The 108,008-nt window shown below is 46.6% G+C and overlaps 2 protein-coding genes and 1 pseudogene across 4 annotated transcripts; all 3 read left to right on the top strand.

Moving 5' to 3' along the window:
• Positions 1-40,159: 40,159 nt before the first annotated feature.
• LOC8036547 lies at positions 40,160-46,709 on the top strand (annotated as a pseudogene). The gene is made up of 4 exons (XR_005798126.2): positions 40,160-40,281; positions 42,945-43,816; positions 43,885-44,032; positions 44,892-46,709. The product of XR_005798126.2 is annotated as a protein bric-a-brac 2-like (transcript).
• A 2,256-nt stretch (positions 46,710-48,965) lies between these two features.
• Positions 48,966-77,689, top strand: LOC8036548 (corepressor interacting with RBPJ 1). Its single transcript, XM_029988330.4, has 9 exons — positions 48,966-49,164; positions 49,497-49,591; positions 49,739-49,815; positions 50,589-50,661; positions 51,893-52,041; positions 55,493-55,599; positions 56,629-56,720; positions 63,809-63,945; positions 75,077-77,689. Exons 1-9 carry the CDS (start codon positions 49,093-49,095, stop codon positions 76,663-76,665), a joined length of 2,391 nt encoding a protein of 796 aa, XP_029844190.3. The 5' UTR covers positions 48,966-49,092; the 3' UTR covers positions 76,666-77,689.
• A 77-nt stretch (positions 77,690-77,766) lies between these two features.
• On the top strand, positions 77,767-92,238 carry LOC8036542 (serine-enriched protein). 2 transcript variants are annotated; one of them, XM_029988333.4, is made up of 8 exons: positions 77,767-78,634; positions 79,371-79,690; positions 80,018-80,168; positions 82,675-82,786; positions 82,913-83,070; positions 84,564-84,695; positions 86,021-86,274; positions 89,497-92,238. In XM_029988333.4, exons 2-8 carry the CDS (start codon positions 79,497-79,499, stop codon positions 89,651-89,653), a joined length of 1,158 nt encoding a protein of 385 aa, XP_029844193.1. In that variant the 5' UTR covers positions 77,767-78,634; positions 79,371-79,496; the 3' UTR covers positions 89,654-92,238. The 2 variants fall into 2 exon arrangements, with proteins under 2 accessions (XP_029844193.1, XP_029844191.1); XM_029988331.4 differs by having other exon boundaries at positions 89,482-92,238.
• The last annotated feature ends 15,770 nt before the right edge of the window (positions 92,239-108,008 follow it).

Genomic DNA, 108,008 nt, shown 5'->3' with positions numbered 1-108,008 from the left:
GAACGTCAGTGCGCTGTACGTCCAACTGAAGTTTAGGGGTATCGTACGCTATGCGAATACTGCCTATTAACATAATCGGCGTGGTAAGGGGTTTTCTTTGTTTCGCTATCAGAAATAAATATTTTAATATACTGTTCATTTTTTGTGCCGTGTTATTGGCAACATTGCGATCCCTTTGGCCAAAACTGAGCGTTCTAAACTCTCGTCACGAATGGCTGACTAACACAGACGCACTTAAAATGCTTCGAGCATTTCTTTATTTGCTTTGTAATTACCTGAAAGCAAGTACGGGTATTCTGTCTTTTTAAAGTGCTTGGAATAAATAGTCATGTTCCTTGTAACGGCCTTAAAACACGAACCCATTCCCGATTTGTGTTGCTCGACATACCGTTGCGCGACGAGTTTTCTCCTACTTATGGCAAACAATAGACTTTTCGTAGACCGTACTAAAGAGTTCTTCATTAGCGGGAGCGTCTTCCGTCACGTTGAGCACAGATTGAGCTGGCGGCCATGCACAAGACCAGAAATCCGCAGCGTATGCGATACACGAAAAGTCCCTAAAGGAATTAGACATCCCGGTCCTTCGTGCAACGCTGTTTCAAGGCGGAGCACAAGAATTCCTTTTTTAACGCGCTCACTTTTGTTCGTTAAAACGGCTTCGCGCATCAAGGCCGACAGTCCCTGCCACCGTTTCCGCGCCGCCGCCGCCGCTGCCGTCCCCGGTCCTCTGGTTCTCCGTTCGTCCGCGGGAGGGCGAACGGCGCGCTGGAGTTGCCCATGAAACGAATTTTAGGCTGGAGTAAATCAATTTATATTGGGATTTTACTAATAGCACATCGTTCAGTGGGCCAAAAGCACAAAGGTAGAAAGTCAGAAGCCTGACTTTCGCTACGAAAATTTGCAAAACATAGCGGACTATTTCGTACCTCCTTCCCTTCGTAAACTCTCCGCCTTTTCACTGTGATACATCCGCGGACCCCGCAGCGCGTCACCGGGCTACTAGCCACCATAACCGGGCCCCCGCAGCGCGTCACCAGGGCCCAAGCGCACGTCACACGACACCGGACCTCACTTAATCCCTTTACCCCTAAGCTGACATTGCGGTGGAAGCTACGCGCTTGCCGGACCAATCAGCCGTCTCCCTTTCATCACTTGACCTCATTCTCTGCGGGTCGGTATCAGACTTGTACCGTACGCATTACAAGTAATCAAATTACTTCTAATCGATTACCTTTTGGAGTAATTTTGTAATTAGTTGATTACTTTTTTTAGGCAGTAATCAGAAGAGTAATCTGATTACTTTTTGAAGTAATAAAATTACTAGTAACCGTTACAATTTGTCCACGAACCCCCCCCCCGGGCACGCGCCTTTTTTTTTTTATGAAATGACGAAAATAAAGTTTGGTTTCTTTTTTTCGAACGGAAAAAAGAAAGATTTTTGCGGAGCTGTAGGAAACGAGGTCAATTTCTTTCTATGTACAGTTTCTGTGGAATGTCCGTTTTTTTTTTGTTTGTTTTTTCGAGCTGGGACGGGGGGGGGGGGGGGGGGGGGGGGGGGAAGCCCCAGGGAAGCCACAGTGCGTGACAAAGGCCATTCAGGGCGAAGTTTGAGGAAGCAGAATATAGCTTTGTGAGTCCTTCGTTCAAACTAGCCCCCTCACGCACACACACACAGAAATAAAAAATAAAAAAAATCCTGCTTAGGGTACCTACTCGCAGCCTGTAGGAGAACCAGAACCGAAGAATGCCTAAAGCGGATGCAAAATATAACAAAGGCAGTTGAAATATTTCCCCATTTCCCCTACGTGGTCTTTGTGACAAGCAATGTTTCGAGTTGAGAAGTGGTCGGGCGATCTCTTTCGCTAATGGATACTACACATGATCCGTTTCAAATCCTGGAGCTGCTGCTTTTTTGTATAACATGCGAGCTCATCCACATGTGAATAATAAAATGAGCGACGCAAACTTTGAGTGACAACCCTTGCTCAAGCTTAACAAGATCTAGAACCCCCTCCGCTTCCCCCCCCCCCCCCCCCCCCCCCCCACACACACACAGACACTCACACTGGCGAACGCCCAAATCATTAAAAGTCTTCAAACGAATTCTATGCCTGTGTCCGGATTGTGAAGGTGCAACGACCACGAAGAGGGAGCCAGTTTTTCTTCTTCAATACTAGTGCAAATGGGAAATATAGGTTGGAAGTAGTTCATTGTTATGAGCGCTAAAGATGTGTCTTCACACAATAAAGTAATCGAAAAAGTAACGATTACTTCTTTAAGTAATGTCCAATTACTTTTGCCGTGGAGTAATCAAGTAATATAATTGAATACTTTTTAGCCACGAGTAATAGTAATTGTAATCGATTACTTTTTTTTAGTAACTTGTACAAGACTGGTCGGTATGCGCGAGAGGGCATGATCACGTGGAAAGTGTGTGGCTGGCCCAACGAGCACGTAGCTTCCACAGCACTGTCAGCATCGGGGTGAACGGGGTGGGGAAAGCAATTTTGAGCGACGGGCTAATCTTCTAGGGGGACAATGGCTGTGTCCGGCTAGTCAAGCGAGATTCCGAGCAAGAGGGGACTCCCCCCTTTCCGACTTCTTGAACTGTTTGGTACAATGCGCGATTTATGAGTTGAGAAGGAAAGTTAAACAGAAAAAAGTTGAAAAAGCGTTTCATGACTCCTTTAAAGGATCCATGAAACGAATTTTGGGCTGGAGTAAATCAATTTATATTGGGATTTTACTAATAGCACATCGTTCAGTGGGCCAAAAGAACAAAGGTAGAAAGTCAGGAGCCTGACTTTCGCTACAAAAATTTGCAAAACATAGCGGACTATTTCGTACCTCCTTCCCTTCGTAAACTCTCCGCCTTTTCACTGTGATACATCCGCGGACCCCGCAGCGCGTCACCGGGCTACTAGCCACCATAACCGGGCCCCCGCAGCGCGTCATCAGGGCCCAAGCGCACGTCACACGACACCGGACCTCAACTTAATCCCTTTACCCCTAAGCTGGCATTGCGGTGGAAGCTACGCGCTTGCCGGACCAATCAGCCGCCTCCCTTTCATCACCTGACCTCATTCTCTGCGGGTCGGCATGCGCGAGAGGGCGTGATCACGTGGAAATTGTGTGGCTGGCCCAACGAGCACGTAGCTTCCACAGCACTGTCAGCTTCGGGGTGAACGGGGTGGGGAAAGCAACTAGTCGGAATTTTGAGCGACGGGCTAATCTTCTAGGGGGACAATGGCTGTGTCCGGGCTACACAAGCGAGATTCCGAGCAAGAGGGGACTCCCTTCTTTCCGACTTCTTGAACTGTTTGGTACAATGCGCGATTTATGAGTTGAGGAGGAAAGCTAAACAGAAAAAAGTTGAAAAAGCGTTTCATGACTCCTTTAAGAAGGTCGCGGCAAATGCCCCTCAAATGGAATCATATATCCCTCCGCCACCTCCATAGGAACCGTGCGGATCTAATTCAAGCCCCGACCAGGGCGCCCCTAGCGGCAAACGGGTCCGTTGCATCGGGCATCTTCTGCCAGTCGCTGCGTTGGTTGTGCGTTGTAGTGGGTTAGCGCTGTAATTTCTGAGATGGCTATTCCGCACCAAGAAAGCCGGAACAATTGCTGCGTGGTCGGCAAGATCGCGCACGGCACGAAGTACTACATCGTCCCTTCGAAGCCGTACGAGGCGGAGTACTGCGCGACCTGAGTACGACTTGTGCGTCCATACAGGTTAGTGGTGTTTCTTAGCTTCCAGTTCGCGCTTTGTTTAAGCTGCTGACGAATAATGCAATTAACTTGTTTTCTCTTCTAGCGACGATGGAACAGGATCGACACCGACGGCAAACTCTAAAGTATGCAGCAAATACTTCACCGGAATCGAGAAGCGGAATGCGGTCGGCCTTCTAAGCCTACCGTTGAATGTTTCCATCAGCCTACAGGAAGATAGTAAAGAGAATCGCGGAACGGCGCGAAAAAAAATCGCCCAGTTATCGTCAAGCTGATTCAGAAATAAACGTACATAATTACCGCAGTCCACTCAACGCCAACAAATTTTTTTTTTTTGCGGGCGCGCTTAATTTTGTTTGCAGAGTACGGCGCTGTGTGACATCCACTTGTCCGTCGAAACAGACCTCCTTCACGTCGCACACGCGGCCAGATTCATGAAACAGTTTTCTCTTCGTTATATTGGCACCACGGAAGAAGCTTTCTGGATTCGTAACCGCCTTCAACCCCGTCGTAATCACCCCGGGAACACTGTCCGCTGTGCTGCTAATCGCCACTGCTTTCCCCCGATGATTCTGCACCACACTCTTAGAAAAAAGGGTCAGTATAGTCCTCCCTAAAGGGAGGAACGCTCTTGACACATATGTTCCTTCAGAAAGGGAGAAACTTTCGTCCCTTAAGCAGGGGAGGAAAAGTTCCTCCGTCGACTGCATCTCATTATGGCGGCCACGAATCGAGCAAATCGAGCTCGGTAAGGCTTAACGAGAACACGAAGGCTATTGCACGAAGCGAGAGGAGCAGGAAATAAAAACGTAACACGAGCTTTCCGCGAACTGTATTTATTTCCGAAGTTTCTTTACCCCTGCAGGTAAAGAAACTTACGTTTCGAAAGCATGCAGTGACTCAGTCTTCTCATCGTCAGCACTGCGATGTTCAACGGAGACAACCGGCACTCAGTTCGCGCACTTCATGTCCTACCTTTGCAATTCCTCGAGCCACAATTCCTTCGTCAACCGTTGCGTCAACCGCACATCACGGAGGAGTGAAAATCATTCGCCCGCAAAACCAAAAGCCGCTCTCAAAAAAAAGCAAATCCGAAGCAACCTCTTGGCTTATCTCAGCACGGTAACACGAAATTATGGCGTAGCCGCGTAGCGTAAAAGGATGTTAAATCGCTTGCCACCAGATGGCAGTGTCAAGCAGAATAATCGCACGTAGCTAGGCTAGGTGGCGCTAGGTACCGCCCAATTCATGTTTTAAAAAAAAATATTTTTATTTCTTTACGCCACAATTGCATTTCCTTTTCTTCGGAATCTCTAACACATGTAGACACGTTGCGCACACTACAAACATCAAGTCAACATATATGGAACGCATACACAGGCATCGCCATAGCATATACAAACATCAATACAACAACACACTACCCCGATCACTACTATCGAGCCCTGCGTTTCCGTCTTTTATAGTGGTCGTTTTGAACGTACGGAATTTTTCGGTGACTCCCTAAGCAAAAAAATATATTCCGAACATGTTCATTTTTTTCCAGCAATGTCATACATCTGAGGCTATTTTTAATGGCTCAGGGGATGAATCTCTTATTAAAAAGAAGACGCTCGATCATGCCATAATTATTTGAAAGCCAATAAATCGAGCCGCTCCAATGTGGTTCCAAGCCATGAGTTTGTTTTCCCGCATGGCCCTTCGTAGCCAGTATTGATATTGTAGTGTTCGTTTTTCTATTTGTGCTGTTCGCGCAAAGCTGCAATTGCCGTCTTGAATTAATCTCTTTAGAGCGGATATCCACTCAGCTGGAAGTGATGCTTCACGGGCACAGAAATCGCTTTTCGATCAACTTGAATGCAGTCAAAGCCGCGACTTGCGACAACTGTTAAGTGTACGGAGCTGCGCCGTTGCGAGCTCGAAAACTTCTAGCGCTCATCCCAGCGCGCCACTTAGAGGGCAGTTTCTACAGGAACCGTAATATATTTAAACAGTAAAATAAAGGATAGCGTTTTTTTTTTTTTTTATTTTGCCTGTCTTTTTTTTATGCTAAACTTCCATTATAAATATACGTACTTTCCGTCATACTTTCGTAGTGTTGTCTTTTCCCCAAAGCGCAATCGCTCTCGGGGACCGACAGTCACATTGGCCACTGTACGATAGGAGCTTACCGTTCAGACCAGCGTTCCAACATGACTATCCACACGTCGATCGACTGCACCTAATCCCTCAAGTGGTTTTAAACTCTTTAATGTAAAGCGGAATGTCATCCTGCGACACCCCGGCCCCTCCGATAACGGCCCGACCAGCGGCATCAATGCCCGACAGTTTACGTCATCTCATCTTGTTGTTACACCACTGATACGCAAACACACGGTCACATCGGCGATAATTCCAGTCTTCTATTCACAACCCACAACACTGCCATCACGATGTCGCTGAGACGAAGAAATACAGAACCACGTTGACGATGTTGCTGACACGCAGAAGAATCACGTTGAACGCCGGTTGGCACTCGCCACGGGACAACGGAACCGAACTCAGCACGGAATGAACCCGGGCAGCCGGCAGGAAAACCTGCCTTCCTTGGACGCAGTTCCCGCGATTTCCATAACGTCGAAAACGTCGACACAGTTCCTCGTGGTTTCGCTGCCGTAGTTCCGCGTGTTCCGCGTGCGTCCCGCAAATTGGAGACGGCCGTCTTACCCAGTGTATGTAGCGCTGCTGGCACTGCTCCGGAACTTCGCTGTTTCTAGCGGCTTCGTTAGCTCGTTTGATAAAACTAGGGGTAAAAACATCAACGCAACCGAAATGTTCTGCACATTTGCACTAGAAGACGGAATTACAGGCGGCCTTCGCTGCCGCTGAAGCTCAATCAACTCAACATTAATTTATTAAACAACGTGCGCGATGTGCTCGAAAAACGAAACCGAAAGAAGATGGGTCGGGAGGGCGAAAGCTTTCTCCGGTTTGCCTGGAGGAGGAAAACGTCTCGGAGAATAAGAAGGACTTTAATTTTCCTTTCATAGGTCTGTGTTTGTTTATGTGTGTTTTGGTAAACAAAACTTTACAAAAAAAAAAAAAAAAAGACGACTTCTCTGGGGATCGAACCGTTGACCACTTGGGCAGTAGCGCGATGTTCTACCCCTGCGCCAACTGAACAAGGAGCAACTCGCCCTCCTCCTTTCATCTGAACTGCCGTTCCTCCCTTCTCTGGGCAACTTGTCCGCAACAAGGAGGAACAGTCGCTTTTGCTACCTTTCTCCTCCCTTTTTTCTTAGAGTGCAGCTACCGAAGAAGCTTTCCGGATTCTTAGTCGCCCACTGTCCTTTGTGCTGTTCGTTGCTATTACTTCGCGATGATTCTGAGCCGGCGGCACCGGCTTCCGAGGGAACTTTCCGAACTCGTAACTGCCTTAAATTCCGTCGTAATCACGACGGGGACACTGTCCGCCGTGCTGTTCGTCGCCATTGCTGCCCGATGCTCCTGCGGCGGCTACCGCCAGGTCGCGGCGAACAATAGGCGACCGCCGCGACACGGCCGGCTTGCTCGCTTCCTATAGGCTTTTTGCACTGACGTCACATCGCACACTTTTGAACACCAAGTAAGAGGGGGAGAGGGAAGCTGCTTTTGTAAGAATTTTGAGTGACGGGTTAATCTTCTATGATCTTCTGGGGGGAGAATAGCGACGCCTGTACAAATCTGGGAGGCACAAAGGAGGATCCTGATAAGAGGGGAGCTCCTTCTTCCCCTCTTCTTTGGAGGGCAACGGAAGTGACGTCCTGTGCAAGGAGCCTATAGGCTCCTTGAACATGACGTCATTTCCGATACCCTCCAGAGAAGAGGGGGAGAAGGAGCTCCCCTCTTATCAGGACCCTCCTTTGTGCCTTCCGGATTTGCACAGGCGTCGCTATTCTCCTCCCAGAAGATTATAGAAGATTAACCCGTCACTCAAAATTCTTACAAAAGCAGCTTCCCTCTCCTCCTTTTACTTGGTGTGCAAATGTGTGCGATATGACGTCAATGCAAGGAGCCTATACGCAATAGGCCCCTTGCACAGGACGTCATTTCCGTTGCCCTCCAAAGAAGAGGGAAGAAGGAGCACCCCTCTTATCAGGACCCTCCTTTGTACCTCCCGGATTTGTACAGGCGTCGCTATTCTCCCCCCAGAAGATTATAGAAGATTAACCTGTCACTCAAAATTCTTACAAAAGCAGCTTCCCTCTCCTCCTCTTACTTGGTGTTCAAAAGTGTGCGATGTGACGTCAGTGCAAGGAGCCTATAGGCTCCTTGCACATGATGTCACTTCCGATGCCCTCCAGAGAAAAGGGGAAGAGGGAGTTCCCCTCTTATCAGGATCCTCCTTTGTGCCCCCCGGATTTGCACAGGCGTCGCTATTCTCCCCCCAGAAGATTATAGAAGATTAACCTGTCACTCAAAATTCGTACAAAAGCAGCTTCCCTCTCCTCCTTTTACTTGGTGTTCAAAAGCATGCGATGTGACGTCAATGCAAGGAGCCTATAGCGTCCCATAGTTTTCGTGATGTCGCGGCCAACGCGCGAGGAGGGTCTTGCCTTTTTGTACATATTTGCTTTATCTTTCGGCTTTGACTTGGCATTGTGGAAGCCACGAGAGGGAGATTAGAGTTTTCTCCCTCCGGTGGAAATAAATACGACTCGGAGATTAGCTTCCCCCTCCGATGGATACAAAGGCTGCTTTCAGGGGCTCGGTTCCCCCCCAATGAATACAAAAGTCGCTTTCTTGAAAAGTGGGATCGGAGACAAGTTGGAATCCATTGAAGCGGAACAAGGAGCGTTTCCAGTGAACTCTTCTTTCGACTGCGGAGAGATTTGAAACGGGCGCATCGCGCTGGTGGGAGGAGCTTCTCCTAGGAAGCGTCTTGACTTGTAACCGACTATGGGTGCGTCTTCTGCACATGATTCCTTACAAAGTATATCAATGAAGTAATGCGCTTTATTCTAACAAAATATGTATAAAAGGATGGGGCAAAAGGTGACTGGATTCATCCGACAAGATACCGCCCCTTTTACAGTACAGCAGCAGAAACAAAAAAGAGAGAGAGGAAAGTTCACAGTGCCACGACATAGAAGGAACACAACAGAAGAGTTTCCAACAAAAATGTTTTATGTATGTTAATCATTTATTTTATCTTAAAGTTAAAGGGATTCTTTGAGAGGGTAGCAAAACTAGGCTGACCTAACAATGCTGCAATGAATTTAATTCATCTGAATAACTAGAGTACACAATTTTAAAAGAGCAACTCGCAGCCAATACTGAAATATTGTCTTCCTTTATTTCTCCTTCCCTTGTCAGGTACGCGCATGAACTGACTTCAAGAGAGTGGCATGAAACCGTTGAACATTGGTGCCACAAGGGAATATAATGCCATGCAGAAAATGGCCGTGACCGTTTCCATTCCCAGGCATTTGGTGGAACCAAAGTCGGAGAAAGGAAAACATTGAAGAAGTTGTTTTCTTCAAATCTTAGTCAGGTATGCACCCGGCCCTGCCTGACCCGACCTAAAAACAACCCAGAAATAATTGGGAAATAAGCACACACTTACAACATCTGGTACATCAGGTCAGTCGCATGTGTTGGCACCCACATCTTCACTATAGTTCAGTTGGCCCACAATGTGGCCTGGTGTAGACTTTCGCTGAACCGATCAGCTGAGACAGCTTGCAACCTGTCAAAAAAAAATCCAGGTCAGTGATTAATCGTAGAAACTCTTGCAAATGCACAAGAGCACAAAAAGGACAAAGGGACAAGTTAAACAAAAAAGTGGTGTGTATGCCTTTTACTCTTCTCACTGTGTACTTTTGGCGTTGACTTTTTTTTTCCGTGGATGAAAAGAGCCACTACCAAAACCCCTCAATCACTGATACAGTAAACATCACTTTGTCGAACTCCATCTTGGGAACACAAATTTGTTGAATCACTGGCAAGTGACACTTTACGGATGCAGATAACATGATATCCTCTGTCAAGGGACGCACAACAGCTCCAAAACCAAAAAGATGAAGGCTCGGTGACGGATCTTACCTGGGGAGTCCCAAGTCACGAGGCTCGTGAAAAAATAATAAATCACTTTGAACTAACAAAACGCACACACACACATCAAAACGTCGGCCGAAAAACATTCTTTGACCTCGCCGATGTTTTGATGTGTGTGTACGTTCTGTTAATAAAAAAATATTCGTTTTTTTTTTTTTTTTTTTTTTTTTTTTTTTTTTTTTAGGATTAGCGTGGCTGCGAAGTCAAGGCGTGTCCCCTTGGTGCCATTGTTTTGAGTGTTTTATATGGTGACGATTTTGGGTTCAGGATGTATAAAAGGAGGGAGCACTGAATAAAGTGGTTAGCTGTGTTTGAGACGTCGTCGTGTTTCTTCCACCCAGTCTCGGGTGCTCTAAAAAATGGTAAATGATACAATAGTAGTAGCTATACGGTGTCGATGTAAAATGCCCTGGAAAATCGGGTGCCTGCACGCATAAAGATCACATTTTAAGCGAAGGTGTATTTTAATCGTGGATGCATTCCTGTAAAATTTCTCAGCGCGGCTCCGTCCCAGTGAAGATTTGTTATAACACGCAATTAAATTAAAAAAAAAAAAAGTTTATTACTGGTGGACATGGTCGTCCTTCGGTGGTAAACATTCACTGGTGCCCTTTTTTTATATATATCAGTACATTTCCTTTTTTTATATAGTCGTCTTTGAAAAGAGAGTAAAACGTAGGGGCGGCGGAGAAAAGCTCACCGGAGAAAAGCTCACAGGAGAAAAGCTCACCGGAGAAAAGCTCACAGGAGAAAAGCTCACCGGATAAGCTCACCGGAGAAAAGCTCACCGCAAAACCGGCAGATGCGGAAAAAAGCTCACTGGCCTTTCAGCGAATGCGGAAAAAAGCTCAACAATTTTTTTTTAACTTAGCGGATTTTGCGTCAAACGTGGCAATTTAACACAATTCGCATTCATCACTTCATTAAAAATAAATCATCTTTTTTTAATATTCTTGAAGTTAATTGTGCATATTTACTAATTCCTCAGAAATTAGTAATCTCCCATTCTGTATATTAATGAAGCCGCAAGTATAAAATCAAAACATCGTACATTGGTAAGAGAGACAACAATTTATTGACAGCTGACATTGTGCCGTCAGTAGCTCTGTCAGATAAAGAGGTTCGTTTTTTACGAGCTAATATGAATAGCGGTGTGTGAACCGTTTCAGCTCCAAATATTGTGTAGTGTCTAATATATAAGTAGGTGTTTGTTGATGTAATCAGTAGCGGCTACGCTGTTCTCTTTCTGTTGACTAACAAACCTTTAGTTTTGAGAACAGCTTCGTCCTGTCGTGTTTGTTGTCTTCACTCCGTCGTCGTCCTTTGGGCGGTTTTTATCATGTATAACGCTTACCAACTCGCCCTATTCGCTACCTTACAGAAGACTACTTCTTATATAGGTCACGGGTAACAACGGTGACAGTGTGCAGCTCTGAAGGTCATGGGTGGTTCGCTGTACAAGGGCACTCGCACACAAAGGCAACGTGTGGAAACACCAGCACGAACGACTAGAAAACGTGCATGTTCATGGAAGAAAGAAGCCTCGATATCCTACTGACTGTTTTAGGTTAACAAAAGCTTCAAAGAGAATTTCAGGCACAGCGTTGTTGCGCATGCACTTTCGAATTTTGGGCATTTACAGTTTTGATTTTTAGGTCTTAGGCAGACATCATTAAGTTTTCGAACTTTTTCCTGTTATTCAAGTTTATAAAGTTTTCAGTTAGGCTTTAGTTGCCAAGAAAGTAAGCCACAGAAAACACTCGCCCGCAATTATTAATTTGGGAGCAGTATACCCAAAAAGTTTAACAAATATTATAGAAAATGATATTTTCTTTTTTACAAAGCTGACGAATTTTAATGACAATAAATTGATATATGTTACGCATAATCACACAGCCTCCATATAAAAAGAACAAAAATATCGGTCAGCTTTCCTCTGCATACGCTCAATGGCCGGTGAGCTTTTCTCCGCATCCGCCGGTTTTGCAGTGAGCTTTTCTGCGGTGAGCTTATCTCCGATGAGCTTTTCTCCGATGAGCTTTTCTCCGGTGAGCTTTTCTCCGGGATTCAAGACGGAATAAGACGTAGGGCCAAGAGAGATTGGTGGCAGAGTGGGCTAGCGCACACCAGCTAGGAGCACGTAGAGCGAAAGCTAGCGCTGCAGAACCCCCAGGATCCTGTCTTCAATCCCCACCCACCCCTGCCCGTTTCGATCTGGATGAGCATCGTACCGGCGAGCGGCCGTGTATCACTATTGCGTGGTGCACGTTAAAGACCCCAGGCTAGCGATTGTACTACACTGGCTAAATTTCTCATCTAAAGCTGGGAGACTCGTCGCCTGTTGAGGCAGACCAGGTTCTAGGCTGTATAAACATACACACAGCCCAATTTTCCTGGGGTGCCCGCCTGAACCATACTCTTCTTCCCTCAACTTGCTACATCTGTAGGCAGTCTCTCGTTCAAGAAGGGCTTTCTTCTCGCGCGGACCATCTCGCCGTTTCCTAGTGACCCTCGTGGTTGCTCAACAACAACAACAAAACGCAACTGAAAAAAAAAAGAAGAAAAAGCTAGTAGAAAATTTTGTGTTCTTTGGAAAACGCCACTGGGCTCAAAATAGAAGCAAAGCGAAGAAGCCGGCTGGTTGTGCGGACAAACCGTGGGACAAACACAGTTCGCTGCGCGTTCTGTGGCCATCCAGCGAGTGCAGTATGTGAGGGGTCCTCATCATTTCTTCGAAACTCGTTTCATGGACAAGTTTTCATGGACACATGTTTCATGGACGCACGTTTCGCCGGCACGGTCGTTTCATCGACACTCGTTACGCAAATTGCACGCTGTAGGGACATTTCGTCGTCACGCGTGTATCACTGGTGTGCGCGTTAAACCACCCCTCCACCTGTGTTCACGCCGCTGCGCAGCGACAGTCCGCGGCGGTTCATTAAAAAAAATGTTAATCCACCAGACCGACCCGTACAGGCCGCTTCGCTGCGACAGTCTCATGCAGCTTATCACAGAAAAAAGCTAATCTGAGCTGTCGATGAAACGCCGTTCGATGAACTGATTGCCACCGTTATGGGAGGGCCTCGCGAGTAGAAGGGCCACGCAGGTGAAGATAGGAGATATCCCTGACTGGAGTGCTATGCTAACCGCAGGCGCCAGCTTCTTTTTTTTTTTTCTTTTTTTTTTTTAGGTATTGCGTTGTTTGCGGTTTACTGCCACTTTGCTTTACTTCGTAATATTTTTTTTTCTAGGATTTTGTGGGCCGTAACACGAATAGAGCCACAAGACGTGGCTTTGCGGAGCTGAGCAACAACGGGAACACGGAGGGGAGGGGAGGGGGAGGGGGGCTGTGTGTGCAGGCAGGGCCGTACCCAGAAAAATATTGGGGGGGGGGGGGGGGGGTTCGGGGACAACGGTGGCCATTTTGAAAGTGTCTATTGTCTTATTTTCGCCTATGAATCATGTGCATCGGTGGCATATAATGGAGAGTTACAGCAAACCGGAGAACCGTCCCGGTTTGGTGCCCGGTCGCCGACCGGTGCCACTGCGCGTGCGCAGAGGTGGAGATTAAAATCGGCTGGCTGCAAGTGCACCGACCAGGGAAGTACCCAGAAAAAAATTTCGGGGGGGTCAGAACCCCCTAACCCCCCCCCCCCCCCCCCCCCCCTGGTTACGGCCCTGTGTGCAGGCATTGATCTGTTGGACTTGAGCCAAACGCACGGGGGCTCAGCATATTGCCCAGCACCCCTTGGACAATGTCAGCGGCTGCTCAAGCCCCCGGCGCAGAATCGCTATTCTAAAACACTCTTGCGTAGCGTGTGCCAACGCAAGCGCGAAATTTAGTGCTAGTGTGCGCCGAAATTGAGTATGTTAGTCTCAAACTTCCTTCCCTTCTAAATCCGAGGCTGGTTGAGGGGTTGAAACGCAGCGCACCGATTTCTTTCGTGCCGACAGCGTCGCAGCTGTCGTGGCCGTCGTAGCTAGGGCTAGGCTGGCTACACTTTGGTGACGTGCCCAGGTGCTCAGTGTGCTCTCCAATGAGTCTTCGAGCTCGTACTTCTCGTAAGTACAGTACTTACCTCGTTTCGTCGCCCCGTCGCGCCAGTGCGTCGGAGCCGTCGTGGAGCAGTGTTGCAGTAATGTCAACTATTTCTTGCAAAAAAAAAAAAAAAAAAAAAAAAAACCCTACCCTCGTTTTTAATATTCCCTACATGTCCCTACAACAGGCACAAAATTCCCCGCAATTGTCCCTACGCGGAAAAGAAAGAAAGATTACGCGAAGAATGCGCCGCAGATCTGAAGCAGACGGATACAGAATCTCCAAGAAAAGGTTGTTGAAAAGCTGTCGTCACGGCGTCTCAACGTCGCAAGAGACTTAAAAACCGATCTTCTCTCTCGGTCTTACTCGGTTGCATATGTGTGAACGGCACTTAGCTGCCCAAGCTTCTGTGGATTGTCAAACTGGAGAGCGACCTGCAGCCAGGGACTCAAACCGTAACCGTAACCGAAACCTAAAACCGTTTAGGAACGAAATTTTTTTAGGAACGAAACCGTTATCCGAAATTTACAGAAAAACCGTAACCGTAACGTAACTGTAAATTATTTACCGGTAACCGATATTAACGGAAAAATAAAAATATTAGTTTTTCTCAAGAATGACCTCGAGGAGGGAGCTTAGAGTTAGCGTCAGCGAGTGGTGCATCTGGTCATACACTTTCGGTCATTCTAAATTAAGGATTAAGAATACTTTGTTGGAATTAGTGGTCGAGCTCGTGATGAAGAGTCGTTATTTCTACATCTGCCACACTCCCAAAATCGCTAAATGTATTAAGCACGTGTCGTCTTCAATCTGAGATGTCCATCCAATTCGGTTCTTTCAAAACCACCACTCTTCCTGAGCTGCCGTAGCCAGGGGGGGTAAAGGTGGGTGAGGAGGAGTAGCAAATCCCGTGCGCCGACATCCTGGGTCCCGAGTGAACGAACGCAAAAGAGAGCGACAGAACACGAGAGAAAGAAAGCAACGTTGCCATGGTAACGCGAAGAGTGAAAACTCTCAGCAATATAAACAGTAATAATTTAACGATGTAAACTAAATTATGAGCTATTCTAACGCTTATAAAAAGCAATAAACTCATTACGCTGCATTAACTTCCTTTCTGTCGAAATCTCGGAAATCTGGTGGTTGCGCAGTTTCGTATTCCTCAACCGCGCCCAGCCGCGCCCCACCGGCGAAGCCGGGTATATGGTTTAGTTTAGCGTTAATGCGAGGCCGTACATCTGCGCGCTTTTCAAAAAGAAAGCTTCGAAAGGAACGTGAATATCTTTCCACCGGTAAGTTCGTGAATTGTTGAAGTTCACGAAACTGCTCTGATGATGTAACCGTGTTTGGGACCCCGAGGGTCTGCCTGCATGATCCGCCGCTTGCGGCAGCCAGAATGTATGGGAAAATGGCGGACCTTTTCCTCTAGAGTTAGTATGTATGATCTCTATGGCCGTAGCAGTATGAAGAAACGAGGTAAAGTGGCCATCATGCAGAGCTGGCGGAAAACAAAACCTGGTATTCCTTTCGTCTGAAACGCGTCGAGAGGGACGATGTTCGAACAAGACAGAAAGAAGAAAAAAGTGTCGGTTTTACATTGACGTTTCGTATGTCACTGACACTCGCGACACGTTTCAGGCGAAATGAAAAGCAGGTTCTGTTTTCCGCCAGCTCTGCATTATGGTCAGTTTATCTCGTTTCTTCATACTTCGACGTTTCCGCTGTGGCACTGCCTTTTTTTGGACTGAAGAAAGCAGTGTCACTGCCGAGACGTCGATGCCAGCCTGATATTTAAGCCTCCTTTTTAATTCTTCCACTAATCTCTTGAACTATACATAAAAAGAAAACGTGTAAACTTGTTTTATTATTTTGACGTCTGTTTAAATTTCTTTGTTTATCTCTAATTTTAATGTACGTAATATTTTAATATACTTTCAGCGTTTTACTTGTTCACCTACCTCGTGCTTTATTTTCTTCCCACTCATCAAAAAAAAATATTTCCATTATTTAACCGCTGCGTCTGTGCACCCTCCTTCGCGTACCTATATATTCCTCTGAAGCATCTGTATACGTACATTTTCCCCGTTACCCCTATATATATATATATGGGTGGTTTCATCTCAAATCGTGCAGGCAAAAAGGGTCGAATTTTTAATTTCGACGAAAAAAATATATGTTATGGCGCCGTTTCTAAAACCGCAGTCATCACAAACCGCAAGTTCGTCGGATTTTTTGTTCTCGACTTATGAATTTTTAAAGAGGCCGCGGCGAAAAGCAGTGTTTTTCACACTCGCCGTGGGTCGGATGTTTCGCTTGATCTCCCGCCATGGATTTTCAGTCCACATTATATTATATTCTTTAAAGCACTCTGTGGACACATTTAAAAGGCTCCAATACCATGAAATAATTTTAGGCGTTTTGCTTTTTTTCTGTAAAAATGTCAAAAACGCCTCCTCGGTCAATTGTTGACGAACTTTGACAATTAATTACTGGCGATCTAGTTGGGTTACACCGATTTTTTTTATGTCCACGGAGAGCCCAAAACACGCTCTTTATATTTATTATAAAATGACTTGGCTGTATAAAATATCCTTTGCGGTACGTTTACGTTAATATTATGCAAAATTCACAAAGTACCATATTTGAAATCGATTTTCTCAAAAAACCCATTTTTTATTTTTTTTTATTTTTGTTCAAATGTAGATATGATAGTTGTCTACACGAAAATCAATCCTAGAAAGTGTATATTTTGTTTTTATGTTTTATATTTAGGCCTCAATATCGGAAAAAAAACGTCTTTGTTTTGCAAGACCTAAGTCAGACATTGCGACCCATGCGTCTCTATGAATTGTGAAAAAATTTTTTTTAAATTTTCTTCTGCATTTTGTAATCAATTATAAACGAATTTTGTATTGAATATTTATGTATGTTTTGATAAGAGCGGGAACCACGAGATACATATCTAACCAAATCAGCAGGCCTAGTAGACTTTCAATAACCAAAAGGCACAGACGGTGTATTGCTTCGATTTATAAACCTTTCACAGTAAACTAGCACGACTAGCTATTAGCTGTCATATTACTAAGACAAAGAAAGTCACCACATCCGTCGATATGTTGTATACAATTCTTTCTGAAACCAAACACTAAGGGTTTGTTCACCGCACATCGCACAGGTCACCAGGGAATGTCCTTTCGCTTCCGTAATACACAAAAGTGGTGACACAGAAACGGTCCGAAACACACAGAGAGTGTGTCATGGAGAGGGGTAGGAAATAAAAATAAATAAATAGGAATTAAATTGCTCAACTGCGATCTTAACGAAAATTGCGTTAAAAAAAAATAAAGTATTTAGGTTCGAGTGGTGGCAAGGCGATAGATCCACGCCTGGTGGAGAGTCAGACGAAGAAGCCGACGGCACGTAAAGGTAAAACAAAAAAATCAATCATTTAATAAAGACGGGAAAACTCAGCCGCACATGACAAGAACATAAACCAACTCCTCCGGGCATTCCCTAAATGGGACGCAACCAAATCCGTGCGAACACGCTCTCTACATCACCGGCTAGGCCGCTACGCCATGACAAAATAAACCCAACAACTGAACAGTGCTAACCAACAGTTAGTAAGAAAACATTGAAAAAAAAAAAAAAAAACGTTCAAAAACGCACCCGAGAAACTAAGTTCAGCGGGGCGAAGAAACACACACGAGTCGGTCCCACGACACTGAAGTCTGGCAGGATGACGGCGTCCAGATGATGCTCGAATCTGTTTTTCCCTCTATTACGCACATCCACGATGGCTGTGAGGAACAGTGGCTTTGCGAAAGAAAGTGAAGAATAGATTCGAGCAGGCGATGCGCGAGAAGGTAACCGAGACTATGCCTGAAGCTTCATATCGGGAGAGGAGCTTTCGAGGTAGTTTCTGCAGTTACTCAAACTTTCTCTTTCCCCTTCCCTTTTTCAAAAGAACACGTCAGCCGGCGCTGACTTTTCATCTCGGGAGAAGCCCACTCTTCACAAACGGTTATAGTTGACAAGGAGGCTGACTTCGACCCAACTAGTCTCCGGGCAAAATACAAACACAAGTATATTTACCAACACGCTCGTTTTGATGTCGGTCTCCGGGCTTTGCTGTTTCCAAAGAGATAGCCCTTTATAAGGATAGAATGAGCGGGCTGGTGGGGATAATTAAACTTAAACAGCCCCTTCTCGTTTTCTTCCTCAAGTTTAATAGATAACCCTTCGGTGCTATCGGATCTCCCCGGAGAGAGAGAGAGAGAGAGCACGGCCGTTTCAAGGTAAGGATATGGCGCTCGAAGCTGGGGCAAACAGGCGGTATCGTTTCACGCATGCACGGATGGCTGGTTTCAAATTTCCCCACATCCCTAACGAAACCGGCCCATCTTCGTGTGTGCGTCTGTGGGATTCCTGTCCCGCGCCGCCGGTTTTAGCGCGCACACGGCGTTGTTTTGGCTGGCAGAACAGTTGTTGACCGTCGATATTGTAAGGCCGTGGTGTCCTCATCCTTTCAGGCAACGATTCCTTTGCTTTCCCTTGTACAATACTCTGACTGACTCCTCCTGGGTGGCTATCACTGTTCGCCACGTCAACGACACAATCGTACCATTTCACTCCTCGTGGCACAGGGTGCGCTGCTCGCTTTACTGTCACGGGCCGTTCTATCTAACACAACGAGCGCGAAAGGTCGTGGTCATCTGCTGGCTCCGAAAGGGCGGGACGTTCATGCAGGCCAATGAGGGCCCCGAATCAATACGACGTCTGCCGACTCGTACACGTTAAAAATTTACGACACCTGCTGCTCTGTTAATAAGTTGCTTTCTCTTTTTTGGAACTCCTCCGATGTAGCTTTCCGCCTATAATAAAATGTAAATAATCAATAAATATAACAGGGTGGAAATAATGTATTTCATTTTTATGTGGGAACGTTGAAAAAAATGAAAAGACTATTTCTAAGCTTGTGAAGACGCGCAATTCGTAAGTCCATTTCGTGCCGTAAAAACACGTTTTTGTACGATATTAATGCTTAAATATAAAACATACAAACAAAATATACACTTTCTAGACTTGATTTTCGCGTAGAAAACTATCACATCTACATTTTAACAAAAAATAAAAAAAATAAAAAATGGGTTTTTTGAGAAAATCAATTTCAAAAATGGTACTTTTTGGTTTTCACATAACATTAACGTAAACGTACCGGAAAGAATACTTTATGCAGCCAAGTCATTTTATAATACATATAAAGAACGTGTTTTGGGCTCTCCGTGGACATAAAAAGTATTAATGTAACCCAAGTAGATCGCCAGTAATTAATTGTCAAAGTTCGTCAACAATCGACCGAGGGGGCGTTTTTGACATTTTTACAGAAAGAAAGCAAAACGCCTAAAATTATTTTATGGTATTGGAGCATTTTAAATGTGTCCACGGAGTGCTTTAAAAAAGATAATATAATGTGGACTGAAAATCCACGGCGGGAGATCAAGCGAAACATCCGACCCACGACGGGTGTGAAAAACACTGCTTTTCGCCGCGGCCTCTTTAAAAATTCATAAGTCGCGAACAAAAAATCCGACGAACTTGCGGTCTGCGGCGACTGCGTTTTTAAAAACGGCGCCATAACATATATTTTTTTCATCGAAATTAAAAATTTGACCCTTTTTGCCTGCACGATTTGAGATGAAACCACCCATATATATATATATATATATATATAAACGAATATGTGCAGATGAATGAACCGTACTTAATCCAATGAATTAAAGAATCCAAGTTTTTCAGGAACCCGCCGAAAGCCAAAAATTGGCGGAGCCAGGATTTGAACTCTGGGCCTCCCAATGTCCGGTCGGGTGTGCTAACCACTACACCACTCCACCTTAGCTTTCTGGCGTTTCCTACCTGTCTTATTAATGCACAAGAAACGAAATGTGTCCAATCGGAGGTGTTCTGGAAACACACGCCGCCGCGTGGAACGCGGTACGACGCTTAGTGTCACGTGGTACGTGCTCGTTTGTGCTCCAGAAATCCTCCCACTGTTTGTCTCGCCCCGTGTACATGTAGTATTCTTTGTTTATGAGTTTTAGAGACACGGTATCATCATCATCTGCGAGAATCAAGAGCCACGTTATTGAATATACAACACGGGCACTTCACGTCATCGTACGTGGTCTCCGAGGGGGATATAAACGAATATGTGCAGATGAATGAACCGTACTTAATCCAATGAATTAAAGAATCCAAGTTTTTCAGGAACCCGCCGAAAGCCAAAAATTGGCGGAGCCAGGATTTGAACTCTGGGCCTCCCAATGTCCGGTCGGGTGTGCTAACCACTACACCACTCCACCTTAGCTTTCTGGCGTTTCCTACCTGTCTTATTAATGCACAAGAAACGAAATGTGTCCAATCGGAGGTGTTCTGGAAACACACGCCGCCGCGTGGAACGCGGTACGACGCTTAGTGTCACGTGGTACGTGCTCGTTTGTGCTCCAGAAATCCTCCCACTGTTTGTCTCGCCCCGTGTACATGTAGTATTCTTTGTTTATGAGTTTTAGAGACACGGTATCATCATCATCTGCGAGAATCAAGAGCCACGTTATTGAATATACAACACGGGCACTTCACGTCATCGTACGTGGTCTCCGAGGGGGATATAAACGAATATGTGCAGATGAATGAACCGTACTTAATCCAATGAATTAAAGAATCCAAGTTTTTCAGGAACCCGCCGAAAGCCAAAAATTGGCGGAGCCAGGATTTGAACTCTGGGCCTCCCAATGTCCGGTCGGGTGTGCTAACCACTACACCACTCCACCTTAGCTTTCTGGCGTTTCCTACCTGTCTTATTAATGCACAAGAAACGAAATGTGTCCAATCGGAGGTGTTCTGGAAACACACGCCGCCGCGTGGAACGCGGTACGACGCTTAGTGTCACGTGGTACGTGCTCGTTTGTGCTCCAGAAATCCTCCCACTGTTTGTCTCGCCCCGTGTACATGTAGTATTCTTTGTTTATGAGTTTTAGAGACACGGTATCATCATCATCTGCGAGAATCAAGAGCCACGTTATTGAATATACAACACGGGCACTTCACGTCATCGTACGTGGTCTCCGAGGGGGATATAAACGAATATGTGCAGATGAATGAACCGTACTTAATCCAATGAATTAAAGAATCCAAGTTTTTCAGGAACCCGCCGAAAGCCAAAAATTGGCGGAGCCAGGATTTGAACTCTGGGCCTCCCAATGTCCGGTCGGGTGTGCTAACCACTACACCACTCCACCTTAGCTTTCTGGCGTTTCCTACCTGTCTTATTAATGCACAAGAAACGAAATGTGTCCAATCGGAGGTGTTCTGGAAACACACGCCGCCGCGTGGAACGCGGTACGACGCTTAGTGTCACGTGGTACGTGCTCGTTTGTGCTCCAGAAATCCTCCCACTGTTTGTCTCGCCCCGTGTACATGTAGTATTCTTTGTTTATGAGTTTTAGAGACACGGTATCATCATCATCTGCGAGAATCAAGAGCCACGTTATTGAATATACAACACGGGCACTTCACGTCATCGTACGTGGTCTCCGAGGGGGATATAAACGAATATGTGCAGATGAATGAACCGTACTTAATCCAATGAATTAAAGAATCCAAGTTTTTCAGGAACCCGCCGAAAGCCAAAAATTGGCGGAGCCAGGATTTGAACTCTGGGCCTCCCAATGTCCGGTCGGGTGTGCTAACCACTACACCACTCCACCTTAGCTTTCTGGCGTTTCCTACCTGTCTTATTAATGCACAAGAAACGAAATGTGTCCAATCGGAGGTGTTCTGGAAACACACGCCGCCGCGTGGAACGCGGTACGACGCTTAGTGTCACGTGGTACGTGCTCGTTTGTGCTCCAGAAATCCTCCCACTGTTTGTCTCGCCCCGTGTACATGTAGTATTCTTTGTTTATGAGTTTTAGAGACACGGTATCATCATCATCTGCGAGAATCAAGAGCCACGTTATTGAATATACAACACGGGCACTTCACGTCATCGTACGTGGTCTCCGAGGGGGATATAAACGAATATGTGCAGATGAATGAACCGTACTTAATCCAATGAATTAAAGAATCCAAGTTTTTCAGGAACCCGCCGAAAGCCAAAAATTGGCGGAGCCAGGATTTGAACTCTGGGCCTCCCAATGTCCGGTCGGGTGTGCTAACCACTACACCACTCCACCTTAGCTTTCTGGCGTTTCCTACCTGTCTTATTAATGCACAAGAAACGAAATGTGTCCAATCGGAGGTGTTCTGGAAACACACGCCGCCGCGTGGAACGCGGTACGACGCTTAGTGTCACGTGGTACGTGCTCGTTTGTGCTCCAGAAATCCTCCCACTGTTTGTCTCGCCCCGTGTACATGTAGTATTCTTTGTTTATGAGTTTTAGAGACACGGTATCATCATCATCTGCGAGAATCAAGAGCCACGTTATTGAATATACAACACGGGCACTTCACGTCATCGTACGTGGTCTCCGAGGGGGATATAAACGAATATGTGCAGATGAATGAACCGTACTTAATCCAATGAATTAAAGAATCCAAGTTTTTCAGGAACCCGCCGAAAGCCAAAAATTGGCGGAGCCAGGATTTGAACTCTGGGCCCTCCCAATGTCCGGTCGGGTGTGCTAACCACTACACCACTCCACCTTAGCTTTCTGGCGTTTCCTACCTGTCTTATTAATGCACAAGAAACGAAATGTGTCCCAATCGGAGGTGTTCTGGAAACACACGCCGCCGCGTGGAACGCGGTACGACGCTTAGTGTCACGTGGTACGTGCTCGTTTGTGCTCCAGAAATCCTCCCACTGTTTGTCTCGCCCCGTGTACATGTAGTATTCTTTGTTTATGAGTTTTAGAGGACACGGTATCATCATCATCTGCGAGAATCAAGAGCCACGTTATTGAATATACAACACGGGCACTTCACGTCATCGTACGTGGTCTCCGAGGGGGATATAAACGAATATGTGCAGATGAATGAACCGTACTTAATCCAATGAATTAAAGAATCCAAGTTTTTCAGGAAACCCGCCGAAAGCCAAAAATTGGCGGAGCCAGGATTTGAACTCTGGGCCTCCCAATGTCCGGTCGGGTGTGCTAAACCACTACACCACTCCACCTTAGCTTTCTGGCGTTTCCTACCTGTCTTATTAATGCACAAGAAACGAAATGTGTCCAATCGGAGGTGTTCTGGAAACACACGCCGCCGCGTGGAACGCGGTACGACGCTTAGTGTCACGTGGTACGTGCTCGTTTGTGCTCCAGAAATCCTCCCACTGTTTGTCTCGCCCCGTGTACATGTAGTATTCTTTGTTTATGAGTTTTAGAGACACGGTATCATCATCATCTGCGAGAATCAAGAGCCACGTTATTGAATATACAACACGGGCACTTCACGTCATCGTACGTGGTCTCCGAGGGGGATATAAACGAATATGTGCAGATGAATGAACCGTACTTAATCCAATGAATTAAAGAATCCAAGTTTTTCAGGAACCCGCCGAAAGCCAAAAAATTGGCGGAGCCAGGATTTGAACTCTGGGCCTCCCAATGTCCGGTCGGGTGTGCTAACCACTACACCACTCCACCTTAGCTTTCTGGCGTTTCCTACCGTGTCTCTAAAACTCATAAACAAAGAATACTACATGTACACGGGGCGAGACAAACAGTGGGAGGATTTCTGGAGCACAAACGAGCACGTACCACGTGACACTAAGCGTCGTACCGCGTTCCACGCGGCGGGCGTGGTGTTTCCCAGAAACACCTCCGATTGGACACATTTCGTTTCTTGTGCATTAATAAGACAGGTAGGAAACGCCAGAAAGCTAAGGTGGAGTGGTGTAGTGGTTAGCACACCCGACCGGACATTGGGAGGCCCAGAGTTCAAATCCTGGCTCCGCCAATTTTTGGCTTTCGGCGGGTTCCTGAAAAACTTGGATTCTTTAATTCATTGGATTAAGTACGGTTCATTCATCTGCACATATTCGTTTATATCCCCCTCGGAGACCACGTACGATGACGTGAAGTGCCCGTGTTGTATATTCAATAACGTGGCTCTTGATTCTCGCAGATGATGATGATACCGTGTCTCTAAAACTCATAAACAAAGAATACTACATGTACACGGGGCGAGACAAACAGTGGGAGGATTTCTGGAGCACAAACGAGCACGTACCACGTGACACTAAGCGTCGTACCGCGTTCCACGCGGCGGCGTGTGTTTCCAGAACACCTCCGATTGGACACATTTCGTTTCTTGTGCATTAATAAGACAGGTAGGAAACGCCAGAAAGCTAAGGTGGAGTGGTGTAGTGGTTAGCACACCCGACCGGACATTGGGAGGCCCAGAGTTCAAATCCTGGCTCCGCCAATTTTTGGCTTTCGGCGGGTTCCTGAAAAACTTGGATTCTTTAATTCATTGGATTAAGTACGGTTCATTCATCTGCACATATTCGTTTATATCCCCCTCGGAGACCACGTACGATGACGTGAAGTGCCCGTGTTGTATATTCAATAACGTGGCTCTTGATTCTCGCAGATGATGATGATACCGTGTCTCTAAAACTCATAAACAAAGAATACTACATGTACACGGGGCGAGACAAACAGTGGGAGGATTTCTGGAGCACAAACGAGCACGTACCACGTGACACTAAGCGTCGTACCGCGTTCCACGCGGCGGCGTGTGTTTCCAGAACACCTCCGATTGGACACATTTCGTTTCTTGTGCATTAATAAGACAGGTAGGAAACGCCAGAAAGCTAAGGTGGAGTGGTGTAGTGGTTAGCACACCCGACCGGACATTGGGAGGCCCAGAGTTCAAATCCTGGCTCCGCCAATTTTTGGCTTTCGGCGGGTTCCTGAAAAACTTGGATTCTTTAATTCATTGGATTAAGTACGGTTCATTCATCTGCACATATTCGTTTATATCCCCCTCGGAGACCACGTACGATGACGTGAAGTGCCCGTGTTGTATATTCAATAACGTGGCTCTTGATTCTCGCAGATGATGATGATACCGTGTCTCTAAAACTCATAAACAAAGAATACTACATGTACACGGGGCGAGACAAACAGTGGGAGGATTTCTGGAGCACAAACGAGCACGTACCACGTGACACTAAGCGTCGTACCGCGTTCCACGCGGCGGCGTGTGTTTCCAGAACACCTCCGATTGGACACATTTCGTTTCTTGTGCATTAATAAGACAGGTAGGAAACGCCAGAAAGCTAAGGTGGAGTGGTGTAGTGGTTAGCACACCCGACCGGACATTGGGAGGCCCAGAGTTCAAATCCTGGCTCCGCCAATTTTTGGCTTTCGGCGGGTTCCTGAAAAACTTGGATTCTTTAATTCATTGGATTAAGTACGGTTCATTCATCTGCACATATTCGTTTATATCCCCCTCGGAGACCACGTACGATGACGTGAAGTGCCCGTGTTGTATATTCAATAACGTGGCTCTTGATTCTCGCAGATGATGATGATACCGTGTCTCTAAAACTCATAAACAAAGAATACTACATGTACACGGGGCGAGACAAACAGTGGGAGGATTTCTGGAGCACAAACGAGCACGTACCACGTGACACTAAGCGTCGTACCGCGTTCCACGCGGCGGCGTGTGTTTCCAGAACACCTCCGATTGGACACATTTCGTTTCTTGTGCATTAATAAGACAGATAGGAAACGCCAGAAAGCTAAGGTGGAGTGGTGTAGTGGTTAGCACACCCGACCGGACATTGGGAGGCCCAGAGTTCAAATCCTGGCTCCGCCAATTTTTGGCTTTCGGCGGGTTCCTGAAAAACTTGGATTCTTTAATTCATTGGATTAAGTACGGTTCATTCATCTGCACATATTCGTTTATATCCCCCTCGGAGACCACGTACGATGACGTGAAGTGCCCGTGTTGTATATTCAATAACGTGGCTCTTGATTCTCGCAGATGATGATGATACCGTGTCTCTAAAACTCATAAACAAAGAATACTACATGTACACGGGGCGAGACAAACAGTGGGAGGATTTCTGGAGCACAAACGAGCACGTACCACGTGACACTAAGCGTCGTACCGCGTTCCACGCGGCGGCGTGTGTTTCCAGAACACCTCCGATTGGACACATTTCGTTTCTTGTGCATTAATAAGACAGGTAGGAAACGCCAGAAAGCTAAGGTGGAGTGGTGTAGTGGTTAGCACACCCGACCGGACATTGGGAGGCCCAGAGTTCAAATCCTGGCTCCGCCAATTTTTGGCTTTCGGCGGGTTCCTGAAAAACTTGGATTCTTTAATTCATTGGATTAAGTACGGTTCATTCATCTGCACATATTCGTTTATATCCCCCTCGGAGACCACGTACGATGACGTGAAGTGCCCGTGTTGTATATTCAATAACGTGGCTCTTGATTCTCGCAGATGATGATGATACCGTGTCTCTAAAACTCATAAACAAAGAATACTACATGTACACGGGGCGAGACAAACAGTGGGAGGATTTCTGGAGCACAAACGAGCACGTACCACGTGACACTAAGCGTCGTACCGCGTTCCACGCGGCGGCGTGTGTTTCCAGAACACCTCCGATTGGACACATTTCGTTTCTTGTGCATTAATAAGACAGGTAGGAAACGCCAGAAAGCTAAGGTGGAGTGGTGTAGTGGTTAGCACACCCGACCGGACATTGGGAGGCCCAGAGTTCAAATCCTGGCTCCGCCAATTTTTGGCTTTCGGCGGGTTCCTGAAAAACTTGGATTCTTTAATTCATTGGATTAAGTACGGTTCATTCATCTGCACATATTCGTTTATATCCCCCTCGGAGACCACGTACGATGACGTGAAGTGCCCGTGTTGTATATTCAATAACGTGGCTCTTGATTCTCGCAGATGATGATGATACCGTGTCTCTAAAACTCATAAACAAAGAATACTACATGTACACGGGGCGAGACAAACAGTGGGAGGATTTCTGGAGCACAAACGAGCACGTACCACGTGACACTAAGCGTCGTACCGCGTTCCACGCGGCGGCGTGTGTTTCCAGAACACCTCCGATTGGACACATTTCGTTTCTTGTGCATTAATAAGACAGGTAGGAAACGCCAGAAAGCTAAGGTGGAGTGGTGTAGTGGTTAGCACACCCGACCGGACATTGGGAGGCCCAGAGTTCAAATCCTGGCTCCGCCAATTTTTGGCTTTCGGCGGGTTCCTGAAAAACTTGGATTCTTTAATTCATTGGATTAAGTACGGTTCATTCATCTGCACATATTCGTTTATATCCCCCTCGGAGACCACGTACGATGACGTGAAGTGCCCGTGTTGTATATTCAATAACGTGGCTCTTGATTCTCGCAGATGATGATGATACCGTGTCTCTAAAACTCATAAACAAAGAATACTACATGTACACGGGGCGAGACAAACAGTGGGAGGATTTCTGGAGCACAAACGAGCACGTACCACGTGACACTAAGCGTCGTACCGCGTTCCACGCGGCGGCGTGTGTTTCCAGAACACCTCCGATTGGACACATTTCGTTTCTTGTGCATTAATAAGACAGGTAGGAAACGCCAGAAAGCTAAGGTGGAGTGGTGTAGTGGTTAGCACACCCGACCGGACATTGGGAGGCCCAGAGTTCAAATCCTGGCTCCGCCAATTTTTGGCTTTCGGCGGGTTCCTGAAAAACTTGGATTCTTTAATTCATTGGATTAAGTACGGTTCATTCATCTGCACATATTCGTTTATATCCCCCTCGGAGACCACGTACGATGACGTGAAGTGCCCGTGTTGTATATTCAATAACGTGGCTCTTGATTCTCGCAGATGATGATGATACCGTGTCTCTAAAACTCATAAACAAAGAATACTACATGTACACGGGGCGAGACAAACAGTGGGAGGATTTCTGGAGCACAAACGAGCACGTACCACGTGACACTAAGCGTCGTACCGCGTTCCACGCGGCGGCGTGTGTTTCCAGAACACCTCCGATTGGACACATTTCGTTTCTTGTGCATTAATAAGACAGGTAGGAAACGCCAGAAAGCTAAGGTGGAGTGGTGTAGTGGTTAGCACACCCGACCGGACATTGGGAGGCCCAGAGTTCAAATCCTGGCTCCGCCAATTTTTGGCTTTCGGCGGGTTCCTGAAAAACTTGGATTCTTTAATTCATTGGATTAAGTACGGTTCATTCATCTGCACATATTCGTTTATATCCCCCTCGGAGACCACGTACGATGACGTGAAGTGCCCGTGTTGTATATTCAATAACGTGGCTCTTGATTCTCGCAGATGATGATGATACCGTGTCTCTAAAACTCATAAACAAAGAATACTACATGTACATGGGGCGAGACAAACAGTGGGAGGATTTCTGGAGCACAAACGAGCACGTACCACGTGACACTAAGCGTCGTACCGCGTTCCACGCGGCGGCGTGTGTTTCCAGAACACCTCCGATTGGACACATTTCGTTTCTTGTGCATTAATAAGACAGGTAGGAAACGCCAGAAAGCTAAGGTGGAGTGGTGTAGTGGTTAGCACACCCGACCGGACATTGGGAGGCCCAGAGTTCAAATCCTGGCTCCGCCAATTTTTGGCTTTCGGCGGGTTCCTGAAAAACTTGGATTCTTTAATTCATTGGATTAAGTACGGTTCATTCATCTGCACATATTCGTTTATATCCCCCTCGGAGACCACGTACGATGACGTGAAGTGCCCGTGTTGTATATATATATATATATATATACACACACACACACACAACACGGGCACTTCACACCATCGTACGTGGTCTCCGGAGAGGAAATAAAGGAACATATGCATATGAATGAACCGTACGTAATCCAATAAATCAAAGAATGAAAGTTTTCAGGAACCCACCGAAAGTCAAAATAACTGCGGAGCCAGGATTTGAACGCTGGGCCTCCCAATGTCCGGTCGGGGTCGGGTTCAAATCCTGGCTGCGCCGTTATTTTGGCTTTCGGTGGGTTCCTGAAAACTTTCCTTCTTTCATTCATTGGATTAAGTACGGTTCATTCATCTGCATATGTTCGTTTATTATATATATATATATATAATCATCCGCGTTTTGCCACTATGCTGAGCATGTTCCCAAATCAAACCCTATGACTATTTTTACCAATTAAAAAAGTTACTTAAGGAAGTTTAGTTAATTATCCGACTACCCGCCAAGATTAGCCACATATTAATAAATGGTGCAGTAATTCGCAAATGTCTCTCAGTATTAACAAATGTAAACACATGCGCTTCTCTCATTAGTAAAGTAGCGCAAAACAACAAGGAACTTTACTACCTTAATCATATGACTTGACTACAAGTATTCAGCCTGCAACCTCAGGTTCCTTTTTAGTCTCAAACTTCATCTTTTTTATCATTTACGACTACCGATCGTGCACCTCTGCAATTTTCTCCTTTTGTTTCAAAATTATTGCTTCCTTCTTTCTTCCTCTCTTATTTCTTACGGTTTTTTTCACTCACAGATGTCATCAGCAACTCACCTTTTTCATACATTTTATTTTAAATTTTTACGTATAACAACTTCGAGGGTGTACGTTTCTTTCTTTTAAGCAACAGCATCAGTAACTTCTTGCTTCTTTCTTCTCCTCCTTTATAGACTGTATTAAATGTCAGTTGTCAGTTAGCGCCCTTCCTGTCTATCTCGCCCTTTCTTCCTTGTTGTTTTACGCTATTTTACTAATGATGAACGACCAACTAGCCCGCCAGCTCACCTTATTGCAGTTTCTTTCTACTACAACGGGCCCTTTTCCGCGTGTTTTTCAACGAGACTATATTTATTTTTATGTTATTGCGATCGCCTTCTCAACCTGCAAGGCCAGATACTATTCGGCCGCCATCAGATATGGAGTGGTTCCACAAGACTTTCAAACAATGTACGGGTCGGCGAGACCTTCGCAACATCACGCCAGAAGGATCTGCAGGATCGTACGCTCCGAAATGTGGAGGCAAGTGAGATTTTACCGAACTTGTCTTTGGGTACTAGCTGGCGGTGGAGATTCCAGAGGTGGACAAGGTCGACAATACAAGTGTCTGCTTGAATCGGCATCTAGAGCAACGGAATACCTATGGTGGTCATATGTTCCTCATATAAAAGGTCTCCGGAGCCGAAACCAAGAAAGCAAAGGACAAAACCTCACTATTTTGGGGGACACTTCCCTGCCAGCAGATATATGCAGAATTCTAGAAAAAGGACCAAAATTCTGCACTTCACCAAAAAGACAGAGTATACAGCTATTGTCAAACGTATATGACTTAGCGGAAAAGGCACATGAAGATGTCAGACCACGTTGTATTGAAGACTGCGTGGATGTACTATTAAGATCTGGGAATGGTTGTGGAAGGAGGTTGAACATGTCTCGTGTGGTAAATTACTTCACTGAGAAAGATTTAAACCTGTTAGAGTCAGACAAAGAAGGAGGATTTGTTGTCATCCCCAGGTCAATTTACCAAGAAAAGGCTATCTCGGCCATAGACAAAAACTTCAACCAAACAAGCGTCAAGACCAAAAAGATGAAAGCCATGGTGCTACAATTATGCACTAAGCTAGAATTGTCATCAATGAAGAAGATAATTTCGACTGCCACAAAGGACCACTTAGACATGTTTTTCACTGCCAAAACACATAAAAAAGAGTGTCCGTTCCGAGTGGTAGTGACTGAAAAAGGATCGTGGCAAGGGGTGTTGTCTCGCTATCTATTGAAACAACTGTCTAACCTCAAACTAAATGACCCATTCCTGATCCCTAACTCTGAAGTGGTTATACATCACCTAAAACTGAATGATGCAACGGTACGATACGGGTTTTCACTTGATGTGGAGGATCTTTTTTACTCAATCCCACTCAACAAGCTGTTTACAGCTGTAAACGAATGTATTGAGGCCAACGGGATTACGAAGTTTCAAAATGAAAGTGGAATACAGGTAGAATCTTTCCTAGAACTTTTACGGTTCTACCTAACCGCCACCGTGGTAACGTACGAAGGTACGTCTTACTTACAAAGGAAAGGCATATGTATCGGGTCCTCTGTGGCACCGGTCCTCTGCGACATCTTCCTTTCAAAATGTGATCGGGCCATCGATAATGCACTCACCAAAGGGCAAGTCTCACGCATTTTCAGATACGTGGATGATTATCTAGTGTTTATTTCAATGAGACCCATGGAAAATGAAGCTCAAATAATCCACACCATCAAATCCACTTTCTGGAGCGAAGGGCAAGGGCTCAATTTCACCCATGAGACTCCAACGAATTTAAGCCTTCAATTTTTTAGATCTTCATCTGATGTTCAAAGACAGGCACACTTGCTGGAAATACTCGCCAAGAACAAAAAAGGCCTGCTTCAGTACGACTCAGCTCACTCCAAAATCATCAAGAGAGGAATTGTTAAAAGCACAATGAGTGCAGCCTTAAAAAAGTCGTGCACACATTCCGCGGCTGAGAGTTTTCAAGCTGAAGTGCTGCGCCTCAAGACATCTGGGTTCCCGAGTTTGATTTTGTTTGAAGGCGCCAAATCATTAGTCACCAACAGTGGACAATGAGTGCGCACACGAGAGAAGAGCCAACGACCAGCAGTGCTGCCATACATTCATCAGATTACACACAACTTAAAAAAGATTGCTTCGAAATATCAAGTCCAAGTGGCACTCTCTGCACCAGATAAACTTAGACGGTTGAGTCCGAGAATTAACCATCTCCAACCACAGCAAGCTGAGTGCAAAGTAAGACATCAGCAACAATACGTCGACTGCCAACCAGGAGTGGTGCCCTAGTAAAAAAAGTCATTTGTACGAGAAATTTCTTGTGTCCAATAAACACATATGAATCATACTAGATATATAAGAATATATAAGAACCATATAAGAATTATATGAGAACTATATGAGAATTATATAAGATATATAAGAACCATATAAGAAACTTCACACTACTTTCTTATATGGTGCTTGTATGTTCTTATATATATTATATAGTTCTTATATCGTCCTTATATGGTTCTTATACGGTTCTTATATGTTCTTATATATCTTGTATGATTCATATGTGTTTATTGGACACAGAAATTTCTCATACAAATGAGAATTTTCAATAGGGTGTATGAAATACCTTTCACCTGCGGCAAAATATATGTGGGACAAACAGGCCGATGCATCAATGAACGCTTGCGAGAACATGCCTTAGCCTTGAGATCGTCACCAGCCGGCCATCTTGCAATACATGCAAGGAACTGTATGTGCTCAGCAGTGCGTAGCCAAACCAAAATCCTAAGACGTTTTAGGTCCAAAAGAACACGAGAGTTGTATGAAGCTCAAACAATCGTGTCTCACGGGGCGGTGTGCGTCAGCGCCTTATCGATCGCCTTATCTCCTAAGGAACTTTACTACCTTAATCATATGACTTGACTACAAGTATTCAGCCTGCAACCTCAGGTTCCTTTTTAGTCTCAAACTTCATCTTTTTTATCATCTACGATTACCGATCGTGCACCTCTGCAATTTTCTCCTTTTGTTTCAAAATTATTGCTTCCTTCTTTCTTCCTCTCTTATTTCTTACGGTTTTTTTCACTCACAGATGTCATCAGCAACTCACCTTTTTCATACATTTTATTTTAAATTTTTACGTATAACAACTTTGAGGGTGTACGTTTCTTTCTTTTAAGCAACAGCATCAGTAACTTCTTGCTTCTTTCTTCTCCTCCTTTATAGACTGTATTAAATGTCAGTTGTCAGTTAGCGCCCTTCCTGTCTATCTCGCCCTTTCTTCCTTGTTGTTTTACGCTATTTTACTAATGATGAACGACCAACTAGCCCGCCAGCTCACCTTATTGCGCTTCTCTCGTTCTACCTTCCAAACTTCCTCTCCTCTTACTCTTAATGCTGTTCCTCTACAACAAACTGACACCTACAAGTATATCGGTGTTCTTCTAACTAAAAACCTCTCTTCGGACAGTCATATTCATTCAGTGGTGTCTGCTGGCAACCGATGCCTAGGTTAGCTCCGTCGCAACTTCAGCTCTGTCCCAAGTAAGCTAAAGCGTCTCCTTTACATTTCCTTAGTGCGATCGAAATTAGAGTATGCACCCTACATTTGGCTGTGGCACCCTTACCTTTCTTCACTAACAGACAGTATTGAGGCTGTCCAGAACCACGCTGCCCGATTCATTCAATCTGACTACTCACGTTTTTCCAGTGTTTCTCCAATAAAATCTCCTCTTTCCTTTCCCTAACTTACTACCCGACGGAAATTTTTTTGTCTCTGCCTATTGCATAAAGTCTATTATTCGCCCTTACTACATCAGACTCTTCTCAATCCGCCAAACTACTCTTCTTCTGGACTAAATCATCCTAAAAAAAAATAACCCGGCCGCGATGTTTTTCCATAGCACATCAAAATACCCAATCATAAAGGTAAAAGCGACAAGCACGCTCATAAAAGGCACGAAAACACGTCGGTATCGGCCTAACCCAGCGTCTTGTGCACCGGGTAAACGAGGAAACGTGGCAGGGAAGCGAGACGAATGCGAGATCGCGAAGCGGAGTCCTTCCCGTGACGTCACGGTACACCTCACCCAATCGCGCGCGGCGACCGTAGCGACGCTTGTGTTCGCTCTCGGGGCTGATAGTGATATAAAGGCCCGGCAGCCCGCCGCCCGGCAGAGTACAATGCGAGGGTGGCCCTCCTGCCTCACCCTTCGCTGGCTCTCGCAGCCGAACCTCCCCCTCAGCCCCATGGGAAAAATAAAAGCGCAAAGAGAAGAAAAGCACAATAGTCGGAATTTGTGACATGGTTGCACATACGCCAAAACAACAACAAAAAAAACTAAAAAAATTAGAAGAGATTTTTGCGTAAAACAAAGAAGACGGCTGGCCGGGCGGACAAAAACAGTGCGCTGTGCATTCCCCCCCCGCAAGCATGGCCAACCTGCGAGGGCAGTATGGGAGGGCCCCAGAAAAACATCCAAGCTGACTGCTATGCAAACTGCTTTTCTGTTTCTTTTTTTAGGTGTCGTAATTTGGTGGGTAACCAGCGGTAACAAAAATAGAGCCATGTGCTTGCCCTTAGCCAAAGCTGAGCAATAACGGGAACACAGAGGGGAGGGGGAGGGTTGCAGGCCAGTATGTATGATCTCCATGGTGCAGGCATTGTTCAGTAGGCCTCGAGCCAAACGTACGGGGGCTCAGCATTTTACCCAGCACACCCTGGAAAATGTCAGCGGGTGCTAAAGCCCCCGTTGACCCCCGACCCCCCCCCCCCCCCCCCCCCCCCCCCCGACCCCCTCTGCCGGTTCCGGGGTCCCTGCCCTTCCCCCATGATTTCGGACGACCATGATTAAAACATCACGTGCACCACGCACTTTTTTTCTTTTTTTTATTTCGTTTCTCGCGACCATCGCCAGTGCATTATTTCCGGTTCTGATTGGCCACATTCGAATCTGGGTCCAAACAAACCGTTGCTAGGGGCGTTGCTATGGGCCAGGGGTGGGCAAAATACATGCAAACATGCATCGAAATACAAATACAAAATACTACGTCAAAAATGTATTTAATTACAAATCTAATTACATTTCCAACAAAGCATTTAAGTACAACATACAAATACAACCAAATGTATTTGGTCTCCTCCAAATACTTTCCAAATACATTCCTCAAAATTCGCGTCAGCGACTTCAGGGCACCTGTAACGGGTTTCTGGGTATCTCATTTTAATTTTGCATCGCACACTCGGGAGTTAGTGTGCGGGGCTCTAGCAACGTGATAGAAATATAATCACGAAAAAGTGTAATCAGCTTGGACGTAATAGGTGAAAAAAGTACAGACCTTCAAGCACCTTTTTTTGTTGATTACATTTTGGTATAGACCAACAAAGAACCGAGATGAACAAGAAGCGCAGCACTAGGTAGAGAGTTTTTTTTTTTTTTTTTTTTTTTTTTTTGCAACTCGCACCAGTTACGAAAATCTGGACGACCCGCGTATTTAGAATGTTCCAGGCAAAAATATGCATGGAAATCAGGCTGGAAAGCAATACAAGTTGTCACAGGCACTTATTTAGCAAGTCTGCTTGTGAATGTCGATTTCGTCACTATTCTTGCCCTGGACTAGCACCGTAATCACAAAGTCACTAAATGCTTCTGCTTGATTGAGAGACAGTGCATTCGGTGCGGAACGTAGTTTTCTTCCTGCTCTGGACCTTTAAAATAAAACCGGGGGAGAAAAAGAAAAAAACCCCATGGCCGAATAAAGGATGGAGACTATATCTTACAACCACATGCATAAAACGAGAAACCCAAAAACTGTCGATTTAAGCTTCGATATGATAAGCTCTTCGTAGATAACACCTGTTTCGTTTATGATCACGCTAACCAATGTGTAACTGCCAAGGACGAATAGCAACCCAAGAGTAAAAAATATGTTTTTCCGCCCCTTCTGCGTCGTCATCTAAACGAACCGAAGATTCGTTCTACGCTTACTCTGTTCTGTTTACGAACATAAGAAGTGTATTATCTAAACGCGATGCTTTGTATTCTCTAATCGACTCAACGCAAGCTGACATAGGTCTTTTAACCGAAACATGGCTCACCCCCGATATTCATGACTGAAGTTTTCCCCTCGTGTATGAATTTCAATTTGTGTAGATGTGATAGAATGTGCAAACGGGGTGGGGGAGTACTGATAGCTGTGAACAACCGCCTGACGGTATCACGAGTGACTACTGCACCGGGCTTAGAAATAGTTTGGTTATACCTTTCATCACATTCTTTTCAAACAGTCATTGGCGTCTGCTACAGACCACCTGACAGTAATAATGCCTTTGTACCTTTATTACAAGAGTGTCTCAGTGATATATCCTTAAAATTTCCTAAAGCAACGCTTATACTTTTAGGTGATTTTAACTACCCCTCCATCGACTGGAATTAGTTAACAGCAAATGACAATGAATCAAGATATTTCATCAATATGTGTTGGGATTTCAACTTTACACAACTGATTAGTATGCCAACTCGAATCACTGATCACAGTAGCAACACACTTGATATTTGCTTATCTACGAATCCAAATGTGATCAACAACCTTTCACTGCTACCTGGGCTTAGTGACCACCTCTTTGCACATTTTAACTTTTCGTTTCCTATTCTGCGCAAATGTATATTTCATAAACAAATAAGGGATTACAACAAAGCCGACTACAACTCCATTAACGCTGAACTAGAGTCATTTTATGTGTTTTTCAGGGAGGCGTTCCATAGTTACTCAATTGAGGAAAACTGACTCCGTTTTAAAAATAGATTATCATTCCTTGCGAATAAATACGTGCCTCTGGTGAACATCAAGACAGATAGTCAGAGCCCCTGGTATACTAAAGCAATCAAGCGACTAGCCAATAAAAAAAAAAAAAGATTATTCAAGCGTGCTAAACAGAAGCCCTTAAACAAAGAGATACAAAGTAAATATGAAGAATGCGAAAAATTATATAGATATGAAATTACAAAAGCCAAATCAAAATTTTACGGTACCGACCTATTACAAGTATTAACCGACAAACCCAAACAGTTCTGGAACGTAATCAATGCTAAGCCGTTCACCCCTCTTGCTCTCACCAATGACGAAGGTCTAGTTCTCTCCGACGACCAGTGTGCTGATTGCCTAAACAACCATTTTTGTTCCGTGTTCACTAACAAAAATCTTAACAACATTCCGCTACTTCCGGCTCTTATTCATCCGTCCATGGAAACCATTGCCATCGACTATTCTGGAGTTATCAACGCAATTGAAAATCTGAAACTTTCCTCGAGTTCTGGCGATGACCTCATCAACTCAAAAATATTTAAAAATACGAAGCATGCATCATCTCTGTTTTTAACCAACATTTTTCGTGAATCCCTTTCGACAGGTATCGTCCCTCATGACTGGAAAATTAGCCGCGTCATCCCCATACATAAGTCTGGAAACCGAAATTCGCCCTTAAATTATCGCCCAATATCACTGACCAGCATTCCTTCAAAAATCTTGGAACATATCATATTTTCTAATGTTATGACATATATCGAATCGAACGACCATAAACCAATACGGATTCAGGAAAGAATTGTCATGCGAGACCCAACTCCTCGAATTTGTACATAGCTTTCATTCTAATTTGGAACATAAACAACAAACTGACGCTATCTTTCTTGACTTTTCGAAGGCCTTCGATAGAGTACCACATAACCGCCTTATAATGAAACTTCACCAATTAAAAATTGACCACTTCATTATTACTTGGCCATTGTTAATAACTCAGCATCACCCAAAATGAGCGTAACATTTGGCGTTCCTCAAGGGAGTGTGCTCGGACCACTCCTTTTTTTAATCTACATCAATGACCTCCCTCTTTCTGTTTCTTCGACCATCCGCCTTTTCGCAGACGACTGCGTAATCTACCGTACTATCTCGAGCACCAGCGACCACTCATCTCTGCAAACTGACTTGTCATCCATTGCAAAATGGTGTGATAATTGGCAGATGTCACTAAACCTAGATAAATGCAAAGTACTCACCTTTTCTCGTCTTTTGTCACCGTCTTCTTATAGCTACGGCATTAAAGATATTATACTCGGTTCATCCTCATCTTACAAATATCTTGGTCTTCATATAACCAGCGATCTAACATGGACCAGCCAGGTCAATCACATTGTTGCTAAGGCAAACAGCACACTCGGTTTTCTCCGACGGAACATAAGACTCGCACCCCCTAAAGTAAAACAAATTGCATATCTAACACTAGTACGCCCAAAACTAGAATATGTTGCATCCATATGGTCTCCGAGGCAAACTTATCTGAAAGACGAACTAGAACGTGTCCAAAGAAGAGCATTACGATTTATTTATTCTGATTATTCTTTTCACACAAGTGTGTCTGAACTACGTAAACGAGCGGAAAATATTTTGTTTGACACTGTTTTACAAGATTTACCACCATAACCCAACAATTAGAAATAAACTATTTCCTCCTCCCACTTCTTTTTTTCCGAGATTAGATAACACCTGTAAAATACAACCCATATATGCATCCACGACTTCTTACGCTAACTCTTTCATACCTTTTACAATTAATGAATGGAACGCTTTGCCCAACAGCATAGTCACAGCTCACAATATAGATGTATTTAAAAAAGTGCTAGGCGAATTTTTAGAATCCACAATGAACTAGCACTTTTTAAACATAAGTGTATGTGAACTTTTGTCATGTTTTGTTTGAATATTTTGTTGATTCTTTTTGCTTTGTTGTTCATGAGTGTATATGCTTTATACGCTTTTCTTATTATCCTACAAATATGAGCTGCCCATCCCTTGTATAATGCCCTGTTTTAGGGCCTTCAAGGTACTAACAAATAAATAAATAAATAAAAACAAGATGTATTTTCGCCCACAAAATTGTATTGAATTAAAAATGTATTTGAAATACCCACGTGTTAGTATTTAAATACACATGTCAAATACATTACCCAATTTGTAATTAAATACAAATGCAAAATACACAAAGTATTTGAAATACGTATTTCAAATACTTGTATTTGAAATACTGCCCATCCCTGCTATGGACTAATGCATGGAGGCTCCACACGAGGCTAGATTTTCGCTTATAAGTAAGTAAATAATTTTTTGTAAGCAACCTAACTTGTTGATATCTAATTATGAAGATGTTCTTGTCACCTCAGCGTCGTGTTGCAACGATGAAAGCTATTTCTGAAGTATTCCACTTCGCTTTACTTTGGTAGCAGACGACACGATAGATTTGCGGGCCTCTGTTGCAGCGAGCGTCTTCACTGAATTGCGTCGGTAAACGAGCAACACAAGCAAGTGAATCGCCATGGCCGCAGTGGCCTCCGCTATGTGCGTTTTTTTCTGTGAAAAACCCAGCTTAGTTCAGAGGGGCGAAAATACCGCAAAATCAAGCCACGTCATGCAGATCAGTTACGACGACGACCTGAAGAGCATTACCGGCGTAGTGCAGGCCAGCATGAGAAACAAATCGCATGCCGCCGAGGTAAGTCGTTTGTTATATTATTATTGAGGTTGTCAGGTTATTAAAAAATTGCATGTCTATCGCAATTTCGCAATTTTTTTTTTTTTTTTTTATAGAATAATTTTAGTGGATTTGCTCTTTCGGTGAAGATCTCCATCGAACCAGCGATGAGAGTACAATCTGTAATAAACTCACCTTATGGCTTTTTTTTTTTTTTTTTTTTTTTTTTTTTTTTATCCGGTTCTTTCGCGTTTTGGGGTTTTGCGGAAATCTGAAGAAACTGCAAGGATCTTTCTCCACGCGATGGTTACAACCAGGTACGAAGCACCCTCCGATAGCGCGAGTCCGCAAACAAAATTTGGGATCTCTACCGATCGCCTGAAGTGCTTTTCTCACGGGTGCATTCCGATCTTTTAGCAGACGATCATCTCAATCGACGCCCGGACTTTCGATGAACCATATTTTGCATCGCACCCCACTATGAATTCTTATAAGTGTCTGAAACTCATTATATTTCAAACTAATGCAATATCAAAATATCGTCTTTATTCACCCGATTCAGACGCCGGCGCCGGCTTGGCCGGCGGGCGTGTGGCAGACGGCATTCATCTTGCATTCGTCGTCTGCTGCAGGCATCTTGAGGACCGGAAGTTGCAGTCGTAAATATTTCAGAAACAAGCGGTTACCGGCACACATCTGTCGAAACATATGATGACGCGATATTTAGAAGTTTAAATCCTACTCCTGATTTTTGAACGGTCGAGTTTTCGTATCGAATCCTGGTCACATGTATTTGTCCATAACAACGACCCTAGCAACGGTTTGTTTGGACCCATGACGTCACACTTACGGAGTCAATGACATCGACTAATTTGAATACTTCCCAATAATTGGCCAAACTCTCTCTGGGCTGAACCAACGGAACCCTTTAAATCTGACAGTGGCTTGCGCCACGTTAATATTTACCTCCACTATCACCTTTGTGACAGGCCTTGTACGCTGCCGTGTACGTGCCTGATCTGTGCAAATAAATATCAATCAACCAACAATCAATCAGTCAGCCTGAGCCTGAGTGCCTCTGGCACCCACGCAACCTAGATGGCGCAAGCTACCTCTTAATACAAAGTTATTATTATTCATCCATGTGATTTTGAGCTCTGGCGTTTGGGGCGTTTGTCTGGTTTGGCGGCGCTGGCGGCGTTGGGCGTTGGCGCAGTTGGCGCGGTTGGCGCTACCGGCGCTCGCGAGAAAATTTTTCAGTATCTCTCGAGACACGAAATGGGTAGGCCGCCGCCGCGGTGAGCCGGGCAGCGCAGGACGAATGCAAGCTACTAGTCCAAGTCCAGAATAGGTATGCATGGGACGTTTACAGGGCCTTTTAGTTCCAGGTTGTGTACAAATAGCGTCCCATTTCGTAGGAACGTTTTGGGTGACCTTAGGGTAGGTCGCTAGGTTCGCACTTGGGACAATGATCCGTTAGGACTAGTTCTGTTTAAAGATGTCTTCCATGCAATCGAGCGGTTCGTTCTCTTCAGCTTTTGCTTTATTTCTAATTCTTATTGACTCGCGTTTTTAAGGGATCTTATTTTGAGGCATTTAGTTCGCGAGCTTTCAATCGGTTTTCATTTTTGCAAAGTCCGTTCGAACGCGTCAGACATGACGTAGGCAGCCGCCGTGTATGTTTTGGGCGTAAACGGTATATACAGTAATGTGTTAGTTCCCTGTTGTCTTACTATGAACTGGCTCACGCTTAGTGTTCTCTGAACTTCGGGAGAGCTGATTCGCGATTTAAATCGCGGTTTAACCCCTCGTCGGCGTAACGAAGAAGAAACCGCCATGTCGGCCACGTCGATGTTTGGACGCGCCATTACGCGCGTCCGCCCGGCCCGCCATCCTCGATGCCGCCATCTTGGCGCATCGAAGCATTTGCTGCCTCCAGAACGCGATACTTCGATTTTCGAGGTGGCTTCTTTAAGAATCTGGTTGTGCTCAAGCCTTCTAGGCATGGGACGGGGATTTTCCTCCGTGTTTATTACTCTGATCGCTGTCCGTGTTAATTACTTTGATCGCGGTTACGTGATGATCAAACTCGGCGAAGCCACAGGTCTGAAACAATAAGGTTCCCTATTGTTTGAAGACTGGTTGCTTCGCTACATTTCCTAAATGTTGAGGTTTTCTTTTTTTTTTTTTTTACTTATTTTCTTTTTAGGCAAGTACATTGCAAAGTTTATACAAGAAATGCACCACCTGTGGGCAACGCTGCTTAAAATCGTTGCGCAATAGGTTAAACCGATTTCTGCAGTCGTACAACTATGAGAAGAAAAAAAAAAGTTTCAAACTCTTGGATGTAATTTAGGAAAGATGTGGCAGTGCTATGTATTTGTGCTTTAAAGGATACTTTAACGAAATTTGAAATATATCTGTCGTGTTCAGAAATGAGCTGAGTATGATCCACAAAATCCATAATTAACAATCTCAGGTTTGTAGTGTATTTTGAGCCTGATGGCTGTGTTTTTTCGCCATAACCGGCCCCTTCTGGTAAGTGCAGTGAGTAGAAAGCATGTGACATGTCAAAAATAATCCCTGGAAAGGGGAACAAGAGGGACAAAGGACAAACGCGAATCTCGCAAACACAGCTAGGTGACTGGTGAGCGACCGAAAAAATCCGCCTGGTCCGGGTATCGAACCCGGGACCTCTCCATTACAAGTGGAGCTCTCTACCAACTGAGCTAAAGGGGGTAGACGCCAGTAGAGCAAACGGGTTTTATCAGCCGCCACCGGTCTAACACCAACAAGGGTGAAGCTTGCGATTTAAAGTTATAATTATAATGCAATTACATGCAAAGGTGCAAGCAAGTCACCTAGCTGTGTTTGGAGATTTGTGTTTGTCCTTTGTCCCTCTTGTTTTCCTTCTTCAGGGATTATTTTCGTCATTCTTGTCCAGCTCGCTTGCACCTTTGCATTTAATTGCATTGTAATAATAATAATGTGACATGTGGTGGATAGATTATCTCGGAATGAGCAAAGCTGCCGCGAGGGTGAAGTCAACAGGATGTCCTAACCGTTCCAGCCACTGATTGGCGTCTGGGGCACACAAGAATCCCGGTGAGAGGGGAGATCCTCCCTCCCCTCTTAAGTGCTGGCTGGAGAGCTGTCGGGATGACGGGTTTAAAGCTTGCATAGTTAGTCATTGTCACTACCTGTCAAGGTTGCTAGACGGGCATTACAAACAATGCGTTAGTGACATCTGCCAGGTGCTCTTTGCTAATTGTTTAATTTGTTTTAAGATTCTTTTTCGTGTCTTTTCTTAACAAAAAATTTGTGTGTCCGATGGGATACTGCTCTTTTGAACACGTATAAACCAAAAAATAAGCGCCGAGATTTCGTATACGTTGGATAGCAAACACCTTGATCGAAAATTACAACGAAGGCACAATCTTTTATGGATCCCTACGCAATTAAATGTGCCACTGAAGAAAAGCTGCCATTCGGTTTGTTTTATTTTGCAGAAACACTGCAAGAAGAGTAGTTTAACAATTGTTTCCTGTTCTGCCCAGTAAAATGCAGTATATGGAGCTTAGTTACAAGTTTTTTTTCTGGCAAGTTTGTTCCAATATTTGGAAAGAGGGGGGGGGGGGGGGGGGGGATGCACAAACCATTAAGTTTTTTTTTTTGCTAAATTGTGATGTTGGGTATGCCAAATTGACTTGAAATTTATATAAAGTGGGTTTGATTTGTCGGTGGGTTTGATTTGTCGGTTCCGTGCTGTGTCATGTAATGCATGTTTGGCTTTGGAGATCTGTAATTGCGCCACGGCGCTGCAGATCCTCTTGCTGGGTACTTGGAAGAAATCTCAATGTTGTAATAGACCAAATTATTTGACACATCTGAAGTGTTCTGCTATGCGGCACGCGGTGCCAAGTTGTGAAGCGGTTACAATGCGAACGTTTGAACAAGCCTTCACTTCCTCTTCCTTGAACTGGAAATGACCATTAGTGTCTATTGTTTGTGCAGTTCCTTCGTGACACCACTAGCAAGGGACCAAGATGGGGTCCCAGCAGTTCTGCCTCAAGTGGAACAATCACCAGTCGAACATGCTGGTCGTGTTCGAGCAGCTACTGTCCAACGAGGCGCTGGTGGACGTGACGCTGGCCTGCGAGGGCCACTCTCTCAAGGCGCACAGGATGGTGCTGTCCGCCTGCAGCCCTTTCTTCCAGGCGCTGTTCGTCGAAAATCCCTGCCAGCACCCGATCGTGATCCTCAAGGACATGCGCTACATGGATCTCAAGGCCATCGTGGAGTTCATGTACAAGGGCGAGGTGAACGTCTCCCAGGACCAGCTGTCTGCCCTACTGAAGACTGCCGAGGCGCTGAAGGTCAAGGGACTCGCCGAGGTGACTGGGGACAACCGACACGGCGTTGTCAGTGTGGATGGTGCCGACTCTAGGACTATAAGCACGGCACGCGCGGAGTCGCCCACCATGTCCAAACGGAAGCGGGGAAGGCCCCGAAGACGCTCGCGCAGCGACTCCAAGAGTGACTCTGATGACCAGGGCGCACCTCCTGCGATCCGCATCAAGACGCCAGAGTCGCCAGAGATCATTGAGGACGGCAGTCTGTCGAGTGACCGGGTTACAGCTGTGGCCGCAGAGTCTCCGGCGACGAGAACATTATCGTCGGTAGCTGCCACATTGACAGCAGCGTCTTCGTGCGCGGTGGCGGCACCTAGTAACAAAGTGGCGGCAGGACTTTCTGCGACAGCGGCGAACAACTCAATGTCGTCGCAGCATACAATGGACTCTGTGGGGGACGACACGGGGGCAGACGACGCGGACTTCGAGGTGGAGCCCTCAAACCTCTTGGAACAGTCGATGACGACCGAAAACGTATGTGATGTTCGCTGTGTGTGTGGTTGCAAATATTGAGCCATCGTTCTTTGGCTCTTGCAATGCAGGTACCGGTATTTGCGGCCGTCGCATCATCATCATCATCACAAGCGGCGGAGTCTCAACAGTCTCATCCCAAGGCGTCTGCATCCGACATCCCTGCATTAGTTCATGTTCCTGCCTCATTGCCTTCAGACATCTCCATCTCCAGTCAGCGTGAGTCTTGTTTTCATACATGCTTTGCACCCGACTGCTTTCCAGCCACCACCAGAGAAGAGGAGGAAATCTCCCCTCACCGAGACTTGCGTGGCAGTTTCACCCTCTCTTCCATGGTGGTGTGAAATGGATGCTGAGACATTGGTGCCAAGCTTGCATACTTTGTTTCACGATAACTTTGCAAACGAGTCTACGGCCTCCGCGACCTAATAAGAGCGTCTGAGCAAATCACGTGCCTTAATGTCACTGGAGCGTTTGTGTCACTACACCAAAAGCGACACCCGGAGGAACTGGGTGTCGTCTGCTGTGAAACCAACCAACTTCGCATGAATGTCCATGCCGCAGCTTTGCCATCTGCTAGAGTAGAGCTGAGAATAGTTCATGTCACAACCATCCATTCAATTCGCCCACAGGTGGTGTGGGCTAATGCCAGTACGACGTTTTGAGTGGAAGCGGTGGATTACGGGGAGGGCTGCGATCATAGAAACATCATTTAAAATCTATGTTCTAGGTAATGGTTTGATCCGATCCAAGTATTGTTGAAAAGTAACGTCTCTCCATCTTCAGTGTTGTGCAGCATAGTGTTGTTAGATGCAATTGTGCAACTTCAATTGCCGATGAAGTCCAAGATGCCTAGAGCTACCTTTTGTCACGGGTGGCACTGATGCTGAGCCAGTAACGACGCCTCTGTGACCTCGACCATGCAGTGCCACCACATGCCTCGCTCTGATGCCCTTTTTGGGTCGAGGGGGCTGTACCCTCCACAGTTGAAGTTATCGTAAAACTGAGTATAGGGCCCGCTTTTAGCCCTCGTCGGTTTGTGTCGTACTGACTGTCTTTGTCCCCATTTTCTCCACAGTCGACATCAAGCCATCGCCATCTAGTTTAATTCCTCCATTCGAAGAGCAGGCTCTCTCCCCCGCGGTTCCCCCGCAGCCGTCGGGTTCTGGGTCTGGGGACGGTTCGTCAGGCGCCATGATGATGGCGTTCACGGACATGTCGGGCGTGCCGGCCATCGCGGGACCTTCCAGCTACCACCCGGACAACCAGCAGTCTACACCTTCCCATGGTAGGTATTCTCACCCTTCCCCCTCCCCCTCGGCTCCCACAACCCCTGAAAGGGCCGCCCGATTCCTTCCCTCAACTCTGCATTGCCTATTGTGCAAAGTCGGTTGCGGTGACAGATCGGTGCAGGCCGCGTTTTTCCACCGCTGCTAGGTTACCCGGCCTCTGGATTTGCCAATGTTTGAAAGATGGAAAGAGATAAACAAAAGCGGGGAAAACCTTGCAGCAGTGGCATACGCTCCCATTTGTTAGGGTTTCTGTTAGGATGTCTCGGTAAACTCTGGATAGGGTGTTACTGGATGTGTATGCTTGGAATCTGTATCTGTGCACTCACTGTATTACACGAAAAGTAAAGGACTTTTGCTCATGTCTCCTTTATTACTTGTGTCTGGTGTCTTGCGTGATTTACTCGTCTGCGCACGTTCGCGTTGTCAAGTCGTCGCAAGTGGTCCTGGCTGGGTGTCCGCCGACGAAGACTGCTTTGGCTGTTTTCTCGCGTCGCGCCGTGCTCGGTTTTGGTGCCTGGTTGGACTTCGAGGCGACTTCTCTACAAGCCAGGGAGACTCCAATTTCATCTGCTAGCGCGGTGGCTCCACTGCAAGCAACAACTGTCTGCTATCGCGGGCTCGACTCCCAACGGTCGCGTCGCGTTTTCCCGTTCGCGTGTCGGCGGCACCCGAAGATTTCGCTCCGTGGTGAGTATATCTTCCTTTCATTCTTTACCTGGTAAAAATCTAAAAGAATTGTGTAGTTCTTTTTTTTTTAAATCTATGTAGGCTTAAATTTTTATGGTTTTGATTAGGTCATTTTTGAGCGTGCGCTGAAATTTGTGCTGTAAACAATTTCAATGAATTAAAATGGTCTCCCTATGCTTTGTCTTCTGTGAATTACTGCTGTGTGAATGAAGACATGGTGCAAGCGAGTTGCCTGGGACGAGTGCTTGTGAGGGCCATTGAGCGGCTGGTGTGTGACTGGAGGGGACATGAGTCACTGTCGTTTGCACCAAATCCACGTCACTACATGCTGGGGTTCACCCTCGTGGACATCGGGAACAAGTTAAGGGGTCATTCTGGTAACCTTCTACACTACATGTGCTCAAATGTAAGGGGACACAGTGGGCAACACTAACACTACACGTGGGGTGGTGGGTGGGGTACTAACGTTCTTAGGGATGGGTTTTTTCTGTGGGGTTGGGTCTCTGCAGCAGCGTCGGTTGTGCTGTCCTGGCGGCCTGTCCGGTGTTCCTGTGGTCCTACTGAATTCGGTAAGAATTTGTGGCTTGTGTTAGCACGATTTCCGACACTGACCAGGTCCTTGTGGTCTCGTTTCAGGGTATTCAAGGCCTCCCCTAGGTTTCAAGCCTCCCCCAGGTTTCAAGCTCAACATGAGTCTGGGTCTTCTGAAGCAGCTTGCAGTGATGGAAGCTCTTGCCTGTACTCGATCTGGCTCCATTAGTAGAATTTGGTCTTAAATTCTCCCCTTCTGGTTTCTCTCTTGTCATGAGCCAAATTATATCCTAGGCATTGTATAATTGTAGGGAGCTTTTGATGTGGAGGCCAGGTGCCTTGTTTGAGACCCGATTATGTAATAAACGGGTTTGATTTTCATTGACAACTTTGACTCTTCACTCTTTCTGGGATGCTTGGACACTGTTCAAAGCTTTCCCTTTGTAACTTCTACGTTATCAAAGCTTCGTGTTTTGAATATTGCCTGCCCTCACTACTTGAACCTACTGGTTTCAAGTTGAATTGTAGGAGATTTAGGGGGGTATTTTTCGGCATGCCTTTATTCCTTTGGTTTGCGCAGGCTATTTTGAAAGTCGTGTCCATTTAAATTTGTAGGGGAAATTGGTGTGAGGCAATTCTCAAATTTATTGGCATCGGGGGGAAAAAAAAGGAGGGGGGGGGGGGGGGGGATCTTGTTGAAAGTGATGGAATTGTTTCGCCTTGAGCGAGACTCCACCTTGTGCCAAAGTGCTATTTTTGTTTCACCATAATCAAAGTAGCTGGAAAGGAAAGCTGTATTTCGCAACGTAAACATGCGTTGCACGTGACATTCAGAGACGCATGTGCCTCCCGGATTTGCTTAGACGTCGCTACTATTCTCCCATAAGATTAACCCGTCACTCAAAATTCTTACAAAAGGAGCTTCCCTCCTTACATGGTAATCAAAAAGTGTGATGTGATGCCGGTGCAGCCCGTGTATAGGTTGTTTCATCTTGGGTCGGACCACAGTCGAAGGCTCGAACACGAATACTCGCAGTAAAAGCGCAAGTCATCGCTGCATTTGATTGGCAATGAAAAAAACATTGCAAAATAGTAGAATGGCGGCTACTGCGATAAGAGAACCAGGCTCTCGTACTCCTGCACTCGATTGCCATGTTTGCCGTACGCCTCCGTGGCTGCTCTAACCCAGAGCCTCTGCTCTAACCAGCCTCACCGGGTCGAGCTTCACCGTTTTGCACCGGAGTACTAGGAGAAGCGGCTGTTAGAACGATATACATGCAAATTATGCGCAGTACTACTTATTACAGGTCCACCCACCTTGGTCTCGTTTATATGATCTCGTTTTCAAATGCTGCTTCTAGAAAGAAAAAGAAAAGAAAAATGCTGTGCTTTATTTGAACAAATATAGTTCCCATGCAGCTGTCAGGCGAAAGAGCAGCAAACTTTCACTTCACCCTGGTTCCAACGCCGCTACATAGCAGTTCTGGTTCTGCTTTTAACGCTCAAGGGTAAGTTTTCATATTTGTATGTGCTTTTTTTTTTTTTTTTTCGGTTTAAACTAAGTCGAGTTTGGTAACAATTAAATTTGGGAGGCGCATTTTTACTCATAGACGTGTTAGCGATTATGTTGTTTTTTGGTGGCATTTTACAATAAATTATACATACAGGCTAAATAATCTACCGGGTGTAAAAGTGGGAGGGGAGGGAGGCTTTACCCTAACAGAAGTGTGATTAATTTCTCGTCAGTTTGTTTAGTACCCATTGTAAATGGAACCTACTCTGACCAGAGCCTTATTTCTAAAAAGAAAGTTCTGGTTCGGGCGAGTTGGTTGCCCATGATGTACTGGGGGAACAGCGCACCCGGAAAACAGTCACACTAGATTGTAAGTGTGACTGTTTTCCGGGTGCGCTGTTTCCCCTGTACGTTCTGTGTACCTTTTGCGCCTTATTTGTTATTACAAAAGGTAACGAGTAATATGCTCCAGTATCAGAGAGAAACCCTCAGTCATCAATCAATAGGGGGTTAACGCGCCCCATTAATACACGTCATTCGCAAACACATCGATTCTCTCAAATGACCGCTTTTCGCTAAAACGCCATTCGTTCATTTTATAGTCGCTTGACCCGTTCCAATTTCCACGATAAAGTGAGAAAACAAAAATTGGGGTGTGTGTATGTGTATACAGCCTAGAACTCGCCGGGCGACTCTCCCAGCTGTAGATGAGAAATTTAGCCAGTGCAGTACAACCGCTAGCCTGGGGTCTTTAACGTGCATCGCGCAGTTGTGGTACACGACCGCACGCCGGTACGATGCTGATCCCGATCGAAGCGGTAAAGTGAAGTGGAACAACGTTGAGTGGAATGTGGATATTTACCATGATGGAACTTAACCCGAGACTGGGGTAGAAACAGAAACAAAGTTTCTGTTTCTACCCCAGTCTCGGGTTAAGTTCTATCATGGTAAATATCCACCAGCTCGCCTGCACTTTAACCGTTTTTTCATTAATGGAATGTGGAACGAACGTTAATCAAAAGTGACGGTTACGACCACAGGTTACGACTTCACAGTCAGTATTTATTTGTCAGCAGATGGCGCAAGCTGCCGTCTACTCTAGCAGCCTAGCAATCTAGCAGCCTAACGCCCAGCTCGCCTACGGCCTACGTCTAGCCGTTGCTCTAGCCGTGATTTTTCGTTATGATGGCGTCGCACAACAGTGTGCTACGCGAGCTGTGAACGTTGCATTCGGAGCGGCCGAGAGATCTGCAAAAATGGGAAAAGGTTTCAATAATTACATGTGCAAGAAGCCCTTCCATCCTGCTTCGAGAGACAACATCAAGCGGGTACGTAGATCCTTTTTGTTTCCTCAAACAAAGCGGTGATTGGACCTAACGCTGCGCGGTGTAGAACCCGCTGGATTGAACAAACACGGCCTCCCTCGCATTTATTAAACGACGTTACGATTACTGGATCTTTGGTACGTGTTGTTTTGATGCCTTATTACCGTGTCACTGAGATCGTCAATATTATAACACGAAGCCTGATCTTAGATCTCGATCGACATACCGCCATCGAAAGGTTACATTTACGTCACACGTCGGTTTTAGCTAGAAAAGAGCAGCAGTTTTGTTGTGTGCCGACATTCGTGTCATTATTCCGTTCGGCACTTTTTCAGGCATGGATGGCGGAACAGAGAACCGAGAACGAGAAAAAAAAGCAAGAGGAGCTCAAAATGCAGTACGAAAAGGAGCAGGATTTGTACAAAAACAGGTAAGGCCGTCGTTATTTCGGTACGCATAACAAAAGAGTGCTATCATTGGTGTGTTTTCAAACGTTTTCTTTATGAATGTAGTAAACTACAGGTTTCTTGCGTTCATCTTGATCGTTGTTACGAAAACGTTTTTCTGTTTCTTACAGATCCTTGGTCAGTAAAGAGAGCAAAGAAAAGCTTGCGCTCAACTTTATGTACGAGGCTCCCCCTGGCGCCAAAAGAGGTGATGATGAATCTATTCATTCTCTACGCCTAGGCCGATTGCACGCTTGCGGGAAGAGCTGTGCACACACCGATGCGATTCGCAGTTTGGTTGAGAGCTCACGCAAGTGCGATGAACAGGCGGCTTAGAAAGCGTTTCATGTTACATCATGTCATTGATTTTGAAAAGAATGTTTTGTAGCACCGACCCTTCCTGCTGAACAAGCTGTAGCATATTTTGCGATATATTGATCAGCACGGTGTTTACAAACAAGTCCTCGTTTGCCCACGCCAGTTGCAGGCACTGCACTTGCGCAGAAACCAGATGTGTGTAAAGCGCCTGAGCACGCGGCGCACTGACAGCAGCGCCGTTGCAGGGGCGTAACGTCTGAGTCGTGCATTGGTGTACGAAATGTGTCCGTCCGTCCAGTATGACAAGCTTGCTACGTGTGCACGAGAGTTCTCAACAAACTGGGCCACTTGACATCTGCTTGAACTTGGTTGTGGTAGAACTTAAGGCTTGTTCTCACATAAATTTGGTGTCGCAAAATACTACAATATATTCAGTCTAGTCATGCGCAGATCGGAAGGGTTCCAGGGCTACCCAACAGATGGCGCTAGCATGCCGGTGTGTTCTCGCATCGCAAGCGGTTACGAGCGGCGGCAACGCAGTCGATTACACTCAAACAGAAATGTATGAATCGGCCTTTACGGAAATAGCCTGTGGCCTTGGAAATACACTCTTTTTCCTAAATGCCTCTTGGATCTTACGTTTCCCCAATTCCTTGTTTCCAGAACACCAGAAGGAGGATGACGAACCAGAGTTTAGGTTCGAGTGGCAGCGCAAGTACAATGCTCCACGGGAGGAGTAAGTATGCCACCTTCGTCTTCAGCTTGGGCAGCCTGCAAGGCAATCAAGTGTTCCGCAAAGCAAGCCTCGTTCTCTCGATAGCTTAGAGTCGGGGCACATTACTCTCGGATGACGTTGCAGATCATTAGTGCGAGTGTTTTTGGAATATTGGCGAGGCTCCTCACATTCCTGGAAAACGGGAACTGAAAGCCCATTTCTTATTCCTTCCCACTTTGAAAATTTCAGTGGCTAAAAAGTAATGCATTGCTGCTACGGTTCAAGGACCGACATGGTGTTACATTTGTGTTCCAGTCGTGCATAACTAGGTATTATTGTGCTTGGTTCATTTCCGGATTGAATAAAGCAACAAAGAAAGGAAGTACATTTTATACTGGTATACGGTCAAACCCGTTTATAACGAACAGCAGGAAACGGTATGATCAGTTCGATATAGCAGGTAATTAGGTATAGCAAAGGCGAGAGCTTCTCTTTCTTTCTTATCTCTTCGCTTCCGCCTTGTAACAATGCGCTAAAATTTTTAATTTTTTTTTGCATGCGTGCAGCGTTTGTTTTTTTAGCTTATCTTTCCTTCTGAATCGCTTCCCTTCATGGGCAACAGTTTTGGGATGAAAAGTTTTTTTTCTTTTTTTGTGCGTGCTTGCAGAGTGCTTTTTTTTTAGCTTTCTCTCCTTCTGAATCGCTTCTCTTCGCTCAATTTTGTTAGCAGCTTGAGCTTCTGGAATTTTCTTTTGCTACTTTTTTTTGTGGGGGGAAGGGACAGGCTAGAAGACGATTGTTTGCGCGTTTTTGGAAGGCTTCCTGGAGGAAAACGTTTGATATAGCCAATATATTGTTTGTTATAAAAAGTACTTCTTACATGCATTTTTATTAAAATTTTCCTTCAGTTCAATATCTACAATAATTTGCTGTACGTGGCTTTGTTCTAAACGGGTTTCACTGGGAGGGGGGGGGGGGGGGGGGGGGGGGGAAGGCCTCACGAATTAAGTTAAGTTATGTATACCTGCAAGTGCCTAAATGAAAGAGGGATATTGTTCCACTTGCCGTTACGTTGACAATCCGTAGACAATGAAACAAAGTCGTAGGTATTCTAGCTTTATTTGTGCAAAAGGTGGCGAGAGCATTCCTTCGTTTGCCCTAAAAGTGACGCATCCCAGCAATGTAGCGTTTTCAGAAAGCGCGGGATGTTACTTAGAAGGTCCATTTGAGCAGGTCGCCTCTCTCTCTCCAGTTTTGCGAAGGGCAATAGCGAGATCAGGGACCAGCCCTTCGGGATCCCGGTGAGGAACGTGCGCTGCATCAAGTGCCACAAGTGGGGCCACATCAACACCGACAGGGAGTGCCCCATGTTCAATCAGGCAGGCACGTCTGCATCTTCGGGTGAGCTCTCTTGGCTGGATTACATGGTGGGGGAGGGAACGGTGCAGATCGCTACTGTGGAAGAAGCAGTCTCGGGGTTGGCTTGCACATTTGCGCCCGAGAGTGACCGGCTGCATTGCAGCTCGCTTCGGGCTGTTCACGACAACCCAACACGCTGGCGCCGTCTATCTTTCGATCTGCGTACATAACTGCTGCTGACTTCTGTTTCGCATCAGTCAGAGGTCAGTCGCCCGTAAAGTCTCTCGGACATGCTCGTATTGCCGCGCGCCAAGTAGGCAGCGCGGCCGTAGCCTAACGGTTATCGCGCTTGCCTCCCACGCAAAGGGCCAGGGTTCGATTCCTGGCCGCGGCGACACATTTTTGTTGACACTGTAATGTGATGTTCTGGTGAATTCGAGAACCGTCTAGCTGATTCGAGGTTAGAATGTTCTACGCGTCGAACCTTCTACGTCGAATACTTCAGAAGCCAACGCGTGTACAAAAGCGGCTCCGCGTGGCAAGCCGGAGTCAGTTTCGCCCCAGCATTCGACCCTGCTGTCACGCCGACTTCGACGCCCGCGACGCTCTGTTATTATCTTTTGTGCCCTTTTATTTTCGGGCACAAGTTCGCCCCATTAAACGTCTAGTTTCTTCAGTCTTCATCGCCTCATCAATTGTCATTCGTGACAGTATTGACCGTACGTGTGCAAGCGAGCACGCCACAGCATCCGACATCACAGGGTCGTGCGTTATGGTGTGGGCTTTTAAATTATGGTTTCTAGGAACGCGGGGGTTCTCCAGAGCAAACCCAAAAGGGCCCCGTTCTTCCAAATTTCCTCGACCACCCCTGCCCCTAACCAGAGCGTTCTTTTAGTCTAAGCGCTCATTTTCAGCGGATTTAGGCCACCATTCCACCATTTTCTATAATTGCTCGTTCGGAATTACCGTGATTGAGCTCCTCCAATGTTCCTTTTGTTTTTATTGTGACTCATCTTTTGCCCCCCAAGTTTGTTCAGAGACGCTTCTTTCCCCTCCTTCTTAACTGTACGGTGCATGGTCTCCGACTGGTGGGCTTCGCGTCCTATTCCGCCCATGCATCGAAAGTGGTCCCAACAAATAACTTCAGAAAAGCTGGAGGGATATGCTGTCAGATGTCGCGATCCTGGTAAGGTTGCCACCTTTCCTCGAAGAAACATACCGGCTGTGCCGGGGGGGGGGGGGGGCAACTATGTGGGATGGAACTGGTGAAGAGGAAAACACAGTGTAGCAGTCTTTAATATACAAATTCGATTTGCTTCTTGAAGTGAAATGAATTATTGTAGATATAATAGTACAATGGCACATGTAAGTACACAAATGCACAACACTGGACTCAATAGCATGCATAGAGGTGCGTACCATTTAGTCAAAAGTAAGACGTCCAAAACAAATCCCGTACGTCCACTTGTCCCACGCAGCAGGGATGAGTAGGCACACAGCAAGCTGTGCTCCTGTCACTTTGGGACGCACACTGGCTACAATTTCGCTACAGATGTCAGCCTTTCCTGGAGACAGCCGGCGCTTGTTTCTGCATATCCTCATGTTTAAACTAAGAACCCCAAAAATGAAAAATATATATGTGTATATATATTGTGTTTGAAAGCAGTGAAGCAAATGCTTTTTAACATCCTGTGGACATACGTGCCTGAGAAGGAAACAAGCAAAAAAGTGAGAAAGAAAGCGGAAACGCTGCCCGCCTCCATGGATGTGTGCATTATTGTTTAGACAGTCTGTAGGCTTCTACACTGCTTCATTGTGTAAATGCCAAGACCAGGAGGGATCGCACAAGCAGCAATCGAGATACCTGGCCGTTCTTTCAGTTAGAAAAGATCTAGAACCCCTGCATTACGGTGAACCCGTGGTTTAAAATGAACGGAATGACGTAGTCCAAAGGTCTCCAAACTTTTTTTTGCAAAAGGACCGGATTCCGATCTGTTGCAGTCTCGAGAGCCAGAAAAAAAAAAAAAAGTAATTATAAAAGAAGAAATATTAAACAAATAAACCTAGATAAGCCTTTAAACGCAGAAATCAGTGTTAGAGTAAGTATCACAAACCCCTAAGGTAGATGAATACGTATACTTCAAATTGCAATTTAATAGGCAGCTAATTATGACATCACAAAACACTTGTGACCAAGAAAACTCACCAGGCATCCATCAAAGCGCATGGGAAATGTGGCACATTCTCGCAGTGCAAAAGACTAATGAGAATGATAAAACTAATGATGATGCAAGAGTTGTGAGTGTGACAGGGGACATTAAGCGCAACATACATGAGAATGCAATGGAATTTTAACATACTTACACGGATATAAAGCGGTGGACTAAGATTGGTAAGGCTAGTGATGACAGTGTTCAATTAAGGATATGGCGAGAGGACCCATGTAACGATGCTGTTTCTCTCGTTCCTTCTGGCATCTTAGTTTGCACATTTGGAGCTCGTGGAGACGCCGTCTCTACGTGCATTTCTTTTTGCGTCGCGAGCAGGCAATGGGTCTGCTTGAAGCGGGCCGCGGGCCGGTTTTCATTGGAAAGATGGCGGCCAGACGCGGGCCGGGGTTCGGAGACCCCTGTGTAGACTAATTGTCATGATAAAGATTGCAGTACAAAGTTTCAGCTCTGTAGAGTAATTGGAAATTAGGGTAGTTTGCATCAGGAACACACCAAGATATTTCTCAGTCCATCTAGCGTTACAAAAATAACACGGCGTCAAACATTTTGCTTCGTTAGTGGGCAGGATGTCTGGAAACTCTAAGAAAGATTTGTAAAAAGTAATTTATTTGTGTAATACGTGTCTCATTAATATGAATACCCCGCTATATGGACACTTCGAGGACAAACTGGGAAGATGGGTACATTTTTGTCTCGTTATAATGAACAACTCACATTGTGGATGATTTATTGGGGACTAGAGGTGTCTATATTAACGAGACATCACTCTATCATTGTTTGGCCAAATCAAACAGCTTTGGAGACTCCTGTGTTTTTGACAAGGTCTTAACATTTTTCATTAAAAATATCTATGAAGTAAAAAAAAAAAAAAAAATGCTAATTCCGCACATGCATTTCTTATTAAATTTCAGTCGGGAAAATTGAAGAATGAGTCTTTTCTTTAGTCCCATTATCAAACGATACATCGACTAAAATTAAATCTGTACCGAATAAGTGGAATGGAGGGAACAATGCATTCAAGGTGTCCCGTTTTCTACCTTTCACTTAGCAGATGGGCACTGAAAATAACTGATCGCACGTTAACTAAGCAGCAGAAATCAGTGAAACCTTGTGTAAATGAATATTCCTCAGATGTTGGTGGACCTTTTTGGACCATGCCCCTTAACGAAATGACCTTTCTCCAACTGGCTCATGTGTCCAGCACAGCTCCTTTTGGCTGTTGCTCGCAACTTGCCGTAACCCGGTGGCGTTCTCCTTTGCAGGGGTGTCCATGGACCCATTGGAGCTGATGAAACAGATGAGAGACGACGGCCTTCAGCTCAAACCGAACGCTCTTGGCCACCGGTTCAATTCTAACCAGGCAAACCAGGTGAGCGGCAGCCCTCTGCTCCTCATGCCTCGTGTTTCTTGCATCCAAGCGTCTCGCAAAAACGGCTAACGAAACGCCGGGTCGGTCAGAATGGCGGTCGATCGTGTCAATTCCACACACCGAGGCTTCCCAGTTCTGTCCTTAAAAAAAATTGTTATATGTGCCGTGATATGTATTTACGTCGAGTGGTTGCTACTAGAGTCACTATAGTCCCTGACAAGGCTAGAACGGCAGGGAAGAGCTTCAATTGCCTCGCCTTCAGAGTGAGATTTCTAGCTTCGATGACACTTCAGCGTCTTGCACACACGCGTGCAGTCAAAACACGTCGGAGGCCGGGCACCAAAGCACGGCTGGTGGCCGGGCTTCAAAGGGCACACCCTGCCGTTCTCATTCTGTCGGTGGGTTCTCATTCTATAAGGGAGTTCTCATTCTGTCAGGGAGCTCTCATTCTGTCCGTCACAGTGTAGCGATGCTCCGAGTATCCCTATTCCTACACTCTTCCCCTCGCCCGACTCCGCCTCGCGGCCATTCGTCCATTTGCGTCGCACGACGCTTGTTTACACTTTGGCGCCCTGCTGGCACCGCCATTGCGGTGCTCGTTGCCACGTGGACGCAGTTCGTGACGGTTGCCGTTCCGTATGGTGACTTTTGATCAGTACGTACGATGTTGGGGGAGCATGGACTGTTTTTAGCAAGCGGGACAAGGACAATCGCTTCTTGCACCTTCCGTCGGCAAGGGACGATGACAACTAGCAACGTTAGTTCTAAGTGCCAGTGTGGCTGAAGGGTCTTTACTCTCAAGTGCAACTAATTTAGTGACCGGTTGTCCCCAATTAAATTTGGCGGTAAGAGCCGCACTTTCGTAGGTTCTCAATTAGGAGCCGCCGGTGTATTGGGGACCTTTGTTTTTGTCAAGGAGACTCCTTGTTTGTGATGAAAATCATTAGAGTTGATAAGCTGAGAGGCATAAATCTTTGGAAAAGAGCAGCCCTTTTGATGTTTCATTATTTGTTTTGCGTTTGATTGCAGCTTTTCATCGCCAGCGACGAAGAGGATGCCAACGACCCAGAGGTTGCGTTCCTCAAATCACTCTCGGGTAAACAGAAGAAGAAACTTCTGATGTGAGTGGCACTCTTTTTTTGTGAAGGGAACTTTCTTTTTGTGTGTGACAAAAAGTCTGGGAGACCGGCAATGATAAGGTGAAATTTGGCTATCTTTTCTTGGCACGTTCACCATCCCTTACGTTGTGAAAATGGAACTTGGTGTCGACATTTGCTCAGAATTGTTTGTGTGATGCTGCACTAACAAACAGTCATCCTTTATTACCATTTAATCTCTTGAATTAAAAAATCTTTTGTTCGGAGGTGAAAGTATTCTGATACCACAGTCAACATGTTTCTGAACTGAAATTTGCTGGGGAATCGGGCTATCTACTTTATTTTGTTTTAAGATGAAGTCCTCAGTGATAAAAAAACAAAGTTTTCAAAAATTGGCATAGGACAGATATGCATCTCCTATTTTGAGGTAATAACTCTTCCTCAAATATTTACATTTGAGTTATTAAAACTAGATAGCCCAAAGTCCCACATCCCCCACTTTATACTCAAGCAGTCAAAATGGTGCTTAATAGCTTCATTTGCATATCATAGATTTCTTAACGAAGAGTGACACATCAACTTATGTAGGTACTTAAATTCGTCCTAGAGAGCTGAAAGTTTGCACAGTACACCTACGTCTATAGTTTGATCTCCCCTGCAAATTTCATTCCGATCACTTGAGTAGTTCAGAAGTTCAACCTCTAGCCAGTGTCCCCCTGCTAGTGTGATTGAAAATACTCCTTTTGAGACACCAACCTAATCGGTAACATTTGGTGCCCGTCAATACCCCGTCTGTGTAAAATGTGAAAAAGTGCCAATGTCATCTTTGCACTAGCTGGGTCATGCAGTGTACAGTTGCCCGAACCTCACCGTTCAAATGAACTGGAAATCCAAATGAATTGACTTTGAACTGTTTAAAGTCAACTGTATATATCAATCGACTTCAAATGTCTCTGTTAGCAATCCAAGGTGTCCCACAACTCTGCCTTACAATATTAAAATTTTTTAGTACTAGAGAACAAGCCCTGTTCACTACACTTGAGACGATTGTGGTGTCTTGGCCTCGGTGGAGGCGTCGTGATGCAGGCACGCAAAGCCGGGTAGCAAACGATAACCAAACTTTTTATTCAGCGAGCGCATCACCGTCCCCGCGCCCTGGCTCCGTCTTCTTTTTCTGGCCCCGTCCTAGGCCTGGCCTTATAGGTCCTATTTTCTTGAAGCTAGGTGGTGCTAGCTGTGTGCCGGCAAATAGTCCGACGACACTACATTTTCCTTTGGACTTTTAAAGGGAAAGTCACTTCAGTAGAGTACATAGTCTGACAACCTTTTTGGACGATTTCAGCTAGACTGACGCTTTGGATAACGCCTGCTTTCTGCTTGCGGCGTCGCCTGGGTGTCGTCAGTTGTGGTGTCCCCACTTGGTCCGACTTGTGCAGGGTCGATTTCAGGAGGGTCTTTGACACTGTTCTGGGGCAGCTCCATCAATGTTTCGGAGGCATCCCAGTCTTTCGCGTCTTGGGTCTGTTGATCCCGCCGTGGAATTTGCTTGAAGAAAGAAGCGTTCCTGATGATCCTTTTGTTTTCCCGTTCAGTGGTGACTGCTGTCCCTTGTACTCTCGTCAGCCTGTATGGTTGGGGTTCGTAGGCGGACTCGTGAGACAGCGGCGCTGGTCGCTTTAGTAGTATGGCGTCTCCTGGTTGAAGTTCATGCAGCACTGCATGATGTTTTTCATCAGCATAAGTCTTCATTTGTTGTTTCTTCCTTTGGTCAGCCGTTTCAAGCTTTTCATGGTGGCACTTCTCCAGAGTCTGGGAAAGTTTTGTGTGAATTTTCTTTCCGAAGAGGAATTCCGCTGGAGTGTGACCTGTCGTCGAGTGTGGAGTTGCCCGGTAGTTCAGAAGGTACTCATTGAGTTCCTCTTTCCAGTTGCTTCCTTTTACACCAGCAGTCTTCACCGTCTTGACATTTTTCATGAACCTCTCGACTTCGCCATTTGCTTGTGGCCACAGAGGCGTTGTCTGATGATGGCGAATGCCATTGCGCTGCAGGAATGCTGCAAACTCCTTTCCAAAGAACGGAGGACCATTGTCAGTCTTCAGATCATAGGGTATTCCATGGACAGTAAACATGTCGCTCAGCTTCGCTGTCCCAGCTTTTGCGTTCAACAAAAAAAGGGTTGCTACGAGGGGGAACCGCGAGTACTCATCGACCACCACCAGTAGGTACTGGTTGCCCGGCAGGGCACCGGCAAAATCTAGTGGAAGTGACTGCCAGGGTCCATTGGGCAGTGGCGTCATCTTCAGTGGCGAGCATTTCTTCTCCACGACTGTGCTCTGGCATGCTTCGCAGTTCTTGACTGTAGCATCCACCTTTGCTTCGATTCCTAGGAACTAGATTTTCTCCCTGAGGAGCTATTTGGTCTTCATCATGCCTTGGTGTCCCCGGTGATGAGCCAGTCGTATAGGAAGCGAGCAAGCCGGCCGTGTCGCGGCGGTCGCCTATTGTTCGCCGCGACCTAGCGGTAGCCGCCGCAGGAGCATCGGGCAGCAATGGCGACGAACAGCACGGCGGGCAGTGTCCCCGTCGTGATTACGAAGGAATTCAATGCAGTTACGAATTCGGAAAGTTCCCTCGGTAGCTGGTGCCGTCGGCGCAGAATCATCGGGAAGTAATAGCAACGAACACCACAGAGGACAGTGGGTGATCACGAATCCGGAAAGCTTCTTCGGTAGCCGGTGCAGAATCATCGGGGGGAAGCAATGGTGATGAGCAGCACAGCGGACAGTGTTCCCGGGGTGATTACGACGGGGTTCAAGGCGGTTACGAATCCAGAAAGCTTCTTCCATGGTGCCAATATGACGAAGGGAAAACTCCTTCGTGAATATGGCCGCGTGTACGACGTAAAGGAGGTTTGTTTCTACGGACAAGTGGATGTCATGGAGCGCCGTACTCCTCTAACAAAATTAAGCGCGCCCGAAAAAAATGTAGTTGGCGTTGAGTGGACTGTGGTAATTATGTATGTTTATTTCTGAATCAGCTTGACAATAACTAAGCGATTTTTTTTCGCGCCGTTCTGCGATTCTCTTTACTATCTTCCTGTAGGCTGATGGAAACATCCAAGGGTAGGCTTAGGTGAACACCGCATTCCGCTTCTCGATTCCGGTGAAGTATTTGCTGCATACTTTAGAGTTTGCCGTCAGTGTCGATGCTATTCCATCGTTGCTAGAATACAAAAAAAGTTAATTGTATTATTCGTGAGCAGCTTAAACAAAGCGCGAACTGGAAGGTAAGGAACGCCACTAACCTGTATGGACGCACAAGTCGCACCCAAGTCGCGCAGTAAGTACTCCGCCTCGTAAGGCTTCAAAGGGACGATGTAGTGCTTCGTGCCGTGCGTGATCTTCGACGCACTGTTGCAGCCGAACACGCAGCAATTGTTGCGGCTTTCTTGGTGCGGAATAGCCATCTCAGAAATTACAGCGCTAACACACTACAACGCGCAACTAACGCAGCGACTGGCAGAAGCTCCCGATGCAACGGACCCGTTTGCCGCTAGGGGCGCCCTGGTCGGGGCTTGAATTAGATGCGCACGGTTCCTATATCCTGTGCCTGGGCCTTGTCCGGGATCACAAGTCTGGTCCCTCTCATCACGACGTCATTCTCGGCAACCGTCAATTCATCTCGAATCTGGGCGAAAGGCTTCAGTATGTCGCTCTTCCATAGACGTTCAGATGTCTTGCGGTTCCTTGCCTGGAGAGCGCGGATTAGCATCTCCATTTAAGCGTCTCCCTTGAAGGCTTTTTCAATGTCTTGAATGGTCAGTGCTCTGGGTGCAGAGGACTTTAGAATGAAAGAAATATATTCCTCCATTGCGACAGTTTCTCTCGTGGGGTTGTCATTCTCCACTGCGGGCAGGTGCCTTGACAGGTAGTCAGCAGGGTTCTCCTTCCCCGATATGTGTTGGACGTCAAAGAGATAGTGCTGCAGTCTGAGGCTGAGGCGTTCCAGTCTCGCTGAAAGTTTTGCGCTCGGATTTTTGATTATGGACACTAGTGGCAGGTGGTCCGTTTTTACTGTGAACTTTCCTCCAGCGAGGTACAAGCGGAAGTGTTTTATGGTGGACACGATGGGCCAGCATTTCTTTGTTACTGTAGGGGTACCTTCTTTCTGTAGGTGTCAGAGCTCTGCTGTATGTAGTACGCCAGGATGCTGGGATTTCTTCCTTCTGGTTCTTCTTGAATGAGCATACCAGCAATTCCTTCAGGTCCTGGATCAGTGATGATGTAGGTCTTCTTTCTTTCATCAAAATATGCCAGAGTGAGTGCACTTGACAGTTCCTGTCTCACGCTCTTTAGGGCCTCTTCATGCCGTTTTGTCCAGCAAAACTGTGTCAGCATGTATCAGGTTCCTCAACGGTTCAACCGTCTGAGCAAGGTGGGAAATGAACCTACTGCAGTAGTTCACCATTCCAAGAAGGCTTCTGACTTCTGTTGCATTTTTAGGGGGTGACATCTTCGCCACTGCTTGTACCTTTTCGGGATCCACACTGACTCCACTTGCAGAGAACACATGACCGAAGAACTTCAGGCTCTTGGTTCCTAAAACACACTTCTTGGCGTTCACGGTGAGCCCAGCGTCTTCCAGGTGTTTCAGCACAAGGCGCAGATGACGATCGTGTTCTTCAAGCGTCCGTCCTGATACCAGGATGTCGTCGCTGACGTTGATGATACCGCCCTCGTCGGGAAGCACTTGTCGTGTTGCGTCCTGGAAGATTTCGGCTGCAGCATTGACCCCAAAAAGAAGCCTCTTGTACCTTCTCAGGCCACAGTGGGTGGAGAAAGTCGTGATCACTCGTGAAGTCTCATCCAGTCCTCATTCAAGTCCATCTTTGAGAAGTAAGCTGCACCATTTAGGATGATGATGACGTCCTCCACAGTAGGCATGATGGGCCGCTCTCGAGCGATGGCCTTGTTTGCTTCTCTCATGTCGACACACATTCGCACCGCTTGTTTGTCATGGCGTTGTGGGACAATGACAATCGGCAAGACCCACGGTGTTGGTCCCTTCACCCGTTCGATGATGTCGAGGTCTTCTAGTCGTGCTAGTTCAGCTTTCAGTGCTTTTCTCGTCTGGAATGGGATCCGACGATGTCGTCGGGCCACCGGCTTTACTTCTTCCGAAATCTTCAACTTCACTTGAAAGTCTTGCAGTCGACCGAGTTTCCCAAACAGCTTCGGAAATTCTCTTCTGACGTCGACGGTGGTCTTTTCAGTGACCGTCTGGATTATTTTGATGAGCTTCAGGTCTGTTGCCATCTTGTAGCTCATCAGTGAGGCCTGTGGTCCTTTCCCGACGAAGACCGGTGCTTCAACGCTTCATTCTTGGGTGCGGAACGTTGCGATGAACATCCCAACGCCTGGGATCTCCTGCTTGATGCTGTAGGGAACTAGTTTCGTCTTGGTCTTTTTCAATTGCACGCTGAGGTGCTTGTCCCAAGTTTGTTCTCCCATGACATTGACTCCTGCACCCGAGTCCACAAACAGTTCCAGAGGGATCCCGTTGACCTCCAGTGTCACGACCGGAAGTTCGTTCCTAGGGCTCCGTATGTGGTAGATGGACTCGTCAGAACTTGTTTCCTGTGACGTGCTTCTGGGTGTGGTTGACGAGGCCAGGGAGCGTACAGTTTCTTTGGACGCTGCATTACTTCTGCACATCTTGGCAAAGTGATTTCTTTTCTGGCATTTGTGGCACTCGGCACCCCAGGCTGAGCGCCTTGTCTTCCCACTCTTGTGGGGCCAAACTCCACCACAGCACGAACACTTGTCCGCTTTCTTGTGCTTGGACAAATTCTTTGGGGCGGTGCTGCTGCATCTTGATTTCTTGGTTGACAGCTTCTAGACTGTTACCGTTGTCGTGGTGTGTTCTATGCTGGCAGCTTGACGCTCAGCGTTCTCGATGCCATGGCCGATCTCATGAGCTTGTCCAGCTTGATGTCGGCCTCTCGGAGAGCACTACGACGGAGCTTGGCGGATGTGGTCCCTTCAATGATTTGTGAGACAAGCTCTTGCTCGACTTTCGCGAATTCGCACGTCGTGGCCAGTCTTCGCAGCTTCAACTGAAACTGGTCTAACGTTTCTTCTGCGCCTTGTCACGCTTGACGAAAAACGTGGCACTCGTGCACCGCATTCTTCATGGGAGCGAAATGTTCTGTCAGACGAGCGACCACCGTTTCAATGTCCGCACCTGTGTCAGGTAGCGTGGTAAAGATATCGTACACTGCCTCACCGGCGTAATGGAGCAGCATGGTGCACTTGCGGGGGCATCTTTTAAGTTCGCAGCCAGTAAAAAGCTCTCGAAACGCGTGTGCCATTTTGTCCACCTCTGCGTGAGTGATGACGTGCCTGAATGCGGGTCGAACGGTGACAGGGCGGGTAGGGGTGTGTCCATTGCGCTTACTTGACGTTGCCGACGTTTCCAAATTCCCACGTGGAGCAGGTGTTTTTTGCCTCTGTATTGGCTTGCTTGCTTCGGCGTGGCACTGGGAACTTCTGAAGGCCTTGTGTAGGGCTCAAATAGACGAAATCCTCGTCGTCAGGTTTTTATGGTGTGTTGGCCTCGGTGGAGGCGTCGTTATGCAGGCACGCAACGCCGGATAGCAAACGATAACCAAACTTTTTATTCAGCGAGCGCATCACCGTCCCTGCTCCCTGGCTCCATCTTTTCTGCCCCCGTCCTAGGCCTGGCCTTACAGGTCCTATTTTCTTAAAGCTAGGTTGTGCTAGCTGTGCGCCGGCAAATAGTCCGACGACACTACAACGATAATCTTTGTGACCAGTGTTGTCTTAATTGTATGGCCACTTCAAATGCTTGTACCACTATCATAATCTTGCTACTCACAACTTTACAACTGTACATAGTCTGAAAAATCTTGTAATGCTGATGCCGCCATAGTAGAAGTAACTGATAGCCTTCATCTAAACATTAAGCCTGTGCTTGCTTTACCTAGCCCTACGACATGGCCTTGCAGCGGGTGATATAGCTACTCCACGGTCCGTGCACAAGAGTGCGTGCCTCCTCCAGTCTCTAAAATACCCGGGCGTCATTCCCGCAGGAAGCTGAACAAGCTGGCCAAGAAACAGGAGGTCAAGCCTGACAAGAAGAAGAGGAGCAAAGACAAAAAAAAGGCGAAGAAGAAGAAGAAACATGGCAGCAAGAAGGGGAGCTCGAGCAGCGACAGCTCCGACTCGGGTGAGTGCTTGGGAAAGATTGGCCAACCCTGCGAGAAAACCGGACGTCCTCGGTCGACCGGACAGGGGTCTCAGCGAGAGCTGACGCCGTCTAGGAATGTTGGAGCACCCTTCGCGTGAATGTGGATGTGGGTGGGCGAAAAGCTTCTGCGCGACCTTCGAGGCAGAGTAAACTGCGGGAGGAGCCGGCTTTTCGGGCTGGCACCGTATCCAGGTCAAAGCTGAATGAAGGAAACAAACGTGGCATGAGCAACGAGCAAAGGAAGTGCAGAAATGTGTGCCGGTCGGCAGCTCGGTACGGATTCCTAAATTTTTGTGTAGTTGCGGCGACAGTTGCGAGTGCTATACTCGTAAATGTGACGATTATGGTGCAAAAATTGCCGAAATGCGAAGAGATTATCTGCCGGCACTTGGATGCTCGCGTTCTCTTCCCAGTTCGGCTTATGCTTAATGGCCGACCAAGTAAGTTCAAGCTTTGCTCATGAAGCTTAGTGCATGATAAATGTTTGCTCGTTTGGCACGAATAAGACTTGTTCAACTCCGCTCAATTTTTGTTAGTCAAAGGTAGCAAAAAAACAATAATAAAGAAAGAAGATAGAGAGATGAACAAATTAAAAACACAAATGCACATGCACACATTATATACGCACACTCATAGAACTGTTTATGTTGGCAAGTGTCGTCTCACTTTGCAGCACACTTGACTGCAGTGCCTTAAAGTCTTTGTTGAAGATGTGTCTTCTTTATTATAATAATAATAATAATTTGTTATTTCCATCTACATTGATGGAGAGGTCGATGGAAACAGCTGGTGAAATACAGCTTGACAAGACCCTCGACCCCCTACATAGGCACAATAGCAGAGGTATAGGAAAAAATGCTACTTCATGCGAAAGTACTAAACTGGTGGGTCATATACGAGCACAACACACATATGAAAGAAGATTGAATAATCCTGGAAGTAATTAAACAAACGGCTTCAAAGGGATGAGCCACGTCGCAGAGTTCCGTACCGCTCTCACCTGCAACACGGATAATGAGTCCTAGGTGTTTTGCTACGCTGCCGCTAATGGTAACTAGGACCTTAGGCGCACAACGAATGATCCAACTTGACACTTCTTGCCCTGGTATTGCAGGTTGAGGCAGACTTTCTTTCTGACGCACTCTTTGAGTGGCCGAAGAACGTGTTTAGGATAACACTACATTTTCTGGTTGACTTTGTCAAGAGTTGACATAGTATTGCCTTCGAGATAATGCAGCAGTTTGCTCCGGTGTCTATTTTACAGCAAACGGGCATGCCTTCCAGATTTACTGAAACTGTTTAAAGATCTTCACGAGACACAGTACCAGTGGGCAACGCTTCTAGATAAAATGTCTCGTCGTCGCTAGCCATAACTTCGCACACTTCTTTTTGTGGAAGGCTTCTGCACCCTGGCTTTGTATATGATCTTTTGCAGACTTTAGCGAAGTGATTAAGTTTTCCGCTTGATTGAATTTTTCTTGGGTGCTGGACAAACACTAGTCCTGTGCGCAGTGAAAATAAACTTTTGGCATGGACCCTTACTTCCTTGGACCGTGTTGACTTCCATCTCGTGTTTTTTCCTCTTTTCGTATTCGCTTATACCTTTCCTCTCCTTGCTGCCAGGCTCTTCACATTTTCATCACCTTGGTGTACGACATGTTCTCGTTAACCAGCTTCTGCTGAAGTTTCTTGTCTCTAATGCCGAGAATTATTCTACTTCGAAGTAGGCGTTCTTTTAGCAAGTCAAACTGACAGTTGTTTGCTAGGACACGAATGTCCGTCAACCATGCGTTAAAGAGCTCCCCTTCTTTCTGGTCCTTTGTACCAAATACAAACTCGTAGGTCAGGTTCGCGGCAGGCCGGTAGAAGCTATCAAACTTCTCGATGATAGTATCTACGTCCTGCTTCTGGTCTTCGCTCGCAAATGTGAACGTGCTGAAGGTTTTTCTTGCGTCTTCCCCTACAATCATTAACAGGGTCGCCGCTTGGACTTCTTTTGGTTGGCGGTTGAGGAACGTTGCCTTAGAAAACAGTCGGAACTCACATTTCATCGTCTTCCAGTTCCGCCACATGTCTCCAGATATGTCCAGGGGCTTTGGTGGCTGCAGTCGCGTGGTACATGGCAGCGCGTCCAGCTGCTGTGCCGTTGCCATAGTCTGGTTGCTTTTTTATCGCATTTCGGCTCCTAAGCGAGAGGTTAGAATCAGCTCTGACACCATGTAGCTCGTGCTCGGGTACCGAGGTGGATGACAACTTTTACCTCCTCCATCGTATGTCCTTATATACGGTGGTGCCCTAGCGGCATAGCTGTAGCGCTTGTGATGTGGCTGTGTCAGTGACGTCATACCTACAACCGGGACTCTTGTGTGCCCCAGAGGTCAATCGGTGGCTGGAACGGCTAGGACATCCTCTTGACGTCAGCCTCGCCGCAGCTTTGTTCATTCCAAGATAATCAATGTCATCATTGCACCAGATGTCACGTGCTCTCTGCTGGCTGCTCACTGATCACTTGCCAAAGTGGGCCGTTTATGATGAAAAACACAGCTATCAGGCTCAAAATACGAACATGCGATTGTCATTTATGGATATTGGGGATCATATTCAGCCTATTTTTGAACACGACGGCTTTATTTCAAGTTTCGTTGAAGTATCTCTTTAACGACTTGGGACGTGCCTAGTCGCCGAACGAAGATAACAGGTGCCGTAGCTCATATAGCCACCTGGAGTTCCATACCGTTTATATCTGACGGTACTCTGTATACAGCTCCTATGGCTAATTCACGGGTAAAAGGCTCGTAGGCCTGGACAGGGATGCCTCCAATGGGGGTCAGTGCAAGCAAAGCTTTTGTTGCGTCTCTGTTTCTTGTGTCTATAGCGAGTAGATTCAACTTTCAATTTGGCCTGATGAGGATGATTCCATCTGGGGCAGTCACCTCTAGTTTCTCTCTGATTTTCAGCACATTGATTCTGGCGATTATTTTGTATGGACCCTTTGGCTTCAGTAGCACTACGAGGTGGCGATGTGCTTGTTTCGTATTCTTGATGGTCGTATTATTTGACTCGGAGCTGCTAGAAACTTTGCGTTTTTCGCGGCTCTGAACCAGATTATATTCGTCGGAATCATTACTGAGATCATTGGAGATGATCTTGAGTAGGAGATTGTGCTCGAAGCACTTGACATACTCATAGGCAATTTTTTTATTTCAACTGAAGGTATGCCCTGGCCAGAAAAAGGGCCGGCCTCGGCCATGGGAGATGAGCGATCGGCTCAATTCAATGGAGCGGATCGCTCATCTACACATACATGCAGGAATGGGCAGCATTTCAAATACAAGTGTTTGAAATACGTATTTCAAATACTTTGTGTATTTTGCATTTGTATTTAATTACAAATTGGGTAATGTATTTAACGCGTGTATTTAAATACTAATACGTGGGTATTTCAAATACAAGTGTAATTAAATACAATTTTGTGGGCGAAAATACATCCCTCAAATTTATTGTTACTGTCCAGAGCAGGAAGAAAACTACGTTCTGCACCTAATTCAGTGTCTCTCAATCAAACACAAGCGTTTAGCGACTTTGTGATTACGGTACTATCCAGAGCAAGAATAGTGACGAAATCGACGTTCACAGGCAGACTGGCTATTTAAGTGCCTGTGACAACTTGTGATGCATTCCAGCCTGATTTCCTTCCATACTTTTGCCTGGAACATTCTAAATGCGCGAGTCGTCCAGATTTTCGTAACTGGTGCGATTTGCAACAATAAAGAAGTCTCTACCTAGTGCTGCGCGTCTTGGTCGTCTCGGTTCTTTGTTGGTCTATACCAAAATGTAATCGACAAAAAAAGCTGCTTGAAGCTCTGTACTTTTTGCACCTATTACGTCCAAGCTGATTACATTTTTTTGTGATTATATTTCTATTACATTACTAGAGCCTCGCACACTAACTCCCGAGTGTGCGATGCAAAATTAAAATGAGATACCCAGAAACCCGTTGCAGGTGCCCTGAAGTCGCTGACGCAAATTTTGAGGAATGTATTTGGAAAAGTATTTGGAGGAGACCAAATACATTTGGTTGTATTTGTATCTTGTATTTAAATGCTTTTTTGGAAATGTAATTATATTTGTAATTAAATACATTTTTGACGAAGTATTTTGTATTTGTATTTCGATACATATTTGCATGTATTTTGCCCATCCCTGCATACATGCTTTGATTAAATTAAGAAAAATATTAAGCCGAGCTCAGGATCAGCAATGATAAGTTTGACTTCTTCTTCGAACTCCAATTTTTGTTATTGAGAAGGCGATGCAGTTAGTATCATTGAGGGAGATCACAAGTTCAATATTGCAACATCATTTTGTGTTTATGTTATGGAGCTGGAAAGCAAAGCTTGACACGCACCAGATAAATAGAATCTGTTAGTTTAGCGAACAATGTACAGCTCAGCCAATATTGGGCTACCCACGTTGGAGACTTGTTGGAGACTCTAGCAGCTTTTTTTTTACTCTTACAGACAGTGCTTATAAGCAGTTTAGTCAGCAGTGTGCACACGCATATTTGCGATAACGAGCTTTCAAAGTGTCGATATGGCTTTCGTTGTGCAATGTTCACGTGATGTGGATGGTCCCTTTCTCCTAAAAAGCTCCACAGTAGCCGCCACACATAACTGCACAATAATCAACTCTGGCGGGTCGGTTTGGGATGATTTAGCAGTAGCACACTGCCAAGAAGATTTTCCAAAATTGTAAGCTCAAAGGAGGGTACTCTAAGCTTTTGTATGTGTCTCCTTTTCTGCGCCTGTCTCTCTTTGTGTTTTTTTTAGGGGTTATAAACAGTCTTTTTTTTATGGAGCATCTTAACGAAGTAGTCGTATGCAACTGTAAATGCTATTGCAACGATATTGCATTAGGGTCAGCTAACGAATGTTGACTACACTGCAGGTTCTCGTTCTAGCAGAAATTTAGCTTTTCGAAATACTGCTTATTTGTCATAACACAGTATGTATGTGTACTTAACAAGACTTCACCCTCTTTCGATGCTTACAAAATATACCTTTGCAACACGCATGCAAAGGTTGCGGTCGGGCAGGTGACACCTGTGCTGTACCGATTTGCGCTGTAGATCACGTGACCGTTGTGGGCAACCTGAGGATCTAAAGCGTTGGCCCAAGTTACCCATCGGCCGAATTGTCAGTGGGCATCTCTACCGCAAGAGGGCCAAGAGCAACTGGCCACGTGAGCGGCGCTCCGCCGCCGATGAAAGGGCATGACAGTCTATGTGCGGGGGCTTTTGGGAGTGGGGCGCCAGTGTGGGAATGTCCTTGCTGCTACTTGTCTCAGGAAATAACACAGCACACCCGTTCAACAACACATAGACATTTAATGACCGTTATTGCCCACGCCGCGATCCTAAAAGCCCCGACGCAATACGCTGCGACACCCTTTTATCAACGGTGGAACACCGCTCCCATGGTCAGTTGGCCTTAGTCCTCTCGCGGTAGAGATGACCACTAACAATTTGGCAGATAGGCAACCTGGGCCAACGCCTTGGATCCCCGGGTTGCCCACACCGTTTGCGTCGTGTTCGTGACAGTGTAACACCAATGTTTCCCACCACAGCCAAAGTTTTGGTTATCGGCTTGTGGCCATGTTTAAAGTAAAACTGCACGAAAATATTTTACTTCTTGTGAAGCAAATGATATAGGAAAGCTCGATAATATTTCTCTATGAAAAATAATTCATCTTCCCGAAATTCCTGGAATTGAGTTGCACTATTGCCACCTGTGTTGCTTTGCAGCATATTTCATACTCTTTCCTGCGAAAGTCAGAACAGAAGATATGCATGAACAACATTATGTGAACTAGCTCATTGCAACCAACCTTGACTTCAGGAAACCATTGCGGAGGGAAAAAATGCATTGTTGAATGATTCTTTATCGTATTGCATTTGGTAGCCCACTGTGTTTAAATATGTGCTTACCATTGAAATTACCAGTAGCTAGGAATAGCATGTTGAGCATCGGTTCTAGGTGATATTTCATTGCTACGGCACTGTAATCTCTTCATTTAGGTAGGTCATACTAGCGCCACTCTATATGCTCCCGTAGGGAGCAGTGTAATGCCAACTGTGGCCAGAAGCAAATTTGAGGGGGGGGGGGGGGGGGGCGAACCCCCCCCCCCCCCCTTTAAGCTTCCCAATGTCAACTTTTTTCTAATAGAATCATTGATATACACTAGCCAAAAGTTTAGATTTTGGTGACGCAGCAAATATTGGGTCAACAATATAGATCTGGGCAACGTTTTGACCATAACGTCATATCTCAGCAGTCCCTCCCCCTCCCCTCCGCCAGCCGAATGCCTACCACCCCTCCCTGGCCTGACCCATAAATCCGCCTTAGCAGTGAATGTTAAAAAGGCTCCAATTTTTCCACGGTGGACGTACCTGGTATAGAAGAAAGCAGCAGTTTCGTTATATCTAGGCTATTTATCATGTTGAAACTAGGGGGTGTGCGAATACCGAAGGGTAGTTATTGAATTGAATACCAGATCGAATTAAGAAAAAAAAAAGCCGAATATTGAATCGAATATCGAATAGTGATTTTATTTGTAGGAATATTCCAAAGTGTGCTGTGAATGAAATGATTATATGTGCAGAGTATGCTCCTGGTGCAGAATATGCATCTCGTACAAAGCAAAAGCACAAACGTATAGAAGTTCTGGTGGAAAAAAAAAAAAGCAGCTGCTGATGGACGTTGGGCACTAAAGATCCAATTTTATGGCGCAAACATAATCTATCTACCCTAAGCGTCACAAAAAACCCCAAGTTACAGCCACGCATGCCTTTTTTCTCGTTAAAAGCACGACCTAACACCGCGACATGTCCTTTTTCATATCTATATATCTCAGAATAGGGGCATTTTGCGATATTTGGTCTCAATTTTAAGGGAAAAAAAGGGCACCCGGGATTTTATTTTATATAAATAAATAGATGGCTGTTAAATCTGAGTAAACAGGCTTAAACAATTAAATCTGAAGTAAAAAAAAAAAAAAAACCTTTGGTTAGGTGGCGCAAGTCAATGTCCGACTGCCGCTATGCACCCATCCCTCTGCCCATTTATCTTGTTCTAGAGAGCTTAGATTTAAAAGAGGGAGCAAGCGAAACTGAAACCACGGAGGCGGCTCCTGCGCAGATCGGTCGTAAGTGCGCATGTGCTGTGTTGTCACGTGGAAAGAAGACGAGCAAACGGAAGAGCAACGACGCCTGCTTGATCGACGCTTTCGTCTTTTCGTCATCTTCTCGCAGTTCGTAATTCAAACGCAGCTCTCGAACGGTTGGAAACCTTCTCAAATCTAGGCACACTATTTTTCCGTTCCGTTTCATTCCGAATCAGAATTTGCGGCTTGCAGTTCCAAAAGAACAACGGAGACAATTCAGCCGGTTTCACCGACGTGGTTAACATGGTTTTCTTTTTGTGATCTTGCAGTCGGCGATTTCTCTGAGTGTGGCAAGTGTTTTCTATATCGGCACTTCAGTTTGAAACGAGGGGCTTGACTCATCAAAAAAATTAGGCATGGCCCGAAATTCCGGCCTCCTAACAATTCCTTTCTGGAAGCGGCGCAAACGGGATGTTTCGGTTGTGATTCAAGGTTAGATAGCGTCACGGTCATGAGTAAATCTGCGTGCTGTGAAGTTTATGACGTTCGTTACTTTGCTTTTTTCTAACCTGTGCGTTAGATTTTTGTGGAATGGTAGGACCAAGAGGTGTTTCTCGCATGGTCTGTCTGGTATCGCGGCACTAACATCGGGAGAAAAAACGACTCCTTTGTCAGCTCCGCGCCAACCGCGTGTCTTTGGCCGAATATATTGAATATTCGAGTGACCGAATACTAGGAATTCGATTCGAGAATCGAATTATTTGGGAACTTGCTATTCGATTCGAAGTCGTATATATTTGAGTATTCACACACCCCTAGTTGAAACTGTTTTTAGTACCGTATTTACTCGGTATTAATTTAATACCATGTATGCTCAGCAGAGTAATGCAAGCTCGGGCACCACCTCTCCGAGACTGACGGTGCGAACTCCACTTGTGAACACACTGAGACCGGAAGTAAACCATGTGTTGCTCGCTCACTGGATAGCGTATGGTGTGAAAACTGGTTTTACCATCAATATATGCTTTATATAAAGAAAGGAACATTGTTACTGAGCTGTGAATGACCTCCGAAGGTTGTTCACAGCCTTCAGAGTAGTGTGTTGCCGAAGACATCACACAGAGGAGACAGAGGTGTGGGGCACTGTTACATACATATAAAAGTAAAAACATTGAAAAGGCAAAAATACAGAAATTACTGTGAAACATTGTTTAACAAATTGGTGATTGCAATTCTAAGATCAGTAGTGTTAGTATACTTGCAACCATTACTGCGGGAAGGCAATTCCAATCAATGAAAGTTTGGGGCACGTTCAAAAGTAGGTGTGCGTCAACGGGGGATCCTAACTTTTAGTCAATGATTGGCGCGTGATGACATGCAAGAAGCATCCGAAAACAGCGCTTGGCGAAGTGTTGGGTTAGGCTGATAAATCTTGTGAGATAAACATAGGCTACATACTTTTCTACGATGGGAGACATAGGCAAGGATAAGGAATAGGCATGCTAGGAAGAGAGATAAGGCAAGGAGAAGGCAAAAATAGGAAACATGAGTCTCAGCTGAGTGCTGATGCAACATTTATGACATGCACTATGGCCTCATTATGTAGGTGGTGTTTCTATAGGTGCCCAGTTTTTCCCTCGCAAACATTTCACGAGTACCAAATGTATTCCAAATTTTTTTTCGCACTCTTAGTGTTTTGTATTAGTTGCAAGTTAAGGATAATTGTAAGAAGCATATGGATTGCTTCCTATTTTCTGTCTACCGTTCTTCCAACATTTCGTCTACCGCCATACATTCTCCCATTACGATACACCTAGCAAGCGGAATCTGGAGCTTTTAGAAGAGGACAACGGGAGTAGAAACCATGTGATCAGCATTGGCCACTCTGGAAGTTCCGGCACTCATTTTGTTGTGAAGGCTCGCAGAACGAAGAAATGCGCTGCTCTGCTCCCTTCAGGAGCATATACAATGGCACTAGTTTACGTTTCGAGCCAACTAAGTTTTGTATAATGCAGAAATTATTCTGCAGTTTCCCTTCACTGGTTTGTCAACAAATAATTTTAGGTATTCGTGCATTTGGGATTTTCTTTTTGTTATGTAGAGCTACAGAGTGGCAGTTTGCTAAATGGGTCCAGGATTTTTCTGAAACTAGTTTTTCAGTTGCAAGAGGGCACAGTGAAAGAGGGCCAAGAATATTCTTAATTAAAAATTCAGCTGCTCAGTTTTTTGCGACATTTTGAAGTGAATATGTCTTCAAAAATTAGGGCATGTAGAAGCTAGCAGCAGTTGGAACCAAATCTTTTACTGAGAACCAGAGAGAGAGAGAGAGAGAGAGAGATTTTTTTTTAATGTTTATAAAGGGGGTACTTTGTAAAAAGCCGATTCAAATGTGAGATCTCACATGCACATCCACATTCACGGTTGCTTGGTGAAACCAAAACCATGCCGTATGACATCGCTCGAAAGTGGTTTGGTTGGAAGCCGCTGCTTTCCGTTTCTAGGTCACCAGCCAGGAGTGGCGATTATCGTTTGCTGAACGCACAATGTTGACCGCACATAAACCAGTATGTTTTCTCCATTCTGTGCACATTGATTGTTGAAGCCCAAGGTTATATACAGGCCAGAAATCGTAGTGACCTAAATTATAAAAACCAAAGAGACAATTGCAAGAATGCTAAGGGCTGCCGAGGTGACCCATTCTTAGAGAAACTGTTTCACCGCCTTGTTCTTTGATGTTGAGTAGTGTTATTCATTTGCAGACAGGTTAAGTAACAAGGAAATTACTATATTTTCCGGTCTATAAGTCGCACCCCCTACTATCATCCGTTTTATTTTTAAAAGAGTTATATATATATTATGTGCATCTTTGTATAAGTCGAATTTCTATGTACAGTCGGCGCTGTGAGACTGCATTGATAAGTCTGGATATGTATTCTGATGGCAGTATATGCACGGGTGAGAGCAGTCATTTTACGTATTCTCACCAATAAACCGAATGACGAACATAGCCGCTGCAGTTACCTCAAGTCACAGCTCGTCCCGTGATTATAAAACAAAAAGCACACGAGTTTCACCATTGTATAAGATGCGCCGACAGAAACTTGGGAAGAAAACTGTGACTTATACACCGGGAAAAATGGTACATTGATTTACTCGTGTTTTTTAAATGTCATTCTCTAGCCATAAAAGGAATGCTTGATATTTTTTTCCCTTGTTCATTAGCTAGCTCGTTTATTACAGGAAGAAATGGAATCAGTTCTGACTTCTTGAACCTAATTGCAATCGCAGCTAGTGTGTTTTTGTGAGAATGCAAAGATGTGGCCTTCATGCAAGCTATTTGGGTGCTGATGAAGTACATAATTTAGGACTGTCTGTGCGAGTGAAGTTCTGACATCCTTACACAATTGATGGCATTTATTACTAGTAAAAGTTGTTCAGTGCTGAAGATGCTAAGCCCCCTTTTTAAGCTGAGCATGACAGTGTTTAAACATCTAAGTTAGCTGCACCATCTAAGAATTGTTTTTTCGTGAGATTTGTTTTTGCATTGATGTTCTCTCTTGCCTTGTTATTTTTATTGTCCTATTTACATTAGCATTTCTTACTGCATCAATGACTACTGTTGTTATGCTTGGATAAATAGGGAAAATTGTTGAGCAGTGTTGCAAGTGATGTACAGCCGAATCACATTCAACCAAAGCACGAAAGGTGTTTTTTTTTTTTTTTTTTTCATAATCTGGTTGGAACAGGTTAGGGGAATTCTGGTTAAGTGTGATTTGCACTGTACAATGCCTATTTCACGCTGCATAATTTAGGAATGAAATTACGTTTAGAGCTCTTGTCCCACGCATTTCTCACATTTCTGAGAAGGTTAGTTGAGGTCATTATGCCCGCCCGAATTGTTTGTTGACATGTGTTGAAAAAGTGGGAACGCATTGGTTTCACCTGTCAGATGTGGCAAAACGAAGGAAAGATCGTAAAAAGAAGAAGCACGGCGGCAGCTCCTCCAAGAAGAAGTCCTTGAAAAAGGGCTCGAGCGTAGAGAGCAGCGGGTCGAGCAGCAGTTCGGACGAATCAAGCAGTTCGAGCAACACAAGCAGCCCCTCCTCCTCCTCGGGAAGCGACAAGGAGCGTCCACGCAAACGGAAGCATTCCGAGGAGCCTGCAATGGCTGCTGCAGCTGCTGCAATTGCTGAACATTCATCATCCAAGAAGGCCAAGCACAGCCGCAAAAAGAAGGACTCGAAGAAGGACAAGCACCGTCACGGCAAGAAGCGTTCTACCTCGAGCGACTCCGAGGACAGCTCCACGGCTGAGAAGCACCACAAAAAAAGGAAGAAGCACAAGTCAAAGGACAAGAAGCACAAGTCATTCAGCAAAGAGAAGACTACCATAAAGACTGCAGGCCTCTTTGAGGACTCCCTCAAGGAGCTACTTCCGAGGGCGGGAGTGACGCTGGTGCCAGACTCCGCGAAAGAAGCAGTCCTGAAGACCACTGCCCTCTTTGCCGATCCCCTCAAGGACCTGCTCCCCAAGGTGGGGGGATCACTTTCAGATGACCTGATGAAAGATGTTTTGCCCAAGGGAGGAGGGTCACGCTTCAAGGACACCATGAAGGAAATAACAGTTTCCAAATCATCACTCCTATCAGATTCCTTGAAAGACTTGAAAGAACTTCTCCCAAAGACCAAAGGGTCCCTTTTTGATGATCCTATGAAGGACTTATTCCCAAAGACTAAAATTTCACTCTTTGATGACCCTATGGAAGACCTGCCCCCTAAGACTAAAGGACCTCTTTTCGACGATCCCATGAAGGACTTGCTCCCGAAATCGAAGGGGTCTCTCTTTGATGACCCTATGAAAGATCTGCTACCGAAGATGAAAAGCTCTCTTTACGATGATCCCATGGATGACCTGGACATGATTCCAAAGACAAAAGGATCTCTCTTTGACAACCCCATGAAGGACCTACTTCCAAAGCTCAAAGGGTCTTTATTCAATGACCCAATGAAGGACCTACTTCCAAAACCAAAAGGGTCGCTGTTCGACGACTCCATGAAGGATCTGCTACCGAAAACAGGACCATCACTGTTTGATGAACCCATGAAGGACTTTCTTCCAAAAACTGGAGGTTTGCTTTTCAAGGACCCCATGAAAGACTTGCTCCCGGAGATGGACATGTCCAACGATGAAGCTCGCAAGTCACCCACACCTCCGGCCAAAAAGGAGGGCGCAAAAACCAAGCTGATCGACTTTGACATCAACCTTGAGGCTCTTGATCAGGAACATGGTTTTGGTGGCAACAAGGCTGCATCCAAGCCCAGCCAGCTGATCCAGTTTGATATAGACTTCGAGCAGATAGAGGCCAACCATGGATTGGGCAAGAAGGAGAAGTACAGCCCATCTTCACCCACATCAGTGCAGAAGAGAAATCAGGAGAGCGCTCAGTCAGACAGCGAAGGGGACAAGATTGGAGCGTTTCTGAGAAACCCGTCGCCACCACCATGCAAGGGAAATGTGAAGGCCAGCCCCGGACAGTAGATACAAAGCAGTCCAAAGGCACCTGAACTTGTTTTAGTCTTAAGTTTTGTAACATTTTTTTCTGTGGCTCCTTGGAAGATCATGTCCGATTGTATGCAATGTCCCTTGTGTGCATTGTAGGCGTCTGGTGCCCAACATTGGCAAACATTTGTGTGACGGTGCACGGTTTGGTTGACCTGGTATACGAAGGCATTCTTGTATGCATTGTATATACCGCAATTTCCAAAATCGTTATCAGTGTACCTGCATATTGAAATCCTGTATTTTTCCTGATCACTTTAGCGAGGAACAGAGCGAAAAGCACAGCTTGCATGTCGGCACGACCATTGTGCTTAATTTGTTTTGTTGAAGGGAATGTTAAAAAGCTAGTCTTTACAGATCACTTTTTTTGTATCCTTTCCTCATTGCTCTCTTATATGGGAGGACAGGGCTTGTCTATGCATTGTCTTTAGAACCAAGCGATCTTATTGGCAAGCAAAATTTGTTTCTACTATTACGGTGCCCAATTTTGACACATTGAGCAGCAAGCAAACTTAACACGATTCATTTGAAATTTCACTTTCCTTTCAGTCTGTTTGTTTGGTATACATCTCCCTTTTTGTGTGAGGGTGTCTTTTTTTTTGTATACATCTCCCTTTTTTGTGTGTAAGGGTCGTCACCATTCACAGCTAAGTTGTTTATGCATTGTTTGCACTTTTTTTTTTAAGTTGTCAGTGATCGGTTGCACTTTTTGTTACTTGGGCCGAAAGGGATTAGGAAGTTTTAGTGGATCGTTCCGGTAATTCCGATAACTATACCCGATAATTCGACGACACCTCTGCGAATGCATGGTATCGTTATCAGGTATTGTTACGAGAAGTATGGGAACGACCAACTAAAACCCCCCTATGTTTTGTTATTTGGGGAAAGGGGGAGGGGCTGAGGGGAAGATATCTGCTTAGCAAGTGTTCTGTAACCTTGTGCAAATGCAGAAACCCGTGTTACTGCGTTGTCTGGATTTAATAAAATTGTGGACCCTCCAAAAGCTGTCTTTTGGTTGACCTTTGAGCCGGCATTGACAGCCGTGTGTGAAAACAACAGTTACACGGTTGCCTTCAAGAACAACGGAAAGACTGTTTTTGTAATTACGGTCACTACACAGACGAGCTGGTGGAAGTTTACCATGATGATTTTAACGCGAGAGTGGGGAAGAAGGAGAAAATTTGTTTACAGTTGAAGTGCCGCAGTCTCGGGTTAAAGTCGCATTTTGTATTCGCCCCCAAACTACGTCCAGCTTGCCCAAGGATCAACGCCCCGCGGATCCCGACAAAAGAAGTTGCTCGCTTCCCGCGCTTTTCCTGGCTACATAGCAGCCGCGGATCACTATCTATTCAGGCGTGCACGAATCTGAAAAGTAACACAGATCAACAAATGCAGAACTGAACTTTCAAAACGAGCAAGAACAATTCGATTTGTGTAGCGTGCGAACCGTCAGCGGAGCGCGCGCGCCCTGTTTGCCGCGTTCTTTTCCAGCAGCCAACCGGCGACAAGGGACCCACAAAACCGCTCATCCATTGTCATCCGCGGCTCGGGGCTATTCAACTATCGCAGCAGCTCTTTTTTTTGATCCACAGAAGCTGCACGTCGGAGTTCTGACTCCAAAGCGGTCTTCGGCGCGCCGCACGAGGCTAGGTCGTGACGCGGAGGCCGCTCATCTACGCCAAGACCCACGGCTCGGATTCCGCCCGATCGATCGGGAGCTGCGCTGGCTGCGCGGACATCGTTTTGTTTTTATTTATTTTGTTTTCTTTCGCCGTCGACATCCGGGAAACGAAACCGACGAAACGTCGGTGATGGCGACCGTGGTTGGAACGGCGCACTACGGGTCGGCACTTTGTCGCCCGCGTAAACCGAGGTGGGGTTGAGACCCTGGTTCGGGCCGTGGCCGACGCCGAACGAGACATGCCGTAGAACTCTCCGCTTTGCCCAGGTATGTGTGTTTTTTTGTATGTTCGCCGCGTTTTTCGGAGGGAGTCTTGGTCGCGCTCCGTGCATCAGGTGGCTAGTCTATGACTGGAGAGGTGGAGGGGCTAATGTCGTGGATTACGGAAAGGGCTTGTGCGAGTTGAGTGGCGCTGTAAATACGAGTTTCGCTTATATCGGAGGTTGAGGGATGATGCCGTGGGATCCTTTTGTTCCTTGTTGAGATCACCGATTTTGGGGATTTGGGTTGAGTCCTACCATATTGCTTCGTAGCGTGGGAAAAAAGTCAGCTGTCCGGTTTCGACGTGAAATGATGCTGCGCATAATGTCTCTGGTTCAGAATTGAACTCTTGCCATGGTGTATTCTTCTGACTGAAAATTGGGTTTAACTTGTGGCTGGTTAGCCCAAGTGGGTGCCAGCAATTTAGACTAGTTTGATCTCTAATGTAACTCCCGAATCTTCAGCATGCGTCAATGGCAGTGTACATTTGCTTGTTTTTTTTTTTTGTTTTTATTTCAACATTCGGTTGTTTGCTGACCTAATAATAGAGGCATCCTTTCTGTACACCCGCGAATGAAGTGGTTTTAAAACGACCAAAATGCTACTGATGCGACCTGAAAAAAAAAAAAAAAAAAAAAGGTTTGAGGTGTGAGTAGGTGTTTTTCTGTTCGAATGCCTTTACCGTCGAGCTGTTGTAGGACAACTCTTACAGTCGTTGACTTACGCATCCTTCCTTTTACAGGGCCATTTTCGAACCCCAGCAACCCTAGTCAGTAGGAAACCAGCAGCCCTAGATAATCCCTCCCAGCAGTCAGAGGCACCCTAGTCAGAGGCACCAGTAGAAGGAAGAGCACCAGGAAGCTAAACCATGAGCGGAATGACAGAAGACGTGGCGGTTCCCGAAGAAGAGCCCGACTACTCTGTCTTCGAGAACAAGACGGGACTGGCCGAAGACATGAAGTTCCTGGCTAGCATGCCGGAGCTCTGTGACGTAACGTTCCTCGTGGGGGACACGAGAGAGCCCGTCTGTGCCGTCAAGGCAGTGCTGGCCGCGCGTAGCAGGTAACACCAAACTCAAGGACAACCTCCGACGGAAAAGGCAATGGCGACTTCGGCTTGCCGTTGCTTTTTCGCCCGTTTGTTCTTTTTCCTCCCCTTCTCGAGTGGCCACGGCAGCCCGCGCTGTGGCCACGGCCTCGAGGCTGCGACCTCGCAACCTCTCCCGTGATCTTACTCAGTCCTTTGGATGTGGGCAACGGGAGAAAGGTGTGGCGAATGGGCGTCGGGAATTGACGTTTGGGGGTGCAGCGGTTCAAGTCTTACTTTGGAGTTTGTTGGAAGGGATATGACTGATTCGTGTCTGTCTTTTGGTGTCCCCTTCCTATCAAGGGTGTTCCACAAGATGTTGTACGGTTTCCAAGGAGTGCCAACTCGGGAACGGGACACGGCGTCCAAAAAACGGGATCTGAGCAAAGAGACAAAATTGAAGTTGTTTTTGAAGAGGAGCAGTGAGCCCATATTGAACATACAGTTTCCTCAAGTAAGTTATTCCCTTACATGTCCTTGTGCTACGCTTCGTATCGCATCGTCCACGCAGAGCACGCGCGTCTGACAAATCTTCCGATTTTGAAGTGTACGAATTCAGTACTTGTTTAATTTTGGCGAAAAGTAGTTTCACGCGGTTATTGTGTAATACTCGCAAAGCAAAAGCAAAAAAAAAAAAAAAAAAAAAAAAAAAAAACCCGGCCTACGTAACTACAAACATGCAAACACCGGTCTCTATTAAAAAAAAAAATCGTGCTGCTCTCTCGGTAGCGCCACAAACTAAACTAAACCACTTGCCAAGGGGCGAGCGAGGGTGCGATGGACGAGGTAGTACATCGGTGCACTCGTCCTAGGCGGTTTTGGGACGGCTCTAAGTGGACGAGCTTCGCCCGTCCAAAACGGTTACGAGGTTAAGACCTGCTCAAACAGTAGCATTCGATTACGTTAGGTTGTGATACGACCGCGAGTCACCGGCACATCCGTGCTTTGTATGCCGCGTGCCAAGCTCGGCGTACGAAGCGTGACTCGCCGTCATAACTCGATGAAAGTTCTCACAGCGTAGTCAAACGAAATCAAACGGTACTGTGTCAATCGGCTTTAATCAGCAACACACGAATAGAGGCTAGGAGCAGTACGCGGGGACCCTTCCGTTGAATGCGTTTCCCCGCCGCGCGTTTTGTTCGTTGCGCGTGACGAACTTTGTCCTCATTTTCGCCGCTTGAATTCGCGCTCCGCGCGCTTCCGATCTCTGCATTTCTATTCACGGCGAGGAGCTCGCTAGGGGCGCTTCTGTTTTCCTCACCATGAGCAGTGCACGTGCTACCCACGCGGTTACGTTTTAATTTTCATGGAGCGCTTAGAAGCTTGGCATTGCACGTGCTTGTACCGGCAGAGGAAGTGTCCTCACTCTGGGTTGTAAAAGAAATTCCACCAGGCGGCAATACCAACACTTCTTGCCGCGAAGAAACATGAAGCGTTGGATAATGTAAGCAACAGCGCATGTTTTGGCTGACTCCCTATGCGTCGACGGAGAGGAGGAGGCGAGAACGCCGAGCCCTGGTGGGAATGCTGGGTGGGTAGAACTAAGGCTAGCTGCGGCGTTTCGCGTAAGAACGCCGTCGTTTGGCTCTCGCACTCGAACGCGTTCGACAAGGGCAGTAGAAACAGACAGGTCAACATACAAATCGTTAAAAAAAGAAAACAGAGCTCTGCGTTTTGACGTTCCAGCGCTCTCGCCTCCTCCCTCGGTTTCTCAGCTCTTTAGCATTCCGAACCTCACATCAAGAACTTCTCAAACCCGTCCAATAACTGCGAGTATTTATTTATTTATTTAGTTGAAAATTTGCGTAGTTGCATTTATGTCGTTTAGTGTCACCCTGCGCTGCCGCTTCCCCGCAGTTCAGTGGCGGGCGTTGGGAGAAGCACCCTTTACAGGCGAGTGAGCTCGCGTGCACGTAAATGGAGGAAGGAGAAATCGAGAGATTTTGTTTATGTTAATGGGGTGACTCTATACCACACGAAAACGGTCATAGTACTAGAACACTATAATCTGTGGTATTATAATGTGCCGCAGTTCAGTTTTTTATTTATATTTTTGCTCTGATGCGAGTTTGATTTATCGGTACATTTGGCTGCAAAATATATATTCTTATTTGCATCGAACCCTGCCCCCTTTAGGTTTCTTTTTTTTTTTTTTTATTTCAATGGCAGGCATTACAGTTTAAACTTTCCTACACTTTCACACCTTCAATAACTTATGAATATAATATGTTAGCATCAAGACTAAAACGTGTATATGTTCAGATGGGTATGTTGTCTTTAACTATGCTTTTGTTTGGCATTAGCTTTGGTTATGCCTGCAAATCCAAAACAGTACTGAAACGAGTGTGTTTATGCGCGAGGCAGCGCATCTGCATATTTGGGAGGCAGCAGATCTTTAAAGGGTTCCTTGTCCCTGCTAACTGCCCGTCTGTGGCTGTAGCAATTTCTCCCGGGGCCTTTCTGTTATTTTTGTATAGCCAGATAATTTATTTTTAGTTACCCTAGTAGGGAAACAAGTTCTGGAACAACACTACACTGGTTAAAAATGTGCTTGGATCTCTCTTGAAGCATCTGTCCAGCACTTGAATGCCATCAAGCTCCACTGTTTCTCTCTAGCAAGAAGCTGTTGCATGAAACATATTTCACGCTTGCCTGCACACTGCTTTACTGGGTTCTACCTTCTTTTAACCAGCCCTGCCTGACCTACATTCACTGGCAGCTTCAGAAACGGGGCGTGGCCAGCCCTGAGCGTCCGATCATCGCTCCTGAGCCATTGAGATTGTGGCCTTAGCCAATAAGAATGCATGTGAATGAATCGCGAGGCATGAACATAATAAGCCTGACCCTGCATTTCTTTAACTGTCAGTGACCAGAAATGGCAACTGATGCAGAATAAGTAAAGAGCCTCCATTGTGTCCGTCGTCCAACTGTCTACCACCCTTGCCCGAACCATTTTTCAGGCACAGACCCACCAGACTTTGATCATTGAAGAGTTTGAACCCGATGTCTTTAGGCAGCTCATTGAATACATACACACGGGGTGCGTGACCCTTCAAGCACGGACCTTGCTGGGTGAGTGCGGACGCCGTCTAATCCAAGCTTCCTGTTGGAGCTTCTTCTTGGAGTCTATTCTCAAAACTTCCTCTCGTAGAAGGGATCGTGCCCGTGGCGTGACATTGCCCTTCACTTCCCTCGCAGGTCTGATGAACGCTGCCGACTATTACGGACTGGAGGAGCTGAGGAAAGGTTGCATGGGTTTTGTTCAGTGCTGCATTAGCGTTGACACAGTGTGTGCCCTGCTTGCTTCGGCTGAGCGGTACATTCAGTATAAGTGCACCAAATCGTTGGTCCAGAGGGTGAGTGCCATCGTCTCATCTGCCACCCTTGTCCCTTCCTGGTGGTCTTTGACATCTCTCGGTATTTCTTTGTCTGCTCTTTGTGAGTGTTATGGAAGTTGTGGAAGTTTTTAGAAATTAATATAGAGTGGCTGGTGGATCATTGTTGAGATTGGTACGTTGACCAGATAAGTCAGCCTCTTAGCACTCGGGGTGCACATTGCAGTCTTACATGGATCCGACGTGAGGTAGTGGATCATTTTATCTATTTTTTCCTGGGGATCTGAACGGGCATTATGCGAGGGGATCCAAGGGTGGGGTGCTGCCGGCACAAAAAATTGGCACAAAATTAAAAGTGGTCCGGCTCCTCGGTGGTCGCCGCACAAAGCCTTGCTTATAGGATGGAGGTGAGTAGGGTGCGCGTGTGTTGCGTGTCTCTGCCACTGGGGAGCAGGACCACGGGTGCAGAGTAGTGCTCCGATAAAAAACCGAATTCTAGAAATGCGTCCAAAGAGAGCGTTTTTACAAAACGGCGTAAGATGCTGCCTCTGCGTTATATCTTTTAACAAAGAGTTGATTTAGTTGTTTTCGATGATGCTTCACAATTTTCTAACAGAACCATATGTCTATTTTCACTACTTAAAAAGTTAATTAACAAATTTTACTTAATTATCCAACTGATCATAACGATTGGCCCCCTATACTATGTCCCCCTGGCAGTATAACTCACCTGCACAAAATGCATAAGTGTAGGTTTCACTGCTTTTTTAAGCTGTATATAAAAAACAATAATTCTAACATGAATGCAGTATTAAAACACTGGAAGCTGTATTAGAGGAGAACAGGGCAGTGGCTGCCACAAGGTAATTAGTGTAATTTTTTGGGAACACAGTGGTGAGATAGTGGACTAAATTCCTTTATTCGCGACTCCAACTGTCTATAGGTGGCACCACTCATTTTCCGAAATGGTAGTAATAGTGAGGGTCGGAGAGGCATGCTGGTATACCATTTGTTGAGCCTGTCTAGTGCGCTGGCTTCACTGAGTGACACAAATTATACCCGTGGGCTCTGAAATGCCACAGAAGAGAACTACTGCGCACACACGCAACGGCTTCCGCGGCTTAGTGGACAAATATTGCAGCACAAAGAAGGCGGTTTTTGGAGCGGTCTATGCTAGACGGAGGTTATGCCACACTCTGCAGTCACTGACAGTTTAAGAAACGTAGGGCTTGTCAAGTCCCAAGCATCTCATTATCGCTCCACAGCCAATGAGATTGCGTCATCTGCCAAGAAAAACTCCGAGGAACGAATCACGAAGCAAGATATGTGAACACCATAAGTCACGTCGTGCATGGGCTTGTGCCCAATTAATGGCTCGTCTGTTATCTGTTCCTTGGTTGAGAGCTCCACCTGTGAGGTGCACGAGCAGATCTCGCGTCGGCATTCGTGAATGATCCTACGAGAAGCATTTCTTGCATCGACGCCGCAGATTGATCTGACTTTCTGTCTTCTAGGTGCTCGAGTTTGTAGACAACCATGGCAATGAGGTTCTGAGCCTTGGCTCCTTTGCCCTCTTACCCGAGCACGTGGTGAGGCTCATCTTGTCTCGTGAAGAACTGACGGCAGATGAACTCACCAAATTTCAGGTTGGTGTCTCTAATTTGCGTCTTCTTCTCCTCCCCCGGCAGGCGTTCTGCTTCTGCCCAGTCGGGGTTTCTGTTTTGGCGTGATACATATCTAGACACAATATTTGGACTGAGCATATGATCCAAGAAGCCCACTAAATACCGTCGGCATTTATTCAGTCTTCTTCTTTTTAACTTTTATCCGTGTCAGAGAAGGTGAGGGGGGAGTCCCAGGGGGGGGGGGGGGGGGGGGGGGTCAAAGCGTTTCATTGCCTTTAGTCTCTGCTCTAGAATATTCACAAGGACCGCCGAATTTTAGAATGTCGGGCAGTCTGAGACAGTGGTTCCTAAATGGGGGTCCGCAAAAGCAATTTAAGGGTCCACGGAGCAACAATAAAAGTTTTCTTTCTTCAGATCAAAAAGAAATGTTTCAATTTTTGGGCGAATTTTCTCGTGTGGATGTCAATAAGTACTTCACACTAGCCCTCAATTATATCCATTTATTGAATCAATTTTATATTTAACCTATACCTTCCCCCTCCCCTCACCACGAATGGGTCTTCCATCATCTCCGCGGATTCACATGGGGTCCGCAAAACATTGATGGTTGAGAACCACTGGTCTAAGGAATCTGGTGCATCTACTTTCCCACAAAGCACTTGGGGGAGCCAATTGCTGTGACCTGTTGAGGGTACTCAGAAATTGACGGGGCTTAAAATATCTTTAGATTTCAGAAAACGGTTTGTGCCCAGACACCGAAAATGGTGGAACACCATGCTCGGCGCCACAGCACAGACTGTTGTTCTCTTGAGGTCCAAACATACAACAGCTTCATCATTGGCCGAGCTCCCTCCATAGATCGTAGCAATTGGCGCTCGCATGTGCTTCGCGGAAATGAAGACACTCCAGATTTATAAAGGCTGGTTTACTGATTTGCGCCCGAGTACGGCCAGGCGCGCTGCAACCGTTTACGACCGCCTGCGACGAGAGACCAGACTGGCGCCATCTGTTGGTTATCCCAGGAACACTTCCAATCAATGTAAATTTCTTGGAATTTTTATGCACCATTCTTAAAATATGTGCGACAATATTATGTGCAACCATTTCTCATAGATAGTTTATAAGTTTGATCACGCAAACACTGCAAAACCTTCATTCTAGTGTTATGCAGTTTCAGGACTCTTTGGCAGATGGGGCCAGCGTGTTGTTTCGTGTTAGGCCGTCACACTCGGATGCAAATGTGTGAACCGTCTTTTAGAGTTTGCGGGCGAAGCACACGGTATGCGGCCTCTGTCCGCCGTCCATCCCTCCGACACCCACATCGCGCCCCGGGACACCTATTGCAGGCGGCCGTGCACTGGAGCAAGCGCTACTGCGACACCATGCCCGAGGCTGAACTGCGAGAGGTCATGGGCAACTTCCTCGAGTGCATAGAGCTGTACAAGATCCCCGCGGGGATCATCATGCGGGAGGTCCACCCCCTCGGAGTTGTGCCCGACCACATCATCATGAACGCCCTGGCCTACCAGGCAGATCCCTCGAGCGTCGACATGAACAAGATCAGCTCGCCCAATCGTTTCCGACGCTCCACCGTCTTCAGGTGGGTCGGTTTGCGCCGCCTGTGCGTCGCCAAACTCCGTGACTGTACGCCAAAATTTACACGACCTTGCTCCAGAGCACGGTGGAAGATATACGCATAGGTGTGGACACTGCCAGATAACGTCCTCTTCTCGCCTTGGTTGCAAGCAACGCTGCTGGATGACTCTTCGATAAGTGGCTTGTGGTAGCCTGTCGCAGGCCCAGTTTTCCACGCTTCTCTCTGAGAGACATTCTCGTTTTTAAAGTCATTTTCTGGGTGTGCTGCATTACATAGAACTTGGTACTTGTACTATGCACGCTGCTTGGACACAGCATCATTATTGAGTCTAGTTTCGCGCCTCAATGGCGGCAGGAACAGTTTAATGAACACGATGAAGCGGAGAGATTTTTAGCGCTGTGTTTAAGCAAGCGTTAATCGGGGTTAGAGTAGATGCAACAAGTGGAAAATGCCTGCCCAAAACATACAAGAGACAGAAATTAGTCAGGACAATGTCTCAAACTCAGCTAACTTGTTTATTTAGTCCACCTTCTTACATAGTCTCAATCTCAAGGTCATCGCCACCAACACAAAAAGATGAAGTCTATACAGTTCAGGCGAAACAGTGTCCTTCACACAATGCAAGAATCTGGACAACATTACAGATTGATGCAATAGCGCAACATCCATCCACCTTCAGACTTGAACAAAAGGATATCTTCCCCTTCTATTCTAAGCACAGTTTCCACTTCTGACTCAAAAAACACCCTATCCACCTATTACTACCAAAAAAGGAAAAAAAAAAAACACACCAAAACGGTTTTTGGGCCAACACACGTCAAGCCCCACCCCCCAAAAAGTGTGTTTTACCGTTTTTTGAGACAACCACTGTCAAGGTCATCCTGTCTATTTTCTGCCTCTTCTACGTTTTGATGTTTCCTCTCTACCCCGGTCTCAGGTTGATCCAAAATGGTTAATATTCACCAGCTCGCCTGCACCCTTGCGATGTTTTCACTTTGTTTCGTTTGTTCCTCCTTTCTCCAGTTGTGCCTTCTGACTTGCGGAGATGCCGTCGAACTAGGCCACTTGGGTGCGGGCCAATAGGACTTTATCTGGTTGATCACGTCGCAGCATTCGCCATGCTGCGTGTTTTCGCCTAAAGAATATCTTACACCGTGCTCGAGAGTAGAGATTTTGTAGCTTGGAACTCGAAAACCTAGCCACACCTGGCTTTGCTCTGTCTGGTGTTATGCGACACAGCTCGTCGGTCGAGCACAGACAGGGTCATCATTTTCTGTCTCCATGCATGCAGTGTTGTGGAAGGCATGGACATGGGCACTCTCCCAACCACCCACATGCTTTGTAAAGCATGTCGGTGGTTGGGCAGTCAGTTTGGTGATCCTGCACGCAGTTGGTGAGAGCGAGAGTAGGTCAGCCTGTCGGTGCATTACATGATGACATTATAGTTGCTATTGAAAAGGAGGTTAAATAAAATGCGCAGTGTGTGTACCCAACTCATTGAGAATGTTGTGTCGCTGTGCAGGGTGGTGAGCACTAAAATCAGGCGTGGAGTTTGGATCATTCAGCACTGACAAGTGCTTTTCACACACTCGGAAAATTGTGCTGGAATTCTCGATTGTAGGGGATGTGTGAAGGAAAGCTTGGATGCCTATTTGCTGCACTTTTAAAGGCATGGCGAGGAGAAAGCATGAGGACTATAACATATATACAGACATCACATGTGAGGTCAGCTAAATGTTTAATCATGACAAATTGGCAGAGTTCTTTTTTAGCTGAAATTTGTTGTAGATCTCTCATGTAGATCCTGGCCGACTGTGTGGAGAGGTCAAGATGCACTTTGGGGTAATTACAATACCTAAACGACTACTTTTGCTCTTTAGGCATCTCAAGTTTAGAATTTGCTCGATGCTTATACAAGTAATAAAATATTTATATTCTTGAAGGCTGTTTACATTTAGGAACAGAATGATATGATTGTAACGGAGAGTATTGTGAGAGGGTGTACGTTTAGGGGTTAGAACTGCCATCACAGCTATCCCATCGGATTGTGGGATAGGGGAAAGCCCATTCTCTTTAAGTATAGTCATTACTGACATGAATGGCAATATGCCGTGCCCTGTGTCCCTTGTTTGCATTCGTTCAAAACATTTTGATGCCCATTCTTATACCCTTCAGAAATGAGGTAAGGGTCATTATATCTCATACTAAACACTTGTCAGCAATAAAATGTCTGCCTATGATCATTCTACTTTAATATTTTGATCGTAAAACAACTAACTCTACATAACTTTTTTTTTCTTTTTTTTTAAAGTGGAAGCAAATTAGCAGTGTTATCACGACCTCATTTCACTTAAATCGAATCGCAGCTGCCAGCTGCCACTGCCGTTATAAATGGGTGAGGCGGCCCATGTTCTAAAGCAGAAGTCCTCAAACTGTTCCATCTAAAAAAAGAAAAGCTTTTTTCTCTCTATTGATAGCCAAGGAAACCTGCCTGGTTTCAGTATTGATGCACTAAAGTAGTGCAGAATCCTGCAGACCTTGTAAAGAATGATGGACATACTAGAAAGTGTTTGGCACATAGTTATGCATCAATAGATGGCTTTAAGTTTAACCACTATTTAGAAATATTTAGGGAGCGAGTGACGCACACACTTTATTTTAAGAAACTCGAACTAGGTGTTGTCTTAAAATAAAGTGACTTTCTCTCTCTCTCTCTCTCAGGTCTTTGTAAACAGTGTTTAAACTGGAAGAACACTTTACATAAGGCAGGAGCAACAGGAAATTTTGGAGCTTTGGGAACCCCCGGGTCCCCAGGAAACTTGAAATTCCCCAGACTACCCCCAGGGGTTCTCCGAGCTTCCTTATTTTCCTTGGCCGTCCTTACCCTTAACGAAAGCCTTCTTTAAATTTAGACACCGTTTTAGATGGTCTGGGCCCTCAATTGATGTGCAGCAAACAGTCTCTAGTATGTGCATTATTGTTTACTAGTTCTCTAGGTTTCTGCACTGCTTTATAGCATGAATGCCGAAACCGGGATGGCTTCCACGGCTATCAATCAAGGGAGATAGGTGTTCCTTGATATAGAAAACTTGGAGAACCCCAGGGTATCAGTCACTTAGAGGTTCCACCAGCTTGACTCCAATTTCGAATTAGGCTTTTCGTGCAGTTGTGTGAAGAGCAAGGGGGGGTTTCGGTGTTTTGGGAGCGCAGTGTGTCACCACTCAGGTCGATGTCCATCGCGGACCCGTCCCCCGAGAAGCCCCCCGAGAGCGACAACCAGATCAACGCCGAGGTGGACAAAGCCAACGTCAAGACGCGGGGCCGCAGCAAGAGCACCTTTTCTCGTCCCTACCGGCGCAGCAAGACCCTGGCCGAGAGCTAAGTGGGCCTCACGGGGCGACAGGGCGGAGGAAGGCACACGTGTGCATGTGCGCATGTATGGCGGAACCACGCACATCGAGTCTGCCAGGCATGAACGCGCCTAGGGTCTCCGAGTACTCCTGGGGTCATGGAAGAAGCGTGGTTGTCGAACTGATGTCGGAACCGAACTGCTCTTCACATTGAATGTGTACACATCTACACATTTGTCATGTCTTGGAACTACCGAAGGCAGCTAGCTGCTTTTCCCTTTAAGCGTGCATGCACGTCCACATATTCCGGGGGATCGGTGGCCAAGTGTGTTATCACACCGCGGCTTGGAGCATGTGGAGCGACAGCTTGCGCTGCTGAACCCACCCCTGCCCTACGGGCAGGGGTGGTGCTGATCCAGATCTGGATCAGCATCGTATTGGCAGCGTGTGGTGGTGTTTCACTACCGCGTGATGCACAGTAAAGAACACCAGACCAGCAGTGGTACTGCACTGGCAAAATTCTTCATCTACAGCGGAGACACCAGCTGCCCGTCGGGGCTGACTAACTTCCCACGGTCTAAACTTGCAACACAATTACCTTTTTACACATTCATTAAGTCTTGGCATACATTCACAGTAAAAGGTTAGAGAAACGTAGATGCCGACAGGGACGAGCAGAGCGTTTGAAAGAGACTTGTAGGTGTGAAATGTGCGCATTTCACATCTGGGAGTTTCCTCATGCTCACCGCTCACCTCGGCAAAATCAGCTGGCATCATTGTGGCTTCGAGCAGTCGACATTGCGCAGTGCAGTGCCCTGGGAGTACTCAGCGACCCTGGGCTTGCCAGGCCGAAGGTGTGGAGTGAAGTCTGCCCTGTTGGCACAAGTGGTGGGGAGAAAACTAGTTCATTATGTCCGTCACTGCCGAAATTGGACTGTCGAGGAATGCCGAGTTGTTGCCATTAGGGTGTTGTGGATTGGTGTTAAGCTTTACAAACATTGTTGGTGTATTTCTGTGATGTCCCTATGGAAACCTATTGAGGTGTTGCAAAGGTGTTTGCATGCCACATTCTGGAATTGTGCATTCAGATTTTGGGGAAGGATAATAATTTTGCAATCTGCAGCAAAGCTTGAAATTTCAAGTTGATCAGGTGACTGGTGTTTCCTGCATCCTGTTGCATAGCACAAATGCTGAGTGCTTGTTGAGTAATGGAGGTTAGTTTATCGTCGTAACAAGAAATTGATGAGATATTGGCCCATATTCACCCCCTACCTACTGTGAGGCGCAAACGGCTCCAGCATCTGACATGGCGGCACTTAAAATCGTGGGTTATTCAGACACCTTGTAGTGTGTTAAATGGCAAAGATTTGACATTTGGGATATTGGTTGTGTCTTACAGTGACACACACTTAGTGCCACTCTCTCCACTGGAGAGATATGTAAGTCGGGAGAGGTATGCAATCCACTGCATTTATCACTATGAACGTGTTTCTCCACTTCTCATTGCCTAAGTTTGTGTGAGTGTTCTTTCCTTTTTATTTGGGTGACTACTATGCACTTCCCATGTTTGGTAAGAGCAGTTGCCTGCTTGTCTAAGCCCAGAAGATTTTGCTGAGAAGTTCCAAAGTACTGGTGAGAGCATTGACACAATGTCTTCACATTGGTAGCTCTGTTCCAAGCTAATTGCTCAAGCCATGCTGTGAAAATCGGAGCAGGCAGCTAATCTCCACTTTGTCTGCATGTCCACCCATTGTTCTGTGTTGTGAACCACTTTTTTTTTTTATTGTAAGCCTGTGCTTAGAACCTTGTTGAGATTGACTTGTGCTCCACATATCATTTTTGTCAGTGCTGTAACGTCTCAGATGTCACATTCTGATCTGTTTATGTGGTCCTTGGAGTGCAATAGATTCTTCTCCCCTTTTCTGAGCTAGTGGGAAAATGGCACATGAGGATGTTTGCGAAGCTAAACTTTTGCAGTAAATTTTCAATATTAGTGTGCTACAGTGCAGCTTTTCAAAGTTAACCATTGCATTACAAACATTTTTTTTTTTTTTTCAATATATGACAAAGGTTGGTTTATATTGTCTGGGTGTTATATATTTTCCTTTTGAAGAACGTTAAAAGGGGAATGAATGTAGCTATAGGTTTGAAACCGCATGTCGTTTTTCCGCATTTCCATATTGTCACTGAAACATGCACTAGATGCAAAGTAGCTCCGAGCAAAGTAAATTTAGCTCCTGCGAGGACTTCGGCATCACTGATGTTTGTAGTTTCACTGGATACTGTATAACTCAATCTTTGCAGCTGTTACAAGGACACAAAAGTGATACTGTTGGCATAGTAGCTCCTGCCTGCATGTTTGTTTTAGCATTGAAGATGTTGCAGCTCGGAAACCCGTGTAATTCACAGGAAAAACAACACACCATCGCACCACATTCCGAGCACAGTTGTGTTGTACAAGTATTGTTTCTGGCTATTTTGGAAAGACATTAGGCATTTTGTGCTGTGAACTAGTTCCTGTCCCTTGTGGAATGTTTCCCGTGACGTAGTCTATTTTTCCAAAGATGTATTTTTGTAAAGTCTGTTAAATAAAGTGTTGATGCGGTTTCCCTGGTTCCGCAAGCGTCGCCACCGTTTCTTGGTCAGAGTAGCACACTGCCAGATCCAATCGCCCAGGAAGGCGATATCAGCTTACACCTTTCCCCTTGCACATCAGAAACCTCCGCGTTTGAGCGGAAACCACTTCACTCGTCTGCACGCATCTTCTCTTTCACTCTATTTCCAGCACAATGCAATGTCCCTTTGTTGAGCACCCAAGAGGGACAGCGACGATTATACACCGTTTCATCTTACTGTGGACCGTAGTGGACGCTATGAGCCATCAGAGCCAATCCAAGGCCGTGCGAGTATCACGTGACTTTCGATGACGTCAGTCCGCCCTTTCTGGTAGCTGGAGGCTCCCCTTTCCCCCCAATTCGTCCTTCTTTGTGGTGGCAGAGAAATGTCTGGTTAAACGCAGCAGAAGCTACCTTTCCCACATTATGGCTGACCAAGTGACGTCAGTGCATGCTCAGGGCCTGTCTTCTACTGGGAGTGTAGTCACGCGACATGTCTGCAGCGCGGGATTGGCTGGGATGGCTTTTGTAGCGTCCGCTGTAGTCCATTGTAAGGAGAGGCGGTGTATGGTAGCGGTAGAGCACCGCTCGAAAAACGGACAACCAGCTCTTTTGCCCAACGAACCATGAAAGGGCTGCTTCTGCCAGCCCTGACTCTGCTGTTAGCGTTTCGGGACGCTGGGTCAGAGGGTTCAGGCTTCTCGGCGGAGCACGAGCTTCTGGATCAACCGCTCTACCTTACCCCGTACCTGGTGCGGGGCGACGTCAACACAGCGAGGGAGCACAGCCGCGTGGGAGCTTTCGGCGGGTCGCCCGACCTGGAAAGCTACGCGGGCTTCATCACGGTTCGCGACAAGCTCAAGAACCAGCTGTTCTTCTGGTTCTTCCCTGCCATCGTAAGTGCCTGGCTTTCCACCCGCGCCTGCTGCTCTGCGGTAACCAACATAGGTGATGCTGTCTGCGTTAGGATAGGTCATCTTAAAAAGGAGTCATGAAACGATATCGGGTTGGAATGTTCATGAATTTTCAGAGGCATACTGGTCCTAGTCTGGCCCAAGTATGCTTGCACGGACTGCCTCAGATTCAGAAGCATGGTCGCGGCAAAATTGCGAGGATAAAAGGGGACTATTTCTTTCAGTCTTGCCTTCCCAAAGCTTGACGTAACTGTGGGATCGAAACCACCCGCCCGACGACAGTCCATGAGCACTCGACTTCGGCTGGTAACAATACCTCGGTAGACACTCGGGTAGGGGCTCGTGACCAACCACTGCGGTAGTGAGAATAGCCGAACTGTGACAATGGCTGGAGCTCAGCACGTGTTTTCTACTTTGCCGAGCCTAAAGTCACTGGATCCTGGGAAAGTAGCGCCATTGCCTTCCCTGCCTGCTAGCGGGACAGAAACAGATACTAAAGGCCCGTTCACACGATGCATTTTTCTCGCGCATCTAGTGTCGCGAAACGTAGTTTCGCGAAATGGTTGCGCCGTCTGAACGAGTCCGAAAAGGACGCCCGCATCTAAAAAAAGTTGCGCGCACACCTCGCTTCTGAAGCGAGCTTTTGCTGAAACTTTGCCGAGTCCTGTCAATCGCTCTGAGGGCGAAGCCAATGGCCACTCAGAAACGCTCTCACGTGGCCTTTGAGGGGGAGCGAGCTCTTTGAGAGGACCACTACACTGCCGGTGTTGTAGCCGAGCCAAATCCGAAAAAAACCGAAACCACGAACGATGGATACTGCCGGCGCTTCCGCAAGCACGTCAAGCACCACTGAAGGAAAAGTGAGTGGCATATCGGAAAAAAATCCAGCGATGGACGAAGACGTAATTGGTGATGATGATAATTCGCGTCTATTTTTAGTCATAATTAAGAAATAAAACCTTGACAAGGAAACAAAAAGGGACGTACACAGTACCGTCTCAAAACCAGCACAGCGTACAGCTCTCATTTACTTCCACAACAGTCTTCTTCCTTGTCAACCTCCATCCAGATTATACATATTCAACAGTAAATAAAGTAAATGGCAGTAAGTGACAATTCAACAACTAGTTAATGACAATTTAAGAGTAAATTAAGTAAATGGAAGAAAATGACAGCTGTATGCTGTGCTGGTTTTAAGACGGTGGTGTGTATGTCCCCTTTTGTTTCCTTGTCTATAAGGTTTTATTTCTTAATTATGATTGTTCACCAGCTCGCCTGTGTTTTGACTCTTAGAATGTGGCGGGAGATGGAGAACACGACGCTGAATGGCTAATAATGATGATGTTGATGTTGGCTTCCAACTGAAGCGCCACTTTATGGTCAACACCCAAACTATTTTCGCGAGTCTAAACGTCATCGTTGTTGCACATGAAGCGGTACGTGTGAACGAGCACATTTCGCGAAACTTGAGTGTCGCGAAACTGTTGCGCGCCTAAAAGATGCATCGTGTGAACAGACCTTAAGCTGGGCCTTCTCTGAGCGCTTGCCAGAGTAGGCCGTTTATAACGAAAAATACAGCCACCAGGATCAAAATACGAACGTGCGATTGTCATTTCCGGATATTGTGGATCATATTCAACCTATTTTTGAACATGACGGTCCACTTCACCACTTTATTTCACAGTGGACCATGGTTACCACCAACAGTCATCCAGACAATCATGTTTTTTGAACCCCTTACAATGCTGTCACTCTTTGTAAACACCAAGACAACACGTAAAAAAAAATCCTGCTGCAAGAAAATGCGGTACCCCCGTTCTTTCAGGGGCTGAACTAAAGTCAGTAAACGCCGCTCCATTCCCCGATGTTCTTATGTGCACCGCCAGTTTCTACTTGTAATCTATGTACAAGCTGTCCCCCCCCCCCCCCCCCCCCCCTCCAAAGCTCATTCTCCGCCCAAATATAGCGCTAGATGATTGCCAAAGTTTCCGAGCACCAACCGTTATCTTATTCAAAAGTTACAAGCATTTTTTTTTTTTTAATTATTTCCATGGGAAAATGGCGGCCGAAGGACCTCTTACGATACACGGAGCTCTATGGCGCCAGTGACCGAAAACGGTCGAAAATATGCCCCATTTCCCCATTGAAAATTTCAGAAAATTACTTATAACTTTTGAAGAAGATAAGGGTTAGTTCTGAAACTTTGTCATTTGGTTCGGAAGGCTAAGGCTATATTTGGGTGGAGAATGAGCGTTCAATGACGCAACCCTTATTTTTGCAATAAAAAAAAGAAAACATTGTAAGGGACACCTTGCACATGACTGAAGTTGTTGCAGCGTAATGACCCTGTCCAAGCTGCTGAGAACTAACAAAATGTCTCCCCTAGAACTTTTACTATCGTTGTCACTAGTGCAAGTTACCGCAAAAGACAAAAAGGGTGCGAGTAGTTCACACGCGTGGTTGCCAGAGGAGAAAACGACGCTTCTTACGTCTGAAACGTCTATGTCTTCATAAACGATAAATAACTGATCTTATATGCATATATTTCGATTCACCATGTAAAGGGAAAAAGAACGGGGAATCCGCGAGGAGCCGAACTTCTTTGACTAGATTCTTCAAGGGGCTATGAAACAATTTTTTTTTTACTTTTGCTAAATACTACTGATTCACTCACTAACGGTAATAATCGAATAAACTTGCCTTCATTTTTTTTTTTTTTTTTTCTAAGCAGTGGCAGTCGGCAAATAAATTCGAGAAATATGAGCATTGTTCATCCCTTCAACTCGGAGCCAGAACAAGCGGCCACGTGGCTTGGTGCCTATCCTATGTCGCCAAAGTTAAAGGGGCCATGAAACGAATTTTGGGCTGGGCACGTACCGCTTCACTTGCAACAACGATGACGTTTAGACTCGCGAAAATAGTTCGGGTGTTGACCATAAAGTGGCGCTTCAGTTGAAAGTCAACATCATCATCATCACCATTAGCCATTCAGCGTCGTGTTCTCCACTGATCTCAATGACAATTGCTGGATCGAGCTTGCCGCTCCCGCAAGTGAAGCCACCGGACTTCACTCGCTTGGGATACGATTTGCCGTTTTTGCTAGCCTTTGCTGCGGTTTTCCAGCGTGCTGTGGACACGTTTTCTACTCGTTCGTCGTCATTCGCCGAAGAAGCTTTTTGAAGACTCTGTGTATTGTTGAGACTTGCCGTCGTGAACACGTGGAAAATTTTACGAAAGTGCAGTGTCGCAGGAAAAAGTCACAACGCGTCGAAAGGAAGGGCTGGCGGCGTGTTCAAATCTTCCTTACACGCCGAAGTGCCGTGTCTCTGTGCCTTCGCACGCTTGGATACCGACCAAGAATCGACGCCGTGTGGATGTGTTTTGCGAGTGCAATGTGCGTGAAGCCGTATCAAAAGGTACAACTCGTCGAAAACAAGTGTCGCCGGTGTCGCGGCGTGATCAAAGCTTCCTTGGCACTCCGAGTGATGCATCTTTGTGCCTTCGCACGCTTGGATACCGGTCAAGAATTGACGCCGCGCCAAAGTTCTGAACGTGTGTCGCGCGTAGAAGCCTTTAGATCATTTATATATATCGGCCACGGAGTTCTGGATCGTCCAGCTGTTCCGGTGAGTTGCTATCAATAAAAGGGAGAGATCTGTACGTGTTCTTATGTACTATATTAACCATGGCTATGCCCCAAATCTACTCTAATAGATTCCGTGGGAGCACGAATAGGGCAACGTTGTGGAGCCAGGGGGGTTTTCGAAAGCAAAAGTACAAGACGGCGAGAATGAAAATCTTTGAAGCGCGGCCGATATGGTCGTGTGCAATCTGCTGACCAATTGCGCGCTCAAACGTCAAGTGCAATTAAGTAGGTTGATAATAAGCCAGCACTGATCAGTGATGAGGAGCTGTTGTGCACGGTATTGTGTAAATCGTCTAAGGACGAAAAAAAGACGTACCTTTTCCCATCTTCCGTCGCTAGTGGACGCTGGATTAAGCTCGTTCCTAAACCGCGAGGGGAAAAGACGCTGATCCAGAGGCACGAACAGCTTCACGCACATTGCACTCGCTAGACACATACACACGGCGTCGGTTCTTGGTCGGTATCCAAGCGTGCGAAGGCACAGAGACACGGCACTTCGGCGTGCCAAGGAAGCTTTGAACACGCCGCCAGCCCTTCCTTTCGACGCGTTGTGCCTTTTTCCTGCGACACTGCACTTTCGTAAAATTTTCCACGTGTTCACAACGGCAAGTCTCAACAATACACAGAGCCTTCAAAAAACTTCTTCGGCGAATGACGACGAACGAGTAGAAAACGTGTCCACAGCACGCTGGAAAACCGCAGCCAAGGCTAGCAAAAACGGCAAATCGTATCCCAAGCGAGTGAAGTCCGGTGGCTTCACTTGCGCTGCAGCGAACAAGCGGGGAAGCGCGATCCAGCAATTGTCATAGAGATCAGTGGTGTTCTCCATCTCCCGCCACATTCTAAGAGTCAATACGCAGGCGAGCTGGTGAACAATCATAATTAAGAAATAAAACCTTAAGAAAAGGAACATACACACCACCGTCCTAAAACCAGCACAGCATACAGCTGTCATTTACTTCCATTTACTTAATTTACTCTTAAATTGTCATTTACTCTTTGTTGAACTGTCATTTACTGCCATTTACTTTATTTACTGTTGAATATGTATAATTTGGATGGAGGTTGACAAGGAAGAAGACTGTTGTGGAAGTAAATGAGAGCTGTACGCTGTGCTGGTTTAGAGACGGTACTGTGTACGTCCCTTTTTGTTTCCTTGTCTCAAGATTTTATTTCTTAATTATGACTAAAATAGACGCGAATTATCATCATCACCAATTACGTCTTCGTCCATCGCTGGATTTTTTTCCGATATGCTACTCACTTTTCCTTCAGTGGTGCTTGACGTGCTTGCGGAAGCGCCGGCTGTATCCACCGTTCGTGGTTTCGGTTTTTTTTCGAATTTGGCTCGGCTACAACACCGGCAGTGAAGTGGTCTTCTCAAACAGCTCGCTCCCCCTTGAAAGGCCACGTGAGAGCGTTTCTGAGCGGCCATTTGCGGCGCCGTCAGAGTGATTGACAGGACTCGGCATACTTTCAACAAAAGCTCGCTCCAGAAACGAGAACTTTTTTTATATGCGCGCGTCCTTTTCGAACTCGTTCAGACGGCGCAACCATTTCGCGAAACTACGTTTCGCGACACTAGATGCGCGAGAAAAATGCATCGTGTGAACGGGCCTTTAGAGCACGTGACATCCAACGCAATCTTGACGTAGGTCGTCTCAAGACGAGCAAAGCTACGGCGAGGCTGACGTCGAGAGGATGGCCTAGTCGTTCCAGCCACCGAAGCGGCTGCTTTTGTACGAGTTTTGAGTGACGGGTTAATCCTCTATAATCTTCTAGGGGGACAATAGCGACTTCTGCGACACACAAAAGGTATTCTCGGGAAGAGGGGAGTTCCTCCTTCCCCCCCTCTCGTCGTGGCCGGAGACGAGACAACCTCCGTCACTAGCTGTCAAGGTTCCTAGACGAGCATTACAAACGAGGCGTTAGCGACATCCACCAGGTGCTCTTTGCTAATCGTTTAATTCGTTTTAAAATTCCTTTTCGCGACTTTTTTAACAAGATATTGGTATGTTCCATGTGATACTGTTCTTTTGAACACATATAGACCAAAAAATGAGCGCCAAAATTTCGTTGTAGTATCCCTTTAACACACTTGTAACTGAAACGGGCGCGCGGTAATGGAATGCGCCAAGTGAGAGCCCGACTCCGACTGCATTAATCGGTCTCTTGACGTATCACTCCAAAATGTGCTGCTTCAGTGCCGGGGAGTGGTGCTATTATTTGAGAGTATAGAGCAGCTCAGTTAAGCAAAAAAAGAAAAAAGAAATCATGAAGTATCACTGCGGGGTGTATCATGACCAAAACGAGCGGAATAAAAAGGAAATAAAATTGACTTTTTGTCGCCTTCATTTTTTCAAAATAAACGCCAGAGTTGTCATGTCATTTAACGGTTTCCAACAAACTAGGCTTAGCTAAAAAGAAATGTTTGTCCTTTGCCATTTTTAGCTAGGTGAACTCGTCCTTCCATATTTTTACAAAAATGCAAAATCTAAATACACGGGTCCATATCACAAGAGCGAATGACGTTTTATCGAACAGCGACATTTGAGCGAACGTACGAACGTCGTTCCGGCGCTTCGCACGTCGGATCGGATGGTTTTTTCGCGCATGTGTCTCGCGCTTTAACCCATCCGCCGCGCTGCGTTTACGCCGCTTCGCGGCGACAGTCAGCGGCGGCTCATTACAAAAATGTGAACCCATTTGGCCCACCCGAAAACGCCGCTTCGCGGCGTCCGGCTATTCGCTAAAGTGTCATTCGGTGAAACGTGGGCGTTCGCTAAAACGTCATTCGATCAAGTGAGCGCCTCCCCAAATGACCATGTCTCTAGGGGTTGTACAGTGAGGTACAAGCCGCATCACTGTTAGCGCTATCAAGCCATCGCGTTTTTTCCGTTTTTCTCTGAGTATTGAAGGACTGTAGTAGTAAGCTTTGCTGCCCGCCAGTACCCTTTCGAATTCAAATGCGAGAAAACACTGAAGTGGTGTTCGTGTAAACAGTGTCGCGCTGTGTAGTACACCTCCAATGTTCAGTAGAAATATGGGCCATTAGTAAACTTTGTTTTCTCAAAACCAAAACTGCTTATATATCTCCGCTTTCCCATGATGCGGGTGTGCAAATGTTTGAGACCTCGAATACTGATTCGCGTTAGGTAATAGTATCTGGTTAAACTTCGGAATTTCGAGTCATCTGTAACTGGAGTGTTTGAATATCTGGCACATAATTTCGAATCGTTCAGACTCCTTCGACGGGTTAGTTTGCTCCGTTAGGGGCTCTTCCTGTGCGAGACATGTGGACTGCGGGAAAGAGACAGTCTTTTTTTTTTTTTATTGCGTCAGTTTTGCCACGGGGCATCAGGAAAGGGGGATAGGGTTAGGGAAGTAAAGATTATAGGTAGGCATGCAACCCGGTTTCGCGCAGGTACGCGCACAATGAGTCAGTGTATGAATTGTTTGTAGTCCATTCATCATAGTCCGAGGGACGATTGCTGCGAAGGCCCACTTCTCTGAGCAGGCGATCGCGCACAGGGGCTGTTTCGGGGCACGACCACAAGAGATGTTTTATGTCACATGCATCAGCGGGAGCACTGCAGTGTGGACAATGACCCGTCGCTGGTAACGTCCGATCTCTCCAGCGGTGACGGACCGCGGGGGTGAGCGCCACGCCTGCTCGGATCCTCCGCAGGGAAGTCTCCTCCTCTCGGGTGAGGTTACGAGGGAGGGGATGTGAACACGGGGGAATGAGAGCACGTGTTCGCATGCGGAGGAGGTGAGAGCTGGAGATGTGAGCCAGGAGTGGGTCAGGAGGGAAAGGGGTAGGAGAAGAGGAAGTAGCGGTTGGAGCGCGTGCAAGGGAATCTGCTAGCTCGTTGTTTGAATCGCCGTTGTGGCCGCGCACCCAATGAATGCGGACTGAGGTGGGATAAGACGAGCAGAAGGTATGAATTTCCTGAGCTACCTTCAGGGTGCCGCGGGTAAGCTTTAAATGTTTAATGGCGGCGAGGGAGTCCGTGTAAATGTTGACTGAGCAGAAACGGGGGGCAGAGGGCAGGCGGCGTAAGGCATCGAGGATTGCTTGCAGCTCCAGTGCAAGTGAGGATGGGTGATCCATCGAATACCTATGTTGATCAGTAATGGAAGGGTGGGAAGGGCTGTGGAACGCCGTGGTCCCACAGAACCCCTCAAGTGATGCGTCGGAGTAAACCGTGCACACGCCGGGGTAAATGTCAGGAAGAGGAGGAGTCTTGTTCGTGGTGGGTCTGTTAGTGGTGACCTGGCAGTAGGCCCAGGGTGGCAGTGAGGGACGTCGATGAAGAGCGAGGCTACGCTTGCGTGCCCGGTTCGTCTCCCGCTGTTCAATGAGCTCTGTTAGTGTGTTAAGTTGTGCGTGTTCCTGCAGCACGGGAATGGGCGTGATGCGAGGTAGTCCAGTAATAATTCTCATGGCCTCGCGGTTAAGGGCCTCAAGCGATGACCACTGCTTTTGAGTAAGTCTGTGAAACTGAGCTTGGTACAATATTCGGGGCTGAAAAATAGCACGAACAAGTTGACGCGCTGTATGTGAGCGGGCACCGCCAGCTCGGCGCGCGATGCGGCGGATGAGTCCGAGAGTGGTACGGGACGACTTACGGATGTCAGCAAGCCAGGGGGTGCCCGAGCCAGAAGCATGGAGCAAAAGGCCGAGTATACGGACGCGGTCCACTTCTGGGATAGGTTCGGAGTCAATACTAAAAGTCATGGGTGTAGTGGTGAGTCTGCGTCGGCCTGCTTTGTTGCCTATATGCACGTAGCATGTCTTGGTAGGCGACAGTGTAAGCCCGAGTGGTTGAAGGTGGTGGGCCATGGTGTCAAGGGCCACTTGAAGGGCAGTCTGTTGCCTTGTTAAGGACGGCTGTCGAGACCACAAGGTGATGTCATCCGCATAGGCCATGACGCCAATATCTGAAAGTGAGGATAATGCTTTCACCATTGGGATGAAAGCAATGTTGAAAAGAGTCGGTGCCAAGACCGAGCCTTGGGGAACACCGCGATTGGAGACAAAATGGCCCACAGAGTGCCCCCTAATGCGTATGCCAAAGGTGCGATTCGAGAGAAGGGAGTAAATGGTAAGGCAGAGGCGGTGTGGGACACCGAGCGTTGCCATAGAGTCTAAAATAGCATGGTGCAGTCGCAGTGTGCTTTAACCGCGTAAATGGAAGTCCGAACGTGAACGCGCTATTGGGCAGGAAATCGAACTATAGGGGGCGCTCTGACCCGTTTGTTTTCCCCACGCTCGGTGTTTACTCAACACAGGCCTGTGCACATGCCGACAGGCCTTATGGGCATGGGCATGTCATCTTCTACAATAGAGCGCGGGGCACAGTTTAATGTAAAAAATACTAACAATCAACGAAGCTATGTTAAGTGCCGGATCTATCCTCAGAGAATGCGAGCTTGACCCACTTCGGCTTTTGTGCTAAGCTGGGATCGTGCATGCTGCATTGTTCGTGCAGGCCCTAGTGGAAACAAAAGAGCCCCTCCTCCCCCTCGCCGGAGAGCACGAACTCCAGCCGAACGCTGACGCCGCGTTCGGTTATGTCGGCCGAGCGCTGCGTCATTGTATTTGTTGTCCCCATCCGTGTAGTTGTTAAGTTAACCGCTTGGGGCGTCACGGTCGCTCCTCCTCCCCAATATCTCCCCTGAGCGACTCGAGCACACGCCACCCCTTGCCTAAATGATCACACACACACACACCTATTTCAGCGTGCTCGGGCTGCACGCAGTAACAAGCCGCCTGGTTTATTTTCTTCACTCTCAAAATCTCGGCGACAGTGTATGTGCCCGCATTTCTACTTCACAACAATAGCATGCAATTAGGCATGCCATCAAGTAGACTGAAGGTGCTATTGTATCTTAACGAGGTTTTTAACGAGCAGCACTTGCTATCGGAATGATATGCAATGTGATACGTGGCGAAGGAATAACGAATGTATAAAGGACTTCTCTTCGTCCCCGTACCTCTTCCTAAGGGGCATTGCGTCAGTTTCTGACAAACGCCACCACGCACAAAATCGGACCGTGCAATGTTCCCGCACCTACGAGATTATTCTAATAAAATACGCCGTACTTAACCCCGTTCCTACGCAGCGGACCAGGGGGGGATTGAGCGCACCCGCACCGCTTACCCCCCCCCCCCCCCCCAACCCTCTAACACACACACACACACACTGCAGTTTCCACGTAAATTGCTACCGCTTGAAAACAAACAAAAAGAGTATCTGAAAGTTCGAACGACGCGTGGGAGAAAACATGCACGAGGAAAAGAGCGAGCGTAAGGAAGAGATCGTGAACGACACCGTTCTTCCTGCATTTGTTTCTAATTTGCAGAAGACGCAGAAGCGAGCGACGGCACCGCTGGTGCTCTGGCTGCAAGGCGGTCCCGGAGTCTCGTCCATGCTCGGCCTCCTGGTGGAAAACGGCCCGCTCGAGTTCTCCCCGGGCGACAGTTCGGCCGTCTTCCGGCCGCTCACCTGGGCGCACTCAATGTCCATGGTGTACGTGGACCAGCCCGTGGGCACCGGGTTCAGCCACTCTGAGAGCGGCGACCGGGGCTTTGCCAGGAGCGCGGCCGACGCCGCCGGAGACCTCTACGAGTTCCTGGGACAGTTCTTCGCCCTGTTCCCGGAGTACCTTTCGAACGACTTCTACATTGCCGGAGAGAGCTACGCAGGCACGGACGCGTATTCGATAGTCGTCTGCTTCCGCAGAAGTTGTGGTATGGTGCCTGGAACGCGTCTCCGACTGGTGTGTTTAACCGGGTTCAAAAAAGTGGTCCCTCGATTTCCGCCTGATGACGTCATAGAAGTGTCATGCTGTCGCCTGTTGCGACACTGGCGGCGCCCCAACAGTTGTGGTATAAGTGGCAGACGCCTGTTCTGCTGCAGGTCGCTTTCCACTGTGACAGTTCAGGGAAGCTGAAGCCGCCGGAAGTTGGGACGCCTAAAGGGACGCCGTGACGAAAGCGACACTCGCGTTCGCTCGTGCTTTTCGCCAGCATTTTACGGCCAACCGCCAGGATCGCGACAGGCAACAGCATGACACTCGCGTCATTTGTTGCCACATTGGGACCACTTTTGATGTATGGGCGGGATAGGACGCTAAACACACCAGTCGAAGACGCGATCCAGGCACCATAGTTGTGGTGACGTCAGAACGACGCCGAGCTCCGACTGGTTTTGATTGAAATAATAGTGGGTATAATCTACCCCCTGTTTTTTTTTTTTTAATTAGCCAATGAGAGCTCGACGTTCTCACATGATCGCAACCTCTGTGCAAAAAGCAGACGGACTTGCGCTCCGCATACCACCTGGAAGACAAGGCCTTCCGCATGACGTCATCGTTAGTGGATCCTCGCACCAAGCGGCAAACACGGTGGAGCGAGGAGAACGCCGCAAAGCGGCAGACGCGTCTGTCTTGGCGCCCATGAAACGAATTTTAGGCTGGAGTAAATCAATTTATATTGGGATTTTACTAATAGCACATCGTTCAGTGGGCCAAAAGAACAAAGGTAGAAAGTCAGAAGCCTGACTTTCGCTACGAAAATTTGCAAAACATAGCGGACTATTTCGTACCTCCTTCCCTTCGTAAACTCTCCGCCTTTTCACTGTGATACATCCGCGGACCCCGCAGCGCGTCACCGGGCTACTAGCCACCATAACCGGGCCCCCGCAGAGCGTCACCAGGGCCCAAGCGCACGTCACACGGCACCGGACCTCACTTAATCCCTTTACCCCTAAGCTGACATTGCGGTGGAAGCTACGCGCTTGCCGGACCAATCAGCCGTCTCCCTTTCATCACCTGACCTCATTCTCTGCGGGTCGGTATGCGCGAGAGGGCATGATCACGTGGAAAATGTGTGGCTGGCCCAACGAGCACGTAGCTTCCACAGCACTGTCAGCTTCGGGGTGAACGGGGTGGGGAAAGCAACTATAGTCGGAATTTTGAGCGACGGGCTAATCTTCTAGGGGGACAATGGCTGTGTCCGGCTAGTCAAGCGAGATTCCGAGCAAGAGGGAACTCCCCCCTTTCCGACTTCTTGAACTGTTTGGTACAATGCGCGATTTATGAGTTGAGAAGGAAAGCTAAACAGAAAAAAGTTGAAAAAAGAGGGGAGCAAGGCAGCATCAAACGCGATCTAAAAGGAATAGCCTTTTTTGAGCTCGCAAATTAGCGTGATAGTTATAATTTAAGAAGATCATCCCACTGAATCTCTGACCTCTCGGGGGAATTTCAAACAATCCACAACGCTCACGTGACACGTGACGTCAGGCGTGGAATGAAAGGGATTAAAAAATGAAAGCCGCTTACAACTCCCTGTAACGCCGAATTGGAGCGCAGCTCTTGAGGAGGAGGAGGGAAGGGCACTGGGGGGGGGTTAAACTAACCAGGGGGGGGTCACGTGACCCCCAATGCCGATGATGTCATCACTGACGTCCCTGGTGACGTCATCAGTGACGATGACGATGCGGGTACCGATGACGTCATTAGTGACGTCACTGATGACTTCACCAGTGATGATGACGATGACGATGCGATTGTCGGTGACGTCATCAGTGACGTCGCTGATGACGTCATCAGTGATGATGACGATGCGGATGCCGGTGACGATATCAGTGACGTCACTGATGACGTCATCAGTGATGATGACGATGACGATGCGGATGTCGGTAACGTCATCAGTGATGATGACGATGACGATGCGGATGCCGGTGACGTCATCAGTGATGATGACGATGTGGATGCCGGTGACGTCATCAGTGATGATGACGATGACGATGTGGATGCCGGTGACGTCATCAGTGATGATGACGATGACGATGTGGATGCCGGTGACGTCATCAGTGATGATGACGATGTGGATGCCGGTCACGTCATCAGTGATGATGACGATGACAATATGGATGCCGGTGACGTCACCAGTGATGATGACGATGTGGATGCCGGTGACGTCATCAGTGATGATGACGATGACGATGTGGATGCCGGTGACGTCATTAGTGATGATGACGATGACGATGTGGATGCCGGTGACGTCATCAGTGATGATGACGATGACGATGTGGATGCCGATGACGTCATCAGTGATGATGACGATGTGGATGCCGATGACGTCATCAGTGATGATGACGATGTGGATGCCGGTGACGTCATCAGTGACGATGACGTCATCGGGGGGTCACGCGACATCGGCGGGGGTCACGTGACCTCGGGGGGTCACGTGACCTCGAGGGGGTCACGTGACCTCAGGGGAGTCACGTGACTTCGGGGGGTCACGTGACCCCCCCCCCCCCCCCCCCCGAGGTCACGTGACCCCGGTGGGGGGCTCGCGCGGTGCATTATGGGACATTTCCCATGATGCACCGCGCGGTTACGCCGACGGCGACGGCGACGGCGACGCCGCTCAAGCCGGAAACGGGCCCCTAAGAGCTGCGCTCTAAAAGCGTTTCATGACTCCTTTAAGCTAGCTACACTCCAACGCACCGTATACAAACAAGCCCCGCGTTTGCCCACACCGGGTGTGGACATTGTGCGTGCGCAGAAACCAGATTCGCCTGAGGCATCTGCACATGCGCAGTGTCGACAGCAGCGCCACCGTGGTGGCATGACCTCAGAGAGTCGAGATGAGCTATGCGTAGCGCAAGTTCGTCTGCTTCTTTTGCATGGGTTGTGTTGACGTCAGAACTCCGAGCCCTGATTGGCCCTGATTGAAGGATAGTGTGTATATACCTCAAGGCAGCTTGCTTTGAGGTCTACCCATTATTCTTCAATCAGAGTCAATCAGAGGTCCGCGTTCTGCCTCTGCAAAAGAAGCAGACAAACTTACGCTCCGCATAGGCGGTGCTGCGTGTATCCACTAGTGATGACGTTTGGGGTTAAAGGTGCGCACGCACCTTTAACCTTAAAACTCCTCCTCAAACTGTCTTCTAGGTGGTATTGCTCTGGGTGGGAACCATGGCGCCGCCATCTTTGTCTGCTAGGCTGTGGAATGCGTCCTGAGCATGCGCTGCGGCTCTCTTCTGAAGAAAATCACACGACACGCACGCATGTACAGCCCGATGACTCGACGTTTTCCGTCTGAGTGGTAAGAGGCTCCGAACTCCAACACGTGGTCGTTACCTTCCGCCGGGCCGTGACTGCACTTGCGGCGAAGTATTACAGACAGCAGTAAGCTGAGCGCTCGAGGCGGAGCATCTACTGGGTTCTTAACCCTATCACCGACCATAGCTAGAAAGCCGTAGGGCTTAATGTTTATGCGTCATCTACTGAGGGCCTGTGCGCGGCAGATATCGGTCACTATAGTGCCGCACCTCGGCGTTAGGTTGGGATTTCCTGTTCTCACTGATTGAACCCGAGCTTCAGTCGAACACAGCCCTCGCTCGTATCAAAGTGGACATATAAACATTGATTCAGCACCACAACTTTCTTATGCGTTGCATGTACTAGCTTGGCTAACCAACGCGCTTATCTGGCTTGCATGTGCGCCGCCGCACCGCTTGTTTTCACTTGAGGAGGTATCGGTCTACACGTTCAGTATCACATTCGAACATGGATTCGGTCACGCCACTTCGTACTCAGGCTGGGTGGCCACAACCCCTGACTAGCGAAATGCCAATATTGGATGCGATGATCGTTCGCCGAGGCTACCCTCATAGCTAAAACGATGGCCTTAATGACTATAAGCCACTTGTAATGAAGATTACATTTTTTTTATTTGTTTGTTATTTGCTGGTTTGTGATTATGAGGCTTGTTTACCAGGTAAACAAGGGCTTGTTTACCTGGATAACTTTCTGTTCACTTTTTCAACGCAACCACTAAACAGATTTTCTTTGTCCCAGTAGTGTTTTAGTTTGTTCATACCTTAATAGACAATGGGGACTTTTAGCGAACCGTTTCGCGTGTTCCGCGTACCCCACTACTTTTCACGTTTATATCGCCCACTATCTCAAAATTTCTGAAACCGAGCGGAGTTGCCCTTTAAAAGCATGCTTCAAATGCTCCGGTGTAGTGCTGTACGCGGAACACACGGTAACGGTTTGCTAAAGGTCCCTATTTATTCCAAGTAGCGGACATGGGTGCAGTCACTGCGCTAAAAGCTACGCAGTCGAAGCCCAAATGTCACAAAGGTGCTCGAGAGCTCTAACTGCAAATTCGAAATCCCAGACCTCACCG

This window comes from Ixodes scapularis, unplaced genomic scaffold, assembly GCF_016920785.2.
Source record: "Ixodes scapularis isolate PalLabHiFi unplaced genomic scaffold, ASM1692078v2 PGA_scaffold5__190_contigs__length_132052651, whole genome shotgun sequence".
NCBI classification, from domain to species: domain Eukaryota; kingdom Metazoa; phylum Arthropoda; class Arachnida; order Ixodida; family Ixodidae; genus Ixodes; species Ixodes scapularis.
Note: the sequence above shows the minus strand (reverse complement) of the source record. Positions and strands in the feature narration are given on the sequence as shown.

Bases quoted from the DNA above. Each gene is read 5' to 3' on its own strand.
- LOC8036542 (XM_029988331.4), top strand. From the start codon at position 79,497: ATGAGCGGAATGACAGAAGACGTGGCGGTTCCCGAAGAAGAGCCCGAC. The intron at 80,169-82,674 runs GTAAGTTATTCC...ACCATTTTTCAG, and splicing joins TGAACATACAGTTTCCTCAA to GCACAGACCCACCAGACTTT. The intron at 82,787-82,912 runs GTGAGTGCGGAC...CTTCCCTCGCAG, and splicing joins TCAAGCACGGACCTTGCTGG to GTCTGATGAACGCTGCCGAC.
- LOC8036548 (XM_029988330.4), top strand. From the start codon at position 49,093: ATGGGAAAAGGTTTCAATAATTACATGTGCAAGAAGCCCTTCCATCCT. The intron at 49,816-50,588 runs GTGATGATGAAT...CCTTGTTTCCAG, and splicing joins TCCCCCTGGCGCCAAAAGAG to AACACCAGAAGGAGGATGAC. The intron at 55,600-56,628 runs GTGAGCGGCAGC...GTTTGATTGCAG, and splicing joins ATTCTAACCAGGCAAACCAG to CTTTTCATCGCCAGCGACGA.